Below are 144179 nucleotides of genomic sequence, written 5' to 3' on the forward strand. Positions count from 1 at the left end.
AGTTGATCGAGCTCCGCGTTCTCGGTACCTGCATACGAGTACGCCGGCCCTCCGGAGTCCTGCTGTGTGCATAGATATTGGTCTAGGAGTTTACATGCCAATTTGGCTGTGTCCCCGTCGAAGCTGTGAAATGCTCGTTGCAGATGCTTTTGTGTCTCTGTTCGAGTTTGGGTCGGATCAATCAATGCGCGGAAGAGGCGCCAGGTACTCCGGCTGGACATTTGTCGAGCGGCCGTGTTGGAACGGTCCACTCGATAAGAGTCAGCGAGCTGGGCCGCGTACTCTGCTGCTCGCTGGGTGAGCTCAGCGATGCGAATTTTGAGCTTTCGGTTGTGTTTTTGCCGGCGCCATCGGCGGACAAGGCTGCGCCGGGCCTCCCAGAGGTGAAGGAGATGGTTATCCACCGCTAGAGTTGCCTCGGAGAGTTTAATTTGTGTTTCTGTGGAGCGTAATGAGGAAAGCAGTTGCTGGGACCAAGCATGGTATTCTTGCTCCTCAATGGGTGTCGAATTGGCGTATATTTGCCGGAACTTCGTGTAATCGGGTAATTTTGCCTCTTCGTAGGGTCTTGCCAAAGGATAGGTGCGAATGGTAGTGTTGAGTATGCAGTGGTCGCTGCCGAGGGTCTCTTCAGTGTTGACCCAATCCGCATACTGAATGTTTTTTGTGAGGGTGAGGTCAGGACATGTGTCCCGGGTCACGGAGTTACCCACGCGAGTTGGGTAGGCAGGGTCGGTGTGAAGAGTTAGGCCCAGCGTGGACATAAGTTCCGCTAATTTACGTCCACGTTTCTCTTCACGTGCATACCCCCAGAGTGTGCTGAGGGCATTAAAATCATCCACGATCACCAGAGGGTCCCTGCCTGCAGCCTTTAAGGCGCGGCTAAAAAGGTCTGCGAATGTAATGTTGCTTAGTTTCGGTGAGCAATAAATGTTTAGCACGTGCAGTGGCGGGTCCTGTTTACGCAGCGGAAGGAGTGTCACCATCACGTACGAGAAAGCTGGCTTAAGGTCGAGATCAACTAGGTTGGCCGTATAATTTTTGTGCACGCAGATGCAAGATAAAGGGTCCTGCTGAAACGTAGTATAGTTTGTGAGTGTGACAGCCCTCCCTGGCTCCTGGAGGGCTACCACAGCAGGAAGGTTTTGAAATGCTGTGAGGAAAAGCCGGAGGTTGGCGCGCTTAGTGTGAGCCTTAAAGCCCCGACAATTCCACTGTTTGTGAGTGTGACAGCCCTCCCTGGCTCCTGGAGGGCTACCACAGCAGGAAGGTTTTGAAATGCTGCGAGGAAAAGCCGGAGGTTGGCGCGCTTAGTGTGAGCCTTAAAGCCCCGACAATTCCACTGGGTGATTTGGATGGGAGTGGCCGTATTGGATTAGACGCATGCGCGTTTCAGCACGTCCGGTGTCCCTCGGTCGAAAAAAGAGGGAGACACAGTTATGTCTGCTTGAAGCATCGGCGCGAATTTCACACCGGTTGTTGTCGGGCCGCGCCGATGGACGCTGGTTGCGTCGGACGTCAGAGTGCTCACGTTTTGCTAACGTAGTGTCGCTGTGCCAAGCACTCGCGCGCGTCAGCGCTACTGTGGAGTATAATGGGCCCTTCATGGTGCACTTGCGGCCCTTTTGCTAGCTCCACATATATCAAACGTGGCGTTACGTGACGTCAATGAATGACGAAATATATGACTAGCGCAAACATGTTAATCCTGACACGCGTGTCATGTAACAACATGAAAACATACCACGCTCTTAGCATGCTCACGGGAGTTAATTAAATTTAGTATCACGTGACGTGAATAGATGACGAAGGCAAACGACACATTTAAACATGATAATCATGACACGGAAGTCATGTACGGCATCATTAACCTCCACATCGTAACGTTGTGCTCATTTTAAAGTGACATATCAACCTTTCTTATTCGTGCTTCGCATATCATCGATTCCTACCGTACGTGGGATCTGCCAACTTTTTAAAATGCAAAGCATTCCTTAGCGTACTTCGGTGCCTTTGAGAGTATCTATCTATCTATCTATCTATCTATCTATCTATCTATCTATCTATCTATCTATCTATCTATCTATCTATCTATCTATCCATCTATTTATCTATCTATCTAGCCAGCTACGGCTTTTAGATCTCCTGGCTGTTTCGTTAACGGTATTAATACCACATTTGGTATAGCATAACATGACTGTATGAAGAACGTATTTGACTAGTCATAACATGAAAATCTTGAGAAGTATGTCATGAATGTCATGATTGACATTTCATGGTCCCGCAGCCCTTACGGTGGTTTCGTTCACATGGCATGTTGCGAAACTGGTACGGTATGGCATGATTGCATTGCGAACGCAATCATGCCATATCAACAGATCCCAACATGAAAATCCTGACATGCGTGTCATGTAAGAACATGACTGCTTACCACGCTCATGATGCGCTGGCGGCCGCTTCGCTAGCTTCACTTATACCGAATTTGCTATTACGGGACGTGAATAGATAACGAAGGTATGATACTGGTGCAAACATGATAAACGTGGGATGCGTGTCCCGTAACATCATGACTACATGCCACACTGATGATGCACTCGCGGTCGTTTCACTAGCTTTAGCAATGCCAAATTTGGTATGACGTGACGCCAATGAATAACGAAGGTATGTGACTGGTGCAAACATTATAATCATAAGATTCATGTCGTTTGAGAACATGGCCACGTGCTACAGCTAAGGCACCAATGCATTTCAACGTGACGCGGTGCGCGTGCTCGCCGTCGTTCGTTTCGTTGCGTCACGCCAGTACTGCCACGCCAGGCACCGATCCAGCCATATACTCGCAGGTACGCGCCACGCTGCGTTGCTTTGACGCATGCGTGTTTCAGCGCGTCCGGCGTCCCTCCGTCACAAAAAGAGAGAGACGCAGTGTTTTCTGGGATGAATCTTGATCTTGAAAAAATTCGTGCCACCTTGTGCTTGAGAGAATCGATTGATCAATTCAAGCATATATTCAAGTGACGTACCTCTCTTATTATTCATTTACAGCGACAAGCTCGGGTGCAAAGCTATGATAAGTATATCTCGATTAAGGACCTCTCTAATCTAACTACCCTGCTGTGCTGTCTCTGAATGCTCGATCCATCTGTCAAAATAACGGCTAAGTCGCGTGGCACACTGTGTAACTGCCACATCATCAGCTAGTTTTCCCGTCCGAAATTTGTCTCGGACGCCTTCCACAGAAAATATATCACTTCAGTAAAGCAGCTTTTACTTTTGCATAGTTAGCTGCATCGGTAGGCGTGGACCTTTTGTACACACTAAGCGCTTCGCCCCTCAAACAAGTACTCAAAGCTGTTGCCCATTAATACACCGGCTAAATCTGGCTTCTTGAATTCGTCTCATATCTGTGAAAGTACGCATCAAGGTCATTCTTCCTCTCCACAAGCGCTACGAGCAGTTTGCTTGGATTTAAACGTAAGCGATGATATTCCCTTTCGCTGCTTTGAAGTCTAGCACGAACGGGAGTTTCACTTGGCTACTGCAAATGGAGCCGTTCAAGTTCTCTCTTGTGCTCCCGCTGCTTTTCCCTCTCAGCCATGTCCGCTTGCATCTGCCACTCTTGCGCAGCTCTTTCCGCCTTCAAATGTCACCCTTTCGCCTCTCTTTCATCTTTCCTTCTCTCAGGTGCCAACCTTTCTGTCGCAAGTTAGGTTGCTTTTTCCGCTTAAGCCCTTTCAACCGCCATCCTTACTATTTCGAGCTCAATCGCCTTTTCTGGTTTGGCCCTATCTTTTATTCATTTTTCATCTGCGTTAACCACTATATCGGCGCCATAAAGACCTATCTTCTCACTGAGGGCTACTTATTTCTCATCATTCATGGTGTCTCTTAAATAAAAAGCTTGCTGCGTGCATAAAATATCTGACTAACTGTGGCTATCTAAAACTCTCCGCACACTCGTTAGCGTGAGTGCATATTAACGCATACACTCGTTCTCATAGCACTTGCAAACGACTCGAGGCTCTTCCTCCCTACTTTGGACATACAGTGCACCAAAACGTTTCTGTAGCAGATGTCAGAGTAGTTGTCATTAGTCCTTTCATTTGGGGAGGCAATCACCAGGATTAATGACAGGGCTGGCGTATCGGCATCAAAATCACACCAGTAAAGCACGAACAATTTAAAATTGTTCACTTTCAGTGTGCCAGCGAACGCCGGCCGTGGCCCAAAGAACGAGGCAGAGCAGAGAGTTGATAACGAAAACAAAAATATATACGCAAATTAGGTAGAACGGTCAACACACAAACATACACACTTGGCACTTATTCAATACGATACACCACTCACAAGATTCTCTGATTAATTATAATCAGCGGGCTCAAACAACAACACAACAAGATGCCGACAAAACAATGGACAGAAACAACAACATGCGCTAGAATCCAATCTTAGGCACCAACTAAGACTCGTGCACTAAAATGTTAGTAAAACTCATTCGATCCAAAGTTCTTGGAACAAACAACATTCTTTTAAAGTCCATCGCCGGTTGTCGTCCTCCTTCGTCCGGGTTTCTCCTCCAGAGAACTCTCGCGTCGTCAAATGTCTGCACTACCATAACCAAATTTCTTCGCCGGTAAAATGACGGCCTCTAACGCTTTGCGGCTGCAAAACACGCCTTCTCTCACATGCGGTAAACACACACTTTTCTCCTGCTTGTAAGACAATTGGCTTCCCCCATAGGTGGAAAACACTCTTCGTCTCTGCTTGGTCACTGCTGAACAAGTCTTCGCCTGACAGCGGAGAACTCTCTTCATCTCTTCATTCGACTACCTCTGCTGCTGACCTATAAGACCTAGCAGCTGGATTCTCAAAATTTCAAGGCATTTTGTCGGCACGCAAGGCTGTCAAGGCTGTAGAAAGTGGGGGACCTCTCTCATAACGTAGTGGAACTGGGCAGCATCACGCCCGTTTCCTTCAAATTCTTTCCAGAGGTCACTCAGCGATAGATGCGAGGACGTTGGTCCACATTGCGGCAGTGTTTTCGAGGAGAGAAGTGCGCACGTGGCGTCCTTTGATGGTCATTCTTTTTGCGGGCTTTTTTCGCGTCTGTCTGGTGCCTCGATTTGTCGCAGCAGTTAGAATTTAAGGCGTGCGGTTTGTCTAGCGCTCGTTTGTGGTTCTCAGGACCAACTGCGGATAAGGTCTTCGAGGCAAGACACCTAGACGCAGAAGTTCGGGTGTCCATGAACTTGCCCTTTCTCGGAGATCGAGCTCACAAGGCGCTCCCCCCCCCCCCCCCCTGGTGCAGCTGTTCCCGGTGCCCGCTCCATCGACAGCTTCCCAGAATGCCCTGTGTCAATCATCGTCACAAGCTGCGCCGTGTACTCCTACGTGAAGGCATCCGACTTGACGTCGATTCTGGTTAAGCTATTCCACTTCACAAAGCTCAAGACCGTCTACAACCCAGAGCAGCCGGTGAGCCGGCATCCAAGCTGGTCAGAGCCAAGAAGCTTGGTTGCGTCGACTTGCAGCGTCGCGACGTATGCTCCTTTACTACCCACTGGAGATGAAGCACAAGTCAACTGGCCAACTCGGCTCGACTGCACGTCACAAACACCAGCAAGAGCTACCACCAGTTCAACATCAGCAATGCCGCAAGAGCACAACTTGGCTCGCAAGTCGGTGCATGATGTCTGCAAGCATTGTCTCTGATGTCTAGCGAGGTGGCTAGTAGGATTTTCACTCGCCCTGAACAGGGATGGCGTCCCCGTTCATTGTGGGCAGTCGCAGTACTGAATTCTAGATTTCCTGCATTGTCGTCGAAGCTGCGAAGAGGTAGTCGTCATGATGGCCTGCTACCAATGCGACCACTCAGCATCAGGCGGTATCAACCGCTGTGTTCTTATTGTGGACGTGAATATATTGGCAGCGCGGACAAAACCTGCAACCACCACCTCTACACAGCCAGTGTCGTCCACCAGAGTATATGAAAGTTGAACACGACAGCTCGAGGTTTAAACCTGACTGACCCCAACGGCTCTCTCAGGGCCACCTTCCAGGCATGATTTCGGCAGCTACGCGCGCTCGCAGTCATGGCCGAGTATAATCATAAAAAATGGCAACAAAGCTTGGGCTTTCGCACTCGTCCAGCAAAATGAGGACAAAGGCGAAGATAGATTAAGACTTTTAGACCTGTAGACAATTTTCTCATTGTGGAAATGATGAAGAAATGAACATGGACCTGGCCTGTAGCACGTAGGCAAGATAACCACTGGTCATTAGGTGTAACTGACTGTATTTCTGTAAAAGGCAATGCACGAAGGGAGGACAGAAAGTTAGGTGGGCCAATGAGAATGAAAAGTTCGCAGGTATAAGGTGGCAGAAGAAAGCACAAGACCGAGTTTATTGGCGGATCACGCGAGAAATATCTGCTCTGCGGTTGGCGTGGTCAGGCTGATGATGATTGTCGCCACTTTTCTATGTCACGCGCCTCGTGCATCTTCTTTACTCATCACAGACCATGATGATGATGAGGCAGTTTAATACATGCTGTAGATTCAAGTTAGAAAATCATTTACGTGATATTGGAATGAATTCATCCATGCTCCAGGTTCTTTATGCTTTTGGAGCCTCTATTTCTGGGTTTGCCAGTGTAAACGTTTGCCTGGCTGTGTGTAATTACCTGATTGATACCAAAGGACCAACAAAGTGATCGATATCACCATCCTTCATTGTTAACATATGAAGAGCTTGTCTTTAATTATTCCTTTGTTCATTTTAAGTCACCTTTTTGGTCTCAGTTGTTATCAATTTCAAATAAAAATCTTTATATTTGGTAGATTTTAGTGAGCATAAAGAGTTTGCCCTAAAATTTGTAAGTTTAATTTTATAACCTCCATCACTCTGAAATAGAATAAAATTGGATTAGACTAGTCAAATGTTGTCTAATCCCCCACAGTGAGTAGAAGCCACGAGAGGAGGTCTACAAGGACAACAACAACAGCCAGCACTCAGCAACGGGGCTGTCTCTTGTGTCTGTTTCTTCACGACAACATATCATTATTCATTTGCAATGTGAAAGCACTGCAATTGAATATTGAATACATAAACAATGCTTCTGTGTAAGTGAGGTGCTGACAGCGGTAACGAAAAAAAATTACGAATTTTGAGTCAATGACATAGCGAATGAAAGACGCACTATATGAAGAGACAGTGGTAGCTAGTGGCAATGAAGCTTGTAAGACGAGTCACACGGTAGTATTAAAGAGTACTCAATTACACGAACACTACAACCACCCACGAGCCACAAATTTCCTAACTTTACCTCAATAGGCAGAGGTCGCTCTTTGAAAAGCTTCTCTCAGCGTGAGCCCCTTTACTTGAGCAAATCAATTCACAAGCTTGTTGTATGATCCTAGTTTTTTTACTGAAAGTCTCAGTTACGTAAACCATGCAATTCAGATAATGGCCTTCATTTGCAGCTGTCCTTAAGCCGCCTGCAGGAGACGATTGACGAGATACTGGATTCGGAAAACTTGGCTGACTTGGTAGGAACCAGTCTTGCGTACACGGCGTTTACTTTGCTGGACCCAAAAGACGTTGGTTATACTCTACCCGGTCTCGACATGACATCGGAGCAGCTGTTCTTTGTCCTCAACTGCGTAAAATGGTGTACCACGTTCACTACATATCCAAAAAGATACGCCCCATACCGCTCACGATGCAACGTCCCTCTCATGAACATGGACGAATTCGCAAACGCTTTTGGCTGCTTACAAGGTGCACCGATGAACCCGCCCGGGAAGTGCTATTTTTGGTAGTAAAGAGAGTAGCGCCCTGTCTTTCTTTATCCACATTTTGATCATGTTCATCCTTTTTTGCCTTTTCTACCTAGTCATCTAACATCCTAAATTAAGATGTAATAAAGATGAATTGCTATATGTAGACAGATTGACCCATTTTGAGGAGACCTATTTCGCAGAAACTTTTATGTGACAATAAGTATTCGGAATTTCCTGTTGTGATATTACACTACATTCTAGTTCTCATGTACCGAACACACAGAGAGAAAAGTTCCTTCGATAGATTGCATACTTCAACATATTGCCATTGTTAGTTGCCATTTTGTCGGTAAGAATTTCGGTCCCTACTGAAACGTTCCGTAAGATGCGGAGACCTCACATACGGAATTATTGGAATATGGAAGACGTATGATGCGGACTCCGCATAAGACGTATGATGCGGGCTCCGCATAAGACGTATGATGCGGCCTCCGCATCTTATGGAAAGACGTATCATGCGGAAATTACTGAAATGTGTGCATGTTACGTCTGAATGTAGTGCAAAGCAATATAATGTGTAAATTGAATAGACGTCCACATCTTGAGTACATGCAATACTGTGTACAAATCACAATATTTCTTAAATGTGCATGATGAGGGATTGAATCATCGGCATCTAGCTTACTAATTGTTGTGATGCAGAAGCAAAATTACCTTTTAAATAAAACACATTACAAAACTACTAAATTAACATGCTAGCGATCATAAATGGTGGTTACATTGCAACACATTAATGCAGTGTTCTATGCAAGACTTAAAGAACTTATAAAGTTATTATTATCAATAGAGAAGCATTAATATACACATCAGCCCTGCTACAATCAATATGTTTTTTTATTTGTCTGTATGCTCCAGCTGTGAATAGTGACATTGCAGTTTGATCGTACACAAATGAGGTGACTGCACCGCAATTTCACGAGCTCCACCTAAGCCACAGGATGGTGGCACAATGTAACAGCAATTTTAGAACGAAATGTTTAAACATAAATAATAATCATAGCACTGTGAAAGTGTGGCGCTGTGTTTATCTCATGAATGCCTTGTGGAGATCGGCGAAATGCTGCTTGAGGCTCCGGCACCACTGTAAATTTCGAAGGTCACTGCGATAGAACTTATGTGTCCTTCATAGGCACCTGGAAATGAAAATAATTGGCACAAATAATGTCAGAGACACATGTTAGCACAATAGTTTACATGCACAAGAAATATAACACACAGAATGAAACTGAAAATTTAAGGCACACAATCCTTCATGTTATGCATATGTGAATAATAGAAGGAATGAGTATATAAATTAGTTCTGCCACATAAAAAAAACAGCATGCTTATCACAGTGAAAATAACTAGGTTGTCACGATTAGATAACCGATTATTATGTCCTTATGAAATTATGATTTAAATGCTTCCTGCACAGTAAAACTTTAGGAACTGCAAGTGAAAGCTCTCAGTGTTCATTTAATAGTGTGTGCATGTACCTCTGCTGCCTTTATACTATACAGTTTGTGCACAAAATTGGCAACTTGAACAATTTTGAGAGTTAAACCTAAGAAACTTATGAAGGTTAAAATCACCATGAAAGCAAGCAGGACCAGGCAGGTGCCATTAAAAATCTGTGCAAGCCAGATAACTATAACTGAACTGCACACATATAGGGGAGCAAGAGTAACAGTAATTCGGCTGCTGACCCGCATGTCGCGGTATCAAACCCCGGCTCCATTTCCGATGGAGGCAGAAATGCTGTAGGCACGTGTGCTCAGATTTGGGTGTACGTTAAAGAACCCCAAGTGGTCGAAGTTTCCAGTGCCCTCTACTACGGTGTCTCTCATAATCATATAGTGGTTTTCGGACGTGAAACCCCACATATAAATCAAGAATAACAGAAATAAACTGCCAACAGAAAAGTTGGTTGCATGTGCTATCTGTAAGTGCTTACACCTTACTACATACAGCATGCTCATTCCATTTTAAATACCGATATTGAAAATAACTGCTCTATTAGGAATGTAAAAGGTAAGGTAGAACTGAACGACTCTACAAAAAGTGACCCTATTATGACATCACGTTTTCTTATAACAAAATTGACTAAGACTCTCAAATATCATTATGCAAGGAAAAAATCTTCAAAAGAACAATCAAGTTTGAAGTCATAATTATTTATATGTCTCCTATGACTATAACCAGAGTCCTTCAATGCTTTTCTGGTCACGAAACTCCGCCCAAAGGTTGATATAGGGACAAAATCTGTCGCTAGAGGCGCCACCCGTCGTATGGGGGCCACAAGCCGCCGCCACTGCTGGGCTTGTATGCGCACTGCGGCCGACGTTTTGACGCGACTGTTCTTCCTGTTACCTTTTTTTAAACGTCTCTGAACGCATCAATGCCACCAGATAAATAAGTTGAAACGGGATCCAGTGTCGACGACGAATGAGAGCTGTTTACTTTGGAACGCACGCGTAGTTTACTTGGAAGTGCGGGCCCACCTTATAAACAGCAGCGCATTAAAAGTGTTCTCACACCACGCGATAACGCATTGTGTCAATAATTGTCTCATAGCCCAATTATATGCATACTTACGATGCCTCGAAGCGGTACTGGCGAGCTATAGCTCGCAAGTGTTGAAAGACGATGCTTATGCTCCATGCTCTTGATGCGAGCAGCTACTGCTTGATCTGCTCGACAACATGTTTGTATTTGCGCCCGGCCAAAGGGCGATTATGTTTATGCGGTAGGTAAGCTTTATATTCTGGTAGGGCAGCAAATAGGGGGAGGACGGTGAACGAAATGAAACACGACTGGGTAGTACAGGAGCAATCACATTGGTTTATATCCGGCTCGCCTCTCGCGCGCTACTACCCAAGTATTCAAATGAACCGAATGGTTGAGCCAGAAGTTTTATTCCAGACCTTTCAATTGAGTTTATGCCCAAATGCGCAGTTGTTTTGGACACACGTTTGGGAGCGCCGATCGCTTTTTTGACGCGGGGACTTTCGATGCCGAGGGCTTTCGCGACCGCTCTTAACGTGCCCAACATTTGATTGATCACTTCTTTCCACGCAGTTTACGCGGGACACCCGCCGCTTGACGTTTCCTTGTGTATACTGTTTAGGACATTATTATTTACTGGCCGACAACCCATGATTTCTCCGGGAACGGAAGTACTGCAGCCTAATCTAGAAGTTTCTTTTGATGCCAGTGCTAGCGGCTTGGCCGCCTCTGCCACTACCGAGGTACCTCATCACACATTTGTTTTTATTTTTTGGGTGGGAGCGGGGGAAGGGCGGTTATGATTTAAGACATGCGATAAATCTTAAATTTGGTGCTAATGATACGCCGCCTAGTAGTCAGGTGTGTACTTATGAATGGGAGATTAACATATGGTGCATGTAATGGGGAGAAAGTTGGAAAACATTTATTTACACAAAATACACTGAGAACAACACTTTGGAGAAGAAAAGCACTAGAAACTATTGCAGCTGTTCTGAGCAATGTTACACAATCTGTGACTCTACTGTACAATGTGTATTTCGTTTCATTAACAGCTGCACTCTGCCTTAGCTCACTGCCTAAAATAAACTGTATTTGAATATACACTATTTACACTATATGCAGATAAATATGAATAGTACGAAAATATTACAGTGTAATGTATACAAGATATACAACACTATATACAAATGGAAAGGCGTGCTCACATACACAGCCATTATGCTTAACACTGTGGCTTCCACCCACCACTTGCAGGGCATGAACTGCGCACAGTTGCCCGCGAGGCTTTGTTTTTTTCTCGAGTGAAGAAATGTAATCTACATCTCAAAAAAAAGTGTACAACCTCAGCTGTTGTCCCTAAAAAGTGCAACAGACAACCTATACTTGCTGACGCTGTGCGGCTGTCGAGCAAAATCCCCTCAACAATCCTCGCGTACACGTCACCGCATGCGTGAACGCGGTTTCGGATTTGTCAGGTACGCCGGGAGCCCGTCAAAAATTCTTGGAACGGCGTTCGTGCGAAGCCTCGGTCTCTCTCGCTGAAGCGACACGACCCCCCCCCCCCCCCCCCCCCCGTTCGCGATGTGCTCGTCGGTTCTCACAACGTCGCTAGCATCGAAATGCTTTTCGCACACCCGAACGTTCTTACTTTCGAAGCTGAAACCGCCAGCTTCCAACCGCGGTATAGCTCGCTTCCATTTCTTTCGGAGTTCGGTGCTACTTGGGAAACAGAAGAGCGACGCCTTTTTTTTTTTTGCTTCGGTATTCGGAGCTGCAACCCGTCACACAGCACGTCTTAGGCATTGTGCATTCGAATTTTCATGCCGTCCACCTTGAGCACGGTGCACTGGCACATGAAGTTCGCGTTTCGCTGATGCAGAAACCGCGAGCTGCCACCACACAACGCTCTCGGGTTGCCGCCGCGGCCAGTGCTTTCCGCCGGGCGCAGAGGCGCGATGGCCCCCCTAGACGGCTTGCGCCGCGTAGCGGCCGCTCTTGGCACCATATCAAGCTCTCCCATAGAGTGACGGAGAAGTTTCGTGACCAGAACGGTATTAAGGGACTGTGCTATAACCAAGAAATCGACCTCAACATGGCTAATGTTAGTTTTTAAGGCCTATGTTCACTAGACAATGAACTATACCACATAAAGTACAGCGTTCAGGCAAAGCACCACACAAAAAAAGAAAGCAGTCCTTTTTGTTATTACCTACAATGCCTTTAAAATGGTATTTTTACCTCTACTTTCCGCTTTTTATCTAAGTAACTGGTGTGAAACAAGTTAGCTGAAAATGCACTGTGCCTCCAAAACCTGTTGGGTGAATCTGAATTTTTAAAAAATGGTGAAGCTTGCACTAAATTAGGCTCCACAAGCCTTGGAACATTGAGACTACATGACTCTTAGGACTACTTTAGTTACTTGTGTTTTGTTTCTGGGCCTAAGCATAAAGACAAGGGCTTAACTGAATTGCTGCTAACAAACAAATGCATTCGAAATTGCCCGAGCGTCAAAGGATGCTCAGCCATTTGTTGTTTTTTGCACTGGGCTATTCTACACCAAACATACAAACCATACTGCCTGGCGACCATCACAGATGTATAGTTTAAAAAATGATGGTAATTTACTCTTCTGAAAATAGTTATTTGCAGAAATGTTTTGAAGAGAAAACAGTAGTGGTCACGTGGGTACCTTCAGAATTTCGCAGAATGTCGTGCGGGTGTTACTTGTGAGAAAAATTTCAAAGTACCGCTTTTTCTTGCCACATCAAATTTGATCTACATATTAAGTAAAGATGCTTCTTAAAGTATTTGAAGTCAAGTAACATTAGTGCAATTTTTCTGCTACATAGGCTTTGAAGAATTCCGCCAAACTGTTTATCGTTTGCATTTCTTGTATGGCAATACTGCATTTTGTATGAATATTTGAGCCACAAATACTCACTGCACAGAAGTTATATTTTACGAAAAAAAATAATGTTAGGTCCAGATTACAAATATCACTATATAATCGTTTTTGTCCACATTGAGATGCAATTTGAGCTGTGTTTGTCTAATTGAAAATTACTTTTATATGTAAGTTGAAAGCAAATAAACAGTTCTTGTTACATGGCAAGTGTTATCATTAAAAATTTTGTTTAAATGAGGAAAATGATTTTTGAAGTCTCCTATTGAGGGCCATGGGGAACTTCGGAACGGAAGCTGTCGTACATCAAATGCAGAAAACAGCCATCATAAGAAAACTTCAAAAATTCATTTCTACTTTAAGACAAAGTGTAATCATATAACTTGCCATATAAAGAGAACTACTTCCTTGCTTTTGATGTGGCGAAAAAATTGCACTAATATTACTGAGCTTCATGCACTACACACAAGCACCTTTACTTAATACCAAGACCGAATTTGGTGTAGAAGAGGCAGTATTTTTGAAATACTTTACTTTTTACAAACAACACCCAGACGACATCCTGGGAAGTCCAGAAGGCACCAACGTGGCCTAATATTTTGTTCTCTGCGATATACTTTAGCATTTTGCTGTTTTCAGAAAAATACAGTAAACGAGCACAATATTTTTTTTTTCAAAACACATTTAGGACGGTTGGCAAAATGGCTGGGATGTTTGATGCGTAATTGCCTCACTGCCAGCATTTATTCTTCCGAAGCTCAAGCTATCACCTCTCTGTTACTGCCTCCCTCACATACAATGCCTGCATAGGAAAGAAAAAGAAAGGCAGGTCCGACAAAGTTCACAAGGCAAGATATTTTCATGTTGGATAAATTCATTACCATAAACAGCAGCAAAATAACATTCATTTTGAGTAGTCCAAGACACAAGCTATATACCAGCATACTAAGAGCCAAGCACAAACTTTTCAATTGAACATGTGTGGTGATAGACAGGAAGCACTTATTGCAAGACTGATCAGTCTGTAATTAACTAAATGAAGTACAATGCACTGTTCAATCCAACACCACATAGGCATCTTTGCTATAGCAAAGCCGTGTGTCATTGATTCATGCACTAGATGGGACAATGCAAATGTAACAAAAAAGGTGAAAAAATAAAACAAGGGAAAAAAAGATGAAAAGGGGGAATGCGAAGTAGGAGCAGTGTAGCACTACTTTTACTTTGCATTCCCCTTTTCTTTCTTCTTTTTTCTTCTTTTCTATCATTTATCTTTTTTTTGCTTCCCTTACCCCCAACCTCCAACAGGAGAACACTTTGTATCAGCGCAACCTAACTTGAAAAGAAGCAAGGGCTGCACTCTTCTGCGTTATAGGTTTTTTTTTTTCAGACAAACATTTCCAACAAGCACACACGCCTATACCAATAGATGATGTCATTACTGACCCCATTTAAACTAGCACGCCAAGGATGACAAGGTGACTTCTAAAAATAGGTCCTCCTATCGCAACATCGGCCAGCCTGTCTGAAGCACTTCTGCTGTTCACCCTGATTACCCCACTAGATGTTTCCATCTGTCGACTCACATCTTCATTTTGGATAACACTAAGACGAGCTTACATTGATGAATACGCACGAAAGTTTAGTGATGTATCATGTATCAGATTAAGCAACTCTGTTAAAAAATTATTGATAGCTTGCTTCCAGGCTTTTTATACTGTAGCCTGAAACTTCGTAATGTCTTCTATGCACATGAACCAGATTGACAACGTAATGCACAACATGCTTAAGAATACTGCGAGGAAAAGATAACGACAAAACGACCAGCCACCCAAAATTTTCGCTGTACATGTTTATAAAATGTTCATGTACCCCAAAGGAGGTGCTTATGATACAAGCCGAAAAAACCTACAAATAGGGCCTTGGAGTCTTCTGGAAGTAGACGTGTTGCATTTTTTCTGTAGAGGGCTTTACACCCATAAGTGAGGAACAAAACTCCTGTATAACGAAGAATGTTGGCAGCTATCAGTTATAGAAAAACCTAATGCAGCTAATCTTCCCCGACACATCTGTACATTTAGAGAGGTGACGTAGCTTCTGTGATTCTGGCAGTAACTCCAACAGGACCAGTGCGAAAATTGGCACTACTCGGCTAGACAAATGTCCAAACATGCCTGCCCGACTCCCTCTAGCCATCCTGGCTGAATCTGACACATGATTTCTTAACTGCTAGCTGAACAAAAACAAAACCACTGAAGCACTCACAATACACAGCGTGAAGTTCCTCTGGAGTGGTCAACTTCGTCTTCTGCGATGAAAGAGCAGCACAGTGTACTGATAGGGCACTCCTTGCAATGGTTTTCAATGCCACACAGTGACCTTGCTGTTCCTGTCGAAGAGAGCTTTGGGAGCTTGGAGGGTGCTTGCTCTTTTCTGGGGGCTGCTGCCGCTCCTCGTTTTCTGCTCAAGGTCAACCTGCATAAAGTTGTAGACGAGGCTTTAAGAGTTGTATATAATGATATACAAATTTTCGCTGAACACACATTTCCTCGTGGCACACTGAGGAATTTCTTATAAAACTTAAGGCCTCGCATATGCAAACATTTACAATCGATCGGAAGATGCACTCGACTCTAAAGAAGCAAGTTTGTTATGTAGTGTATATAAAGAAAGGTCATTCAGCACAACCACAACTACAGTTGCACACGAAAACGACATTTTACACGATCCTGTTTATTTACATGGTCCATTTTATTTTATTTACACGGTCCATTTTACACGGTCCTGTTTTACACGATCTGGTCTGCATGAACTCTTGAACCGGGCACCATATAGGTTGAAAGACACACACAGACTTTGAGACAAACCTAGTTTCCGTGGAGCATCTTCTTGCACTATAACAACACATCTCAATCTAGTTAGTTGGTCAGAACGAGGTGAAAACAGCTCGCACTTGAAAAGCACGGGCAGAAGGAATGACGCCTGCACCCTGTGCTTTCTGTACATTCTCGTTGAGGGTGCAGTTTTCACCTTATCCTTATGCAATTTCGCATTTATAACATTGTTCACTGTATAATCTTTGTGGCGTTAAAGTGTGTGATACCGTCATGTGTATCCCATGTAATTTATAAAAATAGAATACAAGATAGCTTGATTCAAAAATAACAAAGTGCATCCAGCGCCATGTCCTGTAGCCATTCTTTAGGCAAGTGGCAGAATGATTTATTCTTCAAAACATATCTTACTTGTAACCACTACAAGAGCTAACTCGTGCACTGGCACATTCTGTTTGCCTCTTCAGATTATAAGGTACCTTTTTTACACCAGAAAATCTTCAAGAAGAATAGAAGTGTTGTAAGTGTGAAGAAAGAAAAGTAGAAAGAAAAAAAGATATTGATTGATTTGTGGGGTTTAACGTCCCAAAACCACCATATGATTATGAGAGACGCCTCAGTGGAGGGCTCCGGAAATTTTGACCACCTGGGGTTCTTTAACGTGCACCCAAATCTGAGTACACGGGCCTACAACATTTCCGCCTCCATCGGAAATGCAGCCGCCACAGCCGGGATTCAAACCCACGACCTGCGGGTCAGCAGCCGAGTACCTTAGCCACTAGACCACCGTAGCGGGGCAGGAAAAAAAAAAAGATAACCTGCCCTGTACAGGGACCGAGCCTGCGAACTTCGAATAACATGTCCGATGCTCTATCAACTGAGCTACCATGGCGGCTATCCCTCTTGCATTTTGTACGGTATATATGTGCATTTATACATGGAAGAGTCAGTCAGCGCTGCCTGTTACCATTATGGCGAGTGTGGGACACCTTTTTTTTGCCTACTGGCAATTACATTACGATTGCAATTACGTTACGATTACTTCCAATATCCCTATACTTCTTTGGCAGCATTATGCATCTGTCCGTTCTCAGAAAATCTGCTAGTCACAGGAGGAGGCAATAGTTCGACCTCCCACCTAAATGCATGTACTTGAATACATGCACAACTGATCAAAAAAACAAAAAAAAACAAGTCACACACCGCTAAGATTACCGAGATTCACTGTTTCAGATTCATGAGTAAAGGAAAGAACTATAAATTTAAGGGTTTGTTGCCTTTGTTGAACACATTATAATGAGAACTAGCAGACAATGATGCCAAACAAACTATAGGTGATGTTATCAAAAAATAACTTTCACAAAATTGTGAAAAGAAAAGTGAACGAAAACGTAACTTGGCGGCAAGTTACTAATGGGTTGACATTTTTTGACAATTGAATTGACATTACTTTTTATAACATCCCTATATTTTCCTGAGTAATGTTGTCGGGTAATTCTCATTATTAGAGTGGTGAGTAGGCTGACAAAGAAAGTATATGGCATTGATACTTCTTTTGAACACCTAAAAGTTTGAGGAACTTAAAAGAGTGGAAGCTACTTTGAGTAGACCCGAATATTTAGTTGGAGCGAAAAAAAAAACAAACACACATTTTTACCAGGCTTTTTAACCTATTTTGAGACATAAAAGTGTATGCTGCCAGTAATGTTAAGTACCATTACTTTTGTCACACTATGCACTGTAGCAGGTGTAGTTAGAGTGGTGATAGTGAAGGATTAATCAAGCACGCCACCAACTGCGTTCACATCAATGGTCGCGTATTTTAAAAATAAACCTGCTGTATAGTAAAAAAAATTTTAGAGCATTTATGATTTTATCCAGATCAAGTTAAACCGACTGGGTAAGCAAACCATTTGCATAAAATCAAAAGGCATAAAGTGATTCATGTATTATAACTATGTGAACAATTTCAGCAATGCAGGGCAAAGTGACAACAGTTCTATTAAAAACCCCTCTCATTATAACATGCATGAAAAGCACCACACCAGAATATTTTGTGTGCATGTAATATCGAGACTACTAGACTGTCTATTGACCTTTTAGAAGAAGGGTATCTCCTTCACATTCAAGGGGCGACCACTTAGCCTTTTCCTGAGCTTTTCTGTGAATATTTCCTGAATTTCAGACATCATTAGGATTGATTTAGAGTAAAAAGATTTTGCTTACACATTGAAACCTAGTTCTGTATGTAACTGCAATTATGGGTGCCAAACCATCTCCAATTAATTTTTAACATTTCACTTATTTTTTAACTGCAGCAGCACAACTAGCTATGGGTGCCCAAAAAGTAGCAAGAAATAATACCTTTACCTCTTTGAGCCTTTTGGAAGTGTTCAGCTTCTCAGTGCTCACCTTACAACATTTTTTTTATACGTGTTTGTATGCCCACTGCTCTTGCTCCTTGTACAGTGAGGAGGAGCACATGGCAAGAAGAGACAAGAAAGAAGCATAGCGAAAAAAAGCGAAATAAGCGAGGACCTCTTTTATATCATACAATGTGTGTAACATTACTATTGTGACCACATATAGACAAATTATCACGGCTATGTATCCATTGTAGAGTCATACACAGCTGCAACACCACGACTAAATTTCAACCTTGTGTTGGTTTAGGATCCCTTTATAGTGGCAAGCTAATGATATCTGCGTTTGTTTGGCACATACTAAGATGCAGTGAAATGTGATATGGTAATCTCATTTAGAATGCACGTCATGTGGCTTCATTGTATATGTGGCCACAAGTAACTCTGGTTGCAAAGCAATATGGCAGAGCCTAAATAGACGTCGCCGACCACTCCAATCTGAACTTGCCTTTGCTACTTGCCCATTATCATCCCAGCAAAAAATGAATAATTGAATCTGCTACAGATAAGTGCTAGCTTATGCTAAGGACCAAGTATGAAGGGTGTTTTGTCATTATTGAGATCAGTTATTTGTTCAAGAACACTTGCTGTCAAACACAAATACATTGCTGTCGAAGCATCAAGACTCAATTATAAAGCAAAAAGAAGTGTCTCTTTGAAAATTACAGGCCACAAGGCAAGATAAATATTTGATATACTTGGGATGTAAGGCACGCACAAGAGGTGCTGCCATATTATACTTTTCCTTGTGTTGAAACCTGCTTGCTTTACTCACCCAACACATCTGTAAAGATGCCGTGAAAACACCAAGGAGCTGATGCAGCAAGGTTGAACACATGTCCAGGGATTCCACCATTCCTAAGCAGCCCTACAGCCTCCACAGTCCTGCAACCATTTGTAAGATAAATATAGTTCTACCCAAAGTTCTTGGTTTACAGACACACATGCAAGACGCATAACCACTCTATAGGAAGTTTGCATGATAATGCGCTGGGTAGCAAAACGGATGCCAATATCAAGTATCCCGTCCTGCCGCTTCTTTCTTTCCGTTCTTAATTAATCAGTCCATGGTTATTAAATGTTCCCCCAATGTGAAGTGTGCTGGCAGTCCGGTGAAGAATTGCAATGTATTTAGAACACAGTCCAATTCATGGCAAGTAAGCATGCAATAGCGTTTTGTCAGCTCTTCGAGAAAAGAGCATGAAGTTTAGCTAAAACCCATGTTTTTTATAAACACCATTCAATTTGATATAAAAGTTGTGAGTATTATGTAAAGGAACACGGATTCATGTTTAATCAATGATTTCTTATAATGTACTGATATGAATGCAACTAACTGAATATGAAACGATCAACTTTGCTCGAGAATTTAGAGTTATGAACACTATCGCACTTGCCTGCTGCGTCTTGTCCAAAACAGCGGCAAGATAGGCTAGTTTGTGTAGGTGAGTAGTAATGAGCAGTGCAAAGTAACAACAAGAAACACCAGTAACAACAGTATGGGGCAAGCACAGACTGCCAACTGTATAATTCATCACACAAAAGTTCGCCTGAATATCAGTCAGACAGCGGCAAGATAGGCTAGTTTGTGTAGGTGAGTAGTAATGAGCAGTGCAAAGTAACAACAAGAAACACCAGTAACAACAGTATGGGGCAAGCACAGACTGCCAACTGTATAATTCATCACACAAAAGTTCGCCTGAATATCAGTCAGACAACTTGTGCAAATGAAGGTCCAGTTGGGCATGAACAAGTTACGAAATCAACAATGCCTGCTTTCACTAACAGGACCCTCATTCACATAAAGTATGCAGCGACAGGCCCCTACCGAGGTACGTCACAGCATGATGTCACTGGCACATGTAAAAGGTGTGGCTGGAAAAACACTCCCGCTGGTGGCTCAGCCCGGTACAGTCGTGCGGTGTTTGGGGCAAGTTTTAATTTTTCAAAGCTTACACTTCACGTTACAATGTCGACATTAGCTGTAGTATGTGTCAGCAAACATCCAGCTGTGTGGTAAACTGTGTGGTAAAATATTTGCCATGCTGTCTGTTTATCTTGAAGAAGTGAACACACGTGGTGGCCTGTGTGAGCAACAGCGGCATAGTCTTCAAAAATGTGCACTGTTGATTGCGGCATGTAGTGTGCATTGAAAGGTATTGAGAATATCGGTTCAACTGAGAATACTGAGTGTGGTGTGTGCAGTGTCAATAACAATGTGTCTTGTTTACGAAGACTAGCACTCATGGCAGGGACCGGTCGATAAAAAAACTTGATTCGACATTTTAGTCAAGGTAAATATGCACTTGACGTGACCATCTGCGAGTGGGTACATCTCGGTGTTTGCGCTGTGTGCAGAAAAAAATTGCAAGGTCACCGGGCTGGAAGATACCATTTGCTGAAGCTGCATGTATGAATCGCCCCGACGAGTACGCAAGCTCAATAAAGGTATAACTCGTTTTATCGAAGGCCTCATATTTCTTCATGTAATAAGCAGAGATTCTTGTTTCACATATACTCAGTACCTTTACCGCTCGATATTCATGAAGTGACAATGCAAACAACAAGTTTGTGTGTTAGGTCCTAAGGGAGCAATGTAAATATGCAAATAAGTTGTAGGTGTCAGATGCAGCGATGTAACTGCACAAAAGATTACGTATATATTAGGCTACAGGTTTAGAATCGCATACATCTCGGTGGTCTATCAGGAACATCACAAACAACTTCCTTGCCAACCAGCCCTTGCACAGAGGGAGGAAATGGCTGGCACGGTGCTCGAAGTGACGTCACACTATTTGCAAACATAGAGAGGTTTCTTACTTAGGCAACATTTTGCACAATATATTTTTTAGATGCAACACTGTACTCATCCACATTGATCATACTGATGTCTTTTGTTGTTACTTTGTGCTGTGAGTTACTAGGCATTTAGTCACCATGATCTTTAAAAGCTAATTTCAGTGTTCTCTCTCATATTGCTGACAACTTTGTTGTTGCATAAATTGGGCAAAAAAGCAACACAGAAAGGCTGTCACAATAAATACACCAACATGGGTATTCTCCTGCAAACAAAAGTCGGCACTGGTCCTGTCATTACCCGTCTTCCTTCTCTCTTTGCCTTGTTTGTGCTGAAACAGCCAAACACCTGATGAGTTAGATGAGAAATATTAACGCATCAAAACTATAAGTGCTTGCATCAGCAACTACACAACAGCGTGATAACCGCACCCCTGCCACACAGCAGTGAAACATATTTTGAACATGCTGGCAGTGTATTATTTTATAAAAAGCAACTCTGGCAGATTACAAAATCTCACATTGTGCATGCAAGTTTTCTTCAAAGTCAGGCGTACAATGTAGGTGCTGGCCGGTACATTATTAGTTACAAGCAAAGGCGTCTTGCAGGTACACATGCAGATTGCACGAACACCTCTCTCTCTCTCTCTACACTAGGCACACACATTATATCTTTCAACAAGCACACGCCACTGTTTAGGGGCATAATAACGCTCTACCGTGAACGTATGCTAATCAACCCACTTAGGCGGTTGGCTAGGTGAATCGAGCCAAGTTACAAATTGTATCGCCCGCGAACGTAAACAAAATGCTGCTTTGCATGAAATGGCACTGCAGGCTTCGTTTAATTAACAACGTAGCAAGCGCCGTGTGCGTCTTCCTCACCACATTGCACATATGAAAAAATCGATCACCATACACATGCACGTTGCCGCAGTTGTCTCGAATTAGCTCCAGTAAGGCCGCGCCGATGCGCCATGGCTCTGCTGGCGTTAGCGTTGTCAAAGCGAATCGGCAACCGCACTCGCAAAGGCGCGTAAGGTTGCCGTTTCGCGACGCCTGGTTCGAGTGCAGCAACACACACTTGCACTGGGTGGCATACTTGGTCTACATAAAAAAGTGTCCCCCTTACCTTTAGTTTCTTTCACACTGTCCTGAGGGAAGCAACCACAGGCGTCAGCCGTCACCTCGGAGTCCTTCGAGCGCCCGCCCAACCCGCCGATTCCTTGGACGACTCGCACTTGATCCGCACTCGGACAACCGCGGGAATAGGGCGCAATCTTAGCACATCACACGAACGAGGAACGGCGCTTCCTTGCGTAAATTTAACATTTCGTGCTCTCGTGTGTAGCAGCGCGAACACATGAGACACGCACCGAAACGGCATGCTCACAGAAACAAAGAAGACAAACAACATGTGGCTTTAGCTGTGAATGGATTTGACTTGGATAGCTGTGTGAGAAAAATAAAAAAAAACATCTGTCGCTGCTATAAACTGAAAAAAAAAATGTACGTTATCTGGCAAAATAACTTTAAAAGTGATAAACGGTTGTTCAAAAAACAAGTTTCAACTTATGAATATTTTCGCAGGTCTTTGTTTTGTTTTTGTTCTAGCAGACGACAGCCTCCTACTGCTTCTACGACAGACGTAGTGCGGTTTCACGTTCGGTGCGTGTCGCCGAGGCAAAGCTCTACAGTAGTGATATCAGAGTTATCAATTCTCAATGAATCATAGGATGGCTACAAAGCAGTAACATTTTGACATAGTGCAGTACGCAATCTTTCAAGGTATGACATTTCTTTGCTCTGAAGCAAATCGAAGCAAGCCGGCCGGCGCAATCAGCTGATGTCGCCGCTACGCGAGGCATGGTCGTGCGCAATAGCGTCGCGCCCCGCGCTCGATTTGTCATCAAGCGATAGAGCTACTAAGTGGAATACAGCTAGATGCAGGGATTAATGGCGTATCACTCTAATTCCCTGTGGTGGCCGACTCAATCGCAAGAGAGCCCCGGGAAACAACCTTCAACTGCTCAAGCTTGTGTGTGGGTGTAAAAATACTTGTTTTCATCCGCGGCGGTGCAGCAATCTATAGTTGAAAGACATGCGAAAAGCATGTGACGTATATACAATCCCAAAACATATGCACACAACAATAGATACGATCGCATATCGTACATAAATATACCAACACATAGCGTGTAAAAAGCAAATTCATATACATAACTTAAACACCAAACTACCTTTAGCGCGAATAGCTTAGCAAGCTAACGCACTGAGTTCACGTACGCGAGCACAACTAAGTGGCGCAGGTTCGAGTCCCGCGAAGTTTAATAGTTTAATTTTTTTTGTTTTTTTTTCAACGTTTTTATTGTACTGCTATCTTTTCTAATGCCTTAGGTTCTAAAACAAAATAAAAGCAATATTGCGTTCAAGTACGTATGCGGGACTGTGTTTTTTGCGCAACAGTTATTATGATTTTTATTTTCATTATTAATTTTTTTAATTATTTCATAATATGACAAAATTAAGAACTAAGGGGAACAATGGGTCTGATTGATTGTGAAGGGACTCGAGAAGTGAGAAAACTCAAACCAAAAAATTTATTTGAGAAAAAACTGAGCATTTCACAGCCGGACCAGTTTCTTCAAGGGTAGGCCCTAGGTATGCGCGAGACTTGCTATATGACTCATCTCAAGCTGTGGCAGTTGAGGGAAGGCAATATCACCGAGAAGCAGTTCCAAAATATATTTTGGTTGATGTTTTTTGATTCCTCCAAAATAAGGGCTGCACAATTGTGATCGAGCCAAACCAAGAATTGCGGGCACGAAGTCATCAGACAGAAAATGAATAATGTTGATTGTTTGAAAAATTGCCCTTAATAAAAGGAAGAGTTATGGAGTGCTACGTAGCTTAACTCGCAGTAGGAATTTTATGTATACATATAGATAGTTTAAAATGGACAATGTTCCACACACAGACATTGGTTAAATTTCTTTGCAGCACAGTTGAAGCATCTATGTAGAACTGAAGCATCAAGAGAAGCTCATGCGTCCTCACTTTATTGCGCTTTACATAGCTTGTATGCGTCCATGCAGCCATGATATGATATATATTAAAGCATTTGTTTAACCTATAATCTTCTTATTCATTAAAGCTGGCCCATAAGTTGTGTCTTATGTAGCACTACAATTGAAGCGTAATCTGCATGGTGGTCTGAAACAATGCTTTTGACAATCTCAAAACGACCCAGCTCTATACACGACCATCCGTGCATCAGTGATAAGCACCATTATGTGTTTGTACATATCAGTTGTGCTCTCATACTTAATTATTTTTCTGACCACTTCCTCTGCCCCTACCTCGTTTCTGTCGTGAAGCTGTGGCAAGTTGTGTATAGCTGTATTTATATTGTAGGAGCATATACTATCAATAAAAATTTTTTTAGGCTACATGCAATTAGTTTTCATAGATTTTCATTTCTTTTGTCGGTGCTCAGGAGAGCTAAGCTCATGGCCGATATTTTAAAATGACATTTCTCTTTGCCAATGTTAATGAGAACAGTTTCATTATTATTGACAAGTTCATTCACATTGAATTTAGTTCTCATTATTATTGTTTCTACCAAAAAACGAGCCCTTGAAGTTATGCTTTTTTTGCTTGATTTGTTTTCGTGTGACAGCATGCAAGTAAAATGACAGTTATTGTCATTCCTTGTGAATCACACATTTTCCGTGTGACAGACTTTAGCACCTGGTCATCTACAGAAGTGTTATTCATTCTGGAAAAGGGCGAACAGCGGTGACTGACAACACAGACTAGGCTGCGTTATTCTTTTGTACTATATATGTCACTGTGCATTCATTTATAACTTTATAGAGCTCGGATTTCCTGCTTAAAATGTGACAACAACTGTAGAGTTTCCGCATTTTTGCAACAATCCACATGCCTTTCATACACTATTGCACATTTTCGTAAGCACCTTACAAAATCTGTATATTTCCGTAAGACCTTACATTCTGCATTTTCCTTATGAAAGCTTCTGTACACTCCATACACTTTCCTTATCCTTCCATCATGAACCCTCCGTATGCTCCATAAGTTTCCTTATCTTTCCTTATCCTTTCATATACTCCATAAAAAGCCTTCCATATATGCCATACATTTTCCTTATCTTTCCGTATACTCCATAAAAAGCTTTCCGTATACGCCATACAATTTCCTTATCCTTCCTTATACTCCATAAGAAGCTTTCCGTAAATGCCATACAACTTCCGTATATTTCCATAAAACTCCTTATTTTTTCCGTATGTAGCATAAGGAAATGTTACGGAGTCCATATATTTTCTGTAAGATTTCATACGGAACGTTTCAGTAGGGGTATGCAGGTTGGCTTCATAGAAATACACGGAGATATTATATATATATTTTGTTTTATTTGAATACAGTTTGTAATTACGGATGTTGTGGGTGCGAGTGTTTGGAAAGTCGGCTTGTGCGCGAAAAAATTGCGGGGTAAATGGAAACAGTTTGCAAACAGTTCATCAATAACTTCGTACGCAGCCTCGCGTAAATGTAAGGTGACGGAAACTTTCAGCACTTCTTGGCCGTTGTCTTGGTCTTGTTTTTCACACCATGATCAGAGTGTTTCTTCAGTTGCTGTACGCAGCGGCGATGTCAGACTTCTTTTAGCGCTACAGTGTCATCTATATTATCTCGCAGAAAGTTCGATCTCGTTGTCAGCAGTGGAGGTGGCGGCGTCTCTCGCTGTGAACAAAAACGTCGTTGAACATGAATGAAACTTTCAGCTGGATGGAGATAAAGTAGGGGTATGCGAATATTCCGCGTTTTGAATTTGAATCGAATTCGAATGATCAACTTCACTTCCACATAGCGACTATTCAATGTTCGGAGTACTTTGACTGGCAGCTTGGAATGCACACATTTTTGGTGCGAAGTGCTCTTACAACGATGTAGAAGTGCTGCGTTAAAACAATATTTGTTCCAACACCGCAATTTCAATAGGAATTGAAGAACTGTTTTATTCTTTTCAGAAAAGTGAAGTTCTTTTGGCTGCACGTTAACAAAATGAGCGAGCAGTGTGCAAAAAAGTTGTTCTGTTGAACTAATATCGTTTTACTTGAGAAACACGATGGTTCCCTTGTACAGCTAGCTTTATGTGCAAAAGAAGGGATAAGAATAAGCTAAAGAGTGATTACAACGCTTTGTCAGTTATTTTTACCACACTGCAGAAGGTTTAACCTCTAAAGGATGTGAAACAAGTGTACGCAATAAAAGCAGTCTTGTGAACACCCTTTTACACTAATTTTAAAATTTGAGGTGTTCGAGAATAAAACGCCCTCCACACACCCCACATACACCCTTATATTTGGGGTGTTAGGAACAAGGTTACAATTGATTGATTGATTGATATCTGGTGTTTAACGCCCCAAAACCACAATATGACTATTAGAGATGCCGAAGTGGAGGGCTCCGGAAATTTCGACCACCTGGTGTTCTTCAACGTGCACATGAATCTGAGTGGAGGGGACTACAAGGCTACCAATGCACGGCTTTTTGGGCAGATATGCTTATATTGTTAGTATACATTAACAATCTTGATATCAGCAAGGCTCCCACAACTAGCTGCTTCCTGGTCTAGTACTGAATCGAAGCAGAAGGTAATGTAACCCAATGCAGTTTTCATTGATAAAGCACAGAAACTACCACAAGACGAAAGATACAACGGGAGCACGGTTTCCAATAGAGTAAGAGCCAATGCTCTTGTATCTGTTCCTTTCATCTGTGTCATTAGCGTGATTAGTCAACACTCTAAAAGTGAACTAATTTGCTGAACAAGGTAATGTTGCGCACGTTGGCGTAACCATGCCTGGAACACTTCCCCCTCCCCCCGTTCCCCATAAGATCGATGCTTTTAAAGCTAGAGGTAAAATTTCCACCACCTGCAAAATAAACCATCTGCACAGTTGTTTAGCCATAACTACGACATCAATGGGCCATGAGGTTCCTTAAAACCAACACGAACGTGATTTATTTTTAGCAGGCACGTTTCATTTAATTACTGTAGTGATCGTTTCTCTTCATGTGTCGTTAAATGTGTGTCATGGAAATTAGAAAGAGGACACCGACCTTACAAAAAAATGCAGAATAAAGCCATTTCGGTGACGTTCATACAGCCTTGCGGACAATGACGGGAGCCTTGTTGACTAAATTTCGAACAAGGAGAGCCGAAAGGCATTTTCCAGTTGTAGATGTAGATGTAGATCCTAAGCTCGTGGCTCACACCCACCCTGTTGATCAGCTAAGAATTGGGTAGCTTACGAAAAAAACACGAGTGTATAAAATAAATACTGGCGAAAAGAAAATTAAGAAAAGTTTTATTTTTAATTAGTTTTGTGAAAAAGTTTGATGAAATAGTTTCTACTAAATAAGCGATAAATAATTGATATCAAAGAAAATTTTTCAATGGCCTACATAGGTTTACTGAGAACCTTTTGGTATTGAGGTTATTAAGTAAATCTTTTCAACTGTGCAATGAAATCTTGCACGGCCACGCACACTTTCCCGTTGCTGGGCCCTAGGGTATGTGCACCTAAGAATAGTAAAGTTGACGTTGTCAAAGATAAGCCAAGGTTTCGTAATGGTATTTCTAGTGATACCTTTCGTAATGCTGAAAACGTTCTACAAGTGATAAAGAAGTGCTGCACAGTTTCCTGTTCTCCGCAAAAAGAACAATGTGGAGAGGGATTCAAGCCTGCTCCGAACAAACATTATAGGATAAATACGGTGGCGTAATCGAGTGAATAAAAGTTCCAGGCATCAGTTATGACATAAAGTTTTCCAGGGCGTCATTAGATGGTTAAAATCCAGAGATTTGTTTTAAAGATGGTGTAGAGAACTCTCGCATGATCCTTTACCTCTGAATTCCAGAAGCTACTATAAAGGCTGTTGTAGGGGTAATATTGATAGCTGGTCCGTCTAATGCCGCTTTCACTAATGCATCAGCTGTTTCATTTAGAGTTATGCCTCTATGCTCCGGCACCCCTACTAATCGCACCTGGGTTAAGTAAGTCGGTACTAAAGAGTTCAATTCGTATATTGCTTTTGAATCACCGGATGCCAGGAGCGCACTGCTGACCGACAAGGAGTCTGTTATTGTAACGGCGGAATTCATTATAGTTGGCAGATTTAGAAGGCCCAAAGCTATGGCTAAACATTCTGCAATAAAGATTGGTGTGAAATCTGCAATTCAGAGGGAAAAGGACAAGTCTAGAACAGGGCAGAATATACCGATGCCACTTTTTTTATCTCGCTATGAAGCGTCCATCACAATGATGACATGTGCTTGCATACCTAGCAGGTAGTCCTGTAAAGTAGCTCTTAACAATTTACTCGGCAGGTGTTTAGCACTAATAGAGAAAATGTCATCAAAGTATATTTGGAGAGATTCAAATGCCCTTGAGTAGGTTTACAGTCAATATTTAGAATCTAGTGAGGAGTGCGGGAATTCTAGCTTCTATATATAAAGCGTTATTCGGTACAAATTTAGGTAGCCCTAAGCACGTGGGCAGTGCCTGTTTATCCAGAAAAACAAGGGTACGTAGCTCATAGACAGGTGCCCCGGAGTACAAGACACATACATATTCTGGAGTCGGCCTCACATATATGCGGTATATTGATAATAACGTGGCTAGGCGCATTCCTGGTCGCCTGTTGCTTATCCTTCATAATAATCCAACTGCCCGAACACCCTTTGTCGTAAAATATTTGATGTGGTTTCGCCATACTAAAAGGCAGTCGTATATCACTCCTAGATATTTGATGATTTGAACCTGTAAAATGGTAGCAGGTTTGTATGAGAGAGATATGTATACAGGGTCTTTTATTGGAAATACTAATAATGCAGACTTGTTCACGTTTAGGGATCGATGAATAAAGTCGAGCCAGTAGTCTATTTCAGCTAAGTACATTTGGAGGTTTTGATAGTGAGCGTGAATGTCATGAGTGGATGATAAGAACGCGATATCGTCAGCATATACATACGTCTGAACATTCTCATTGGAATGAATCGAGCTTAAGAAAATATAGAGTAGTAGCAGAGAAATAACAGCGCCTAGCGGTACACTTTTTTTCGTGTTTACAAGTACTTGACGAAACACCATCTTGCGAACAGTAAAATGTTCTATTTCCTAAAAATTTCGTTATCCATGCTTGTAAATAATCCGGCAAAATAATTTGTCTCGGACGACTGACTAGTACACATTATTCGACGCTATCATACGCTTTTGTTATGTCCCGGGTAACTAGAGCTGCGTACTGCCCTTGATGCCGCGCCAGATATATGCGACTCTCTAGGTCGATATGCGCTTGCCATATGTAACATCCCTGCCTGAAGCCAATTTGACATGGGCGAATAACCCTTTCTCCATCAACAAATTTCATTATGTGAACATACACTGCTCTCTCTATTACTTTGACAAAGTTGGGTGTTTGTATAATTGGCCTCATATTGTCTAAAACGTAACCTTCACTAGGTTTTTTTTTTTGAAATATGCATGACTTCGGCAATTTTTCATTCAGAAGGAATCCAAGCTTCTCTTATCGAATACTTTCTTGCATTAAGTACATGCTTCCGTGACTCATTGAATAAAATTTTAGCATTGCTGAAGCGACTTCATCCTGGCCTGGAGCCGCCATCGGAAGTTTTCTCATAATCTCTGCCACTTCCTCTATCGATATTTTGGTGAAACTGTCATTTGATCGTGAGATTACTTGAGGGAGATAAACATTAGTCGAAAATCGTTTTTCCGAAGCTTGAGCTATGCTTCCCATTAACTGCTTCAATTCATGAAGGGATAAAACTATAGATTCAGGATTTACTGCTTAAGGAATTGGTTTCCTATGTCCCAGACATCCAAATAGAGCTTTTTTGTTATATTACTTCGAAAGAAGTTCAAAATGCTTTTCATCATACCCTGCCTTTGCTTTAGCCATCATTCGTTTAAAGTACCTGTAACAAATTTAAAATCTGACCAGTTTTTTATGCAACAATTGTGTATTACTTTCTTCCAGACAGCAGTTCTACGCCTGAAACCCGAGTAAAGTTATCATTCCACCATCGCGACACAGGTTTTTATTCAACTCATTGAACCTCATGTTCCGCTTCGCTACGCGACTCCTGTATTACTGAACAAATCTTCAATGCTTTTTGCTTTACCGTTGCTTCATACAGACTCCATGAATCCTCGCAAGGTCCTTTTAAAAATAGTGTAAATCATGCACGTATGTTTTCTTGTAGGAACAGTTATTAGTAGGCACCAAATGTCGAATGTAACTGGAATGTTACCGCTATTAGTCGCAGTGTCAGCAGTCGACCAAGAAATATTGTCAATGCCTGATCCCGAAAAAGGTAATTCTAAAGATGACGATGCCATCCCTTTGATAAAAGTGGAGATACCTGAGTTTTTACTAGTGAGACTATTACCCGGCGACCAGTCCCATAATCTAGTACCGCACCAAGCTATGATATAGGAGTTGAAATCTCCCGCCAACAGGACATTATTACCGCTTATAAAATTTACACTCAGCCAAGGGTTTGCGTCATGAACTGACGGATATTATATATTTGCTATGTGAAATGTTCTACATGAAGGAAGACTGAAAGAAATTACTAAAATTTCCTACTCTGACGACAGAAGCTTGAGCGTTATTTTTTTGATTTCAACAAAATCTGGTAGAGAGTAAAGTAAGTAACCACTCCTCTTGAGAATCGATCTAAACAAAATAATCTGTATTTTTTAATGAAAATACTAATTTGGAACTAAGGAAGATTCTTGTAGCAATAATATATCCGTTTTTTTTCAGCAATGAGACAAGATAAATCTGTGGAAGCTGTAAAGATAGAACAAGAAGTCCACTGTAATAGTTATAACGGCTCAATGGTGTTCCGGCAAAAGTTGCGATGACTGACTCAGTGGCTACATTTACCTTGTCTACTACTCGGAATGCTGCTGCAGCCGTTGTGTAGAAAGAGATCGAGGGGAATGTCATCTGATCGAAAAGAGGCAGTCCATGCCGAACTGCCTTGCCTAGAAGAATTCCTGGACATTGCTGTGATTCTTGATCCCTGAAAGTAAACTAACAAGAAATAACAGATACAAATGGACTCAAAGATATCAAGCTACCCTATCCTCAACAATCAAAACCACCAGAACGAAGCATGAAAGCCGTTTTCAATGTCTCTCTCTTTCTCTATCTGTTTTTTGTGGATCATTTTTTTTTAATTTATGTTACTTCCCCCCGTACACTATGTCTACTTAGGACAGGTAATAACCGCAGAGCCAAACCACGAGGTTGAAGTAACTAGAAGAATAAGAATGGGGTGGAGCACATTTGGCAAGCACTCTCAAATTACGACAGGTAGATTTCCCTATTCCTAAAGAGGAAGGTTTATAACAGCTGTATCTTGACGGTACTCAGCTACGGAACAGGAACCTGGAGACTTGCAAACAGAATTCAGCTTAAATTGAGGACGCCGCAGCGAGCAATGGAAAGAAAAATGGTTGGTGTAGCCTTAAAAGACAAGAAGAGAGCAGAGTGGATTAGGAGGTTAAGAATATCATAGTTGAATAAGAAGAAGAGGAATTCAACATGGGCCGGGCATGTAGCTTGTACACAGGATAAGTGCTGGTCATTAAGAGTAACTTACTGGATTCCCAAAGAAGGCAAGTGGGTTAGGGGAAACAGAAGGTGAGGTTGGCAGATGAGATTAAGAAGTTTGTGGGTATAAATTGGCAGCAAGAAGCACAGGACCGGGTTAACTGGCGGAACTTGGGTGAGGCCTTTGTTCTGCAGTTGACGTAATCAAGCTAATAATGATGATGATGATGATGACTTCCCCAGCAACCATGCCTCGGTCAAAGCCTTGACTTTGTAGGTAGTGAGAAATCAACAGTGACGAAATAATTTCAGCTGTGGTCTTGCTCCAAAGACTGCAAGCTAAATACAAATATATTGTTGCGACGTGAAGACAGAAGTAGTATTTAACAGGTTGAGAAAGTAGCAGCAGGCTAGTAAACAAATCGGCATTTTTTTACTTAGCAAGAATATTTGTCCTGTTTTAAGGAAATGACCAAGAAGTGTGATTGTGGACAAGTTTTTTTGTTTGTTTGTTTGGATTGTTTGGAGTACTAAGCAGAGTGAGCATGCGTGGCCGTGGTTTAGGAAAGAATTTGAACTGATTTTTGCGGTGCCTTTTGTTGGCAGCCGTGTTTAACATGGGCCACTTGTGATGAACGTCAATTTTAGTTTACTAATTATACATGTGTGGGGACGGCGCCTGTTAGCTCTAAGCATCAACCGTTAATAAGACGCATATGCTTGCGCCTGTTGGTAGTTCATTCGCTCTCTCTTTTTTTATTGCAGAAAAAAAAACCGAGAAGGGAAAACAAGGGTGTGGTATTTATGTTGTTATTTTTGGTCTTCTTTCGCTCTTTGCGCTAACACTACCGTAATAACCCGCGTTGATGCATCGGGTGACAGCACAGCATAATTCTTCGCGTTAGGCGCGCCTCGCGAAGTTTACCTACTTGATAATACATTCAATTTCGTTAAATTTGTCTTCAACGGTATTTTCATTCACCTGCAACGTAGCGTGACACGGCCAGCAGCCGTACCTGTGTAGCAGATCGAGCACTGAAGCTGGACTTGTGTTTGAACGGACCTTTTCTCTGATTATGTGGTCTAATCGCCTACTTTAACAGTGCAAACTCTTGTTTGGGCATAACTACTTACGTTCGAGTCCATTTTATTTTTTTCCTCTTGTTTCCATCGTGTGTAACTTTCATATTATTCGTGTTATTCAGAATGTTATTAAGAAACGCCTTGCTTTGGCGTTTAACTTTGCTAAGTACTTCAGATGTTGAAGGCGTAGTCGCTACGTGAAGAATAACATGAGTTTTTGGTGCACGAAAAACACTCATGTTATACATACTGCACAGTCTCTAAGCAAGTGTTATAGCCAAAATGTGAGACTGCGCAGCATATTTATCTGGGAACACAACAGGCACAGCCACTGAACAGCCTACGTTGCATCGGTAAGGACCTATGCTTTCTGAGCCTGCTAGAATGATTGAAACATATGGCAACAAGTTAGCAGTATGTCATGCACACTGATTGAAAGTAACAGAGTCACTTTATTCCAAATTTTCCAGCCAATTTGACGGTTATGGCAAATGTGTTTGAAAAACAAATTGTGCTGATTTGTTGCACAGAAAACAGTAAACTGCTAGAATATTTCGAAAAGAAAAAATTTTGGACACGTGGTTGCCTTTTAAGCTTCCCAGACTGTTGTCTGAGCGTTGCTTGTGAAAAAAAAAGCATTTCAGAAGTACCGCTTCTTCTTTCAATATCAAGTTTGGTTCATGTTAATCAAAGAAGTCTATGTAAGGTGTTTGAAACTCAATAATAATAATACAATTTTTCGGCCACATACGTCTCCAAGAATTGAGCCAAAATGTGTTATGTTTGCATTTTCTCATTGCGATACGGCACTTTGTATGTATATCTGAGCTGTGACTACTTACTTCACCGAAATTATATTTGGATGAAAAAGTATGTTTAGACATTTCAAGCTGTTAACCTCTACAAGAAAAGATCACTCATTTCACAGAATTGTTTTTTTTTGCCATATTGGGACGCAATTTGCACCATGTGGTAGTGCAATAAAAAAACCTTTTACCTAAATGCAAAGCAAATAACCAGTTTATTGTGTGCGACAAGTTTCATCATTACAATTGCTACTTTAGGAATAAAATATTTTTGAATTTTCCCATGAACGGCAATAGGGAACTTCGAGGCATCGGCTAACGTATCACCAAATGGCGAATGGGGAACTTCAAGAATTATTTAGGGGCAAAGCTCTTGAAGTCGTGGGTCGTTCCATCTTCTGTAGTCGTACTAGTAGTACGTAGCCACTTCATGAGTTACACAATAGATGGCGATAGTGGTTTTCACAGCTTATACAAGAACAAACAGATTATTATTGGGGCGAATCGTTTATGCGTGCATTTGCGCTTTCGTCCGTCCATCCGTGCATCTGTCTGTCTGGACTTCCGTCTGTCCGTATGACTGTGAGTCTGTCTTTCTGTCCGTCAATTTTTGCGTCAGACTGTCTGTCCATCCGTTTGTGCGTGCGGATGGATGGACGCTTCTCCCCACTCATCATCGTTCACTCCGTGGATATGCTGTGATTTTTTTCTCAAAACATAAATTGCTATGACAAATTTCGCACATGACACAAACTGTCTATTTGCTTTCCATTTTGGGTACAAAGGTTAATTTATTTCGACCACCACATGATGCAACTTGCGTCTGAATATAGACAAAACAACTATTTTGTGAAATTTGCGATTTCCACTCGTGAAGTTTGACAGCTTGAGAGGTCTAAAAGATTTTTCACTCGAAATATGCCTTATGTATATTAAGTGTGCACTCCTCAAATATTCATTCAAAGTGCAGTATTGATATGGAAAAGTGCAGATACAACACATATTGGCTAAATTATTTGAGGCGTATGCGCTCGAAAATGGTTAATAATATTACGAGGTTTCAAACACTTTACACAATTCTTTACTTAATTTGTAGACCAAATTTGGCACGGAAGAAATAAAGGTACTTTAAAGTAATTTTTTTTTTCACAAATACCCAGATGACAATCCGGGAAGTTCAGGAGGCCGCCACGTGACCAGAAAATCACTTGTCTGCGAAATATTCCAGCAGTAAACTTTTCAATGCAGTAAATCAGCGCGATTTTTTTCGAATACATTTGAGATGGTCAACCAAATAGCTGGGACGTCTGACTTGGAATGACCCAATAGCCAATTCTTTCATTATATGATCGTGTCAATCTGAGCCGGTTCAAGAAAAGTAGTATCATTCGCATTTTAACACGTACCTACACACACTTCATATTAGAAGTTACCTGCACTGCATACGTCCTCAATATGCATACCGTCATGTATGTTAAGTGGCATTGTGCTTTTGTTCGATACAGATAAAATAAGTATATGTTGTTGCGCGCTGTACTGCATTCCTTTTATTAAACTAATTGAATGAGGACCATGGTACATCGGCAGAAATATACACGTAGCTGTGTTAATGCATACTTAAGCATGGAAGTTGACATTCACTTAGATTGGTCGATGCATGCAGCTAATAGAATATTATGAACTTGGAGCTGCACCTTTTTACTAGCGTGCGCGAGCAAGCTAAGAGGGTAATGTAAGGTTCATATCTACGGCATGAACGGTATAGTGATTCTACCACAGTGCGCTTTTGATGGCGTGTATTCCTCAGCATACGTTTTCTTGCATTTCTCACTGCAGTGTAGCCCGATGCCACTGAATATGCTTGCTATGCACTCAAATTATACTTACACATAAGAAAGGAGTTAGTTATGCAGGGTGCATACTGTATGTTGCACTCTTTGTGAAATTTCGGTCATTGTTTCTTGTGTACTGCAGGACTGAAATAAAGTTTTTTTCATTTCATTCCAGTCCTTGTGTATTTATTTTAAGCTTTCGGTATTGAGATTTCTGTACAGCAAAAAACAGCATGGCCCCACTGCTCTCGGAGGCACCAGTCATCTCAGCAGCTGTAGATGATTGCGCAAACAGCAGTGACGAGCTGTGGTTTCGCATTTAGAAGTATACCAACACTGACATTACAATAATCCAAACTCAATTAAACTACCTTGTCAAATGTTCTCATTTCTATTGTCAAAAATTATACTGCAACATATAATAGGTTTTAAATGTGACTCTAGAAACTCGTTTACTCTTTTTAAGTGTTTTTATTGTTTTGTTGTCAATCAAGGCTCTACATCTCAGTTGTTTGCCCGACTAGCGCAAATGTTTTTGAAAGTTGTGGGGATTTATTTCGATGAAAACAATGAATTTCTAGTGTAGAGAGAAAACGAAAGTGGTCACGTGAGATATTTCACAACTTTGCAGAATGTCGTCACAGAACTGTGAGTCAGACTTGTTGCCGTTTTTCTATAAATAAACCCACATGCGAACATAAGGGTTTCATTGTTGTTTGTTTCGTCGTTATGTTCAGTTGAACCTTACGCTACTGCTTACTGCTTACACTACTGTGGTGTGGTGCGTGCGTGTGTATGTGTGTATATGTTCTTGGAGCGTCCCACTTTGTCCTTTTTTGGCCCAGTCTACCAACACATACATACACTGGTGTTATGCAGCTTGTTCAAGACCACGTCAGCTTATTTTATCAACTTCATGGATGCAGGTATGATAAGTGCAGTGGGTGACACCAGTATCTTCCTTCTTCCTAGTCAGCCGCAGAGAAGGTTCATATATGCTTCTCCCTGAGAACACTTGAGGCTTTGGCCAGTTGGTGATGCATATTTGATGGAACGAAGTGCTATAAACGGCTCTCCTAAACACACAAGACGAAGCGTCACCTCCTGTGTCTCTCCTTTTTTTTGTCCCGTTGATTGCGCTTCACTTTATCATGTATGCTTATCCATGTAACGGCCATCGTTTCAAGGGTGTTTTTCGTGTTACATCCCACTCGCACGGGTTTAGCTTCATCCAACACCCATGGTTTTGGAGTGTTCATAACCACCTGTAAAAGTAGGGTGTAACGTTTTTTTACACGCTAAGTTTTCAGGGTATTTCTGAACACCTTATTGTTTTGGGTGTTCCTAAACACCCTAAAAAGATGTAGTGCATGGGACAAAGAATACACCATTACAGGTGTAAAATGTTTTGCAGCGCAGTGTTTCACAATGCAGCGAGCACCAGTTTACAGGATGACAAAATAGGGCGCGATTTCTGTTATGCCGGTGATTTTAGGTACTTTCACACTATAATGAAAGCGAGAACATAAACTTTTTCGCTACAGAAAATTTAACGACCTTTGCCGCGTGTTTTCAAGACCTAAAATTCACTTACAAACTTTGCATAATAACTCGGTAGGCTTTTAACGTAGTGGTAGACTTCAGCGGGGATGGTTCTGCCTATAGGCGTTATGCGCCGAAGAGTAAAAAAAAAAACACTTCCGTTTGAATCACGTCACTCAAACCTTGTCAAAAAAGTATTGTTTCTTTGTGTCTTGAGAACTCTTTCTGTACATTCAGTGCGCATTAGTCTCCAACAGCCAGGCTAAGGTCCGCAGGCTACCCAGGATTCTTGCTGATTTTTGTGGCGTACTTATGCTCACAAAAGCTGAAAGGAAAAATTAAGAAAACAGACGAGTCGGCAGATGATTTACCAAAAACGTGTAACACAACGGCGATGCCATATTTGCATGGAGTATAACACAACCTAAAGAGAGTAGCCACGAGGAGTGGCGTCAGGCTCGCGCTGGATACATCGTGCAAGCTCTTCGTGTTGGCTGCACCGTGCACCATGCAAGCATGCGGATGGAGGATGACTGTGGTGCATTTTTTACACCGAAAGCTGTTATGAGATCACATCAAGGGTCGCACGCAAAATCGTAGTTCACCACTGTCGGGTTCCGTAACCACTATGGCACAAAATGAAAAAAAACTTGATAAATAAAAAAATACCAAAGACACACTGAGGTTTGAACCCAGTATTCGACAACCTATAGCCACAACGATGCCTCAACGACGGTTTCCCGACATCAAGGCAGGCTTGATGTGGGGAAAGGAAATGATTTTATTTAGGTAATGAAGCATTTTAGAACAGAAAAGAAATAACCAGGTGTCACACAAATAAAATTACTCAAAGAGTAAGTTGTCGAATGCTCCAGCCCATCGAAAAGCTTGGTCTGCTCACCTATTAACCTTGGCGTATAACCATCTGGTAAAATTCTTCATACCGTGGGCATCCACAACAAAAAATGCATGGAGTTTACTACGATTGTGCAGCAGGTACCACGCTTCTCTGAAGAATGAACAAGAATGGCACAGTGAATGCCTTCCTACTACACATTTATTTATGGTGTAGTGGGTATTGGGTACTACCCTACAGGGTAGCACTATGCAAGTAGGCTTGCAGCAGCTACCCAAGGAGTGGTAAAAAAGCATTGAAAAGCGAATTTTTCAGCTTTCGCTGTGAAAGTACTGCATATTCTGTGCCAGCCTGAACTTTTTTGTTGTAGTTGTGGATGTTTTTATATTTCAGTGAAATGGTATGGAATGACGGTAAACATGTGTACAAATGTTATACGCAAAAATGTGATACGTTGAACAGTCAGTTATGTTTTAGTAAACTGTTTTAGTAAAGTTATGTTTTAGTAAACTTTACACATCTTGTAAAGATGTGTAAAGATGATGTCGATGATACATGGGTAGCCCCCGCCGCGGTGGTCGAGTGGCTAAGGTACTCGGCTGCTTACCCGCAGATCGCGTGATCAAATCCCGGCTGCGGCGGCTGCATTTAGAAGGGGGGCGGAAATGTTGTAGGCCCGTGTGCTAAGATTTGGGTGCACGTCAAAGAACCCAAAGTGGTTGAAATTTCCGGAGCCTTTTACTACGGCGTCTCTCATAATCATATAGTGATTTTGGGACGTCAAAACCCCACATATCAATCAATCAATAAATCAATCAAATAATGTGTATCAATAAGTTCACTGGTAAACTCACATATAGCAAAATAAGCTGACACAAAACGAAATAACTGGCATCCACTTCAGCGTATGGTGCTAAACTAGAATTAGACGCTGAAACAGCGTGACGATTTTGTTGGTATAGTAGATATTTGACCATTATAAACAGGACGGGCAGCATTGCACTCCCAATTGACGTTTCAGGAACATCGTGGCTGTGTAGGGTCTCTTTTTATAAAGCAGTTCCGAGACCTGGCGTGGCTATGTGGTAGAATACTTGATTGCCAAGCAAAATGCTTGAGTTCAATTGCTGCTGGGACAATACCAGATCATCTGCATTCATTGGGTCGAAGCTCCTAATGTCGGTTTTTTTAACATTATCGCCCTTGAATTAACAACTACCGCTCTCGCCACTGTTATACCTGTGGCACATACCAGCTTGCCGCGGCCCGTGGTATATTGGTATGTGCCGCAAATGTCTACAGAAACTGGTTTCACGTCGTTTCTGGCGGGATTTTCTTCTTATTCGTGTCATCACCAGGCAGGCATAGTTGTAAAACCATATTATGCTAATATTGATCCACCCCATGTTAAGCAGGTGATGAAGCAGGTGATAGATAGGTAGAAACGCTCAAAGTGTCTGCAGTACGTATAAAACTGCTCCACATTAAAAAAACAAAAAAGTGCTGAAAGAGCGCAACTTAAATCTGCCGCGGTCTATCTTTAGGGTTTCGTTTAAATAAGATAGCCCGGTCTTGCTTTCGTTTTAAACTTCAGGAAACACTTTTACATTACGGCGACATCGCCTGAATCGAGGCAATGCATGTGGAATAGTTTTGTGTTTCTTCGAGACAATTATTAGTCTTCTCTGTAAGACTAACTGACCACTTTATGTGCTTTCGGACATCTCTATCTCTGTTTCTTTTGCTTGAACTATCAGTAAACTCTATCGTATTCGATATTCTATAATTTCGCCTGTGTTCCGGCGCACCAAAATTGAACTCAATATAAAATTTTGTCGTCCGCACACACCTTAAATATTGATATGAAACTGAGGTTGTCCATAGTTTGGCTAACCTTGCGGAATGGTTTATGTGTCCATCGAGAAGCGAAGACAAGCTAGCAATTTAAAGGGCGATACAAACAACGCCCGTAGGGATGTATACAATTGCTTCTACCACTTCCGAGGAAGACAGGTGCGAGGAGGGGCTGCACCGTCTCTTCAAGGCAGGGCGATGGTGCACACCTATGGTGTGTGTGTGTGTGTGTGTGTGTGTGTGTGTGTGTGTGTTTGTTTGTTTGTGTGTGTGTGTGCTTGCTGCGCGCGCGTGTGTGTGTGTGTGTGTGTGGATCCGCTAAAATTCAATAACAGTATAAGTATCTGATTGGAGATACCTATTTTATCCCACGTACGAAGAGTCACACTGTGATATGCTTGACCGTGCGCTATCAGACCTTGGAGCTATGCCTCGCTTTTATCACTAAAACGAAAGTATGACTAGTTAAAATTATCGTAGTTGTCGACTGCGGGGCGCTCTGTTCCAGCTGGTACAAGTATGACAGCCAGTGCACTAATAATCGTGTCACCGAACTGACCTAAAACGCTCGTGGCCGAGATTCCTGGCCAAAATCTTACTGAGTACCAAAGCCTTGAAAAACAATGCGACACGTGTTTGTTATTATTCAATGTAAATGGGCCCAGTAATGGTAGTACGACAACTTAGATTCCTAATTATGTCAGCGCGAGGCAACGAAAATTAAACTTTGTAAGGGGCCAGGGGATTGCACGAAAATTTTGGCGGTGGTGAAGTGTGTCAACCTCCCCAAACCTCTGGGTACGACCCTGCTATTGAACCTACAGCAAGTTCACTTGGTTAGTGAAGTTAAATGAAATCAATTTATTTCTAAAATTAAATACTTTCGTTAGAAATATGCCTACAATAGTCTTTGTTAAGAAGTTGACTTGTTAAGCTAGCATGTATCATAGCGCGACTGAAACGTCCTAAACAGAGCTTTTTTCCTCGTTATACGTGTCTCTGCGTTACCCTTGAATATAGGTTGCCTAATTATTGAACACTTTGCATGATCAAACAGCATACCAATTCAGTGAAACCGCGTCTCCTGCATTGAAATTGCCTTTACGCAAGCCTGCAAGAGCACGCTAAAAAAATTGAACGCCACCGTCGTTATATTTCTACTCCAACAAGCGACATTCGCCACCCCCACGCCCCTGCTCCACCAGATAAACTAAGGTTGCAGACTTTTCTAGAGGAGAGTAACACGACAAGGCTAGCTTACCAAATCTCTAGGACTGTATAGTAGCTTACAATGCATTCGTAGCTCTGACCACCACTGAGCTCTGATGTATAATGTGTAAGGCGTGAAGACCCTGCGTTGCTGCTGGTGACACAAGATTGGTAAGAGAGACCCATGAACAGTTCGACGTGTGACAGCCAAGAAATTATAGTATTGCTACCAAGATAATAAGTACCGATTAAAATGGCATCAAATATTTGGTTGCAGCATTGTTGTTGTTTGCTGTCCGCCATCTTACTTTCCGCTGTGTTGGTACTTGCACCATTAAAAACTACTCATCATCATACTTTCCGCTGTACAGAGCACAGAGGAAGACGATGCGGAAAGGATCATCGCGTCTACTCCAATCAACTAGACTGGTTGAAACCATACGGAAAGGCTATCATCATTATCATCGTCATCATCATCATCATTTTTTACAATTATGTTTCAGCCAATGTTCTGAAGATACCTCGGACACTTCCTGATTTTTTATAATATATCTCCATTCGTAATATTTCTTTCTCTAAACTTTAGAGAACGTCAGTGCCGAAGGAGTTGAGGCCTCCATTTATAATTGCTTCACTATACAACCCTATGTTTGGTACTTGCCCCGTAGTAGGTGAGCGGAACTGCTGTAAACTGCTTCCCGAACACTGGAACTGCTTCCCGAAGGTTCCAGTGTTCGTTGATTCTGGTCGGTGGGATAGGCTTCTTTATTCCGGACCGAGGGGGCACACTGCTTTTCAGAGAGTGTGACCATCGATACTGTACCTCATCACTTGAAGCGCAGTCGTGTGAAACATGGTGAGCTGATTTATTAAGTGACACATTTGCTGAGGAGCAATGCCAGCGTGCAAAGTAGTTTCTGTGAGCGACGCAGCAAGGGAATTTCGTAATGATCTTGAAGCTTTCATGTATCAGTTTTTGTTAATGGAGAGATCAGGTTGAAAGGGCAGAAATAATTGTTAAACATGCAAGCGCAACGTGAGTCCAATTATTAGCTGCGAAATCGCTCGAACTACGCACAAGGAGGTAGGTTGCGACTTCATATAGTATGTTACTTTTTTTTCTCATCTTATTTTTTAAAATAGAGAGCGTCTAGTGCTAGTTAGACAATTATCACTTTATGCCACACGTCTATCGAACATCGGTATGGTATGTCTGACGCCTTCTTTAGTAATTACGTGATCCATGTTTTGTTACTGCAAGCATAATTTTACGCACGCATGAAGGACTACTGCTTTATATACCATAGACGATTGATGTGAAAAAGACCGAAAGCCATTAGGCTATAGTTTTCATAGGGAAGTTCCGAACGCGCCTTAATGATTAGGAAAGGCGCTGTTTCAGGATGCCGTGTTTTCATGCACACTAGTGCCATGGAGCTTATGGAGACTCACATGGGACAAGCGATTAGTAAAACGAGTGCTTGACTCCATCAAACAAGGTGGCAGAAAAAAAACGTACGCAAAAAAACACACGCACCTTAGACATGCAAGGATTTCGACCACCTATGGTGCATCTGCTGTTTGTTCTTCTTTCCTTTCGTCGTGTTCGTGTTTGCGTACTATTAGATCAGTAGGTACGGCACACCAGCCGCTCACACGAACGTCCTCTTCCTTTAGTCTTACTAACGGAGCTCTTCAAATGCTCAGTAGTGGTCGGATTTACTTTCAAATGGCGAGTTCATCATCATCACCATCATCATCATCATCATCTTCTTCAGCCTGACTGCGTACACTGCAGGACAAAGGCCTCTCTCATCTTCCGCCAGTCAACCCAGTCCTGTGCTTGCTGCTGCCACTTTATAACCGCAAACTTCTTAATCTCATCTTTCCAACTAGCTTTCTGTCTCTCCCTAACCCGCTTGCCTTCTCTGGGAATCCAGTCAGTTCCCCTAATGACCAGCTGTTATCCTGCCTACACGCTACATGCCCGGCCAATCTCCATATCCCCTCTTGATTCCTACTATGATATCCTTAATCCCGGTTTCTTCTCTGATCCACTCTGTTATCCTCTTGTCTCATAAGGTTACACCTATTATTTTTCTTTCCATTGCTCTCCTAATCGTCCGCAATTTAAGCTTAACCCTCTTTGTAAGCCTCCAGGCTTCTGCTCCGTAGGTAAGTACCAGCAAGATGCAACAGTTGTATACATTCCTCTGGAGGAATAATGGCAATCTACCAGTCATGACTTGATTGTACTTGCCAAATGTGCTGCAACCCATTCCTATTCTTCTAGTTACTTCAATCTTGTGATTGAGCTCCGTGGTCATTACCTGTCCTGTGTAGACATATTATTTTTACAACTACAAATGCACTATAACCTACCACGAAGCGCTGTTAATTTCCGAGGTAGTTGTACACTACTTTTGTTTTCTGCTGAATAATTTCAACACCTACCTTTTAGTTCTCCTTGTGTAACTGCGTAATCATGAGTTGCGATTCGCCCCCTTAGTTACTCAGCAATGCAATATCATCAGGAAAGCGCAGGTTACTAAGGTATTTTTCATTAACTCCTGTCCCTAACTCCTCCTACTTTAGGCCTCTGAAAACCTCTTATAAGCACACGGTAAATAGCATTGGCGAAATTTTATTCCCTTGCCTTACACCCTTCTTATTTGTTATTTTGTTGTTTTATTTTATGGAGCACTATAGAGGCAGTTCATCCCCTGTACGCAAAAAAAAAAACACGAAAAGAACGAAATCGTAAATTCTTGCCTTTGAGCAGAGAGACACCTTACGATGTTCAATTAACTCACATGTATGGCGACATGCTTTCTTTATTTCTGCAATCAATACTGCAGACCTTATACAAGTTTAAGCAGAGGGAGGCAAAAAAACAATTGTATAAAGCAAGGACGAACATGCAAAATGCAAATTGCAAAAAATCAAAATGTTACTGAAGGCTACAAAGAATCATTCAAATAAGTTGCGGGGCATGGGACAGCGTTGCCATTATATGGGTGATGTTTATTTGCAATTGTGCATATCACAGAAGGCGTTCTTCGTATGGTTTCCTAAAATGCATGCGATGGAGGATGAACGTACGAAGAAAGCGAAAGGAACGCAATCGTCGATTCTTGCCCTTGAGCAGAGAAGAAGCTTAGAATGTTCAATGCACTCGTAAAACTTTTTTACTACACTCTAGCACCTCGTGGTGCGAATTATATGCATCACCATGAACCAGCCTGCGCATGCTTCTTCCTAATCTCGTCCTCTTGCTTCTCCATATAAACGATACATCAACCGTAACGGGCGAGTATGCTGATCGAGTAAAAATCACTATTTTTATTTTATTTCATTTAAAGTTTGCGGCGAACGAAATACAAAGTTTGGGGGGGGGGCGTATTAATGGGTATTCAACAGTTTAACTCTGTTAGAAGAACATTTGAAGCAATAAGCAACTAGGTGACACAGCTGAACACAGTACCAAAATTTGATGAATGAAGGTGACAGCAAGATAACATAAATTGAACCTACAGAATGTAAATAAAGTGCAATGTGAGCTAGTTGAGAGGTTGTGTTGTATATTGCCATGAAGAATATATTTATAGTTATCAACTTCCAGACATCACGTAACGCTAATCACTGAATTAAAATTACGTGACGTCACGTAACAACCTACCGCAGTGCTAAAAATGACGTATCGATTATTTACATGACTATGCCTCGCCTAACATCTTGAGATAGTCTCCTGGCTAGAGTGAATTAAGAACACTTGCAAGTACTCACGTCATGAAAATGTTCTCACATCACAGTCAAGTGACTAAAAATTACGTGACCTTACATAAGCAATCACGCGACTAAAATTATGCCACATCACGCAACTACCCATGTAACTAAAACCATGAAACATCATGTAACATCACCTCATAAGGCCCCGCTGCGGTGGTCTGTCGAAGGTACTGCGATGCTGACCCGCAGGTCACGGGATAGAATGCCGGCTGCGGCAGCTGCATTTCTGATGGAGGCGGAAATGTTATAAACCCGTGTGCTCAGATTTCGTTGCACGTTAAAGAACCCCAGGTGGTCGAAATTTTCGGAGCCCTCTGCTATGGTGTCTCTGATAATGATATGATGGTTTCGGGACGTTAAAACCCTTATGTTATCATTAACATCTGATCACAAGACTAAATTTACGTAGCATCGCCACTGTGGTGATGGAGTGGATAAGCAGCTTGAACACTGCTCCGTAGTATGCGTGATCGAACCCTGGCCGCCGTTGCCGTAATTTATATGGAAACGGGAATGGTTGAGGCCCGTGTGTTCAATTTAAATACAGGGTAATAAACACCAGGTTTTCAAAATTTCCTGAGCTATCCGCTATGGCTTCTCGCATAATAATAACCTAGCTACAAGAAGTTTAGCCCTGACAAACGTGACAAATATTATTACATAACCAAACATCTACTCCTGTGAAAAAATATCGCATACCATCATAACATAATTTTGAGGGTTGCTTATTGTAACAGAACGTCACGCAAAAAATGCATCCCTGACTAAAATCTGTAATACGATGTAAGAGCTTTTCACGTGGCCCACAAAAGCGGCGTAGCATGTAGTAACGTTACGTTTCTGCCAAAAACCATGTAAGTGCTAGACACGGGACTAAAACAACAGAGTACCGTGTAATACCTAGTCCCGGGTCTAAAACACTTAACATTCCGTGACAATTATACACACGACTAAAATTATATAATATGTAATTAAGAGTGCGTAACGACCAGTAAAGGGAGTTGCTCACGCGAAAACAGTACTCCACATCCAGTCACGTGACATTAGTGAGTGAGTGAGTGAGTGAGTGAGTGAGTGAGTCAGTGAGTGAGTCAGTCAGTCAGTCAGTCAGTCAGTGAGTCAGTCAGTCAGTCAGTCAGTCAGTCAGTCAGTCAGTCAGTCAGTCAGTCAGTCAGTCAGTCAGTCAGTCAGTCAGTCAGTCAGTCAGTCAGTCAGTCAGTCAGTCAGTCAGTCAGTCAGTGCGAAGCAGTTTTATGTTGAATTGCAGGCGCTGAGCTTGCCATGCACCACTGGGCTACTCTCATATTTCGACCCAAACCAAGAAGCTCGGCACCTTTCTTTGCTCGTACTAATACCTTTAAATACAGTTTTTTTCCGCGTGCAATAGAACTGTGGAATTCCCTGCCTGGTAGCATTCGCTCCTTACCACTAACCGACTTCATAGTGGCTGTCGATGAATATCTTACTGACGCGTAATTAACTTCATTTTTACTTTTGCTTTTTTACGAATGTACTTGCTTCACAATTTGTATTATTTGTTTGTATTTTTTCTTGGTTGCCTAGTATTATATAACGTCCCATTCCTGCGATAGCCCTGAATAGGGCTGCAGTATGTATAAATAAATAAATAAATAAAACTAAAATAAATAGTGTGGGAATATGAGCGAAGCCGGACAATAGCCATGCCTGGGTATACTCGGTGCTACTAGCAAAAATGTAGAATCTCTAGGTAAAGTTTGCAAACATTCAAAAGTAACAACAATCAACACCAGCTCCTGTGTAGCTGCCAGCCTTGTGTCACTAGCGCAAACTACGTACAGCTTTGCGTACGCGCTTGCTTTTCACCGAAATTAGTCCGTCAAGTTCTTACATTTTAGTTTTCCGAGGTCCTGAAGGATCCCTAATGCTCTGAAAATCAGAGCACTGGGGCATTGTGATTCACTGCATCGTGTTTCAAAACTAATCCCACTCACGCTTGTGACTCTGGGACTCAGAGAGACATGAGCTTTACAAGAAAAATCTTCCCGACGATAACAGTGCGCAGTGCCAGAAACGCATATCCATTCCATTTCTGCTAACAAGCTTGCTCATCTTGTGCTTCGGACTACAGTGCAGCATAGTTTTACTCCGGTACGTGGCCCCGAAGGAATCAATAGAACAACACATTGCCACAGTGAGTACCATGAGGCCGCCCCGTACTTGAACTGAACATGCTTGAGGTTAATTAGACCACCTAAAATCTACAACTTCCTGAAGGATTTTAGTTTTAATTGTCAACTAGAACCAGACATTTATTATAAGATACTCAATTGCGCTTACAAACATAAGAACTATCCTTCAGAAGTATTATCTAACATGGGCAAGTGACCAGTGCCTGAGAAAAACGTTTTCAGGAGTGCTAAAGCTCACCTGCATCCGCACTAGGAACTCTCGTAAGATGTTAATACATACAAAAATAAAGCCGCCTTACACCATTGAGGTAATAACGTGTTCTCGCCAAAGAAGCAAAGCACGAAAACACCTGAGGGTGCGCCAAAGCTGAAATCATCGGCAGTTATTGTGGCCGTCCTATAAAATCTTGTTCTGCGTTCACTAGTTTAAACATTATATACGCAATGGAAAGGTGATCTAGCAAAGAGTAGATTAGCGAAATAGACAAAGCCTGTAATTTCAAATGAAACGGGCATCGTGCGAACATAGTGGATGAATTACTGAAAGCAGTAGTACAATATTTAATGTAGCAGGTCTAGCATAAGCTGACTTAAACTTTCAATACTACATAATAACACTCGGTTCCCTAATGATAGTAAATGTAGAGTCATAGCTTATTTACAAGTATAATAATAAATTACGAGCCACAATATACACGATTGATCATGTCCTCTAGATTTTAACCTGTATGGTACGCACGCAACAAAAACTGCCGAGAATGGGGCCGTTTCTAAATATTATACCTGTGCTTCTCCCTGTGAAGTTGTTATTCTAAATGGTGCTTTCGTTTGACCGTCCTAATTAAGCGAACATCTACCACTCTTCCGACACCACCCTCGCTTTCTTTTGCACCGGCTATTTTTCTTTACACTCACCCAATACGCTACATGGCCCCTTTTTGCTCCCCCCCTCAAGTTTCACTATTGCCTATTTTTTTTCTTTTTTTAGGTGGAACCAGAGGGTACAAAGTGCATACGTATACAGGCATGCATTAACAGAGCAAGTGCAGCTCTTGACAACTTGACAAAACAACTTGACGCGTTTCGTCACTTGTTTACCATAAACGGAGGCGCATACCAGATTAAAAATTAAAACGACACACGAGAAGGATGACTTAAGCACTGCGTCATCCTTTTGGTGTTCGTGAATGAAACCGGTGTGCGCTGCCGTTTACCGTATGTATGGCCAACCAATCACTTGACCCGCCGCGGTGGTCTAGTGACTAAAGTAATCGGCTGCTAACCGAAAGCCGTGGGCACCAATCCTGGCTGTGGCGGCTGCATTTCCGACGGATGCGGAAATGGTGTAGGCCCGTGTGTTCAGGTTTGGGTGCACGTTAAAGAACCCCAGGTGGTAAAATTTCTGGGGCCCTCCACTACAGCGTTTCTCATAATCGTATTGAGGTCTTCGCGCGTTAAACCTTACATATCATCATGGCCATCAAACCAGTTCACAAGTTCATTTCAAGTAAAAAAAAAAACGTGTGTCAGCCACACACCGACTCTGTGAAGAGTAAAATAGTGTTTCGCCATGGCGTATGGCATGATGGGCGACCTGCCATATAAGAGCTAAGGCAATGTACCTAAAATACAAATTAGGTTTCGTGATAGTTAGCGGCCTCTTGCAGAAGCGCGCATACGGCTAGATACAAGGAGCATTGTGGTTCATGAATATCAGGCGGGCTAATTAATATCGCCTTGGTGCTCGGTACTTGAGCACATTTAGGAGCTCTCTCGGCAAGCTTATTCTGCCCGTGCCTTCTCCGACAGTGGTGTGTAGACATTCCAGATGATTTGAGAGATGCCCTTAGCATGTGCCCTTCTTTTGTCTTCACCGATAAAAGCCTTCGTTATTGATCGGCCGCATGAACGCCTCAAAAGCAAGGCATCAGCTCGGCGGGCTGGCAACAGATCAGCTCGGGCTCATCGACAAGACGCCGCTGTGACAGCCCGGCCGGCAGAAGCGAAAAGTGGTCGCTGTCAAGCAAATCTGCACGTGCGGGCTAGTGGAGCCGTGCGAAATGGCTGTGATGTAGAACCATCCTGCACAGATCGATGGTCACGCACACTCTCCATCGCAAGATAGCTAGGGGTTTCCTGCCGACGCAAACAATGCCCCTATCTGATATGGCACATACACAACAAACACTATCGTGAATAAGTTTGTTTCAGTAGGTTCTAAGCGTGCTTGTTCTCGTGAAGTTGTCGTAAGTACAGTTGCCTCGGGTGCACAAGTCTTAAGGAGGAATGTACTTTTGGTGCTATATGAGTACAGCAAGACGCACAAAGAGACACTTATGTACGTGTAACTCAGTCGCTGTAACAATGTCGCAAACTTGTCAACAAACGCCAACGCCAACCACCACTTGTACTGCAAGACCTCCAATAAGCAGAAGGACATGCTCGGCGATTTCGGAGCCCCGAGCAGCATAGGTAGCCCCCGATAACACAACCGTACCTTTCTGCCTTGCTAGAAAACGTCAATCGATTGGTTGATTGATATGTGGGGTTTAACGTCCCAAAACCACCATATGACTATGAAAGACGCCGTAGTGGAGGGCTCCGAAAATTTCGACCACCTAAGGTTCTTTAACGTGCACCCAAATCTGAGCTCACGGGCCGACAACATGTCCGCCTCCATCGAAAAAGCAGCTGCCGCGGCCGGGATTTGATCCCGCGACTTGCGGGTCAGCAGCCGAGTACCTTAGCCACTAGATCATCGCGGCGGAGAAAACGTCGATCACTTGACCGAGTTCACCAATGCTCTTCTCAGCGTGAGGTGTCTTAACGCACAGGCTGATGACATCGAACATACTCCTCCTGACCGCAGCAGATGTGTTCTGCTTCACGGAGACATGGAATGCTGAAAACATGTACATCAATGAATTAGCTCTAGTGTTCTTGCACCAAAAATCGGAGTGCCCAGTGGGTGCTGTACTTTGTGAAATAACCTTTCTTGTGTATTTAATTGTATTTAATTCATGCATCATACAGCAATAACCTTTAAAGTGAAAGAAGTCCCAGCTCATAGAAGGACGTCCTTCTTGTACTTTGCAAAAGAACATCTTTCGCGTATATATAATGCTCAGAGTTCACAAAAATTTCCATAATGCATTCGAATGTAAAATAGTGAGCCTTGTGTATAACAACCCTGTCATGTTTGTATACCACTTTAGTATATGTGTACGGAGGGCTCGCGGGTTACCTGATAATTTTCAGGAAAGCTCATTCACTTTGTGGACATGGCGGTAATTGTTTTTCTTCCCTTCTGGACAAAATAGCTGTATGATGATACGAGTGATCAACCACTTGCGAGGAGCCTTCCCTTATAGATTCTCCCTGAAAATAGATGTTCATTTCAGGCTGTACTGGGTATGAATTATCTGGTTATTCACTGAATATGAAAAGTTCAATCTTTTCAGCGGGCTGAAAGAAGCCTGACATATCACAATGAGATCAAAAAATGGTACGTTCCAACACTTTTCTGATGCCTTGAAACAAACGACTGGGTCAGCTCTAAACCATCAACTCGGGAAATAATTATTTTGCCAAAATACATGACCACTGTAAAAAATATCTGGTGGTAGTGTTGAAAATGTTTTAGTATTAAGCCTTCAATCTACCGCGTCCAAACACAAATAGTCGACAATAGTAATTTTGTCGTCATTTTACTATATTTCCCGAGAACTGCAAAGTGATATCAAGGCTGCTTTACGGGAGTCTTAGTCATTCTTACGGCACAAGTTGTGTATATTGAGACATGCCTCTCTAGCAATTGTGAAATGACGCATATGCCTGTAACTACATCTAGTTTTGTTTTTCGTAGATAGACGCACTGGTACCTCTCCATGTTCCGAAATCATCCACGACCAGCGTAACGCGTTCATTCAGGAGTAGCTCAGAAAGTGCACCACATGGATCGCATGTCGTTCCGACCCCTTCATCGAACAAAGATGAGTGCACGGGGCCCGCCTGCCGCTTACTGGCTTATCGGTTGCGCGGCAGTATCGACTACGGTGTTTCGCCCTGCGATGATTTCTACAGGCATATTTGTGAGAAATTTACCGAGGTACGTGAACAAACATACGGTCACTTCACTGTGAAAACTACGCTATACCTTTTCTTTTGTCTGATTTTGTCTTGAAAAGTTGTGCAATCCTGAACTGCACAATATATTTGCATAAGTTGTTCCTCAGAGTTTACGAGTAAGCGAACCCACATCTGCCGGTTTTGTGATAATAATGTGTATCCATAGCCACGGTCAAAGTTCAATACTGACGGCGAACATATCTATCACCATAACAGGCTGACACAATCTTTATGGTACTGTTGCTGTTTTGGCCGAATGAAACTTAAATGATACTTACGAATCAACCCAAGGGCAGATTCTCGGGGTTGTTTGTCAGACTCATTATGAAAATTTTGCGCCAGAACTGAGGGCCACACGATCGAAAAAGGCGATACAAAAGCACTTCTCTTCAGCAACTTTTTCTAAGAAGCTGGGCACTGATTTTTTGACGCAAAGAGATAACTCACACATGCATGAGTACTGAACCAACAAGGTATTATCGTTCCCTCTTTGTAGCTTAAAATATTTGTGGCATGTACGCATGAATGTGTGTGAAGAGTGACAAAACAGCAGAGCCAGTGGCTCCCTGCTTTCTCTCCTCGGCAACCTCACTTTCATTTCTGGTCTCTAGGAAAGCTGCAATTCACCCCTTTCTTCAGCATCACTTTCCATTATTTCATCTGGCCTTCAGATCGCTTACCCCCAGCCTTGCTAAACTACACTATGCAAACGTAAGCTGCGTTTTCACTTTCTGAAATCGTTCTTCTCTCTCATTACCTTCAATACCCATACCCTGATTTATCCTTCCAACACACTTTCTTTTGCCTTTAAGGGTGTGACTGGGTTTTTCAGCTTCGAGCATTTTGATGTCACTTTTCTCGCACAAGGCTAATATATTCGATGAACATTGACTGGCCACTGTGGTCTAGTGCTAAGATACTCGGCTGCTGACGCGCAGGTCGCGGTATCGAATCACGGCCGTGGAGGCCGCATTCTCCATCGAATCCAAATTGCTTGAGGCCCGTTCGCTTAGATTTGGGTACTTGTCAAAGAACCCCAGGTGGTATGAATTTCTGAAGCCCTCTACTACGGCGTCTCTCATATTGATATTTTGAACGTTAAATCCCAACAATAACTATTCGGTGAACATGATATAGTGCTTAATCAAAGACTCTACGCGGCATAAAATTGCCTAATGGGCGGCTTGTTTGTGTGAATACCTGCTTTTTGAAAAAGTATCTCAGTTTTCATTTCCAATAATGAAAACTGGTCAACAAATTGTCACACGTGGGATGTTCTATTGAGGTAGTAACCGACATTTGCAAGCGTCAAAGGTGGAAAGCACAGGTTGGTCAGTCACCCTTTCTTGAAGGCATGCGTTATGGCTCCTTAGAGGGCGGCCTGAGTCTTGTAGATCGGTTGCTACAACGTGGCTACGAAGGTGTCCTAGCAGAGGCTGGATCGATTGGACGGCCTATCGACATGATGTACTGCCTAAGAAAACGTCCACTGCCAGTTCGGTGGTGTGCTTCGAGTATACCTCAATTCTCCACCAAAGTTGATATGGGGACACGTCAATAGAAAAGTGCGATTTCAATATACCTGAGCAGCGAGATTACGGCGCCATCAACCAAGATGATGAAGCAGGATCCTACCCACCCTTTTCTTCTTCCTCATCTGAATAGTTGGTAAAGTGTAAGATTATTACGTCTACGTGAGACTTGTGTAACACTTATGAGCCATTGAAGAACTGTGCATCGACCTGCGTCAGTGCGTTCTTGTGCGCCTATTTTAGTGATAATTTTATTACTTTGGTAAAGATGCCTGCATCGAAAGAAACACTCGACATTTTCATCAATGATTGGCTCACTGCAGTACTAACAGTGATCCCTATTATCAGTAATATGCGCTTTTCTGACATCACCCAGCTTTATTCTCCTCCGTCATCCTCTGAATGCGAAAACACCTTGCACTTCGGGATTTTGCATGTTTAATGGATTTGGGAATACACTGGCGGTCTTTTTTTTTTACGAATAAGCACACACGAATAATTAAACCTGCTGCTATTGCGGCCTACTATGTCTCCTTGTCTCTGACAGTATTCGTTCTACAAAATCTATCTTTGTGAACGTGTTTCTTGGCTAATTACTGTAGTTGTCCTTGCTATCCGTTGAATCTGCACACAAGATCAGTTTCAGGTACTGTTTATCACAAATAATAATAATTATATATGTGTCCGCTGTCATTTTATTGTGACTGACGGAGTGTTAATGTTTATCTGGAGTAGAAAAACATGTGTTCATTTGACCAGAATGAAAGTTGATTTAGATTCGGCCCTGTTTCTAGTTCGAGTGTTATGTCGGAAATTCAATGCATAACAACTACCTTTTTGCGTGCCGCTTCAGCAATGACTTTATTGTTAATATAAATGTGATGAGAGGACACACAAAATATTGCTGCGTGCTTTTTCAGGCACAAAATGCTGTACAGATCTCCATTAAAACATACCTACTCAATTCGAAAATACCAACGTCTAATCAGCTTTCCTGGCAGAAAGCAGCCGCGATGTACCACGCCTTCGTATCTTTCGCATCGTCCTATAAGGCGGAGGTAAGCTCGTTTTTGTTTTGTTTTTCAACTAGTGCACCAGGACACGTAGCTTAAAAAAAGTCCTCCAGATTTTATTCAGCGTGAGGAGCTTCAAGCGAAATACCAGTTGATATATATCAGTACAAAGTGCAGCGCAAGGAAACACATTGGAGTCTTAGTACTACCTTATTGCAAAGCGCAGAGCCACTGGCCGTGGACACTGAGTTGTAGCATTTAGTGTCATGCCTTATGGGCCTAGGTATTGTGCTGCGTAGTGGGTCAAGGGAGCAGTTTTATTCGGAGATGCTATCTGATGGCGCGTAAAATGACTCTATAATGTTTTGAAAACAATAGTACAGGGCTACCACTCAAAAAGAATTCAGCAAAAAAAATTGTAGGAAGTAAAAAAGAACTGAAATGCCTCACAAATAAAAAACTCCTCCGCTGCAATCATTTGATTGTTCCAAATGCACATCTTCAATAAAGAACGCTACCAATGAGCGACGCCAAAACAAGGTGACCTGAGCGTAAAAGGTCGAGTCTGCAGAATAAAAGACCATGTTGTTGCATATTTGGATTTAGTAAAATTGACAATTGGCTGTCGGCAACATATGACATAACGATAATGGCAAAAGTGTCGACGACTGTGGCTTGTCGTACATATACTATACGCTAGAAAAGTCCACACATCTTTACAAAGGGAATCATGATGAGTGGATAAAGCTCTGGGTATTTTAAGATAAAGTAACCATACGTTACCCGAACCTGTCTCTATGTAAGGTACAGTGGGTTACATAAATTGTCATAGAGTGACATAGAGTTGGTGACGAAGCTAGATACAAAGGTATATAATGTCTACGTTGCAGCTGCCGATTAGCATAAAGAGTTTGCGTCTCTAAGTGTTCTATATTTTTCTGTCATGATTGATATTGGCCTATTGCTAAATGTTTTTTGTCGCACATATCTTCGATTCTAGCCAACGTAGCCGTTACAATAGACAGTATCAAAGGGCAAGCCTCGACTTCCAGGGAAACTGCGGCGATTTTTTGACTATCTCAAGGAAATGGTGCTTCTAAGTTCCTGAGACACTATTGTCCCCCACCCTATAGCTGAAATACTAAAAAATTTTAAATATTCCTATTAAGGAAAAAGCCGCAATACCGAAACCAAGAACCAGCCAGCGCACTGTTTACGGATGATGTACGAATTGGTAACAAACGTAAGTTGTGCAATGCATATGTCCCGCCAGCGTGAGGTAGGAAAAACTATGAAAGCCGGAACGAGTACGCACTCAGAGCAAAGGTAAATGCGCCGAGCATCAGCTGTCATGTCTTAGACTGACAGTGTGTCGGAATTGTCGGACAGTGGTGACTCGGGCGTATTCGACTCCGGCGAGAAATCATAGGAACAAACGCGTATAGTTTTCCCGTCTGATTGTACTGATCCACGTCTCATGGAGGGCACTGTCACTTGTAAAGCCCAAATAGCGAATTTTTCTGCTTCTTGTGTGAGTGGCTTGTGCAGCGCACAACGCAACACCAACTACTACCCATCGCACACCTATTCACAGGGAACAGAAAATCGCGCGTCAAACCAGCGAAGCCCTAACTAAGCATCACAGAGAAAGGAAGGAAGCTTCTCTGGGCCGAAAACCACTGCCGTTGCATTGTGGCCAGCAAATGAAATGCTGTAGCGGCAAAAGTTGTCAGCTTTTGCTGTAGCGGCAAAAGCGTTGTCATCGGCTGTGTTGCTTCCGTTGATATGCAAACTCGACGTAACCCACGCAGTGTAATTTTGGTAAACCCTGTGAGCATTTTGAGGCAATCTTAAAAACCATTTCCAAACAATCAGCACATTTCTCAAGCCTGTATTTTCGTATAAATGACGAATTGTGTAAACGAACCTAACCAGCGAATTTTATTCAGATTGATTGTGCCTAAAATATTGCTGAAGTTGGCCGTTCCGGTGCTTCGGTCTTAAAAAATGCTAGTTTGAGTCAACTAAAAGCGATGTCAAAGCATGTCGTTATTGCGTGCACTTGAGCGCAGAAGCACCGGACGATGGACTTCGTATATTTAACATTCATGTTTTCATAGTTCCTCTTTCATCTTTTTACTGTGATGTGAATACTCTTGACGTGTTTCCGATAACGGCATCGCCGTCGCACACCGTATAAAGTCTAAATCAATAACAGCCCCCGAGAAATCATGTGTTCTGGCCGCGGGTAAATGAACGCGAGTGAGCACTACGAACGCGGCTGAAGCAAACGGGAAGCAAGCCTACCCATCTCAGTCGCAGGAAGGCCGCATGCGATAACATCACCAGCGTGCGAGCCATGTCGTCGATTTGTACTCCGGGAGAGAGGAAACGCCTGTCTGTCTGTCTTGAGGAATGCTGGGGCCACGGGGAAAAAGTGGGAAGCAGGCATATAATCAAATGGGAACATAGCCGCCAATTGGAAACTTCAAAATTGATTTTCTTCAATGAAACAAAAATTGGAACAATAAAACTTAGGATATCACAAGAACTGCTTACTTGCTCTCCACTTGGATATAAATGTTATTTTTAATTAGACCACCACGTGGTGCAAATCTGCCTCAATGTGGATAAAGTTGATTCTGGGAAATTTGTGATTTTTTCTCCTAAAGTATTTCGACTTGAGGGGTGCAAAGCTAAGTTTTTTGCAAAATATGCCTTCTGAGGAGTAATTATTAGTTTTTCTCGAATATTCATTAAAAGAGCAGTAGTGCAATATAAAAACTGCAAACGTAATCCCTTTCGGCTAAATTGTTGTAAGTGTATGTGGCCAAAAAACTGCACTTAAAACATGATTAGCTTAAAACACCTTGCACAGTAGCCATTACCTATTATATAAACTAAATTTGGTATTGAAAGAGGAAGTGACACTTTAAAAAAATAATTCTTTTCACGAACAACGGCCATACAGCATTTTGATAAATTCAGAAAGCACTCAAGTGACAACAATTTTTTTTCTTCCTAAAATATTCTAGGGGTTCACTGCTTTGAATGCCATAATTTGGCAGGATATTTCTTCGAATAGATTTGAGGTGGTCGCCAAAATAGCTGGTATGTTTGGCGTCGAATGACCCCACTACAAACAGCACTGGCAGCAAGTAATGCTCCTGGTTTGGACCTAAAGCATCAGCGCTTTTGTGTAAGAAAATAGTAGGATTAAAGGAGAGGTGAAAAAAAGGTAAGAGAAAGGTCTGAACACCTGCACCCTGCATACGCCTCAGAGAATGTTACGGCAAGGGTCGCGTGCTGCCGCCGCGCGATGACAATCTACGAAAAATACAACCAAAATACTTTAAAATATGGGAGCTTTGTTTAGCGGAACATGCGAGCCTTCCTAACAGAAATTCCGTGTTTTCATCAAGTTTTTCATAATTGTATCCATTATCTCTTTAAATGATAGATAGTAAAATTTCTAGAGACCACTACAACACGGAGTCGTTCATAATAATAGAGGGGTGTTGGGACGCAAACATTTCTTGTTTTCTTCTTTCTTTCTTTCTTTTTTTTTTGAGGATTGCACGCCACGTGCGTTGCCCCCCCCCCTTTTTCTTTTGGCATGAACACACAACAGCCACACTTGTTTGATGTAACTGATAATGCGGCACAGCGGCATTGTTGTAAGCGGGTTGTTTTACCAAAGAGAGCATATAAACATTGGTGGTCCCATCTCATTATCATCACTGATAAGTCGTTCAAACCAGTATTGATGTAATGGTGGGTACCACACGTTGTTATGAGCTTGCGGAAATTTTTTAAGTATTGCGATCCCTCTGATGTGAAAACTCATATGCCCCATCATCAAGTATTTTAGGGTTGTCAGATTGCGCGTACAACAAATAAAAAAACCAAGTGCGTTGAAATTAGTAGAGCCGGTGCACAATATTTTTTTTTAATTCTCGGCAAGGAAGCTTTCTTTCTGTTTTGTTTGCTTCACAATTAAAAAAAGTGGTCGGAATTGCAGGCAAAAAATAGCGTATACGTCTTTTGCACAAATGAATGCGTGAGTTCATCTCGTCAGTCAAACAGCGCATATGTATAATTTCATAATGTACTCATATTGTTTTTGCATGCAAAAGTTGACTACGAAATGCCCATCATTTCTACCAACTGTCTTATTCTCAAGTACACAGCTAATTGTACTGCAGTAGAGGGGTAGCGAATACAACGAGCTTATACCGCACCCGCATAGCATGGTTTCAATATTGTTTCTACAAGAAACTCCTCAGAGCGTGGACTCTTTCGCTACAACAGAACACAGCGGGGGGCGCCGATGCAGGCAGCCGTAAAGCCCCTATAATTTGGAAAGTAGCGACTTTCTTGGATCTTTGCCGCCGTTTCCCTTATCCGCCACTTCCCTCCTCGCACACTCTCTCAGGAGGGGAGACGACAGGGCTTCCGCGGGCCCTAATTGGCTGCGGGGAGCGAAACGTCACCGTGACGTCTCTGCCCCTCGTCGAGCGGGGGCCAAACTTGTTTGCACGGAGGAAGGAAAGGTAAGGAGCGGCCTTGACGTCACTCGTTGTGAAGCCGCGATGAAGCCGGAAGTCGGCCATATTTACTAGGCAAATTCTCCTCTCTTGTTTACATATGAATGCGAAGCAGAAGGCGCGACTCCCTCTCCGTCTCGGAAAGCACGTGGGCTGCGCAGCGCGTGTGTCGTGACGATCCGAAACTAATGGAACTGGGCTCATCACTCTGAGCCAGCGGGACACCTTCAGCGAAATCGCTTCGTCCGAGTATTAACAGGGAGTAACAGCTCGCCGACAACGAAGCAACTACGAGAGAACGCGCGCTAGATGCACTGACAACGGCGAGTGCTTTCACGTCATTAATTCAGCAACTGTACAGACAACACAATCGGTCGTGCGCTTTCTACAGTTGCATTCCGCCACGCGGCCGACGAAGCGTCCTGCCACTGTGTCCGTGTTTCGCGTGAAACTCACCGGCATCAGCATTCTGCGACCGTGGTGACTTTGAGCACAGTGCAAGTGACACTTGAACGCGGTTGCTGTTACGTTTAGATTACATGCAATGCTGGTGGAGAGTGTACCAAGCGGAACAGAAAAGGTGTTTTAATACGCACATGCAAGTTGTTACTGTACACACACAACACGAAACTACGTATGTGCACATGGTCCTCACGGCGTCTTGCTGGGCTCAACAGCGTCTTCCGTTGTCACAAGCAGGAGTACTGCTCAACCGTCACTGACCTGCAAGGCGTTCGTCGTCATTGAGCTTCGTCATGGTGCCCAACGCAATTTCGCTGAACACCAACTGCTTCATCCGCGTCATCCGCCGCACGACACATGGATATGCACTTGTTCTACGCACTCTTGAAACCCCGTGATGGACAAAGGGATTTGTAAACATTGCTAAGAGTCATGTAATAGCCAGGAGAACACTGCGTATCCAATAACGCGGCGCAGAGCACAGATATTGTCCGCCACGGCTCAACACGAGACCTGGGGAGGCACACATTCCGCCGCCAGCCGCGGCCGCTCACTGCTAGACCAGCTCCACTGCGCAACACGTAACCATAGCAACGCCGCCATTGTGCCTAGTGAATATGGCCGCCATGATGTCATTTCCGCCACATTTTTTACGCCTTGTGCCGGCTGGGCATGCCCTCTCCTTACCTTTTTCCTTCCTCCGTGCTTGTTTGCCTTTTTCTTTTTTTTTTCGCTGGTCGCCATTTGCCGCCCTGTCGCCACGGCGACTTTCAGCGCGTGCTTCTTCGCGCTTGTTTTTATCATCGCAATGCCGTTCTGCTGCGCCTATCAATGTAATAGCAGAAGCGAAAAAGGATTCTCGCTGTTCAACATTCCGTGGGCAACAAGAGATGTCCAGCGCAAGAAGCAGTGGCTGCACAATATCGGAAGAAAAGACTTTGCGCCTACCAGAAAGACTTCTTTGTGTGAGGTAAACTATAATTTTTGGTATTTCCCCGCCGGCACGAGGAGTTCATACAATGTGGTGAATTCGCTCTTTCACACTCACAGCTATTTCTAGTTTTTGCGAAACCAGGCTTCTCTTTTTTTTTTGCGGAGAAGCGGGTCGGGACACCGCAAAGTGGGGTACAGCAAAATGCGCGCCTCTGCATCGATTGCAACTTTAATGCGGACTTAAGATACCTTTCGTAAAAATATATACATTTATTTTCCCCTCTCTATTGGTCTGTAACGACGTGCTATTTCGGTAGAATTTTTTCCACGTGTCTTTAAAAATTGCTGCACAGCTGTATTTTGTTTTAGACATGCTGTAAAGAAGTTTTTTATAGTAAACAAAAAGCCGCTCACTGTAATATGTTAGTCATGTCCAGCAACACGTAATTTTTCAATATTGCAGTATTTAAATTTGTATTTTGTATACTTACCTGGGTTGCCCATTCGTGAGGTACCGGTTAGAGCTCATGTGCAAATATGAACTTCTAAATCACAACAGGAGGACATTTAGGCTATCATTCAGCTCTTTTTTTTTTCTTTTTTGCAAATCGGAATGGGTCAAAACCAATACCTGAGAAGTGTTTGGGATACCACAGTTTCAAATAATCGTATTATTGTTTTGCAGCTCCATTTTACTGAAGATCAGTTCGAACCATTGATACTGCAGAAGTATGGAAAAAAGAAGTTCAAACCAAACGCCGTTCCAACTTTGTTTTCGCACCGGCCGGCTCCGAAGCAACGAAAACCTCCCGCCAAAAGATGCGAAATTCGCACACACTTGCACCAAGGTGAGCGATCTCAGGAATGACAATAACCTCTACTGATAATTTACAATCGATAAGCGTTAGCTTGGCGTTTTGAATTAGTGTAGCTAATATTATCCGAAGTTATTTGCGCGGATAAATGCACGCGAGTGTCATTCAGTGCATGACTTCATTGTTGCCGCAGGCAAGGTGGACTTCGGGACATGTGAAAGTAGCAGCGGTCATGAACATGTTGCCTCGTTATCGCCTTGTTCTGCGTCCAACTCCTCAACTTCGTTCGTTGGGGAGAAATATGCGGGATCCTCCTCCACCAGTCTGTTGGTGCCGATGCAACAGACACAACTTGCAGTGATGGGTTTGGATGACGAAAGCGTAATAGCGCCTGTGGAAAGCCTGCCCGAGGTTTCTCGTAAGATTCTTTTTTTTTGCTGTTTGCGATTGATGTTGAAGCACCTTCTGTTTGTTCACAGGGTTTTTATGTTAAATTTTATTGACAGCTGAAGTCCCACTAAGCCCGCAGTCCAGCAATAGCCAGGCACACATGGACGTGACTTTGTCAGGTGAGAAATGATAGCTTTGTTTAGGGCTTGTCGATTTTTTTTTCTGATTTGCATTCCACAGGTTCGCTTGTTCCTGTGACTTCAATTGCCAGTGACAACACAGCTTCAGATTCAAGTAGTCCTTTGGCTACTGCAGAACGTACGTTTTATCTATTTTGTTCTTTTTGCTCGCTTTCAACATGTGTCAAGAGGAGCTATGTTCAGGAGAACGATGATGTTCTAAGATTTGTCTTTTTTTGTTTTCAGCCGAAGAGCCCCTTCACTTGCCCACCAGTAACAGCGGCAATCGCTTCGTCACCGAAGATGTTTCTAATGGTAACCACTATCTTTAACGTGTGGCTTTGAAATGTATGCAACAATAATTCTTTGTGCAGGTTCCCCTCATGCAACACACCAGCTTGTGCCTACCGCCAGTCTCGGAGTGCCTCCTGTGTCTTCGCACCTGGAGGCCTGTAAGCAACTTTCTGTGGTGATCTGTAACGCATACGATGGGTTTGTCGCCTCAGGCTTTTCGTGTCTTTTTTAGCATCTCAGCAGGCACTGTTGGATCGGATAGCGCAGCTGGAGCGCCTTCAAGAGAACACCATGAGAAAATTAGTCACAGCAAGAAAGAGATACCTCAAAAGCGAAAACGAAAAGTCCTGCTTGAAGAAGAGGATTAGGGGCCTTTTCAATGAAGACCAAATGCGTTCGATGGAGCGGTTGTCAACCCAAGGAATGCGGTGGGAAGCCAGCACCCTTGTTCACTCCCTGAGGCTGCGCCTGACTTGTGGATCCCGTGGCTATAACTTCCTAAGAGAATATGGATACCCGATTCCAGCAGAAAGAACGCTTCAAAGGCACATTCAACACGTCAAGTTTCGACCAGGACTCCTGACCGATATTCTGGACCCCCTAAAGATGAAGGTATTAAATTCTCATAGCCAAAACTACGCTGCACGTGTGGAATGTACTGTAACGCGCAAATACCTACCCCATTCCATAATACTTGTTTATCTGGGCATATGTAATGTTTTTTTGAAATATCTTTTGGCGTTAGTCATAATTTAATCGCAGCGGAACTGCTTGGAACAACTTTTCTTTTATTTGCTGTTGCAGGTCAGCCTCATGAAGCCTGAAGAGCGGCATGCAGCACTCATGATAGACGAAATGCAAATAACTTCAAGACTTGTGTACGACCACTCGTGCGGTGCCGTTCTGGAGGCGCCCACGCTCCCTTTAGCAGATGGCTCTCTACCTGATGATAGCCTAGCTACCCATGGGTTAGTTTTCATGCTTGGTGGCCTGTCATCCAGGTGGAAACATGTAGTTGGCTACCATCTTACAGAGAATTCTTTTTGCGCAAGTTCTCTTAAAGATGAACTCATCAAAACAATAACTACATGCGAATCCCTAGGGCTCAAAATTCATGTTGTTGTTTCGGACATGGCCGGCGGAAACATGGCACTGTCGAGCCGGTTCGGGATTCACGCTGGGAGGCATAGTAAGCCATCAACTAGTTGTGTCCACCCATGTGATCCAGCCAGACGACTGTGGTTCACGCCTGATGTTCCCCACCTTCTTAAAAACCTCAGAAACCACCTGACTTCTGGCCAGGCCATTTACCTCCCGGACGAAGTTGTTCAAAAGCACAAGCTGCCGACTACTCGTGTGGACCTGGCCCATGTAAAGAAACTAGTTGAGGAAGATGAGAAAAGCGAACTTAAAATTGCTCCCCACCTTAACTCGTCCTGTGTTGACCCGAAACATTACAACAAAATGAAGGTAAAGTTCGCGTTCAGACTTTTTCACAATGACACCTCAGCCGGTTTGCGCCTTTCAGTAGACAGCGGTAAACTGGAAAAGGAAGCACTTACCACCGCGTGGTTTATTTCAAATGTGTTTCGGTGGTTCAGAATAATGACATCGCGGACTACGAAGCTTGCTTTTAGTCATGCTGTGGAAGCATCCTACGACAATGCTGTAAAGTGTCTTAAGGATACTCTCGACCTTTTTTCTAAACTTTCAATAGCGGCCCCAAAGAAAGCACCCTGGAAACCAGTGCAAACCGGGCTCACTGTAGCCACTTTAAAAACTCTGAGTGTGCAAGCCGAAATGCTTGACAAGTACCACTTCCACTTCTTTTTGCTGAGCAGACTAAGCCAAGACGCACTTGAAAATTTGTTCTCAACTTTGCGGATGAAGAATCCTATACCCAGGCTGTATGATTTTAAATGTAGTCTGAGGAGCGCGACACTATCACAGTTTCTGAGGCCAAGCAAAAGTGGAAGCTATGCCGATGATGAAGGTTTTTTGTTGGTGGGGCTAGAGCAGCATCAAAATGAAGAAACGACCGAGGAAGTTTAATGTCCGGATGACCTGCTTGATTTAAGTTCAGAGATCGAGCAAGTAGTAATCTACTTGGCTGGCTATGTGGCATCAAAGCTACGATCCATGCTCCGCTGTGAAAACTGCCGTGCTTCTTTGATATTGAACTGTGCACCATCGAAGTTAATTGAGCTTAAGAATCTCTCACAGTCGCGACAGTCATTGACAAACCCCTCACCAGCCTTGGTAGAGACTGTGAAAATTGCTGAGAACTTTTTCCGCTCTAACAGAGAAGCACTGCTGAAAATGCGGTCAGTACTGCACAACTGCAAGCCAGTGTAAAAAGCAGCATTACCTTCGTCACCTCTTTTCCCACGTGCCATGACGTCCTCGAAGACATTTTGCGTGTGTTCCTAAAGGTTCGAGTCCAAATACTTGTCAGGAACGAAGACGCAAAAGTAGCTACGATGAAAAGTAGCAAATGCGGTAGTGAAAGCGTTGGCATGCGGGCGGCTGTTGCCGAGGTTCGTTGAGAGTGCGAAGCTATTTCGTGCATAATCTGTATAATTTGTTAGTAACATATGTTCTTTCTTGTTCGTGTTCTTTTCTGATTGTCTTCTTGAAATGCATGTATATACCCTAAAATGTAATGTACACGCCTTTCATTCTCGTGAACATGTCTTCCAAAAATGTGTGTCTAGTATTTTCTGGGTGCATCGTGATGTCCTAATTATATTAAAGATGAAGTACAAATAAAGAGTTTTCGTAGAGTGCTCTGATCAACGTGTATTTATTCGTTTTCATAAATAATATCGTCACAAGCGAATGGGCATTACAGAGGGGAGTGGGTACAGAAACATAAACTTCATAGTAAATAAAAACACTTTAAGCATGGTACAATATATAAATGTTAGCAAAGCGCAAAAACCAAACGCCACAAACGGAGTGGCAAAGTACCTGGTAATACAATAACAGGATTCTGTGTTTGTCGCCGCTTTTCTCGTCACCACTTCTTCGTTAAGAGGTTAACACCTGTCCATCACAATCGTCTGACCTTTGCATAGCCATCGTGGCGTCTGCATGTGAAAGTTCTAATAATAATACGTAAAAACGCCGAAGCAACAAGCGATCCCATTGACCCTGCCGCCGTGTCTCGAGCGCGGAGGGCGGCAAAGCGTGCCGTGTGCAGCGCGCCGGCCGGTGCGAGAGCGAAATCCGAGAAGGAAAGCGACCGGAGGGAGGAGAGTGTGACTACTTTCAAAATATAGGGGCTTTAAGTGCCAACCTCTGGCACGCGTATGCACGCGCCTACGCGTCAAAAGCGTCTAGTCGCGCCTGTGGAGGAAAAGGGCGCGCAACTACTGGCACGCGTCGACCACGTTGACGCCCACGCGTCCAAGGCCGATGCACAATGTTGCTTGATCTTTTGGCTTCGAACTGTCCAAGTTCAGCACAGAACGGCACGTTCTCAACTGGAGCGGGAATGTATGTTTTAGAGGATATGAGAACACGTTAACAAGTTGATAGTGCTTCAAACACCACAGTTTAGACCATTTTAGAAGTAATTGACATTTCAGTGCCCAAAGTAACTACAGCGGTATGCACCAGAAATCAACATCGGTGCGTGCGCAGCTCCCACGAATGAACATTCGCGTCTAGCATACTGTACGTCTATCATAGGCGTGTGCAGGGTTCTCCTTGCAGGGAGAGGGGGGGGGCAAAAGTTTGTCACAGTGCTCCTCCCCAGGGCTGACTTAGCACCCCCTCCCTACCATGTTAATACACGGAGTTGACATTGAGCTCCCCCCCCTCCTCTCTGCGGTGAATGAGGCGTGGCTGCCCTCCTGATCAGGTTTACAAACCACTGGGTTTTTTTACCTGCACTACCAAATTTATTAACAATATCTTGAATGTGCTGGTAACTTCAGTATATTTGCACAACATATTTTATATCAGTCAACTTAATAATCACGCCTGCAACTTCATGATCTGACAGATTTAAGTGAGTCATAAGACTACAATTGAGGCCAGAGTAGCAGGCTTTCGGCTGATGTGTGTGTTCGAAATATCCTCTAATGCAACAAAGCACACCTGGTTCTTATTGATACAACTGATATTGGCCATAAAATAGGAACCAAATACTGCATAGAATGCCTTCGGGCATTTTCCATAGTCGAAATGAGCTCTAATGCAACTAACTGTGCCTGACACTTCATGATGTGACAGATATCGGTCATAATACTGCAACTGACCCCTGTATGGAAAACTTCTGGGCGTTGTCTTTAGTCAAAGTATTTTCTAAAACGACAAATGACACGCAACTGTTCATGAAGTCACAGATATTGTCATAATATTGGAACTGAACCCTGTATGGAAGACTGCTGGACGTTGTCTTTAGTCAAAGTATTCTCTAAAACAACAAGCGACACCCAACTGTTTATGAAGTTGCAGATATCGGTCATAATATTAGAACTGAAACCTTAATGCAAGACTTCTGGACGTTGTCTTTAGTCAAAGTATTCTCTAACACGACAAACGACACTCAACTAATCATGAAGTCACAGATATCGTCATAATATTGGAACTGAACCCTGTATGGAAGACTGCTGGACGTTGTCTTTAGTCAAAGTATTCTCTAAAACCACAAGCGACACCCAACTGTTTATGAAGTTGCAGATATCGGTCATAATATTAGAACTGAAACCTTAATGCAAGACCTCTGGACGTTGTCTTTAGTCAATGTATTCTCTAAAACGACAAACGACATCCAACTGTTTATGAAGTCACAGATATAGGTCATAATATCAGAACTGAAGCCCTAATGCAAGACTTCTGAACGTTGTCTTCAGTCAAAGTATTTTCTAAAACGACAAACGACACCCACCTGTTTATGAAGTCACAGATATAGGTCATAATATTGAAACTGAACCCTGTATGAAAGACTTCTAAACGTTTTCTTCAGCCAAAGTATTCTCCAAAACGACAAATGACACCGAACTCTTTATTAAGTCGCAGATATCGGTCATAATATTAGAACTGAAACCTTAATGCAAGACCTCCTGACGTTGTCTTTAGTCAATGTAATCTCTAAAACGACAAACGACATCCAACAGTTTATGAAGTCACAGATATCGGTCATAATATTAGAACTGAAGCCCTAATGCAAGACGTCTGAACGTTGTCTTCAGTCAAAGTATTCTCAAAAAGGACAAACGACACCCACCTGTTTATGAAGTCACAGATATAGGTCATAATATTGGAACTGAACCCTGTATGAAAGACTTCTAAACGTTTTCTTCAGCCAAAGTATTCTCTAAAACGACAAATGACTCCGAACTGTTTATTAAGTCGCAGATATCGGTCATAATATTAGAACTGAAACCTTAATGCAAGACCTCTTGACGTTGTCTTTAGTCAATGTATTCTCTAAAACGACAAACGACATCCAACTGTTTATGAAGTCACAGATATTGGTCATAATATTATTACGACGTGTATGTGCCGGATTGATAAGAGGGAATAGAAGTGTGGACTTGGGAAGAAGAAGATCTCTCGGCAGTTTTATCCGGTGCGGCCTCGCCATCCCAGCTTCCGTTCAATAAACCCCCGTACCCCTACTTCAGGCGTAACAGAGTGGTGGAGGTGCTGGGTACAGTATACGTCGACGAACCACGGAGCCACAGCTGTTCGAACTTCGCCGGAGCCGTCGTATTGCCGGTCTGCCACCGACACCAACTGCCATGGCCGAGAGCGAAGGTCACGCCTTCTCAACCACACAAAGGTCAGTGCCAGCTGCACCTCGATATCACTATATGGAACCCCGCCCGTTCGCGGGAAGAGCAGGAGAAGATGTGGATGCGTGGCTGACACAGTACAAAAGGGTGAGCCGGTACAACTGCTGGGATGCCACCGACCAACTGGGAAATGTCGCGCTGTTTCTCACGGAAACAGCTCTGATGTGGTACGAAAACCACGAAGATTCCTTAACAACGTGGGATCGTTTCACTGAAGAGCTCAAGAAATGCTTCGGCGACTCTGATTCAAAAAAGAAGAGCGCGGAGCGCACGTTGGCTCAAAGAGCTCAGACTCCTGGAGAAACGTGTACCACCTACATAGAGGAGGTCCTGATGCTCTGCAAGATCATAGACCCGTACATGACTGAAGAGGACATGGTCGGCCACCTTCTGAAGGGTATAGCAGAGGACGTCTACAACTTTTTGATAGGCAGGGAAGACCTCACTTCCGTCTCCGCCGTCCAACGTCACTGCCGTACTTTTGAGAAGCTAAAGACCCGTCGTATTGCCCCGAAATTTGGTAGGCTGGCAAATGTAACAACGGTCGCCAGCGTCGACGTGAGCCCGCCCGCCGACCTTGCCGCTACTATCCGGACAATAGTGCGGGAAGAACTACAGCGACAAGACACACTGTTCCACGACACCATCCGCCATACGCCTACCTGTTCATCCTACTACCCGGCCCCGTTCGCTCCCCTGCCACCATCAGTATGTGTGACAGACGTTCGCGAAGCTAGGGCTTCGTGGCCACGCCGAGACTCATTCGCGTCTGACCAGCGGTATGACCAACGTCTTCGTCCCGGCCCCGCCCCACAGAGGCGCGCAGCTCCCGTTCAGCAATCTGCTCCACCCCGTTCGGTTAGGCGACCCTACACAGCCCAGCGCTCTCAGCAGTGGTTCGGCGAGCGACCCCTACCCATCTGCTACAACTGTGGCGTCGAAGGCCACATTGCCAGGTACTGTAACTACCGGCAGCCGCCGAGGTACGACTGGCCACCGAGATCCCACCTGTCCGACTTTGCACAAGCACCAACGTTCCCTGGAAGCGCATCTTACGAGACACCAAGGCCGCTGCGAAACCGTTCTCCAGCCTCTGACCGCAGTCTGACACCCCCGCCAGCCCCTCGCTCCAATCGGTCGCCGTCTCCTAGGCGCCGCTACCCTTCGCCGCCTCCGGAAAACTAGGCAGCGCGGCCGCTGGGGGTGAGGTCGCTGGTGATTCGCTGCAAGAAGAGATACCTCCACCGGTGCTTATGTTTAAAAACAAAGTGCAAGTTTTTGTTGATGGTGTACATACGATGGCTTTGGTGGACACTGGAGCCGCCGTGTCGATCATGAGTGCTGCGTTCAAAGCTCGTTTGGGAAGAAAGGTGACCTTTTTGTTGGAGAAAGCGATAACGTTCTGTGGCGTGGGCGGCAACTCGTTGTGTCCGATTGGTGTTTGTACCGCGGCAGTGTTACTGAGTGATCAAGTGTTTGTGACAGAATTCACGGTTCTTCCGCGGAGCACTCATGACATCATTCTAGGCATAGATTTCTTGCGAATGTGCGGAGCCACTGTAGACTGTCGAAATGGCGAAGTTATCATAAGTGACGCTGTTCCTCATGGACTTATCGAGAATTCGGGTACGGAAAGCGGTGCGCTCCGAGTCTATGAAGATACCGTTATCCCGGCCTTCTGTGCTGTGCGCGTTCCAGTAGCTTCTTCGCATATTAACGACAATAAGACCAGTTTCGATGCGCTAGTGGAGCCTTTCCATCTAAGTTGTATAAAGAAGAACACGTTGGTACCCCACAGCATAGTTTCAGTGAGTGAAGGTCGTTCAGACCTTTGGACAACGAATTATTCAAACGAACCGGTGCTGCTACCAGGAGGACTTAAGCTAGCGTCGTTTAAAGAATACTCGCCAACAACAGTAGCTGTCCTCAGTGACGTTCGACGGGATGAACAAGTGACCGCCTGCTCAGACAGTTCGAAAGTTTTACCTATGGTTGATAAGGCGCTGACTGCCGACAAGCGCAGAATGCTTGTGGACGTTTTGTTAAAGTACTTGCAAGTTTTTGATTTCTCCCAGAGTGACCATACGCCTTCCATTCCTCCATTTCGTATACGCCATAGGATAAATACACAAACAGCACAGCCAATCCGACAAAAACCGTACCGAGTATCGCCGTCCGAGCGCAAGATAATAGACAATCAAGTGCGTGAAATGCTCCAAAAGGGCATCATTCAAGAATCATCGAGCCCTTGGGCAGCTCCTGTGATCCTTGTGAAAAAGAAAGACGGTACCTGGAGATTTTGTGTCGACTATCGCCGTTTGAACTCCATCACGAAGAAAGATGTTTATCCTCTTCCACGAATTGATGACGCCTTGGACTGTCTCCATTCGGCGTCATACTTCTCGTCTATCGATTTACGTTCAGGCTACTGGCAGATTCCCATGCATCCAGCGGACAAGGAAAAGACTGCTTTCATAACTCCAGACGGACTTTATGAATTTAACGTGATGCCGTTTGGATTATGTAATGCTCCTGCCACATTCGAAAGGTTCATGGATACCATTCTGCGTGGCCTAAAATGGAACGTCTGTATGTGCTACCTAGATGACATCGTGATCTTTGGGCGCACATTTCGTGAGCACAACGAACGCGTGGACATTGTTCTGGAATGCATTAGAAACGCTGGCCTTGTTCTTAATTCGAAGAAGTGTCATTTCGGCGAGCGACAAACCTTAGTACTTGGGCACCTTGTGAACAAAGATGGGATCAGGCCTGACCCGAGCAAGACAGCAGCTGTGAAAGCGTGCAAACCACCTCGCTCAACGAAAGAGCTTCGCAGCTTCCTAGGCCTGTGCTCGTACTTTCGCCGATTTATTCCCGCATTCGCCGACGTTGCCTTCCCCTTGACCAGTCTGCTACGTCAAGGTACTAGCTTTGAATGGACACATGACTGTGAGACGTCTTTCAACCAACTCAAGTTCTTACTCACATCGCAGCCCATTCTCCGACACTTCGACCCTTCGGCGCCGACCGAAGTTCATACTGACGCCAGTGGCATTGGCATAGGTGCAGTTCTAGTACAACGACACAGTGGAAAGGAACATGTCATTGCGTATGCCAGCAGAACTTTAAGTAAACCAGAACGGAATTACACAGTGACTGAGCAAGAATGTTTGGCACTCGTCTTCGCTGTACAGCGATTCCGTTCATACCTGTACGGTCGTCCCTTCCAAGTGGTCACAGACCATCATTCCTTGTGCTGGCTTGTAAGCCTCCGAGACCCATCTGGCCGCCTGGCACGCTGGGCCCTCCGCTTGCAAGAGTATGACTTCACGGTGTCATACAAGAGTGGCAGGAAGCACGCTGACGCTGACTGCCTTTCGCGGATGCCGCTTACTACAACACTTTGCGATGCCGACAATTTCGATCACCTAATTGCGTCAGTGACTCCAGTATTCCCGGACAAGACCACCTTTCAAAATGAACAGCGGAAGGATGTCAGCTTGGAGCCATTATTTGCTGAAGCACGAGCGTCCACTTTGGCCGGACGCTTTTGCGTTCGTGAAGGATTACTTTACAAGAGGACCTTCTCGGCCACGGGTTCCCGCTTCTTGCTGGTGGTGCCGCACACACTCCGTTCCTCCATTCTGCGCGCCATGCACGACGACGCAACTTCGGGTCACCTGGGAATGACGCGAACACTCCTTCGTACACAGGAGCGATTTTACTGGCCACGCATGCGCCAGTCAGTTGAGCAGTACGTGGCCAGTTGCACTCAATGCCAGACGCACAAATCAGTCACGACTGCTCCGGCTGGACTTCTACAGCCTGTGACGCCTCCCAGCACTCCCTTTGAGCAAGTTGGCATTGACCTCGTGGGCCCTTTTCCACGCTCGGCAAAAGGCAACCGTTGGATTGTAGTGTGCGCCGATTACCTGACCCGCTACTGCGAAACGGCCGCCCTGCCATCTGCGACTGCTGGCGAAGTATCCTCCTTTCTCCTGCACTCTATCATACTGCGCCACGGACCTCCTCGCGTCATAATAAGCGACCGCGGCCGTCAGTTTACGGCAGACGTTGTTGAGGAACTGCTCCGTATGTGTGGCTCGGAACTTCGTCATTCGACACCTTACCATCCACAGACGAATGGCCTTACTGAACGAACGAACCGGACACTGGTGAATATGCTTTCAATGTACGTGGCGTCCAATCACAAGAACTGGGACGACGTCTTACCGTTCATCACGTATGCCTTCAACACTGCCCAACACGAAACCACCGGCCACAGCCCTTTCTTCCTTCTTTACGTTCGACCCCCTCGTTATACCCTGGACACTATCTTTTCGTTTTATGACAATGACGATCCTTCATTAGCTGAAACACTATGCCTTGCAGAAGAAACTCGGCGTCTTGCCCGCCTGCGTACTATAGCATCGCAAGACCGCTCAAAGCTCCGCTACGACAGCAAGCACCGCCACGTCACATATGAACCGGGAGACCTTGTAATGGTGTGGAAGCCTATCCGCAAGCGTGGCTTGTCCACAAAACTTCTCGCCCACTACACTGGCCCATTCGTTGTCCTTGAGCGCCTCAGTGCAGTAGATTATAAAATAGCACGACTGACAGCTAGTGGGAGACGATCAACCAAGACCGAGGTTACCCATGTGGCTCGCCTCAAAGCTTTTAGACTGCGGGACGATGCATGAAACGCGCGGTGCGCTTCGTCTGCGAAGGGGGAAATATTACGACGTGTATGTGCCGGATTGATAAGAGGGAATAGAAGTGTGGACTTGGGAAGAAGAAGATCTCTCGGCAGTTTTATCCGGTGCGGCCTCGCCATCCCAGCTTCCGTTCAATAAACCCCCGTACCCCTACTTCAGGCGTAACAATATTAGAACTGAAGCCCTAATGCAAGATTTCTGAACGTTGTCTTTAGTCAAAGTATTCTCTAAAATGACAAACGACACCCACCTGTTTATGAAGTCACCGATATAGGTCATAATATTGGAACTGAACCCTGTATGAAAGACTTCTGGACAATGTCTTTAGTCAAAGTATTCTCTAAAGTGACAAGCTGCACCCAACTGTTCATGAAGTCACAGGTATCGGTCATAATATTGGAACTGAACCCTGTATAGAAGGCTTTCGAATGTTGTCTGCAACCAAAATGTTCTCCAATGCAACAACCCACACCTACTGTTCATGATGTGACGGATTTAGGTCATGAGACTGTAATTGTACACTGTGCAGAGGGCTTTCGAATGATAAGCGTATCGGAAATATCCTCTAATGCAATAAACTGCACCTCGCTCTTAATGATACAACAGATACTGGTCATAGGAATGGAACCAAGCATTACATATAATGCTTTTGGCCATTTTTTGTGGTAAAAATATGCTTTAACGCAATTAAATGTACCTGAAACCTCATGATAAGACAAATATTGGTCATAGAACTGCAACTAAACCCTGTATGGAATACTTCTGGATGTTGTCTATACTTAAGGTATTCTGTTAAACGACAAACTGCACTCAACTGTTCATGAAGTCACAGATATCGGTCATATTACTGGAACTGAATCCTGTATGGAAGGCAGTCAAAATGTTCTCCAATGCAATAAAACACACCTGACACTTCATGATGCAAAAGATATTAGTGATCAGATTGGAACAAGCACAGCGTGGAACACTTTCCGATGGTATATTTCTTTATTTTCAAATACGGCAGCCCAATGTGAGGCTACTGCAGAAGTGGTGTACATATATACAAAATGAAAGCATTTAAACAGTGATATCACAGTAAGTGTGCCAACGTAAACAAATATCACTACCCCCTGAGTGCGCCCCAATAAGAAATGAGAGAAACAGAACATTAATATGATACAAGTGCCTCCAAAAAGTCAGACACACTGGTATCACGAACAAAGCCAAGTAGATCATTCCAGTGTTCGACAACTCTATTTGAACGTGTTGGAGAGCACTACAAATGACTTCTAGGCTGGACTGTCATTGCGGATCAGTGCTCTGTTGGAGGTTTCTGCACTTTGCAGCTAGTTTCAATATCTTTTAACATCTACAAAGTGCATCTGACACTTCTTGATGAGACAGAAATTGGTTTTGAGACGGCAGCCAAGCACTGTGGCTTTCACATTTTATAAATAGTCAAAATACCCTAGAATGCAATAAAGCATGCCCAAAATTTTTGATCGGACAGATATCGGTCATAGGATTGCACCAGAGCACCATACAGAAGTTTTGGCAAGGTTCTTAACATAGCCTAACTGAATGTGCTTAAGTGCATGCATATATAGTCCAAGTTAATGTGTATACTAAAAACCTGAAAAGAAATGAAGCAGTCCTTGGAAACACATACAAAGATTCAATGTTTGAAACCATCTAATTATATCTTCAGCTCATTACAGTCTAGAAGAACAGATAAACATGCACAGTTCTGAAAGACCTCATAAGTCACATGAGGTACTTTTTGCATTTCTTCTATACAAAGTGCAGTACAGTACTAGTGCACCTTCATTTTTTCTGTGCATACATGTGGTGACCTTCTCTTCCTACTATTGTGTCATCGTGCAGCTAATTTCAAATCAGGCGCTTCTCACAAGGTTTTCAGTTATCTGTCTAGCTGTAAACAAAACGCGTGTTATATTATAGTGAACTGTAAAACGACGGAGAAGCACAATCGTATGCCTACAGCTATGAGTATCAGAATGAACTATAAATTAAGATTGTGTATGTTAGAATGCTTCCAAACAATGTATGTGCAACTGAGCGTGGCCGAGAAGTAGAACAAGCGAGAAGTGAAATAGCAGGCAATACCAGCAGCACTTAATCATGCAACTTTCTTTTTCGATCACCACAGCAACGCACGCTCTAGTTTCTATCTTGGATATGAATGGACATGAGACTGCTGACAGCTGAATGTGTCAGCGTCGCTGGTAGCCGTCACGAAATCACATCACACTGATACCAACCAGAGCACGCTTGTTAATAGCTTGGCAACACACGAAAACGATTTGCACCGAAGCCAACGAATGTTTCAGCGTCATACAATTCGCGATACACTTATATAAGTACGTACGATTTCACATCACCAAAATGTGCTGGCTAGTGCGAGGTTCACTTTCAGCGATGATGAATACCGATGTTGAAAACAAACACAGTGTAGATAAAAACTCCTCCGTATGCACTACGCAATGTTTTGGGCGTCGTATACGGTGTCTATGTTGCGACAGAAACTACCATAGATCTTTCTCAGCCGATGTTCCTCGCATGTGTTGGTTCATACGAACTAGACGGTAGAGGCCTACGCTGGATCCAGACGACACCGTTCTGAATTGCCTCCGCGGTAGGCGAGGGCTCGCGCTCAAAGCTTCGAACCTCCGAAGTCTGTTCACACCTATTTTTAGCACAGAAAATCACAAATCAAAGCACAAGAACACCGACATGCTACAGTAGTCTGTGCGATGTTTTCGCTCGGCCGACGATCGCACTCGGGACCGGTGCCGGCGTTTGGTGGATTTGTCGGCGTCGCTCGAACTCGGCACGAAACCGCGTCACGCTGGTAGCACTCGCAGTCGTTCATCGTTTCGTTGTCGTTCTAGATTACGAAGCGGTCATTCAGGAACGTTTGGAATAGTTTTCATGCTTGCTTTCAGCACCCGGCTGTGCCTTCGAAGCGGCGGCCATTAGGCACAGCATTCGGAGTCATCGCGGCCTCTGGTTGGTGGGCACCGCTGTACGCGTGGTGACGTAGCGTACGCGAGGCGAAATATCAAGCCCGGCTTGATCCCTCGCGCCTGCTCGCGTATGCCCCTCTGAAGCCGGCGCCGAGAGGCGCATTTGACGCGTAGACGCGAGCATACGCGTGCCAGTGGTTGGCACTTTAGGCAGCCGTGCATCGGCCGGTGGGCCGGCTCACGATAACAACTCTCCGACGTGGTCACGTGATGTAAGTGCGACGTCCACGGAGGAAGAAAAATTGACGCAGCGCAAGCAAGGTCGCACATGCGCGGCGCTCGCCAGCCAACATGGACGCTTGTTACGGCGGTACGTCGCGGTCGAGGACTTGTTAGAAACGACCATGTTCAACGGCGTTTTGTGGCACCAAGACGTGTAATCGTTGTCCGATTCTGATCGGCCAACCTGTGGTTGCGTGAAGACGGACAATATGCCACCAGAAGTTTTCGCAAGGTGTCGTTAACTTCACTGCTTCGAGTCACCATTGTGTCGAAGCTTTCCCGCCAAGATGACCAGCGAACAAGTTTTGTGGATTTCGCTATCAGGTAAGTCTTATCTTACGGCTCTCGTGAATTTTCCCTGCCTTCGGCATGTTCGACTGCCGACAAAATGCTCATGCCTTGAGTGTTTATGCTGCTTCGAAGTCGCACAGAGGCTTACTCGAAAGTGGCTTTTTTTATTTTTTCGCGTGTGCGGTTACGGCGTACTTGCGAATTCTGTGCAACGGTGTCTGGTGCCCCTGACCGTGAAGTTGGTTACCAGGGGTTTAGTGGTGTGGGCTTGATAGCTGCTGTCACGTGTCGTGTTACAGTATGCATTGCCTTATACGAAAATTCCTCTACGTCAAGGGTGAGTGATTGACAAAACTGCGCATCCCATCTTTTTTGTTGCAGTTGCGTTATCAGGTGATACGACCGAAGTTCAGTTGGCGTGTTTCGTGTAGATAAACAAGCCAATTTGATTAGCAGGGGGTGACAGCTGGGCTTTAACTGATTTCAATAATGCACTTTTGGATATTAGCGTGGCATATTCTGTCTGCAGCGTTCATTTCACCGTTTGCAGGTCTTGTGCCGGCAGTCGTTGCTTAAGTTACGTCCAGCTTGTTGTCCTTTTGGCTCTCGCTATTTTCGCAGTGACCGTTACTGATTTTCATGTCTCAGTTGGGCGCCAGTGACCTATGTTAGCGCGCATCGCGGCTCTCGCTATTTGGCTATCAGAAAAAAAATGTATTAAAGTAAGTACAAAACGCAAACACTATACGGAAGAGATCGCCTGATTGGAGCAACTCGAGGGATGCACAGCGCGTTAGCACGGGCGCTTCCCAAGCTCATAGGGCGAAAATGGACGAAGAAGCTTCCTTCGCTGTAACGGTTTAGCAAGAGTGCCGGCACATCAACTCCAAGCAGTATAGTCTCCGTTGCCGGGGCTATATTACTTCCTTCAATGCCTGCGCCTTGCGCCCTCAAGTTTTTTGAAGAAAAGCAGCTCACTCGGTTTATGAAAGAAGGGGTGCGAAATTCATTTAAAGGCTGTCGCCTTTAACTGCAGCTCAATGAAAGACTGTGAAGGTAACCGAGATATGCCGTCGTCATTGCTCTGAATGTTTGCAGTGATTCCGCCAGCACTACTTGGTATAATGTAGTATGACTGTTGCTGGTAAAGATATTGTAATACTTGTAGGGAACTATGCGAACGACGACGAAGCAGCAAGAAACGGCAAGCAACAGCGTTGGTGTACACGCATGCCCCGAGCTTGGGCTTGTTTGTATTTTCGGCCTGTGGATGTTCCTCGCTCTACTGGCGTTCCTCGGCCTTCCAGTAGGTCTGTACGTAAACAAACTACGTGACATCTGGTGGAGGTGTGTGGAATCCCGTACAAACCTGGAACTTCGCTCCCGTAATCTTCCCCCTCTACGTGACACGAACATGGCCACCAAGACGCCTCTCCAGGTGGGACCTTCGACCATCCCTGTCACTTGCGGCACCGTGTATCTTCAACGAGATCCTCGTATCTTCACGGGCTCCACTGAGTCCGACATCGAGGATTGGTTGGCGAGGTACGACAAAGTCGGCGCAAGTAACAAATGGGACCCAAGTAAGCTGGGCTACGTCACGTTCTACCTTGCAGACACCGCGATACTCTGGTTTTATAACCACGCAGCTGACATTCCTACGTGGTCTGCATTCGAGACTGCTATTACGGACGTCTTTGGATGACCTGTGGCACGCAAGCTTCAAGCCGAGCAGCGTTTACATCACCGTGCGCAGCAACCAGGCGAGACCTACATGGGCCACATTGAAGATGTGTTGCATCTATGCAACCGCGTCAACTCTCGAGTGCCTGAGGGAGAAAAAATTGGGTATATTTTGAAAGGCAATGACGACGGCGCCTTTCAGATGTTGCTCGCGAGAAATCCCCCCACAATTGCTGTGCTAGTTTCCCTCTGTCAGAACTTCGATGAGTTGCGTAGGCAGCGCGCAATTGCTAGTCAAGCCCTCACGACCCCAGGCATGCTCGCAAGCTTGCACCTAGCTGCCCATCCTACCAATCACCAGCCGCTGCTTTCGACTATCAAGGACTTCGTTCACGAAGAGTTAGCGCGCCAGCTGTCACTGCTGCCAGTGACATATGAGCCCACGCAAGCTTTGGCACCAGACCTCCAACACGCCATTCGGACCAAACTTGCTGAGGCCCTTTCACCGATGCATCGGCAGCCACCTGTCGCTACGCCTCTCACGTATGCCGCCGTCGCTGCTCGGCCTACGCAACAGCCATTGCCGTATGCTCAACCTGTCGCGCCGCCCTATGTCGTGCCTACAACCCCAATTGCTGTGCCGTATTCCTTCGCGAGATCTTCAGCTCCATTTTACCGTCGCTGAAATGCTTGGAGGACGCCGGATAATAGGCCCATCTGTTTCGCCTGTGGTATCGCTGGACATGTCACTCGCCACTGTCGCCGAGATCCTCCTTCAGTTGACACCGTGACAGGCCAATTGCGTCACCGTCTAGATCACCACCAAGGTACACCACTGACGGTCATCGACGCTACGGAAACCATCGGTCACCATCACTCGACAACGCTCCCTGTCACCTATGCGTCGCCGACCTGCAAAACTGATCGCTGCAGCTCCGGAGGCAACAGCTGCATACAATTCGAACTGCTTAAGGCCTCCCTCTTTTTTTCCGCAAAACGTTATCGATGTCAATGTTGAGGGGACCGCCACAAAAGCGCTTATCGACACAGGGGCCGCCGTTTCCATAATCTGTGAGACCTTGTGCCGCAAGTTGAAAAAGGTGACGACACCTATCTCGGGCCTGATGCTCCGCATAGCCAACTCGCAGTGCATAGAACCTACAGCTGTGTGCACTGCACGTGTCATTATCCAAGGTGAAGTTTATGGCATTGAATTTTTTGGGCTGGCATCATGCTCCCACGAAGTCATTCTTGGATGGGACTTTCTTTCGTGTCATCGGGCCATCATAGATTGCTCATGTGCAGAAGTTGTCCTTACACCGCTGCCAACCTCTTGTTTGGTAGAATCTTTTTCTAAAGCTTACAAACTGGTCATTGTTGCAGACAAGGAAAAAGCACCGAGAACATCCACCCTTGTAGCCCTGACCTGTACGGCGGCTCCTGCCGGAACTGTTTTGTTCACTCCGTCGGTTTTGTTCACCCGCCGTCGTAGCCTACACCTGCCCTTTGCCATACTCACCGTGGAATTCGGTGCTACCGCCATGCTCGTTGCGAACTTGCTATCGTCGCCAGTTACCTTACTTTGCGGAGAATGTTTGGGTAACATACAAGACGTTGACCTCTTGCGCCCTCTGGAGTTTGCCGAACACCCACCTCACCTCCAGCTCAATGCTATGACGCCACCTGTGGCCTGACTGCCGGCGCCACACTCATTCCAGCCCTCTGTTGCCGCTGAGCTATCGCCGACACAAAGACGTGAACACTTGTCCCCTCTTCGAAAGTTAAGTTCTGCCTTTGATTGTGCTCAACCATTTTTGGGTCGCACAGCGGTCATCAATCACCACATTGACACCGGTACTCATGCTTCCTTACGCCGCCCCGCCGTGGTGGTCTAGTGGCTAAGGTACTCGGCTGCTGACCCGCAGGTCGCGGGTTCGAATCCTGGCTGCAGCGGCTGCATTTCCGATGGAGGCGGAAATGTTGTAGGCCCGTGTGCTCAGATTTGGGTGCACGTTAGAGCACCCCAGGTGGTCTAAATTTCCGGAGCCCTCCACTACGGCGTCTCTCATAATCATATGGTGGTTTTGGGACGTTAAACCCCACAAATCAATCAAATCGTGCTCCCTTACGCCAACGACCATATCAAGTTTCAGCGGAAGAGCGCCATATTATCAACGAACAAGTCGGCGATATACTCAAGCGTGGTGTCATCCAGCCATCGCAGGGCCCTTGGTCGTCCCCTGTTGTACTTGTGCGCAAAAAAGATGGGTCTATTTGATTCTGTGTCGACTACCGTCGGCTTAAAAAGATAACTCGGAAGGATGTGTAGCCGTTGCCACGCATCAACGATGCTCTCGATTGCTTGCCAGGAGCAGAGTATTTCTCCTCTTTAGATTTACGCTCAGGATAATGGCAAGTTCCAATGGCTGATCCTGACCGATTGAAGACTGCATTTGTAACACCCGATAGGCTGTATGAGTTTAACGTCATGCCGTTTGGACTCTGCAACGCCCCAGCTACCTTCAAACGGATGATGGACACCATCTTTCGTGGCTATAAGTGGAACACGTGCCTCTGCTACCTAGACGACATCGTCGTTTTTTCTCGCGACTTTTCGACTCGCCTTGTTCGTCTTCGTGCTATTCTCACGTGTCTCACCTCTTCTGGCCTTCAACTTAACATCAAGAAGTGCCATTTTGCCGCATGTCAGCTAACTATACTGGGTCACATTGTTTACAAAGAGGGTGTTCTCTCGGAGCTGGCGAAACTACGTGCCGTGGCTGACTATCTGAAGCCCAATTTCATCAAGACGCTTCAAAGTTTTATCGGTCTGTGCTCGTACTTTCGTCAATTTGTGCGCAACTCGGTGGTTATTCGGTGGTTATTGTTACCACCTCCAATACTACGTCATTTTGACCCCGATGCGCCTACGGAGGTCCACACTGACGCCAGTGGTGTCGGTCTTGGTGCTGTATTGGCTTAACGAAAACCAGGATACCAAGAATACGTGGTCGCTTACGCGAGTCGAACCCTCAAGAAAGCAGAGTGTAATTATTTCATCACTCAGAAAGAGTGCCTCGCAATTGTCTGGGCTTTGCCGAAGTTCCGCCCATACCTTTATGGCCGCCCTTTCGAAGTCGTCACGGACAACCACGCTCTATGCTGGCTATCATCGCTCAAAGAGCCGTCGAGGCGCCTTGGTCGTTGGGCGCTTCGCCTACAGGAATACGACATCCGTGTTGTCTACCGATTCAGACGCAAGCACTCCGACGCTGATGCACTATCCCGCTCGCCGCTACCGGCTGACCCTTCTTCCTCGTCACCATGCATCTTCAGCTGTCGTAACACCAATCGACTTCGCAGACATGGCATCGGAACAACGCTAAGATGTGTGGACTTCCCAACTCCTCGCCTTTATTACTGATCCGTTAGCTAATTCGGTCTCACGAACTATCCGCCGTCAAGCCACACATTTCGCTATTCGAGACGACCTCCACTATCGGCGGAATTACACGTCTGAAGGTCGGAGATGTCTGTTAGTGATACCCAACCACGTGCGCGTGCAAATCTGTACTGCTTTTCACAACGACCCGCAAAGCGCTCACGCCAGCGCCCTCATAATGTACAACCGTCTACGTCAGCGGTACTACTGGCGCGGCATGTACCCATTTGTCTGCAATTACGTACGTGCTTGTACTGCATGCCAGCGACGTAAATCCCCACCTCAACGCCCTGCCGGTACACTTCAGCCTCTGCCTTGTCCAACGAGTCCATTTGACAGCGTCGGTATCGACTTATACTGACCACTTCTCACGTCGTCTTCTGGAAATAGGTAGATAATTGTCGGCGTGGACCACCTCACGCGTTACGCGGAGACGGCAGCACTACCCGCAGCAACCGCGAAGGAAGTTGCATTTTTAATCTTGCGCAACTTTGTTTTTCGCCATGGTGCTCCCCTCAAACTTTTGAGCAACCAGGGGCGTGTTTTCTTGTCTGACACCATTCAAGCCTTGCTCGCTCGGTGCAACATGGTTCATCGCATGACGACAGTGTATCACCCGCAGACGAGTGGCCTCAGAGAACGACTTAATCGCATTCTCGGTGATATGTTCACCATGTACACAGCCTCAGACCAGACCAATTGGGACACTGCCCTTACATTCCTCACGTATGCGTATAATACCGCTACGCACGTGACAACAGTGTTTTCCCCTTTCTTGCTGTTGTACGGACGCGAACCATGGTGCACGCTGGACACTATCCTCCCATACAAGCCCGACTCCTCTGAGTACACTGCAATTTCTGATGTTACCAGGTACGCAAAAGATTGCAGATGATTGGCCCGTTCACTGACAACCGAGCACCAAGGCCACCAGAAGCTACGGCATGACACCGACCGACATCTCTCTACTTTCACGACTGGTGCTCTCGTTTGGCTCTGGATTCTACCGAGTACTCCTGGCCTTTCGTCGAAATTACTGGCACGATACCACGAGCCATACTGCATTCTGGCCTGTACATCACCATTCATATAATGAAATTGAGCCTTTGACAAAGTCTGATGACTTACGATGTCGTGGCCAAGAAATTGTGCATGTGAGTCGCCTGAAGCCGTATTACGACCCCGCTATAGTGACTACGCCCTAAGTCGCCAGGTTGGCTACGCTATTCACCGGGGGCCAATGTAGGGAACCATGCGAACCACGAAGCAGCAAGAAACGGCAAGCCACAGCATTAGTGCACACGCGCTCTCCGAGCTTGCGCTTGTTTGTAATTTCGGCCTGTTGACGTTCCTCGCTCTGCTGGCGTTCCTCGGCCATCCAGTAGGTCTGTACGTAAATCAACTACGGGACATACTCTATTTAAAAAATATTTTGCCGTTATCTTGATACCCAGCATCAGAGAAAAGGTGACACGCGCAAAAATTAACAATTGAAATCGAACATAAAACTAAAATATACTTGTAATTTTTTATTCAAACGCTTAGGAAATTAGCATTATTCGCATGCCACTATTAAATGACTTCATTTGGTGCTGTCACTTGAAGTTAAAGGTAGCGGTGCTTGTTGGATGTGTATACTTAAATTTGGCCAGGCCACTTTGCTGTCTGTGCAACTTCAGAAAACTTCCGAAGCACCAGCTGGACAGCGAAGAGAGTGGAATACGTTGTCGTTTCACATTAGCTTAATAGTGTGCAAGTGTAAATGAAATTCAGCACTTTGCGTACTTTTTATAGATGGCATAGAATATATACTGTAACATCCGAAGTGAGTGTTTCTGCCTTCTTTGGAGGATTTTAAATATGCGGCCGCTTGTCTCCTCTAACGATTTTCACTATTCTATACTGTTTATGCGCCAAACTAAAACACTTTATCCATGTGTGTGTTGCTTATGAAGAACAATGCTGCACTACCCCTCCACCCTATCTTCAAAGGACGAAATGCTGCTGCCATACTTGCTTTGTTTTTGTTTGAATGCCAAAGTTTTTTGCTGTGTACTGCAGGTAGCAAACAGAAGTGCCCTGACGAACCGTGCAGTGCTGGCCACATGGTGAGCAAAGCATCCCATAAGAGGTGCTTATTCAGCATCTGTGGCTAACTCAAAGGTAATGTACAAAGTTACATTTAATGAAGAAGAAGGTTGCTTTGAGCTAGTTATGTCGAAGTGAAAATATTGCACAATAAGTGAGGGTATACAAAGTAACATTAGGATGTATGCTACCTACCAACTTGACATTATTCATGCCGAATTGTTATGTGCAATGTTTATATGAGAATGAAGTGCAATGGTTTTCATGGATGAGCATAGTTGGAAATTGATACACAATCAGTCACTGTGTTTTTGCGCTCATTATTATGTGGCCTCCCAATGAGATCAAATTGCTTCAAGTAAACAACAGTAGAAAGGCTCTTGCTAGCTATAATGAGAAATAATTGTAATCATAGTTTTTACTTCCAATAAATTAGGCTGTAGAAGAGTACTCTATTATTTTCACCATGGAGAGTGCGTTTCGTCTCAAAATGTGACTTGGTTTCGCAAAGTGTTGCCTTTCTGTAGAATGGGGTACTGGCAAGTATAATTTCGCAAAAACTGTAAAACTTTATTGTTTCTTGCAGCAATCATTGCTATCTTTCTTGTAAATGCCTGCATATAGTGAAGAATAGTGAGCCACTTTGAAATTTACAACCTTATTATTGCAGTGTCTTGGACTGTCTTTAATGTATGCGATTTCTTTACCATTCTTCAAGGTCAATCGCAAATTGTTGTGTACGTTTGCAAGCACATTCTCGCCTATGATGGTAAACAACATGCTTGAGTGATGTGCCTAATTCTTGTCTATGATATTTATAGAATACCTAAAATGGACTCTTCTACTTAGCGCAAATATTGGCTACTGTGTGCTTGTTCTATGCATCTATATATAAAAATAGAGAATGGAGTTTGTAGCATTGAATACTGTGTTCAGACGCTTGTATACATTGCGAAACCTTGCTGGAGCCAAAACTTGTTGTGGGTGTACAGTGAAGCGACTGGTAGCTAGTAATACTGCATTGTCACAGCTAATTGCACAATGAATCATTTTTCAGCTGCTCACGTAGTTCAAGCAGACTTCGATAACATTCCCTGTGGTACGACATAGCCACAAAGTTCATGCATCTGCATCCTGCGTACCAGGAACCCTTATGTGAAGCAACATGATGCTGTGATGGGGGCAGCTAAGTGAGAACTGGGTTTTTTCTGTCTGTCAGTATTATTACACAGGTTTGCTAAATGCGCTCGAGTAGATTCAGCGGGCACCTAGAGCTTATTGCATTTTCCAGAAACTCCATTATTTTGCGACACCTTAACATCACAGTTTGCTCACTCATTTCTTGGTTGTCGGAAATTACAAGAATTATAATTTCATATACCGTGAAAAATTATTAAGGTAATTTTATATTTTATATTAAATTTATGCTTTTCAACTGCTTCATCCCCAACTAAAGCTTAACTTCTGCTGGATTGTCTCATGGGTGAAAACAAGAAACCAGGCCAAGGAAAGCAATAATTTGTTTCATTATATTAGAAGAAAGTATTGCTGTGGCTCAGTCTATAGCTGAAAATTTTTTAACGGCACCAGCGTCGATTTCATATCAGTGTTTACAGAGCATAATTGTGTTGTGCTACTTTTGTTATCGCAGGAATCACCTCCCAAAAGCAGTGCTACAAAGATGTGAGCCGCAATTTCTTTTCAACGAATGGATCAGATGCCTCAGAACCACGGGCCGGCTGCTTCTTGCCTACACAGACAGTGCAGCCACCACAGTAAGTTCCTGCAAAAGTGTCAGACATTCCAATGTTGCATAGAGGGTGCATGTTAATTGTCAGTTTTATAGCTTATAGCGATATGTCTGCAAAAGGAATTCCCTGCACAATGAGTATTACGTTACCTCAAAGTGCCATTAGGCAGCTTTGGCTCTTTCTTTCTTTTTTATCACCTTCCAGACCATCTTGCTTATTCATACAGAGTGCTGCAGCAATCAAATTTTGTGAGTATCACAGAAACTTCATTTCGAAAAACAATTATGGTGACCACTTCATGCCTGACCAGTGTATACTTTTCACTAGCGAAGTGATGTGATTTTGCAATAATTGTCGGTTGGTTCTCTTTGCAATAAGAAATAGTGTTTTGGCCTTAAAATTATGCTATATAGATTGCGACATTGAGAGGTGTGTCGCATATTTGTTTATCTCACCTATGCCTTGCACAGTACTTCCTCACCATGCCGATGTAGCACAGCTGCATATCAACAAGGCCTCGCTTTGGGGATGGCTGCTTGTTGATTTCACAATCACTGATGTCATGTGACAGTAGTCATGATGGTAAGGTACGCGTACCCCGTCTTCACGATGATAACGATGGAAAAACCGAGTGAGAATCTAAAAACAGCTACAATGTGTGTTTTATTGGCTGTGACTTCATAATTTCATCATGTGAACACAAAATTTGTGGCAACGTCCTCACATTGTACAGTTTTGCAGTTACCAGAAATTTCAGATGGTGGGGTTGTTTAGTAGCTCTTTACATTTCAATTAGGAATGGTCAATTTACACACTGCATGGTTTGTTGATTTATATTTTGCGATGCTCATCTGTAAAATAGTCAGCAGCTTCTGTTAATAATTATGTGTTCATTACACGAAACATTTTGTGTGTTCAATATGTACCATCAACAGCAAAAGTTTGCGGGACACGAAATGTTCGATGAAGCTAAATTTTCACTTTGTCTAAGAGTGTAATTTTCAAAGTGTGATGACGTTTATTCGAGCCGAGAAGTCGTAGCGAGGTCGCAACGGAAAGTGGGCGTACGGCAAGTCTGGCAGAGGCGGCACAAACTCTCGCGCAAGCAGAGCACGGGCTTTTCGTTGTCTTCCGAAGGCGCATACGCGTTGGTGCGTATGCTCCACTACAATACCCCCGGGGTGAAGGGTAGCCATCCTGGCGACTCAGGGAGTAGGCACAATGAGGGGGTCGTAGTAGGGTTTGAGACGGTCGACGTGTACGGTCTCGCGTCCTCGACGGCGCAAATCTGGTGATTGTGATAACGGCTCGATGATGTAATTCACCGGGGAGGTCGCGTCAATGACACGGTATGGACCATGGTACCGGGCCAGAAGTTTAGAAGACAGGCCAGGAACGTGCGGGGGCACCCAAAGCCACACAAGGGAGCCAGCACGAAATGTGGGAGCTATGCGGTGAGCGTCGTCGTGTCGAGTCTTTTGTAGACCTTGAGCCTCACTTGTCAGAGACCGAGCCAACTGACGGCAGTCTTCAGCGTATCTGGCGACTTCCGAAAGCGGGGAGCACTCAGATGCATCAGCGGGGTACGGTAGTACAGTGTCAAGTGGGTGGGAAGGTTCGCGGCCGTACAATAGAAAGAACGGGGAAAAACCGGTAGTCGCTTGCGTCGCAGTGTTATAAGCGAAGGTAACAAAGGGCAATACAGCGTCCCAGTTAGTGTGGTCGGAGTAGGTGTACATCCTCAGCATGTCGCCAAGTGTGCGGTTAAACCGCTCAGTAAGACCATTTGTCTGTGGATGGTATGCGGTAGATTTCCGGTGGATAATGTTGCATTCAGCGAGGATAGCTTGGATGACCTCCGACAGGAACACTCGACCCCTATCACTGAGTAATTCCCGCGGAGCACCATGGCGTAGAATGAAGCTGCGGAGAATGAAGAGTGCAACTTCGTGGGCGGTCGCTGCCGGTAGAGCTGCAGTCTCAGCGTAGCGTGTCAGATGATCGACTCCGACAATAATCCACCGGTTTCCAGAGCTACTATATGGGAGTGGGCCATAGAGGTCTATACTGTTAGGAATTTGCTCTGTCGCGATGGTAGCGGTGGCGGAGAGCGGCGAGCCGTCGAGCGGACTTCGATGAAGCCTTAGCCCGAAGGTGAAACAGGGAGGCAATCCGTTTGGAAAACAGCAACAAAAGTAGCGTTTACTGTAGCAGGTTGTCGTTTTACAGAGCCGGCCAGCACGACAACGTTGGCTGGGGCAAAAAATCTCCTAACATGGGGCCGGCTCGGCCTTAAATAGCGTCTTTAGTCCATTCTCTCAGACCAGTTCTCGGGCTCGGAGGGGGAGACGTAGCCATACCCGGAACTGCAAAGTGGTTCGGCGGAGGAAACGACGTTATCCCCGGACTGTACGGTTCTCCTGCACAGCAGGTGGCGCTGGGAGGGGGGGGGGGAGACAGTTCGTCGAAACAGGGCTCGATCTTGTGAGGCGTGCTCCCGAACCAGGAACATGTCTGTGGCACAACAGCACCCCCGCCGCCAGACAATGCATCCGGAGTTTTGAGCCGTCAGCGCGGCTCGGAAGGAGGGATGCTGGTTGACCGTCGATACTGTAGCCACTCCGTGGTGATCTTCAGAGCCCTGCAGGGAATCACTGAAACGACGGAGTTGAACGCAAAGCCAAACCACTTTCGTGGAAGCAAGCACCCTCTGAACGTCTCTCATAGCGCCAGACCAAGGCAGCAAAGAGATCTATTGAGTCTCTACTATTGTACGTTTTAAAAAGCACGAGAAACGTATCCCTTAGAGACCTCAAAACACTGGCCCTCACGAATGCTGTGATTACACTGCGCAGTCCCGATGCAAAGAAAGGCCACGCGAAACCATCCCCAATGCCATACGAGCGGGTCGGAACCCGCTGAAGCAGCCCAAAACCAACTCTGTGCATTTTTTTGAACAACTTTACCAGAATGGTAGAGGCTGGGCTTCCTGGTAACATATCAGAGTACACTTCAAACAAAATTACATCTGTTAGTGCAATGCGACATTGTTGATACAGTTTAAATCAAAACGAAATAATAGACGCCAAAATTATGCAAAACACGTCAAACCAGAAGGATGTGCCTCAACTTGTATGAGGGAGCTGGGCTGCACTTCAATAAGCTCTGCTGAGACCATCTGCATTTGTGTGCAGCTTCCCCTTCTTATAGCGCACACTAAAGTTATGGTGCTGAAGCGTCAAGCTCCACCTAAGTAAACGACCGCTTTTAGACGACATGTTGTGCAACCAAGTCAAGGGGCAGTGATCAGTTTCTACTATGAAGCTCGACCCTGAAACGTAACATGCTAGCTTACCAATTGCCCAAACAAGCCAGGCGCACTCTTTTTCTGAAGTGCTGTAAGCTTCCTCTCTGACACTGAGCTTTCTGCTAAGATACAAAACTGGCCGCTCGTGCCCTTCGGCGTCCTTTTGGCACAAAACCGCTCCTAGGCTGCAGTCACTGGCATCACACTGAATAATAAAACTCTGAGAAAAGTCCAGTGCCGCTAGCATGGGTCGTTTTGCGAGAGCGCTCTTGAGGCTCTTGAAAGCATTCTCTTTTCTTGTGTCCCACGAAATGACGGTGGGCTCGGTTTTGCGGAGAGAGTCCGTCAGCGGACTAGCGAGGTTTGAGTAACCTTTGACGTAGTGTTGATAATATCCCGCCAGTCCCAAAAACGCCCTCAATTCCGACTTTGTGGTGGGACGACGATACTCTAAAACGGCCGCAACTTTCAGCTCGGACGGGCTACGCTGGCCACGACCCACGATTTGGCCGAGATAACTTACGCTTGCGCACCCTAAGTGACATTTCTGCGCTCTCACGGTGAGGCCTGCATCACGTAGTCGAGCCAGAACGGTCCTCAAGTGAGTCACATGCTCGACCCACGTATCAGAGAATATCGCCACATCATCGAGATACGGCAGGGCGAAATCTCCTAAACCCCGCAACACCCGATTCATGAGGTTTGAGAAGCAGTAGGGAGCATTCTTTAAGCCAAAAGCAAGCATTAAAGGGCTAAATGTTCCCAATGGGGAAATGAAGGCGGCATAACGAGAGGCTCGCTCCGTCAACGGGACCTGCCAGTATCCCCGTACCAGATCTAAGAGGGAGATATATGTGGATTTTGCCACGGTTTCTACTCTCTCCTCGATATTAGGTATCGGATACGTCTGATCTAAAGAGATCTTATTTAGCCGGCGGTAGTCCACGCATGGCCTAGGGTCTTTTCCCGGAACCTCGACTAGTATGAGTGGGGAGGTGTAATCGCTTTCACCTGAAATGATGACCCCCAAGTCACACATGCATCGGATCTCGGCTTCCATGATCTCTCTTTGTCTCGGCAATACGCGGTAAGCCTTGCTAGAGATCGGTTCTTCACTTGATAACTGAATATCATGCTCTACCAAAGAGGTTTTCCCTGGTTTGTCGCAAAACACGTCTGCGTAGTCTCTAACTACTTTCGTGAGATCATCACGCTGACTCTCCGTGAGACTTTGCTCTTCGCAATAAGCTGTACGAGCCTGTTAGCTGGCGCGTCGCTTTCACGTGGAAAACTTAAGAGGTCGGTCTCCACCTCGTTCGCCGCATTCAGTGTCATGTTAACCACGGCATGGCACTGGATGTAAGGCTTCATTAAATTACTGTGGTAAACCTTACCTTTCTTTCGGCCCAGTTTTACCTCATAGTTTGTATCTGAAAGCTTGGACATTACTTTAGCTGGCACTTCCCACTGCATGTACATTGTGTTCTTTTTACACTGTCGTAGCAGCATTACCTGGTCGCCGATGTTGAACGTGCGCTTCCGGGACAACTTATTGTAGTACGTCTCCGCTAAACTCTGAGCCGCCTGCATGTTTTCCTCAACTAGCTCTCTGGTTTTAGATAGTCTTTCGAACAGATCTAAAACGTAGCTGACTACGCGTGGGTCTTCTTCATATCCTTCCCACGAGTCTCTCAATAGCCGAAATGGAGATCTTAAGTTTCTTCCATAGACAAGCTCGGCGGGACTGAATCCCGTTGTCTCGTGGGGAGCGGACCGTATGGCGAACAGTGCCGCGGGTATGCATGCCTCGCAATCTTTGTTATGTTCAAAGCAAAGAGCTCTCATAACTCGCTTGAGTACAGCATGCATCCTCTCCACGGGGTTAGACTGTGGATGTCCTATAGAGCTGTGAATTATTTTTATTCCACAGCGTTCAAAAAACGCTGTTGTGAGACAACTGGTAAATACGCTCCCATTGTCACTCTGAATCTCGGCTGGAAAGCCAACGTGAGCAAAAATGGACAAAAGTGCGTCCACAATGCAGGGAGAGGTGAGCTCTTTTAGCGGAACCGCTTCGGGAAATTTCGTTCCCACGCACAAAACAGCTAAAATGTAGCGGCAACCGGAACGGCACTCTGGAAGGGGGCCAACAATATCAATTACGAGCCTCCGGAACGGCTCTGTGATAACAGGCACTAATCTCATCTGGGACTTCCGTTTGTCCGTAGATTTGCCTACTCTCTGACACGTGTCGCACGATCGCACGAAGTTTTCTACATCTTTCCAGCATCCAGGCCAATAGAAATCCTGTGCGAGCCTCGCCTTTGTTTTCTTGATGCCAAGGTGGCCCGCCCAGGCATTTCCGTGCGCCAGTTCTAAAAACTGTCGTCGGTACTTCTCTGGCACTAGAAGCTGGTCGAACGTTCTACCCTCAGCATCCCGATACTTTCGATACATGAGCCCTGCCTTCGTGTAGAATGAGATGTTCTTTCGGGCTACTCCTTCTTTCCCATTATGCTGCAGATTCTTAATGGTATCATCACTTGCCTGCGCAGTGACGAGTGTGTTCCTGTCTACTTTACTGAGCTCTTCCCAACAAGTGGATGTTGGACCAAGCAGGGACGACTGAACGTTCTCCTGAAGCGCCCTGTCTTCATCCACCTCCACAGGCTCATCGCGTTCGGCAGCCAATACCGTATCCGGAGCGCTACGGTCTTCGATGTCTTGTGATACCCTAGTCGCCTCTTGGCACGAGTCTCCCTGGGGAGTTGTCTCACGCTCAACCGCCTCCTCGTTCGAAATCGAGACCTCAAGTCTCCCCGCGAGAGCGCGGGACCGCGATCGCGTGAGTGCCATGCACGCGAGGGGAGATGAAAATGACTGGCCCTTTTCCTTAAGGAGCTGCTCTGATTTGTTGGAAAAAAGGTACGGAAAATCTTGGGGCAAATCTTGGGGCAACGGCCGCCTCTGTGCACAATTTTCCGAAATTTCCCTCTAGAACAACAGCAGCGATTGGCAAACAGGCACTTTGCTCTTCTGCAACCTGTCTGATCCAGGCGCATTCGCCAGTATAGTCGCCAGGGGAGACGCAAGATGGGTGTGCTATGTCCATCGTCGCAGCTGAATCGCGAAGGGCCCGGCATTTCTTTCCGTTGACCACAATTTCGCGCATGTAAGGCTCGAGTAACTTCAAGTTCTCGTCTGACTCGCGAATGCCAGCGAAAACAAACTTTTGCTTACAGCTAGATGAGATATGACCCTCTTTTTTACATTTGTAGCATACAATTGGTCGTTTTGATTCAAAAGCTCGAGCGGTGTTGACGCGTTCCCTCGCGCTTGCTGTCGACTCAGGTGCCTCTCCTGGCTTTCTCCTTTCCCTCTCATTGTTAGTCGCTCCCTGACTGAATTCGTCACGCGGCGGAGCCATCTTTTGTGCTGCATTTTGAGCAGCAAGCCGCCTTGAGGAGTCCCTCTTCTCTTTTGTATCATCGCGATCCAACTGAAAATTCCTTCGCGTATAATACTCATCAGCTAGCTCAGCAGCTTTGTCAATGTCTGTTCCCTTCATTCTGTCCTGAAGCCAGAGTCTGGCATCTTCAGGCAACACACGATAGAATTGCTCAAGGGCCACACAATCAATCACCCTGTCGTCGTTACCGTAAGCATCCGCACTTCTAAGCCATTCTTTCAAATTAGACTTAAGCTGGTACACGAACTCTGTGCATGATTCACTGCCCCTTTTTGCTTGCCGAAACCGCTGCCGAAATGCCTCGGCAGACAAGCGGTACTTACGAAGGAGGGCCGCTTTGACCTTAGCGTAGACGTCAGAGTCTTCTTTAGACAACCGTGCGATTACTTCCGCGGCCTCTCCCGGAATGACTGACAGAAGCTTCTGGGACCAGACGCCTTCATTTATCCCAATTTTCTCGCACGTGCGCTCAAAGTTCACTAAAAAAAGCGCGATGTCTCCACCCGTCCTAAACGGCAGAATCAAATCTTGGATTTTCTGTCTTGGCATTTCGTCTGCCAGGGATAGCGAACAAGACTGCGCCGATGTTATGCGAAGCTCGTCAAGTTCTAGCTCTTTCATTCTAAGAGCATGTTGACGCTCTTCTCGCCTTTTACGCTACTCAGCCTCCTCGCGTTCGCGTTTTCGAAACTCCTCAATTGCCTCCATAGCCTCTTCTACCTCTTCTTCAGTTATTCCCTCCGCTCTCATGACATCAAGAATATTTCCTTTATGGCTCGTCCTAGCAACAGAAACACCCAGCTGCTCACAAACATCGAGAAGGTCCCTAACCTTGAGCTTCTCCATTGTGTACCGCAACTCGTGCACGTTCCTTTCTGAAATAGCTTTGTCTCAGAAGCTATATTCTTCGACGTGAAGCAAGTCGAGAACCAGCCAAGCACTAGCCATTTAAAGATCTAAAAAGAACATGCTTGGCTACTCTGTGCTAACAGGGTCTGACGACAAAAGGCGAACGTCAGGCACTCACCCAACTAGAGCGGGTGACTTCGGCCATCTCGTCGTTGCCGTCGAGCGGTGTCGTGGAGGTCGTCAGGCCTGCCAAGATCCGCTCCAACTTTCCAGCCGTAGAAGTCGGCGTAGCGGGTCCTATAGGGCAGCAAAACGATATCACGGTGGTCGTCCTCGGGCTTCCAGGGATCCGATCCAACTTTTCAGCCGTTGAGATCGGGGTAGCGGGTCCCAGGCCAGCAAAACGTTGAGGACAGGGGTAGCGTATCCCGCAGCTGCCAATCACTGTTAGGAATTTGCTCTGTCGCGATGGTAGCGGTGGCGGAGAGCGGCGAGCCGTCGAGCGGACTTCGATGAAGCCTTAGCCCGAAGGTGAAACAGGGAGGCAATCCGTTTGGAAAACAGCAACAAAAGTAGCGTTTACTGTAGCAGGTTGTCGTTTTACAGAGCCGGCCAGCACGACAACGTCGGCTGGGGCAAAAAATCTCCTAACATGGGGCCGGCTCGGCCTTAAATAGCGTCTTTGGTCCATTCTCTCAGACCAGTTCTCGGGCTCGGAGGGGGAGACGTAGCCATACCCGGAACTGCAAAGTGGTTCGGCGGAGGAAACGACGTTATCCCCGGACTGCACGGTTCTCCTGCACAGAAGGCGGCGCTGGGAGGGGGGGGAGACAGTTCGTCGAAACAGAGCTCGATCTTGTGAGGCGTACTCCCGAACCAGGAACATGTCTGTAGCACAACAATACCCACGCGGTCGAATGGGCGAGCCGGGCACGGGAGCGGCTGTAACATGCCAGTAAGGTGCCGCGGAGGTGTTTTGTTCTGTTGGCAAGTGGTGCAAGACTGAACGCATTTCTGCACAAAACGATACATTCCTCACCAGTAATAGCGTTGGCGCAGCCTTTCGTAGGTTATCAGGACACCTGCGTGAGCACTTTGGGGATCTGCATGGAAATTCTTGCATATGTCAGAGCGCATATGAGTTGGGACAGCAAGGAGCCACTTCCGACCACCAGGCATGTAGTTGCGGCGGTACAGAATGTTGTCACGTAAGGAAAAGTGGGCTGCTTGCCGGCGCAGCGCTCTCCTGGAAGGGACAGAAGACGGATCGGTAAGGTAGTCGACTAACAAGGCAAGGTATGGGTCTTTACGCTGCTCCGAAAGCATGTCAGTGCTGTCGAGTGGTGACAAGGTGGCAAAAGGGGGTGACAGAGAAGCCACATCTGGTGTTAATGGCGATCGGGAAAGTGCATCGGCGTCCGCATGCTTGTGACCGGAACGATATACGACACGGATGTCGTATTCCTGCAATCGAAGTGCCCAACGCCCCAGACGTCCGGACGGGTCTTTCAAGGTGGACAGCCAACCTAGAGCATGGTGGTCTGTGACCACGTCGAAAGGACGGCCGTAAAGGTACGGGCGAAACTTCGTAAGCGCCCAGATTATGGCCAAACACTCCTTCTCTGTCACGGAGTAATTCAATTCAGCCTTCTTAAGAGCGCGACTTGCATAAGCGACTACGTATTCGGTTTGGGTGCCTTTCCGTTGTGCCAAAACTGCGCCAAGACCAATGCCGCTTGCATCAGTGTGAACTTCTGTGGCAGCAGTGGGGTCGTAGTGGCGAAGAATAGGTGGCGAGGTCAGCAGGCGGCGCAGCTGGTGAAATGCGTCGTCACATGCAGGTGACCATGCAGATATACCTTTGCTGTTGGAAAGCAGACTAGTCAGAGGTGCAATGATGGACGCGAAGTTGCGCACGAAGCGACGAAAGTAAGAACAAAGACCAACGAAACTTCTTAGGGCTTTCAGTGATGTGGGCATTGGGAAGTCAGTGACAGCTCGAACCTTATCAGGGTCCGGAAGAACACCGTCTCTTGTGATGACGTGTCCCAAAATGGTTAGTTTTCGGGCTGCGAAGTGGCACTTATTTGTGTTAAGTTGTAGGCCTGCAGAAGCTAGACACGTCAGAATCTCGTGGAGACGATGAAGATGTGTCGGGAAATCAGCTGAAAAGACCACGATGTCATCTATGTAACACAAGCAAGTTTCCCACTTGTGGGCCCGCAATATGGTATCTATCATGCGTTCAAACGTCGCAGGCGCGTTGCAGAGCCCAAATGGCATAACTTTGAACTCATACAGGCCATCCGGCGTTACAAAGGCTGTTTTAGGGCGATCACATTCAGCCATTGGCACCTGCCAATACCCAGAACGCAGATCCAAGGATGTGAAGTACTCGGCGCCTTGTAAACAGTCAAGAGCATCGTCTATTCGTGGTAGCGGGTAGACGTCTTTCTTTGTAATCTTGTTTAAGCGGCGATAGTCCACGCAAAATTGAACGGTGCCATCTTTTTTCTTTACCAGAACCACGGGTGACAACCAAGCGCTTTGAGAAGGCTGTATGACTGCACGTTTAAGCATGTCATCTACTTGCTCCATAATGACGTGGCGCTCTTCGGAAGAAACGCGGTAAGGACGCCGTCGCAGAGGCGAATGTGAGCAGGTGTCAATAGTATGAGTGACAGTCGTGGTGCGGCCCAAAGCAGGTTTCTGAAAGTCGAAAGAAGAGCGAAACTTGTTAAGGACAGCAACAAGTTGGCTGCGATGCGAGGGGGAAAGGTCTGCGTCAATAGCATTGTCGAAGGCTGGTGAGCTTGATGGCTCAGACGCCTGAGTGATTGCGGCAATGTGACATGGCGTTTCGTCGGGAAGAATAATATCATTGATATGGTCGACAGGTTGCACATATCCTAACGTTTCACCACGAAGCAAGCCAATGGGGTAGTTGCAGTGGTTGGTAACCAGCATTACGGTTAAACCAGACGCTATCGTAAGAACGGCAAATGGGAGCACGATGCCCTTGCGTTCAGTAAAAACAGGGGATGGCGTAAACACCACCGTGGCGTCAGGTTGCGCCACACATGAAAGGCTAATAGGGACTGAAGCTTCCGGAGGCAAGGTGATGTCGTCGTCAGCGATGAGTTTGCAGAGCAGTGGTGAATGGTCGGGCGGTGGAAATTCACAACTTGGCACTAGGGACACTTCCGCACGACAACAATCGATGATAGCTTCATGACCTGATAAGAAATCCCAACCCAAGATGAGGTCATGAGAGCAAGATGGTAGTACAAAAAATTGGACGATGTACACAACGTCTTGGATGACGACGCGCGCCGTACACACAGACGAGGGCTGAATGCGTTGCGCGCTAGCCGTGGACAGCGCGATGCCACAGAGAGATGTGGTCACTTTCTTCAGTTTGCGACAAAATTTTGCGTTCATCACAGAAACGGCGGCCCCAGTATCAATTAACGCTTGTGTGGCGACTCCCTCAACATTGACATCAACAACCATTTGCGGCGAAAATGGAGGCCTTGATAATTGCGCAGAAGTTGCAGTTCTTGCCTCTGGAACTGCACTGATTAGTTTCCCTCCTCAGGAGGTGGTCTACGACGCATAGGAGATGGCGATCGGCGACGAGGAGATGGGAAACGAGAAGTTGATGGGCGACGATCCGAGTCAGAGTGCCTCTGTTCGTATGCAGACGTGGTGGCCTGCTGCGACGCATAGGTAGGAGTTCCAAAGGAGGCGTACGCAGGTGTGGGACGGCGGCGGCAGTAGCGTGCAATGTGGCCAGTGATGCCACACGCGAAGCTGATAGGACGGTTGTCATGGGTGCGCCACTCATTAGATGGACGGAAAAAGCGAGGTGAGGGCCTGTAAACCGGAGGCGCTGCCGGAGAAGGTGGAGCCGATAAGGATACTGGATGCGGTGGGGGCCACGCAACCACAGCTGCGTAGCTGAGAGGTGAAGATGGTGCAGGTGGTGCGTAGCTGACAGCTGAGAGATTAGATGCTGCTTAATTGCATGCGTAAGGGGCCTGCACTGTAGGTAGGACATCGCAAATTTCAGTGCGTATGGCCTGCTGTAGTGTCGAAGGCAGACTTGCGGTGGGCGCGTCGCTATGCGGCAACAGGGAGAGCTGTCGGGCGACTTCCTCCCTGATGAAGTCTTTGATCTGGTTGGACAGACTTTCTTGGCGAACGTTGGCATTTGCGAGTGCGACAGCCGAGATCGAATCTGGTGGTGAGACACTCTGTCGGGCGATGGAACGCTGACGGCGTAATTCATCGAAGCTCTGGCAGAGGCTTACGAGGATTGCCACCGTGGTCGGGCTTTTCGCTAGCAACATCTGGAATGCGCCATCCTCAATGCCCTTGAGAATCTGCCGAATTTTCTCTTCTTCGGGCATAGATGGGTTAACACGCCTGCAGAGGTCGAGCACATCCTCAATGTAACTCGTAAACGTTTCGCCAGGCTGCTGGGCTCTGTGGCGCAGACGCTGGTCAGCGCGGAGCTTGCGGACCTCTGGTCGGCCGAACGCTTCTAGTACGAGGGTCTTAAAGGAGGACCAGTTGGCGATGGCGGTTTCGCGGTTGGTAAACCAAAGCTTAGCTACGTCTGCCAAGTAAAAAATTAACGTAGGCGAGTTTAGAGTCGTCGTCCCACTTGTTGCTGGCGCTTACGCGTTCGTACAAGGAGAGCCAGTCTTCGACGTCTTGCTCACCACTTTCGCTGAAGATTGGTGGGTCCCGCTGGCGAGTAGCACCGGGCAGGTAGACGGGGCAGCCGATGGTGCTGGCGGGGCTGGGACGGGCTGGTTGGCGACTGCGTCAGTCATGTTTCGCGGTAGTCTTTCAGGCAACTTGCGAGAGCGGAGCTCCAGGTCTTCTTGGGGATCTCAGCAGCCTCCACCAAATGTGATGACGTTTATTCGAGCCGAGAAGTCGTAGCGAGGTCGCAACGGAAAGTGGGCGTACGGCAAATCTGGCAGAGGCGGCACAAACTCTCGCGCAAGCAGAGCACGGGCTTTTCGTTGTCTTCCGAAGGCGCATACGCGTTGGTGCGTATGCTCCACTACAAAAGAAATATTTCTTACTGCACTTTGCATTCTGACCCATGCAACCACCAGTCTAATTACAAGCGTTCAATACCGACGTAGCGGAAATTCGCATTTGTTGTAGATTCAAAATCTACCAAGCTTTTCCTGTTGATAGTACTTTTATGGATTTTTTATGGCACTAGAGCCGCCACCTTTCTCCGCTTTTGCAGCTACATAGCTGGCAGTTCATTGCTTTGCTCCTTTGTCAACCTAATACCTATTCAACCAGCGTATCTAAAATGATGTTTTGAGTGTACGTGCATCTGTAAGTGTTTATTATTTTATTAGTCGTGGAGCTTTTTTTGATCTTTTGGCTTTTACTTTTTGGCAACTTAACTGGTGTTTTCAGAGCAATCAGTAGATATCAATATTGACTCTACTAAGCTTTGTTTCAGAAAAAAAAGCTGAACAGTTGCCAAGGCGCATGGCCTGCGCCGCAGCATTCTGGGTTACCAGAAGTATATTCTAGGCCAGATAAGATGTGGCTCTTTGCTAGTTACGTGTCTTGCTTTTACTTAGAGCTCTTTTTATAGTCCTAAAATTTACCTTATGTTGCTTGCAGCTATGCTACCATGTGAACAGCCCCCGCACAGAGTGGATTAGATCTTTAGGGCCGCAGTTGTACTTTTGAAAGAGCCAAATGTCTTAGAAGCTTCAGTGCTTTTCGATCGACACTCACATTAAGAATTCCATTATTATTGTTACATCAAGCGAACAAAGTGGTAATTCTAGATTGTATACATACTTCAAATAGGAGAGGTGAGCTGCTTAGTAGGTTGGTATTTATGTTAAAAAGGCAGGGCATACAAACATGGACTCGAGAGAGTAGTCAAAACACCGCAAACACCAACTAGTAAAATTGATATTAAGCTAGAAATGAAACAAGGCAAGTGGACATATCGATCAAGATGGCATGCCTGTTGGTCCATGCGAGAGATAACTGCTCAGCATTCAATTTCTTCATTGAGTTATTCGATGGTTGGCTCACACATGCACTACCACATGTCTCTATGCCAAGCCTCAACCATTAGATGCATTTCTTCATTTCTGTGCTTGTATGAAACTGCGTGATTCGAATTTTGGCATGCATTTACGTCGTGATATAAAGATAGGTTGAATGATAGGCCTCTGGTTAACTATCTTATATGTTCCGTTAGACTGCCTTCTCATTGTTAGTTGGCATTTGAAGTGCCGTGACTCACCTGCGGTCATGTTTGCGTGCCTAGTCTTTTCAACATGTATGCTTATAATGCGTAATGAAAATAGGTTATCGCGTCAGTATTAAGAAGCTAAATTTATGTCTAGTGTAAAATGCTATTTCTGTTTTTTTGCTTAACAGTGACTGGGCATTATTTTGGAGCCTGCTAATTGGGTATGAGATATACATACATAAAGCGGCAGCTGTGAGCATGCTTTCGAGACTGTTACCTCAAGAGGCCGAGAAAGTCAAGTTGTGCTACAAGGAGCATGCTAGAAAAAGTGCATTGTTTCTATTGTTTTTTTTCTTTTCTCGGCAGACATTTTACAAAAACTGGCCCAAAGGCGGACAGAAGGGCAGTACAAATGGACACACAGAAGCAATCGGGCTGTCTCAGAAACTGTGACTCCGCATTCACCTGTAAGTATTTGCGAGCTCATGGTCTTGTCATGGTAGTCTGTAAAGTGGTTTATTGACCATTTGCAATATTTTCCAGAACTGGTGCTTTAATGCCTCAATGTGGGAAGATGTTGTTCCAGCACTGTTTTTGGGAAAAAAACATGATACAGCAGAGGCCTTTGAAACCATGTGCTCAGAAATTGAGTTATGGGAGAAAAATAACTGACACATGATTGTTGCTTCATGCTTTTACCACAGTCTTCCTTTCTTTGTCATCAAAGTTTCATGGCTATGGTATCGAAATATCTTTTGTTTCAATTTATGCTAAAGTTGTTCTTGAGGAAATATGGCAAAATGGCACTCGCCCATGACCACAGGTCGCGGGATTGAATCCCGGCTGCAGCAGCTGTATTTTCGATGGAGGCGGAAATGTTGTATATTGTCAAAACTTTTGGAGCCCTCCATTACAGCCTCTCTCACAACCATATGGTGGTTTTGGGACGTTAAACCCCACATATAAATCAACTCAAACATGACAAAATGCATCGTTTTCGTATATTTTTACAAGAGTGATTTCTTCTTGTAGTATAAAATTACATTGTTTGTTTTAAGGGCATCTACCAAGAGTTAAAAATACTTCCGACTCTAAAAGTTGAAGACGCCTTCACACATTTTCACCCTGGGTTCTTTGGCTGATAAGACAGTCATTATAGCATAAGCGTAAAGAGTGAGCATTAAATTGAGAAGAAAGGCTTACTGCCCATATCCTAAAGTTCTATCAAACAATATTTGACAGCTGTCTCATTATGGCAGAAGTTAGATGATGATAGGAGGGGGGGGTGGCTTGAATGAGGGAATGAGGGTCAAACTATTAAAGAAAGTTTGTTTTTGGAGTCAATCAAAATTTTTCAAGATTAGCTAGTTTTGAGTGTTTGAACAAAAATCGTTTGTCTAAGTCGTGGCAGTAACCTTGATACGGTTTGCTGCTCTGGTAAATGAATGTCCTGTTGTCCAATCGCTCAGTTTTAGCATCATGGACAGAGTCTTATAAAACTGTTGAGCAGCCAGACCCCTGCTAAATGTCTTGTCCTCTAAAGCTTAAGTTTTGTACCCAGTATCAATAGATTAGAAGCATTTGTTAAAGTTGGGGATTTGTAATAAATGTGTTGAGATGTATACCTGATGAAAAAAATCATTGAACGAATGTTAGAGCTTGCTATTCGACAACAGAACTTTTCTTTGCCGAGGCAGCAGACTGCATCAAGCTTGCTGCCTTAACTTAGACAAATTGTCTTATTCAAACATTGGCTCGAACAGCATACTTCATTTAGCGATATGATACTCATTCGAGCCTCCATCTTCATGTTAGCTCCTGTTGTAATGTGATGTACAACTGTCATATAGCGTTTATTCGATTTTAAAAAAACTATATATGCATGCCTTGCTCCTTAATTTATAGTTCGCCATTTGTGTTGATGCATTATTCTTTGTCTTCATCAGGCTAATACCTCCACCTCGATGTTATGAATAAGGCGACATGTACCCATCCAGCCGTGACGAGTGCTGGATGGGTTGAGGCTGCGGAAACGACTACACAGTCCTGATCCTCTTATCTCAAACCCCCTGTTTCTCCCTCCAAAGGTGCCGTTACAATATGCTCTCTGCCAGATGTAGGCTTTCCAGTGGTCTACAATATGCTTTGTTTTGTGTAGGACTGCATAATATAATGCAAAAGTTTTTGTTCACCCTACATAACTCTTCATGGTATTAGAAATTGTAACTGCCACACCATGACACTAAATAAATGGAATTTGTTATGCTAGACTATGAATTCTTTTGCACTTAGAGTATAGCGTGTTTAACGTTGAGTTCTTGTCTACTATAGCAATAGGTCTTCGTAGCATCCTGCTGCTTGTTCTGCATGTGATCTGTTCTTGTCCAGAAATAGTCAGGTTTTGTGATTCATGAAACAGTGGTGTAAACAGAAAAAAATTTATGTAGCGCGAGGCAAAAAAACGAACACAGGAAAGAATAGACTGAGAGGACCGAGCGCTCTGTCCTCTCAGTCTATTCTTTCCTGTTTTCGTTTTTTCGCCTTGCACTACATAAATTTCTTTCAAATGTTTCACCAACAAGCCCACATCACCACTCGTGTACACAGAGGTGATGTATGAAGTAGACACCATAGTGGTTTAAACTGAACATTGCTGCTGCTACAATAGTTTTTTTGTACTTCATTTTCAGACATACAGAAAGGAGCCAAGTGGAGCTGTTCATGGGCCATGCACAGAGTTTCATAAGCGGGCTTTAAGCCCATTTAACAATTATGTTTCTGAATACGTCTGCCAAAGTTGTGTTCAAAAAATCGTGTAGTAGTGCTTTTAATTGTTAATTGCGCATGCTGTAGCAGGTATGACTCACACATCTGCAAGATAACACAGCACAGTGCATAGATACGTACTACCCCAACATACACTCTGGATTTGTGACTTCACTGTAAATTGTTCACTCTGACCATGCACAACAATTAATACCAAAATGACATGAAAGCTTTGCCATCTATGCAGTTAGTGTTCTCAGTATATGCTGTCAATAATTGTGGAAAGTTCAACCAGTCAACTGGTGACATATTTTCTTGTAAACATTTATAGATAGAAGGCTGGGGTTGTTGGAAGCTGATAAATGGTAACAAATGGACTGCGACTCCAGAAGTTTTCTGTTTTCTCACCTGTGTACACGAGGTAGCATAGTCGCATTGTTCAGGCTGCAGCTATGTCTTGTCACTCAGCAGCGTTCAACAAGCTCTGTGTCAGAACATGTTACATGGAAAACTTAAGCAACATCCTCTTTACATTCTTTAGGTTTCAGTGGCCATTTTTCATTTGTTTTGCCCATGGAAGCTGCGTCGCAATTTTCGCTTTATTCTTTACCGATGACCTCACTCAAATATTCAGTGCTTTTCGGTATATCTTGGGATATAAGTTCAGAGACTGCACACCTGCGCATGATTGGAGGAAGGTCTTCTACAAACTAAACTGGGGTATTGCAACGCCACTGCTATTGGCAAAATGGGCAGAAAGAGTTCAGAGGTTTAAAGACTGCAAAAAAGGGATGCTGCTATTGCCACCAGTGCAGCTTGTTCCAAGACTGAGTTTAACTGCTGGACAACAAGGCATAGCTTCTATTTAAACAGTGTTTGAAAGTGGCTTGGAGACAGATCGGGGGAGGAGGGTGGACTTGGTATATTGGTTTATTTGTTGTCAACCATTAACTTTCAAGAATAACATGTTGACAAGGATGTATATTGCTAAAAAACTGGTCAACCTTCATTGACTTGTTGCCAACACATGCTGCAACTGTCATCTGTTTAGGTGGGGATACTTCTGTGCAACTTTATTAATTGTAAGCCCAAGTAAACATTTTGCACTCATTAATTCACACGTAGTATGGTACATCTTTGCATTTGCAGATTGGCTCAACAAAAAGAAACCTGACAAATGGGGAAAGGGAGGATGTAATGTGAACGTAGCACGGGTAATATTTTGGCCTTGTTGGTGTAACATTTTCATAAAGTTCAGCGTAGCACTTCAAATCACAAGAATGGGACAGGCTTGTTTTATGTTCGGCCTGTCCTGTCTTCGTCATTTCAGTGCCGCGATTAGCTCTACAAACATGTCATGTGCTTCTTGTGCCTTTGTTTGCTGCACACTCCATTCTTGTGTTCTTTGTGTAGAGTTCAGTTCACCTGGACTCCTATTCAATTTGGTGTTGTGTACATAACAAAGAGGTACTTTAGAGAGCTAGCTATGAATGACTGCATTCATTTTACAAAATCAAGCTACTTGTGCAAAACATATAGTGAGTTGTAATCATTCTATGAACCCTGTGTTCACTTGCAGATGAAGGTGTGCCCAAAAACTAAATTAACAGCGTGTCCAGCCGACAATACTCTCCATCAAACAACACAAATAACTCACATTCACCGGCACGCCGAACATAAATGAAATCCTCCATTGCTATATTTTGCAAGCAGGCGGCATGGCACAGCTGTGGTGCGGCATACTGTTGTTGCTACGCGGAATAATACAGCAGACTGTTGTGCAGAACAATGCATCAGACTGTTGTGTGGAACAATACAAACATTTTTGTATTAGTTGCAATAACGTATAGAATACGCAAGAACGCCTTGTTCGAAGGAAACAGTCGTATTTTGATCACGGAATAATATCTGTCGCCTTAATAGAGTGACGGGTTCTGTGGTAACTGTGCTGAAGCATGACTTCCGTGAAGAGGCTACGTCTTAAGGAGATAGTTGTATTCTTGCTCACGGAGTTGCTCAGCACCGCTATACTTTCAGCATTCACCACGAAGGAGGGTCCTCATTTTTACATTGTATGCTAGGCCTAACGCTTGCTGGAAGCCACGCTAATAGAATCAATCTGGGTGCATGTAATCTGCGAAGGGTTAAGTTGCTGCATTTTATCTTGGAAAGGTCTCTTATGTTGCCCAAAGTGGAGGGAACTCATTGTAAGTGCAAAGCTTGCAATAGATGCACGTAGCCAATAACGAGTCATCACTGTTTTTCTGATGTTCATAGGGAGTGGTTGCGAATTCAGTGGTTATTGACTTCCCACTGACTGTGTGGTGATATAACTAAGTAGTTTCTTTGTTCTGGCCGACACCTGCATGCTTACAAGCAATGCAACAAAACTACATTGAACTACCTTTCTGTGCAGAAAGAAGAAAGCAGTGTATGGTACTTGGATAAACAGTACGGACTCAAATAGTCGCCGCAGCACTTCATTGAAAAACAACCGATACGAATTGTGTGGCACGATCAACCTATGAGCAGAATCTACGGAAACTAGTTAATCTACTGATTCCCCGAATGTTTAGTATAAGTAGTATAGCATAGTATAAATATGTGTTTAGTATAGTATAAATATGTGTTTTGTTAAATTCACGAGCCACGCATTTTAATTTGGTCATACTATTTATGCGAATTTTGTTTGCGAAAGGTAGGCTGGTTACTTGTTTAAAAAAACCGAGTGTAAAGATTATGTCTGAGTGTACGTCTCCGAGTTCCTCAGGCTATCACAGAAGCCTTAACGAGGTGCTTTCGATAAATTTAGTTATGTCTTTTTTAAGTGAACTGGCATCGTACAGTGCGAGGTCTCCAGCCTTTCGCCTTCGTGATAATTCGAATACAGCGGCTTGAATGAAATTCGCATATTTTGAGTCATCAGACGAACACCGCAACAACAGTTTCACTGCACTAGAATTTGCGAAGAGTAGCCTTACAAAAACACTACTTCAAGCTCAGAGGTGCAAAATAATGAACATATCTTCATTATAACTTCATCACGCTCAACTGCCCTATACTCAACTGCACAACTGCGTGTGATTCGCCGGCTCTGCTAGTTTCCAGCTTATATTACCTTTTTTTAGTGTTTTTACGCTGTATACTGGCTCCCGCCATTGAAACTATAGACTCGAGAGAGAGTGATAGGTGCAGGTTGAGGTTCGCGTGTTGTACCTCGGCACTTTTTACCTAGCACTTGTAACAGTAAAAAACAAAGAAGAAATGGTTACATATTTTTACGCTTCTCACTTCTTATGCTTGCTTAACTGACATCTGAACTTTCGCCGCAGAGATAGCGCACTATAATTTTAAATACATCTACTTCTCACTATGGCCCTTCACCAGGAGAGTAGGCTAGCATAGTCGGTTCAAAAATAGGTAACAGAAGGTCTCAGGATGGTACGTTTCTGAATCACCAGCATGACGTTTACTTGGAGAACTGCTTTTAACCGGCTTTAACTAAGAAAACCACAGCTGCGAGCCAATGACTGGTCTATTTAAGTTGAGTTGCAATTTACACTAGCTACGTGTCAGTACGCGTATCGTATCAGTAGAGATAATCGCTGTACCGATATGTATATTTGGTACTCTCGACCTGCCCTTTCGCAGACAAATTACCTTGTGGAGTGGATCATTTCACTGAACCTGGACCTTCTGAACGAGACAAGATTGATGACTGCTGATCCGGTTGAAATGATGGTGCGCGGGTCTCTTCATCTTGGAGTCGAGGCTATTATCTCCATAGGTTTCGCTGAAAGGCAAATTGAGGCCGGGAAGAGAGTGATAAAGGTGCGAATACGAATACCTCCTGCCGATAAAATCGATTACGAAGATAAATGAGATTGTATGCTCTCGGAGGCAAGACTGTGCGCCTGTTTTGATGAGTGTCCTTTGTAGTTACCACAAATAACGTAGACAATCAGCATACACATAACAGGGCAGAAGTACCTCATGCAGAAGTAGTAATTATATTAAACAATAAACATAACAATAAACGTAGCACGAACGCTGATTTTACTACTGTTTAGAACGCTGGACACCAGGGTCACAACGTGACCAACGCTTGGACATGTTTATTAAAGCAGTAAAGCGAGATATCATTCAAGCCTATAATGAACCCCACTCGTTTCGTCGAAACCTATCGACCCTAAAAATAAAAGCTATAGCAAACCTTGGCGGGCGCACTGGCATCGCAATAAAACCTGCAGACAAAGGAGGTGCCATCGTTGTCATGAACACGACCAAATGTATCGCTGAAGTGAACAGTCAGCTTGATGATAGGTCGTTTTACAAACAACTCGAGGCCGATCCGACTGAGGATTATAAAGCGACGTTAGACGGCAAAATAAGAAATTAATAAAGAATAAAAACCAAATGAGAGGGCAGCTTCTCTGATCCCTCATAGTCCGGCAGCTGGTAGGTTCTATTTGTTGCCGAAAATCCAAAAACACAACAATCCGGGCCGCCCAATTGTTTCCGGCATAGGTACCGTGACAAAACGTGTCGCGTTACGTAGATAGCCTGATAAACTAGATACCCCCTACGTTCCAGTCATTTCTGCGAGATACTAAGGACTTTCTTTCTGATATTACCAATCTTAGTATACCTAACAACGCTCTCCTTGTCACTCTCGATGTTGCGTCTCTCTACACAAGCATACCGCACTTGAATGGTATAAGGTCCGTGCTTGAGGCTTACGATCCCTCCGCTCTCGACAAATCCATTGATAGGTCGACTATAGCTATACTGCTTGAAATGATTCTTAAGTACAACAACTTTGATTTCAATGGAGTGCATTGTGTTCAAGTAAGTGGTACGTCTATGGGTACTAAGATCGGCTCAATCTACGCGAACATATTTATGGGATCCTTTGAGAACAAACTCTTGTCGGGTCGTTCGCTCAACCTTTTTATTATAGAAGATTTATTGATTACATATTCGTGATTTGGTCACATGGAGAGGAGGAACTTTTGTCTTTTATTTCGGACTTTAATAATGCTCACCATTCCATATCCTTTTCGCACACATATTCACCAGAGACCATTAACTTTCTTGATGTAACTGTATGTCTCGATAATGCAAAATTAGGCACTAAACTGTACCGCAAGCCGACTGACAGACAAATGTATTTACACTTTCAAAGCAGCCACAAAAGGCACTGCAATTCCAGCATACCTTACAGCCAGGCCTTACGCTTTAAGCGACTTTGCTCTGAGCAATCTGACTTTGATAATAACTGTAACCAGCTATGCAATGCACTTCTTAAACAGAAATATCCGCCCAAGATAGTCGACGACGCAGAGAGGCGTGCCGGCGCTCAAGACCGTACAGCACTCTGCATCCCCAAGGAAAATCCTAAAAGTTATTAACAGGTTAACCTGGCTTTAACCCATAACGCATCGGCACCTAACTTCGCATCTAATTTCCGTAAACACCACAACATACTTATGCAGAGCGAACGCCTTGCAAAAGCGTTTCCAGAAACACTACGTGTTGTGTACAGATGAGGCAAAAGTTTGCGAGATTTATTAACTTACTCTAAAACCAGACAGAACAATAACGTCCAGACGCTTGGTTGCCATCCTTCTAAAAAGCCCCGCTGTAAAATGTGTGCGCACATGACCACAACAACACTGGCAGCCAGAACTGCGATGAACTTCACGTTCAAAATTAGGGGCAATTTCACTTGTGATACTGCAAATGTCCTATATTTGCTAGAATGCTCAATCTGTCAAGTACAATACATAGGTCAAACTGAAACTGCTTTTCGATGCCGTTTCAATAATCATAAAGCTCATGTGCATGCCCTTCCTAACTTACCGACTTCAAGGCAAGTCACCGAGGCAGCTCATTTTTTCAGTAACATGATAGCTACAATACTGGAATCGGGTTTTAAATCACACCAAGAACGTGAAGTAAAAGAGTAATTTCTAATTAATAAATTCCAAACACTATCTGCCGGCATGAACGAGAGCCTGGGTACGCTTACTTGCATATTGCCATAGTAAATCGCCGTTTTGTTTTACTGACTAGTGTATATTCCTTGCATGATGTTGGCCTACTGTCAAATACTACCTACATTATGTAGGTGGCCTTTGTCGCTTCACCATTTTACTCGCATTCAATTTGCTCTGCCTGCTTTTTAAATTTGTTTTTATCTCTCTAAACTTCTTTTTCTTTCTTAAAGGCATACTGAATGTCGTTAGGCTGTGCTTATCCCGCAGAACGTATGACCAATATAGCTACTGCGTGCGCAGTTTGCTATTTTGCAGACCTATTTAATTGTACACAAGTTGTAGGGTATCTAATGCGTGGCAATTCACTATTGTACAATGATACGCGTTTACAGTTGTATATGCACTATAGCCACTTGCCTTTGGTGAGGTATAATTTTGTTTCTTAAACTACTGATACTGACTTAGCCATGTGATTAGCAAAGAAGCGGCTTATATATTTGCCCTGTGTGCCATCTGTAACCATTCACTCCGACGAAGGTGGTATATATATATATATATATATATATATGGTTAAGGCGTTTGTTAGCCGGCAACCAGCCATTATACGCTATGGCGACAGTCAACGCCAAGCAGAGACTCCCCGCGCGAGCGGCGTCTTTGCTAGGTGGCCTCAATAGAAGGTACTCACGAGTTTGACACATTTCTGAGTTCGGAGGCTTCGCTACAATTACCCTAGTGTCGAAGAAGGAGCCGCCTGGCGACCTAACAACTTGTTATTATGAGCGGGTCACAATAAGCCTTCAGGCACTCCCCGTTGACGATGTCGAGCCTGCGGCGGTGCATATCCGAAGATATTTCGACGGGTTCGACCAGATAGTTGACCGGATATGTGCGCTGGATGACACGGTAAGGGTCTTTGTATTTGGGAAGTAGTTTGAAAGAGAGGCCAGCTACAGAGGTCGGGATCGAGAGCCATACAAGCGCACCGGGAAGGAGCGTGGTCTCAAAAGTGGTGGAGTCATTACGAATACTCTTCTGTCGCTCTTGCTCATGTGTGGTAAATGTCTTGGCAAGGTCGTGACGCTCTTTTGGAAGCCTGGCTGTCTCAGAAATAGGTGCACACTCAGAAGGATCCGCCGTGTAATGGAGTATCGTGTTCATGGTGTGCGACGAGTGCCTTCCGTACAGCAAGAAGAAAGGTGAAGAACCGGTCGTGCTCTGAGGGGCAGTGTTGTAGACGTGGGTGACGAAGGGCATTTTGTTATCTCAATTCGTGTGGTTGGCGGTGACGTACATGTAAAGCATGTCGCCGAGGACGCGGGTAAAGCGTTCGGTGAGGCCATTAGTCTGCGGGTGGTAAGCAGTAGTTTCGCGGTGGACAGAATGGCACTCCGTCGGAATGGCTTCGACGACTTCCGACAAGAAGACATGGCTTCGATCGCTGAGAAGCTCTTGGGGTGGTCTGTGGCTCATTATGAATTGATGCAGCAGGAGGGACGCAACATCGCGCACAGTATCCGCAGGGAGAGCGGTGGTTTTGGTGTATCGCGTTAAATGGTCTACGGCGACAATGGCCCAGCGGTTACCAGCCGACGTCATAGGAAGAGGTCCATACCAATCGATACCTAAGCGCCCAAACGGACAGTCAGGGCAAGGTAACGGTTGCAGACTGGCGTGCAACATATGTGCTTACGGTTTGCGGCGTTGGCAAGCGAGGTAAGAGCGAACGAACTGCTTCACGTAGCGGTACATCCCATCCCAGAAGTAGCGTTGTCGAATGCGGTGGTAAGTTTTGGAGACCCTGGAGTGTGCGCGCTGCGGATGAGAATCGAGATTCACATATCTCCGACCACAGACCTCAGGCTAACACGAGTAGCCACTGCCGCCCATTAGCGTCGTAATTGCGTCGATATAAGAGGCCGTCACGGATGGCGAAATGGTGAGCTCGACGACGCAAGGCACGCGTGGATGGTGTTGCGGGCGGATCAGAGAGAAAGTCGATCAGCGCGGCGAATCAATTATCCTTTCGCTGTTCAGCTGCGAGGATATTGATATCGATGGTAGAAACAGCACTTGAGGTTACTGAGCAGGGCACGTCGCCTTGAAGTAGAGGAGAGCGCGAGAGGGCATCGGCGTCAGCATGCTGGCATCCATTGCGGCACAGTACGCGATGTCATAATCTTGTAAGCGAAGAGCCCAACGGGCGAGACGGCCTGAGGGATCTTTCAATGATGACAGCCAATGATGGCAGTGCATGATGGTCGGTGACGACATCTAATGGGCGACCATACAAATAAAGTCGAAACTTTGTAAGGGCCCAGAGGATCGCCAGGCCCTCTTTCTCCGTGAGGGTGTAGTTTGTCTCGGCTCTCGTGAGCGTATGGCTTGTATATGCTACGATATATTCAGGAAGTTCGGGTTTTCGCGGCGCCGGTACCTCGCCGACGCCTACACCGCTGGCGTTTGTGCGCACCTCCGTTGTGGCCGTAGGGTCGTAGTGGCGTCGAATGGGAGGAGACATCAAGAAATCGTGGAGCTTTGCGAACGCGTCGATGCACTCGGATGACCACGAATTGAAGGGCCCGTTATCTCTAAGGGGCTTCGTCAGCGGTGATATGATTGTGGCAAAATTTCCTGTGAAAAGTCGAAAGTATGAGCATAGGCCCACGAAACTACGCAGTTCTTTGACGGACACACGTTTGGGGAATTCGGTTATGGCGCGAAGCTTTGCCGTATCAGGAAGAATGCCGTCCTTGGACGCGATGTACCCTAGGGTGGTGAGTTGCCGTGCTGAAAGCGGCCCTTCTTCAGATTTAGTGGTAAGCTGGCATTGCTCACACGCGCGAAAACTTTTTTTAGATGTTGGAGATGCGTGGAGAAATCCGGAGCGAAGACAACGACACCATCGATGTAACACAAGCGCGTGTACCATTTCAAGCTGCGCAGAACGGTGTGCATCATGCGCTCAAAGCTCGCAGGTGCATTACATAGACCAAACGGCTTGATGTTGAACTCGCACAAGCCGTCGAGCGTGACGAAGGCGGTCTTCGGTCAAGTGTCGTCAGCCGTGGGTACTTGCCAGTACCCCGAGCGAACATCGAGAGAAAAAAAAATCGGCTCCGTGAAGGCTGTCAATCAAGTCATCGATGCGTGGCAGTGGGTAAACATCCTTGCGTGTGATGTTATTGAGCCGTCTGTAGTCTACACAGAAGCGCACAGAACCGTCTTTCTTCGCACCAAGAACAACAGGAGACGCCCATGGACTGTCCGACGGCCGAATGACGTCGCGTCGGAGAATATCATCAGCCTTCTCGTTAATTACCCGACGTTCAGCAGGCGACACGGGATATGGACGTTGCCGTAAAGGTAGATGGGCACCAGTGCCGATGCGATGCGTAACAGCGGACGTGGGACCGAGGAAACTTCTTCAGACATCAAAAGAAAAACGATATTTTTGCAACAAGTCCAGAAGCTGGGAACGCTGTACCGACGTAAGGTTGTCATCAATATAGGGGCCAAATACATCAGGAAATGACAGATCAGAAGTGGAAACAGCAATGATGGTACGCAAATTAGGACAACGCGAGTCATCGGGTACGTCCAGGACTTGTGCGTCGTCGACTCGTTCCAATCTGCCGAAACATTCCCCTCGAAGCAAGGAAACAGTGTAGGGAGACAGGCTGGTTAAAAAATAGCGGTATTTCCCTGAGTTATTTGCACGGGGTCGAAAGGCACTAGCAACCCTTTCCTGCTACAAGCGCGGTCGGATGGCGACAGAAGTGAAATTGTGTCGGAGAGACCAGCGCAGTAGAGTGACACAGCCGTCGTCAAGTTTGGAGGCACATTTGTATCGTATTTCATGAGAATCTTGCTCAGTGTCGAGGGACTGTCATCTCGCCTCAAATGCGAGAAGGGCCATAGTTCAATTACGGCCGAGGCACAATAGATGACGGCGTCCTGGCGGGAGTGAAAGTCCCATCCCAGGATGACGTCATTAGAGCAGCCGGAATGATGATGAACTTGGCAACATACAGAACGTCCTGAATAACAACGCGAGCTGTGTACACTGCTGTAGGATGAATACGATGCAAACTAGCAGTACGGAGAGACAGCCCAGAAAGTAGCGTCATCACTTTTCGAAGTAAGCGGCAAAGTTTTTCGTCCATAACTGATATGGCAGCTCCAGTGTCAATAAGAGCCGATGCATGAACACCGTCCACAAGCACCTCATTGACATTCGAGGGGCGGCTCTGAGGGCTTTCAAATTGCGATAGCGTCACAGTCCTTGCCTCTGGGACTGCGACGATTACATTTCCCGCTCATGAGCAGCCGAACGTGGCCGCATGGGGGACAGGGATTGACGTCGTGGAGACGGCGACCTTCGAGGAGACGGACCGGGGTGAGTTGGCAGTGGCATAGACGACGGTTCGTCGTTATACGGAGGGCTAAGCTGGCCAGCAACAGGCGAAGGAATGGGAGCCAACTGTACTCGAGGGCAATAATAGGCTATGTGACCGGCGTAATCGCAGGCAAAGAAGAAGGGCCGGTTGTTGGGTGTGTGCCATCGGTTCGCCGGCGTGGGTCTCGCCCATGTCGCAAGAGCCAATGGACGGAACGGTGGATTGAAAAGCTGCATGGTTGGCTGAAGCTGAGACTTCGCTACTATATATATATACATATATATATATATATATATATATATATATAAGGGAAAGAAGTGTACACCTAAAGGCTCGCTTTTCCGTGTTTTGACACAATATTAATGAGCTCTAACAGACAGTAATACCAAGGAATGTACAGGGGAAGTTATTAGGACCAATGGAATGTAAATATGAAGAAAGAAAAGTGGACGAAAAAATAACCAGCCATGAGCAGTCGTGCTCACGGCTGGTTATTTTTTCATCCAATTTTCTTTTTTCTTATTTACATTCCATTGGTTCTAATAACTTCCCCTGTACATTCCTTGGCATTACTGTCTGTTAGGTCTCATATATATATATATATATATATATATATATATATATATATATATATATATATATATATATATATATATGAGATCTAACAGACAATAATGACAAGGGCCCCGCCGCGTGGTCTAGTGGCTAAGGTACTGTGCTGCTGACCCGCAGCTCGCGGGATCGAATCCCGGCTGCGGCGGCTGCATTTCCGATGGAGGCGGAAATGTTGTAGGCCCTTGTGCTCAGATTTGGGTGCAGGTTAAAGAACACCAGATAGTCAAAATTTTCGAAGCCCTCTACTACGGCGTCTCTCACATTCATGTGGTGGTTTGGGAGCCTTAAACACCACATATCGATCAGTAATACCAAGGAATGTATCGGGGAAGTTATTAGGACCAATATAATGCAAATAGAAGAGAGAAAAGTGGTTGAAAAATTAACTTACCGTGAGCATTGAACACGTTATTCGAAGGTTGTAGGTTCGTTTTCTACTCACGGCAAGTTATTTTCTCTCCCACTTTTCTTTCTTCTTATTTACATTACGTTGGTTTAATACTTCCCCTATACAATATTTGGCAGTATTGTCTGGTTAATCTCAATAATATTGTGTCAAAACACGTAAAAACGAGCCCTTAGGTACCCTTCGGTATACAATTCTTTCACAGACATATATGTTTATATAGTGATAAACATTGACGCTGGACTTCGCGCAGCACTCAGATAAACCCTTTTCTTTGACTACAAATCACCTAAAGACGGCTCCGTAGCTGAGTACGATGCAAACAGCACGCGGAAGCAGTGCTGCGTCTCCGCCTCGGCAACCGCCGCGAAAATACATTTGTCAATAGCCAAGAGCATTTGACCTCTACAATTATCAGAAATGCTGTCTTTATTTGCACCGCAGTTGGAGCACTTGGAGGCACCAGGCAGCGTCGTGCTACAACTTCTAGCACGTGAAGAAACGTACATGTTTACAGATTCCAGAAAGACCATTCCTGAGCAGAAGGAGGCTGATCCGCATGATTTATACCACTCACTAGAAAAAGATGAGAACATCACAAAGCAACTAAGACACCTGTATTCTGAAGACGCCAAGCCCTTTGAGACGTCCCGGTCCTTTTCAATGATGATCTGTCTGCACAGCAAGAGCCACTCTGAAGGCCCGTGCAGAAACTTGTTTCCCGTAGGCACGTGCAGACGTCTTGTGGAACACCAAAACACCTCCGATCCACTGCAAGATGCGCGGGCCATCGCGTTTTCTGCAGTGAGGAGCGTTAGCGGACCTCTGATTGCCTGCCCTGCATCAAAAATGAGGTGGGATACAAGTGAGCATTTAGGGAAAGACCAGCGACCACGCCAAAACAGTCAGGACCATCCACCAGAAACATCGACGAGAAAATTTCTCGCCAAACTGCGTTGTTACAGGCAATTTCGACAACTGAGAAAAAGCCTACTCTGTCCACCAAACGAAATTGAAACGGCTTTTCCATCAAAGGCTCAGCGAAACCGAAGTTGTAGACCACCACCGCAGAGTCAACGTTGTCCACTGAAGGCAGCGTCTTCAAAAATACAAGCAAGGCCCACCGCCTACAGCAACACTGCGACCGACTACGGTGACATTTTCACGCCTAGTCATCACGTAGCCCTTTCTAGCCACTCCGAAACAGCCAGTGCCGTACCCGGAACACTGTTGGCAACCCACGTACTCAAAGTCATGGCCGCGTGTAATGAAGAAAAGTGACATCGGGATACAGACGCGCGGGCAGTAAAAGTGACGCAAAGGATGAAAGAAAATAGTAGCGGAGGTGGCCGAGAAATGCGCCTAGCCACTGTCTCGGGAGCGGCTGAAATATTCTCTGGCGGTGGCACTTGCTGTGCCGTTGCTGGCGGTGCTGAGCATGCCACGACTTGTACGACCCTACTTCAGCACATCCTTTAGGATGACAATGGCTGGGTCGGGACGTTCAGATAGACTTCGTACACGCCGGAAATTCATGTGGTGGCATCAAATATATGACGCCAGCAGGAGATGCTGGCTGATACAAAGTCGCCACATCAGCTGCATGTCGTCAAGTTGCTTTACAGTCGCAGTGGTGCTGACTTGGCAGGATTCATGCATACTGCACCGCGACGATCTGCACTAAATAGATATCTCTCTCTCTCTTCATATATATATATATATATATATGAGATCCAACAAACAGTAATGCCAAGGAATGTGTAGGGGTAGTGATTAGAACCAATGGAATGTAAATAAGAAAGAAAAGTGGGTGAAAACATAACCAGCCGTAAGCAGGAATCGAGCCTACGACCTTCAAATAACGCGTGCGATGCTCTAAATACCAACGTTTTTCGAACAATTCAGTTTCACAGCTCCGCTCCCGAGGCAGCCGTGGTGGCGGTCACGCGAACTGGTGGCGCTGCAGTCACGCTTTTCTTCACTTGCTCCTGATCGGGCGCGCGGACAGGCGGGTGCTTTGGCGGGCGCGCGTCATTCGAAGCGATTTCGTTCTCCACACGTGCGCCTGAATCTTCCGGTTTCCGAATGTTCGCTTTTTTGTTGTGAAAATGCCTTCGTGTTTTGCGCCGGGATATACGAGTGGCTACAGAAATGACGCCGCAAATCATCATTTTTTACCCCACCACGTAAGGCCACGGAGTTTAAACAATGGGAACACATGCTGCACCGCAAGGACAGGCGCCTCACGCAAAAGCCCAAGGTATGTGAGAGACATTTCGAAGAGCAAAACATTGTAAAGTATTTCAAGCATGTTGTAAAGGGCCAGGAGGTTTCAATTCCCCGTGGTAACTGAAAGTTAGTGCCAGGAGCGTTGCCGCGTCTCTTTCCTGGCTTGCCGGAGCACATATCTAAGCCAAGAACGACGACATGCACGCGAAAATCACCGAAAAAGCGGAACTAAATCGGCTTGGAAGCATCGGCGGAAAGTGCGTCTTGTTCGAGTGGCTCGTGTGGAGAGGCCTCTTTGTCCTTAGGCGATTCGCTTGGAGCAGTGGGCATCACGCCACTACCTAGCACCTCAGCAACGAACTCCTCCGGTGTTTGTCTGAACGAACTGGTGACAGTGCCGTTACCTAGTAGGGACTGGAAGCTTGAACTCATCGTCGATGAATGTTCTGGGCAAACTTGCGGTGTTTTTTTCGACAGGCGACTTGTGGCAGGGGAGCTTAAAGTGAGCAAGGCCGTTATTGTGAAAAATGATGGTAGCTGTGTTGTGAACGGTTACAACAAGATGCACAAGCAACTGCATAAGACTGTAGACAGCACTGCTAGCGTCGAGCACCTGCTCAATGAGACAGATAGCTTGTAAATCTGTTCAGGCATTCAGGTAGCTCACACTGGTGTGACAGGAAAATTAGAAAATGTCCATCACAAGCTGTGTTCTGTCCTCCCAACCCGACCTCTATGTGCTCGGTGCCTACGCCTCTAAAGGCAAATGCGAGCAAGAAAGCCAATGAAGGCAGCGGTGAACAAAAGCGAAAAAATGCGAAACTTGACCAAAAAAGTTTTCTGAGCTGCAGCTGCAAGGGAGAAGGGGAAGCAAGAAATCACACTGCTCAAACAGGAGCTTGCGAAGGCTTCCTACCAAGGAATAGAAGAAGCTTTAAGTGGCCTTCCTCACTTGCAACGCCTGGCATTCCTGACAGCACTGAAGTCACTCAAAGCAAAAGCTCCGTGTGGCATGCGGTATAATTCTGAGTGGATTTTGAACTGCTTGATGCTGAGAATTTCAAGTCCACGGGCATACAAGCAGATTAGCGAGATGAAAATGTTGCCGCTGCCTTCTCTTAGCCGCTTGGCACAAATTTTGAAAGGCTTGCCGTGCAAGTACGGCTTCAACCCCGTTTGTCTGGAAGCTATACAGAAGCATTTTCATGAAAAAGCAGATGAGCAAAGGTTGGGGTCTTTGATCTTAGACGAGATCAAGTTGCGCCAGGCATATGACTTCAACGAATGCAGCTACAAGATGGACGGATTTGTTGATTATGGAGGCGTCACGAATGAAGGAACCAACCAGCTAGTCGACCATGTGCTAGTATTGATGTTTGTTCCTCTGTTTGAATCCTGGGTACAGCCAATTGCAGCGTTCGCGACAAAAGGTGCTGCTCCTGGCAAAATTTTAGCGGAACTAGTCCTGGAAGCAGTGGTGCGCCTTCACAAGCATAATGCTACAGTCATTTCCATTGTGAGCGATGGTGCGGGAAACAACCGGTCCATGTGGCAACAGCTAGGTGTTAGTGGCAGCATGGCAGCACCATGCCATAAGATTGCCCACCCGTGTCTCCCTGATGGGAAGTTTGTGCATTTCATTTGTGATGTACCTCATGCCATCAAATGTGTGCGAAATCATCTGCTCAAGCACAAGTATGGCCAGGTGGGTGGCAGAACAATAATTTTCTTTTGTGTCGCCTTTTGCCTTCGCATATATTAAAATCAGTTCTTTTTGCATTTCCAGGCTGGAGAGAACCGCATTGATTTCTCCCACTATCAGCTGCTTTACGAAACTGAAAAGAAGAAACATCTAAAAGTTGCCCACAAGCTAACTGAAGCTCATGTGCAGCCGCCAAACTTCCAAAAAATGAACGTGAGACTTGCAGTTCAGGTGAGCACTAATCAGTGATGAAAAACTTTGTAATGCTCTGACGGTGTTACTGTATTGGACAACTTCCTTGAAACATAAAAGACTACTTTTATATTGCTGCTTTTTAGCCGGAGTACAGCCATTGGCCTCCGTGTCTACAGAGAAGAGGGCACTGATGGCTTTCAGGACACAGCTGAAACAGAGGCATTCACACAAATGTTAAATGATGTATTCGATTCCTTGAATTCTAAGCTCCCTAAGGAAGGAATCAGAGCCAACTCGCCGAAAATCCAGGTGAGCAACACGTTTAAACCGTGGTTCATTCGCCTTTTCTTCAGGTTAAACTGTTTGTGCGCTATTATTTTCCTTGAGTTGATTCATTTTAATGATGTAGCATTCTGTATTTCTCTCAATTTTTCACAGGTCATCAACGACTTCCTTGTGATGCTTGACACCACGGAATTTAACCACAATACGAAGAACACGCTCTTGTTCGCGGCGCGTCAAACCACGGAATCTCTGCGCGTGACGTTGCTTTCTATCATCGACATAATTGATGAACTACACAAGGCCGGTGTTCCATATGTTCTCACAGCAAAGCTGAACCAAGATCCACTGGAGGTAATGTGCCCTGGGCCTTTGTACCATATGGAGTCGACTCAAATATTCAATGTCAAGAAATGTGCTAAAATGCTTTCTTTCACAAAGTGTGTGAATTTAGCGTCTTGCACTAAATACCATGGCGTCGGCAGGATTTTCCTGCCGTTGCATCGCAGAGTAAGGGGGAGAGGGCGGGAAGAGGGGAAGTGCTGGTGTGGCTTACGGTTAGGGAAAGGTGCCCCTCTTTTGCAATATACACAGGCCAATTCCCTTGTCTATACTGGGCATACGGAAATGTGCTTGATGCGAAGTTTTTTGTGTGTGCAGATTCTTTTAGGAATCGTCTAATGGCATTTTAAATGCAGGGCATTTCAGTAACTCACGATGTGACCCGCGTTGAGTAGCGTAGTCCGCAGCCAGGCCACTACACTATAAAAAATAGCAGTTACCGGCGCCCGGTTTCTATCCCATGACCCTGCGGGCGGAACGCAAGGTGCATGGTGCTCTACCCACTGAGCCACAAAACCGACACAGAATCCAATGCTACGAACGAGCCTTATATCCTTGACTCATTCAAACTACGTCAAGAAGCTACTGATACAACGCATTCACTACCTGTGGGCGGAACGTGAGGTACATGGTGCTCTTCCCACTGCGCTACAAAACGTTAACGCAATACACCCACCCCCTATGCGACGCATTAACTCAAGTCCCCCTCGCGGGGAGATGGGTGCATACCCACTTAGGGGGATTGGCTAAGAAGAGCTGTGGTAGAAAAGAAAATGATGGTTAGGAATATAAAGCGGGTATCGGTGCTCTCTCGTCAGCAGTGTGGTTAGGGCTTCCTAAGGTGAAATGGTGATTGAGTGGGGAGAGATAGCAATGATATAACAACCAACAGAAACAAGTGCAACAACATTAACGTTACGCAAACTACTTAACGTCGTGCACCTCCAGAAATGCTCTGCATTTGATTGGGCCCCTCGCGAGGGGGTGTGTCTTTACATTTACACTGTGCTTACGTGGTCTTTAATTTCTTTTCTTGTCTGTAAACGATGCCCTTCAAAACAGTTTTGCGCGATCGCGTTCTCTCTTACGCAAATATTGCTGCCGTTCCTTTGTCTTCTTTTTTATCCCTCAGCGATGTTTAAACGTTTTTCTTTTGCAGAGATTTTTCGGAATAGTCCGGTCATTTCACGGTGACGACGACCACCCCACGATTATTCGATTCAGCCAGATTTATCGCCTGCTGTGCCTTTTTACACCTGTGAGAAACGCCGTAAAGGGGAACTGCTCTGGACCGGCTGAGGGCGTCCTCGTTTCAATTCATGAAAGTCTTGCTGAAAAGGCGAAAGCGGCAGCTGAGCTAAAACTCGCCGTTGAAGCAAAGCTGGATAAGAAGATTCGGGAAATGGTTTGTACCGAGGACGTTCGCTGTGACGAACGGGATCATGGGTACCAAAAAGCTGGAGCACATGAGATGGTGGTGTACTATCTAGCCGGTTATGTGCACAAGAAAATCACGAAAACATTAACGTGCGAAGAATGCTGTGCGTTGCGCACAGCTTCTCCCGATCAGTTCAACTCCGAGGAAACACAGCTCAACCAGAGGCGCCTGACAGAGTTGACGTCATTCAAGCCAGGATGCCTTCGAGATGCCTCATTTAGGCTGTACGCATTATTTAGGAAGTAGAAGAGGTTGTGCACGATACGCTTGAAACGTCGGCAGTGTTCGGGGATATTTTCTGGATGGTATTGGACAGGCTTCACGCGACTGCACTGCCTGCAATTGGTTGTAATGAGCACCATGAATTCCTCACCGCAAAGATAATCAAATGCTATTGTTTGATGCGGATGCACTTCTTCTCTCGAAAGAAGAACCGTGAACTGCTTGTCACGGAAAAAGTTCAAAATGCAGGAAAAAAAGCTAAGCTGCTTTGAGCTGCCTTTCTTGCTCAGTGAACGATGCAATACTATTCTGTATGTGCAAGAAAATATATGTTTCTTCTGAATTTGCCATTTTTACTTTCTCAGTATTATTATTCTCACCATGTTATTTTCAAATAAGATTCACGGGAGTAGGAAAGGAAAAAAAAACACCAAAATCAGATTGACGAGTCTGTTCGGTAAACGGCGCATGACTATGTGGCATCAGAAACGAGCACTATGCTTTTAAAAAGATTTACTGCATCTACGTTTTCTTTGAAGGGTGTCTTTTTTTTTACAGTTACGCTCGCGCGAGGCCGCCTATGCCCACATAAGAATGTACTGGCGACGGTAGCTATAGATGGAGCCCAGACACGTAATTCCACCAGATGAAAATGGGCGCAGCAACAATGAAATGCATGTATACGAAGAAACTGCTGCTTTGGCACGAGCTGTTCCGCCAGGAAAGCGAAACGCTTTGAAATGCGAGCGGTAACACGGCCGTGCCGCACCTCGTTTCCTCCGGTGTAGCAGACGACGCGCAGAGTGCGGAGCAAAGCATGCCTACAGCGCCCCTAGCGGCCGCGACACGCTATGCGGCCACGCCGGATAGTGGGCGCCTATGGGAAGCTGTGAAACTGAATTGTTCTAAAAACGTTGCTAAACACTGAGCTATCACAGCGGCCTTCCCTCCATTCACTTTTTTTGTTTATATGTGAATTTAGAAGTAGGAATGTCAGCCAGCGCCATCTATAAGCCAAGCGACGAGTGTGAAACAATCTTTTATGCGCATATGTGGCGTCACGTAGCACGTGAACGTATTACGAGCGGGCAGCTGATCCCTCGTATACAACCTAATGACACCCAGTCTGCCAGTACGAGACCCTCGTTAATGAATAAGGGAAAGAAGTGTGTACCTAAGGGCTCGTTTTTGTGTGTTTTGACACAATGTTAATGAGATCTAACAGACAATAATGCCAAGGAGTGTATAGGGGAAGTTATTAGAACCAAAAGAATTTAAATAAAAAAGAAATGTGGGTGAAAAAAAACCAGCCGTGAGCAGGAATCGAACCTACGGCCTTCAAACAACGCGTTTGAACTTCTAACCACTGAGCTATCGCAGCGGCCTTCCCTCCATCCACTTTTTTTTAGTTTATATGTGAATTTAGAAGTAGGAGTGTCAGTCAGCGCCATCTGTAGCCAAGCGGCGAGTGTGGAACATCATTTTATAAGCCTGTGGGGCGTCACGTAGCACGTGAACTTATTACGAGTGGGCAGCTGATCAATAGTACCTCGTATACAACCTAATAACACCATGTCTGCCAGTACGAGACCCTCGTTATTGAATAGGGGAAAGAGGTGTATATCTAAGGGCTCGTTTTTCCGTGTTTTGACACAATAATATTGAGATCTAACAGACAATAATGCCAAGAAATGTACAGTGGAAGTTATTAGGCAAATGGTAACGTAAATAAGAAGAAAGAAAAGTGGGTGAAAAAATAATATATATATATTGTCGCGAGAGGAAACGATAGGCAGGAACTCGAAGTAGAGGACTGTTTACTCAGCCACAGCTGCCATTCACTTCTTCGCTCTCGTCTTCTGCTACCAACACAGCGCGTGGCATTACCCTCTCCCCAATGAAAAAAAAAAGAAGCAGCATCGAATGAATGCCATGGCTCCGAAAAACAACGAAAAGTAGTAAGAAATGTCTGTGTCCACTGAAAACAAAAAGAACGAGATGAAAAATAAAGAGGCAAGAAAGTAATGTGCAATTGTCTTGAAGGATATTGCCACATCACAAAGTTCTTGTCTTGCAGTCAACGAGAATAGTACGGCTTCATCTTGGAGACGCGAACCACATCCGAGGAGCGGGGTCTGCGAGAACGGTGTGACGTGTCTGCTGGGACAACTTCGTAGTTCAGTTCGCCGAGGCGATGAAGAACTCGGTAGGGTCCGAAGTACCGACATAACAATTTTTCTGAGCGTCCACGTTGACGTATAGGAGTCCAAACCCAGACTAGGTCACCGGGTTCGTATATTACTGCTCTGTGGTGAGTGTTGTACCGGCGAGCATCTTGATTTTGCCGCGATAAAATGCGAAAGCGCGCCAGCTGCCGGGCGTCTTCGGCACGCTGAACAAATACATCTGCGTCCGGGGTAATCGTGTCCGGAAGAGTTGGTTGCAGCATGGTGTCAAGCATTGTGGTGACGTCGCGGCCGCAAACAAGACGAAAAGGAGCAAAGCCGGTGGTTTCCTGCAAAGCCGTATTGTAGGCAAATGTTATATACGGGAGGATTTCATCCCAATTCTTCTGATCCTTGGCGACATACATTGAAAGCATATCTCCAATCGTTTTGTTAAGACGTTCGGTTAACCCGTTAGTCTGTGGGTGGTACGCAGTTGCTGTTCGATGCGTCGTGCCGCTCAGCAACAGGATCTGTCGGAGCAACTGTGCCGTAAAAGCAGTACCACGATCTGTGATGACGACAGCGGGAGCACCGTGGCGGAGAATGATGTTCTTGATGAAAAAGTCAGCCACCTCGGAAGCAGTTGCTCGCTGGGCGGCTTGTGTTTCGCAGTATCTGGTCAAGTAATCGGTGGCAACCACAATCCAGCGGTTACCAGCCGTAGACTTCGGAAATGGGCCGAGTAAATCCATCCCGACCTTTTCAAAAGGTTCGTGAGGGGGTCGCAAAGGCTGAAGCAGACCGGCTGGTTTCGTCGTTGGAGTTTTGCGGCGCTGACAGGCTGTGCATGTCTTGACGTACTGCCGGACGGTTTTCGTAAGTTTCCGCCAGTAGTATTTGTCCTTGATCCGCGCCAGAGTACGCGCGAAGCCAAGATGCCCTGACGATGGCTCGTCGTGACTAGCACGCAAAACATCATAGCGGAGAGCAGCAGGAACGACGAGGAGGTAAACAGTTTTCGTTGAATGAAAGTTGCGCTTATAGAGGATGCCTTGGCGTAAACAGAAAGATGACAAATCACGCGCGAACTGATGGGGGGGTTGTGGGCGACGTCCCTCAAGGTATTCGATGAGTGGTTGCAATTCCAAGTCTTGGCGTTGCTGCTCAGCCACGTTTAATGATGCGAGAATAGCAAGGCAGCTGAATTCTTCATCATTATCTTTTTCAGCGACCTCGACGGGTGCGCGGGAAAGACAGTCAGCGTCGGTGTGTTTCTGGCCAGACTTGTAAACCATCGTTATATCAAACTCTTGTAACTGAAGGCTCCATCTTGCGAGACGGCCCGAAGAATCTTTCAGATTCGCTAGCCAGCAGAGAGAGTGGTGGTCACTTACGATTCAGAAGGGGCGTCCGTACAAGTATGGCCTGAATTTCGTTATGGCCCATACAACCGCCAGACATTCTTTTTCAGTTGTCGAGTAGTTCTTCTCCGCAGATGACAACGTGCGGCTAGCGTAGGCGATGACGCGTTCCACGCCATCTTGATATTGCACGAGAACAGCTCCGAGGCCAAGGTTGCTCGCGTCAGTGCGGAGTTCTGTGTCTGCTTCGGTGTCGAAGTGACCTAGGATCGGTGGCGTTTGTAGGCGTTGTTGAAGGTCGCGGAAAGCGCTGGATTGTTTGGGACTCCAGACGAAGGCGACGTCATCCTTGACGAGTTGTTGTAGAGGGTCGGCGATTTTCGAAAAGTTTGGCACGAAGCGGCGGTAATAAGCACAAAGTCCCAGAAAGCGGCGTACATCATGTTTTGTTTTCGGTATCGGGAACAAAGCAACTGCCATAGCCTTGTCAGGATCGGGGCGAACACCACTGCTGCTGACAATGTGGCCAAGAAATTTCAGTTCCTCATATCCAAATTGACACTTTTCCGGTTTCAGAGAGAGGCCGGCAGTGCGAATAGCCAGAAGAACCGCCCCAAGCCGCTCAATGTGCTGTTCAAAAGTCGTTGAAAAAACGACTACGTCGTCTAAATACACTAAACAAGAGTACCACTTCAAGCCACATAAAACTGTGTCCATCATTCGTTGGAACGTGGCTAGAGCGCAGCACAGGCCAAAAGGGAGAACTTTAAATTCATAGAGACCGTCCGGTGTAATAAACGCTGTTTTTTCTCGGTCCCGTTCATCTACTTCAGTCTGCCAATATCCGCTACGGAGATCCATGGAAGAGAAGTAACGGGCGTGTCGCAGGCGATCCAAGGAGTCATCAATACGAGGAAGAGGATATACGTTTTTTTTCGTTATCTTGTTCAGTTTGCGGTAGTCGACGCAGAATCGTAATGAACCATCTTTCTTTTTAACCAGAACAACTGGTGACGCCCAAGGACTAGTCGATGGTTGCATTACGTCGTCGTCGAGCATTTCTTTCACTTGATGACGGATAGCATCTTGCTCCTTCTGCGACACGCGGTAAGCATGTTGGCGCACGGGTTGCTCGTTGGTCTCAGTGATAATTCTGTGCTTCATTAGAGGAGTCTGTCGGACTTTCGAAGTAGTGGCAAAACAGTCACTAAAGGATGAGAGGAGACTGAGGAGCTTTGCCCTCTTAGGTTCTTCTAACTGGCGATTGACGTTGAGGTGACTAGTCACGTCAGTATCGCAGCTGTTCTCAGTCGAGATCGTCGTAATCAAAAAGAAAGCGTCCAAATCATCCAATGCCGCTAAGTAAGCTATGGTTGTGCGTTTCGCAAAATGCCTGTGTTCGCCACCGAAGTTCGTAACTAAAACCGTAGTCTGGCCATTTTGGAGTTGAACGAGACTTCGAGCAATGGCCACTTCCCGATCAAGCAATAACGTCAGGTTACTTTCGGCGATGCCCGTAATCGACTGCTTTTGTGGACACTCAACAAGCACGAAGATACTACTGCGAGGTGGCAACGTGACGCAATCATCGACTACGCGTAAGGCCACGCCACGATGTTTGTTCTCGATGTCGGAATCTGGAGAAACACAGTTAACAAAACTGACGAACAAATCGCGCAGATTAATTATCGCTCCATACTCTTGCAGAAAATCCATGCCCAAAATGACCGGCCGAGAACAATTGGGTAGTACAAGGAATGATGCTACAAAAGCCGACGCACAAATCTCAAGCCTGGCGGTGCACCTTCCTATAGGGGATACGAGGTGTCCTCCAGCGGTGATTAGTTGAGGGCCGTCCCACGTTGTCAGCACCTTGTGTAGACGGGTGGCCAATGAAGCACTCATCACCGAGTAATCAGCTCCCGTGTCAACAAGCGCAGTCACCGGATAACAGTCGACGGAAACGGTAATGGCAGCGGACGTTCTGTTGGTGGTTTTACAAACAGGCTTTAACGGCACGTCGTAAGGCCACGGCGGAGGGTATTTGTCGGTTCGCGTGACAGCGGCCTCACCTCCGGAGGTCGCCGTTTTCAGTTTCCCCGGCGTGGGCTTGCGCCACTGACACCAGGGGACCCAAAGGTGGGTCGGGCGCGGTGTGTTGTTGTGGACGGACGGGGTGATGGTGACCGTGACTGTCGTCGCGGCGGGACAGGAGCGTGATGACTACCTTCCAAGTAATCCGCAATTTCTTGTGGGCGTTCACCATAGCGTGGGCAACGTGCATCTGGGGGGAATCCGCGTAGGCCTATTCGTCGGTAGTAACAGTCGCGGTACATGTGTCCAACTTCACCACAATCGTAGCACAAAGGACGGTTGTCGGGTGCACGCCAGATGGTGGACTTCCGTGGGCCAGGACGAAAATCGGCCTGAGAAGGCAGGAGATGGGCTGGACTTGGAAAGCGTCTGGGAGTCCCAGCTGGTGGATGAGCAAAATGTGCCGTCGACGGCGTAAACACGCGTAGGGCATCCGCGTAGGAAAGCATGGGAGCTTCGACTTGCGATGGTGGTGAGGAGTGAACGAACTGCCTGATTTCGTTACGAACGACGTCCGTAAGAGCAGCACTACTGGGAGGAGACGCTGCATGAAATTTCCGAAGTTCTTCGCGTACAACTTGCCGTATGAGTTCAGTGAGCACCTCCCTGTTATCACCTCCTGGTACAAGCGAGCACGCAGCGGACATGGCCGTCTGACGCTCACACTGCGACACCCGCTGCCGAAGCATGCGCTCCATAATTGTGGCCTCACGTATGAACTCCGACACTGTCGTAGGAGGGTTGCGCACAAGGCCCGCGAAAAGTTGCTCCTTTACGCCTCGCATTAGCAGGCGCACTTTCTTGTCTTCTGGCATGTGGGGGTCAGCCCTTCGAAACAATCGCGACATTTCTTCGACGCACATGGCGACGCTCTCGTTCGGCATTTGAAACCGCGAAGAAAGTGCCTGCTCCGCACTCTCTTTCCGTTCGGGGTTACTGAACGCCTCACGAAGCTGCCGATGGAATTCCTGTCAACTTGTGAATGAAGTTTCGTGGTTCTCATACCACACTCTTGCCGCGTCTAAGAGGGAGATATACACGTTCTTCAACTTACGGCGATTGTCCCAGTCGTTGATGGCAGCGACCCGGTCGAAATGGTCAAGCCAGTCTTCGACATCCTCACCGGCATCACCATGGAATGGGTTGGGTGTGCGAGGCGTGTTGATGACACAGGGTACGCTAGCGAGTGGATCATGCTCGGTTTGGGTTGCGGATGTGGCAAACATTGTCCTCAGGGAACTTGCCAAGGGGCCGTACTGTGGTGGTAGTCCTTGAAGGTGGCGGCTGCTTCGGTAGATATCAGCAGAGCCTGGTGCACTGGCGGTGGTTGCTTCTGGTTCAGGACCAGCAGGCATAAGACGTTGCAGTACAGTACCCAGCACGTCCACCAGTCTGTCGCGAGAGGAAACGATAGGCAGGAAATCGAAGTAGAGGACTGTTTACTCAGCCACAGCTGCCATTCACTTCTTCGCTCTCGTCTTCTGCTACCAACACAGCGCGTGGCAATATATATATATATATATATATATATATATATATATATATATAGATATATTTATAAATATATATATATATATATATATATATATATATATATATATATATATGAGATCTAACAGACAATAGTGCCAAGGAATGTATAGGGAAGTTATTAGAGCAAATGGAATGTAAATAAGAAGTAAAAAAGTGGGTGAAAAAATAACCAGCCGTGAGCAGGAATCGAACCTACGACATTCGAAAAACGTGTTCGACCTTCGAATAACGCTTTTGAGCATCGAAAGCGTTATTCGAAGGTCGTAGCGTTATTCGAAGGTCGTAGGTTCGATTCCTGCTTACGGCTGGTTATTTTTTCACCCACTTTTCTTTCTTCCTATTTACATTCCAAGTGTTCTAATAACTGCCCCTATAGAATCCTTGGCATTATTGTGTGTTACATCTCATGAATATTAAGTCAAAACACGGAAAAGGAGCCATCAGGTATACACTTGATTTGTGGGGTTTAACGCCCCAGTTCAGGTATACACTTCTCTCCCGTATATATATATAAACTTTGTTTGCTGCTTTGCTTCTTGCCAGCGGTTGACATTCTGGTTACATGGCGCCTTCAACCTTGCATTGCTGCAGAACACACTACAGACCTTCTTATGAGTGCTCTTGTTTTTTATCGTCCACAGATGGGCCACAGCAAGCAACTAAATACTTGGCGATCTCGTAGGCCAGGTGTGGGGGATTACTTACATTTTTTGACGATGTATGATGCGCTACCGCCTGTTGATAGGAAACTCGCTTGAAGATACAACGATACGAATCCTACGTAAGATGCATTCTTTGCTTGTTTATTTATTTATTTATTTATTTAGCACACAATCCATCCAAGTGTACGTGATGCTTAATAAAAGCTATTACGAACTCTATGTGTTGACAGGAACTAACATCTATGATTCACACAAACATAGCGCTTCCTAAAATTTCCGCGCATCATACTTCGGTGGTGTACTGTATACACTAACACTCGCAGGAATGTAAAGGCTTTTCGAACTGCGAATAATACTTCTTTTCTACTTCAGGATCATTCGTACATCCGGTAAACCAGGCCCCACTGCAGGAAGCGTGCACTACTGTTAGTGCACCCTGCATATATAAATGTTATTTGAACAATAAAAAAAATTGGCAGCATATCCACGGAGTGAATGATGGAGAGTTGGACAAAGCATTCGTTCGTCCATTCGTTCTTGCTTCCTTCCGTCTGTGCGATCGTCCATGCGTACATCCGCCCGTCCGTGCGTGCGTTCGTTCCTGCGTTCGTCCATGCATCCGCCCCTGCGTCCGTTCATGCGTTCATTCAAGCATCTGTCTGTGTGTCCGTTCGTCCATCTTTTCAACACTCCAAGTACCACCATTTCGCATCTTTTTATCAAATATTCCCCATATAGAAACACCGCCATCCAACGGACATTCCTAGGACTAAACGAGAGGTGGCACACGCACACTTTCTAACAGCTTGCGCTTCGGATCTACTTCCCACCTTTAACCACCTCGAGTTCATGGTATATACTTGTTCACTGTATTCATGGCACTGCGGCCCAACACTCGCTAAACCTTTCTAAAACCAAGCAGGTTACGCCCAGCGAGTATAACGTAGCAACCTTTTCCTATGAGATAGAGCTCAATGTACATGCCAATGGCTGCATGGGAAATGAGAGACAGGAGAATGCAGCTTTTACTTTCTTACGGCTCACACTTCGTACCTACTTCCCACCTTTAACTAACTCAAGTTCATTCATTGTATATACTAGTTCATTGTATTCATGACACTGCGGCTCAACTCTCGCTAAACCTTTCTAAAACTAAGGTGGTTACACCAAGCGGGTATAACGTAGCAACTCTTTCCCTTCAGATAGTGCTCAATGTACATGCAATGGCTGCTAATGGGGATCGCAGTGCACACGTCAACTAAAAGCCGAATGCTCCTGTTTCTCATACCCCATTATCAGCTATTGGCATGTACATTTAGCACTATTTTTTGTTGTTCAACAACGCACAGAAGGAATCTCTCACCGGCACCACCTTGGAGGTCAAAACGTTTGCAGGTCAAAGCGTAAGACTGGTTACATACTATATGGGACGAACGGGTGCCGCTATAAGAGGCTTCGCCCCTAAAACCAATGAAGGCTGAATTGTGTTGCTCAAGTTCTTATATTTGCAAAGTATAACGCTTACATGAACACCTTGAGACAAACTGTCCTTCCTAGATCCGATCATTGACAGCAGTAGTTTTGCTTTTTTGACCTCAGCCGTTCCCCTGGCAGATGCATATCTCGTAATTGTGTCATAACGATTACAATTAGTGAAGAAACATAATCTCAGAAATATATATATATATATATATATATATGTATATATATATATATATATATATATATATATATATATATATTCGGCGAATACAAAAACCACGCCCACGCTTTATACAATACACACACACACACACACACACACATATATATATATATATATATATATATATATATATATATATATATATATATATATATATATATATATATATATATGTGTGTGTGTGTGTGTGTATGGGTGAGATCTAACAGACAATAATGCCAAGGAATATATACGGGAAATTATTAAAGCCAGGGTAATGTAATTAAGAATAAAAAAAGGGGTGAAAAAATAACTTGCCGTGAGCACAAATTGAACCTACGACCTTTGAATAACGCGTTCGACGCTCTAGCCACTGAGCTTTCACGGCGGCTATTCCTCCCGCCACATTATTGGGTTTATATGTGAGTTTAAACGTGGGAGTGTCAGTAGCGCCATCTGTAGCCACCGCGGCGAGTGTAGAACACCCTTTTATGAGCCTGTGTGGCGTCACGTAGCACGTGAACTTATTACGGTCGGGCAGCTGACCAATCATCATCATCATCATCATCATCCTGACTACGTCCACTGCAGGACAAAGGCCTCTCCCATGTTGCGCCAGTTAACCCGGTCGTGTGCTTGCTGCTGCCAGTTTATACCCGCAAACTTCTTAATCTCATCTGCCCAGCTAACCTTCTGTCTCCCCCTAACCCGCTTACCTTCTCTGCGAATCCAGTTAGTTACCCCTAATGACTAGCGGTTATCCTGTCTACGCGCTACATGCCCGGCCCATGTCCATTTCCTCTTCTTGATTTCAGCTACGATATCCTTAACACCCGTTTGTTCCCTAATCCACTCTGCTCTCTTCTTGTCTCTTAAGGTTACGCCTACCATTTTCTTTCCATTGCTCGCTGCGTCGTCCTCAATATAAGCGGACCCTCTTTGTAAGTCTCCAGGTTTATGCCCAATAGCTAAGTGACGGCAAGATACAGCTGTTATATACCTTCCTTTTGAAGGATAGTGGCAAACTACCTGACATTATTTGAGAGTGCTTGCCAAATGTGCTCCACCCCATTCTTATTCTTCTAGTTACTTGAATCTCGTGGTTTGTCTCCGCGGTTATTACCTGCCCTAACTAGACACAGTCTTTTACAACTTGAAGTGTATATTACCTATCTCGAAGCGCTGCTCTTTTCCGAGATTGTTGTACATTACCATCGTTTTCTGCAGATTAATTTTAAGACCCACCTTTCTGCTCTCCTCGTCTTAATCCATATTCATGAGTTGCGATTCGCCCCCTGAGTTACGCAGCAATGCAATGTCATCGGTGGAGCGCCGGTTATTAAGGTACTCTCCATTAACTCTTACCCCTAACTGTTCCCATTCTAAGCTTCTGAAAACCTCCTGTAAGCACGCGGTAAATAGCATTGGGGAGATGGTGTCCCCCCACCTTACACCCTTCTTTACTGATATTCTGTTGCTTTCTTTATGAAACACTATGGTAGCAGTTGATCCCGTGTAGATTTCTTCCAGGATGTTTAGATATACTTCATTGACGCCCTGATTACGCAGTGCCTGCATGACGGCTGATATTTCTACTGTATCAAACGCCTTCTCGTAATCGATGAAGGCTATGTATGCAGGTTGGTTATATTCTCAGCATTTCTCTATTACCTGATTGATAGAATTAATGTGGTCAATTGTTGAGTAGCCTGTTCGAAATCTTGCTTGTTTCTTTGGTTGATTGACTTGTAATGTTTTCTTTACTCAGTTAGCAATTAGCTTTGTAAATGGCTTGTATACTACACAGAGCAAGCTGATCAGCCTGTAATTCTTCAAGTCCTTGTGATCTCCTTTCTTATGTAATAGTATGATGTTAGCGTTCTTTCAGGACTCTGGTACTCTTCCCGTCAGGAGACATTTAGTAAACAGGCGGATAGTTTTTCTAACACAATCTGTCCTCCATCTTTCAGCAGATCTTATGTTACCTGATCTCACCAGCAGCTTTGCCTCTTTGCATGCTCTGCAAAGCTTTTTGACTTCTTCTATCATTACTGGTAGGGTGTCATCTGGGTTACTGCTAGTTCCTATGGTATTAAAGTCGTGGTTGTCCCGGCTACTGTACAGATCTCTGTAAAACTCCTCCGCTATTTTAACTAAGTTATCCATATTGGTAGTTATTTTGCGTTCTTTGTCCCTTAGTGCATACATCTAGTTTTAGCCTACCTCAAGTTTCCTTTTCACTGCTTTGACGCTTCCTCCGTTCTTCAGAGCGTGTTCAATTCTCTCCATGTTATACCTTCTTACCTAGCATACTTTACGTCTATTAATCAACTTCGAAAGCTCTGCCAGTTCTATTTTGTCTGTTGTACTTGACGCTTTCATGATTTGACGCTTCTTAATTAGGTTCTTCGTTTCCTGGGAAAGCTTGCCAGTGTCCTGTCTAACTACCCTGCCTCCAACTTCCACTGCGCACTCCGTAATGATAATCGTCAGACTATCATTCATTGTATCTACGCTAAGGTTGGTTTCCTCACTAAGAGCCAAATACCTGTTCTGAAGCGATACTCTGAATTCTTGTACTTTTCGTCTCAGTGCTAGCTCATTGATTGGCTTCTTGCGTATCAGTTTCTGTCGTTCCTTCATCAAGTCTAGGCGAATTCGAAACCGTACCATTCTGTGGTCACTGCATCGTACTTTGCCAACCACTTCAACATCCTGCACGATGCATGGGTCTGCACTCATTATGAAGTCTATTTCGTTCTTATTTTCGTCATTAGGGCTCCTCCATGTCCACTTGCGGTTTTCTCGTTTTTGCTAGAAGGTCTTCAAAATCAGTAAACTATTGCGTTCTGTGAATCGTACTAGTAGCTCTCCTCTGGCATTTGTAGTACCGATGCCATAATCTCATACTGCCTAATCTCCCGTCTGCTTCTTCCCTACCTTTGCTTTAAAGTCTCCCATCAGTATAGTACACTGTGTTTTTACATTACTCATTGCCAATTCTACGTCTTTATATAAGCTTTCAACTGAAGCGTCATCAAGGCTGGATGTAGGCGCGTAAGCCTGTACTACCTTCATCTTGTATCTTTTATTCAGTTTAATTATGATACCTACCACTCTTTCATTGTTGCTAAAGCAATCCTCTATGTTGACAGCTATGTTTCTGGGAATTAGGAACCCCACTCGAAGTTCTCTTCTGTCAGCCAAGCCCCGATAGCAAAGGACGTGCCCATTCTGTAGCACCGTATAGGCCTCATCTGTCCTCCTAACCTCACTGAGCCCTATTATATACCGTTTCACACCCTCTAGCTCCTCGAATAGTACAGCTAGACTTCCCTCACTAGATAAGGTTCCAGCGTTAAACGTTGCCAAGTTCAGGTTCCAATGGCGGCCTGTCCAGATCCAGAGATTTTTAGCACCCTCTGCTGAGTTGCAGATGTGACCGCCGCCGTGGTCAGTTGCTTCGCAGCTGCTGAGGACTGAGGGCCGTGAGTCCCTCAGCTGATCAATAGTCCTTCGTATACAACCTAACGGCACCAAGTCTGCCAGTACAACACCCTCGTTAATGAATAAGGGAAAGAAGTTTATACCTAAGGGCTCGTTTTTCTGTGTTTTGACACACTAATAATAAGATCTACCAGACTATAATGCCAAGGAATGTATAGGCGAAGTTATTAGAACCAAAGTAATGTAAATAAGAAAAAACAAAAGTGGGCGGAGAAATGACTTGCCGTGAGCAGGAATCGAACCTACGACCTTCGAATAACGCATTCGATGCTCTAGCCACTAAGCCATCACAGAAGATATCTCTGCAGCCACTTTATTGGGTGTATATGTGAATTTAAATGTGGGAGTGTCAGTCAGCGCTATCTGTAGCCACCGCTGCGAGTGTAGAACTCCCTTTTATGAGCCTGTGTGGCGTCACGTAGCACGTGAACTTATTACGGTCGGGCAGCTGACCAATCATCATCATCATCATCATCATCCTGACTACGTCCACTGCAGGACAAAGGCCTCTCCCATGTTGCGCCAGTTAACCCGGTCGTGTGCTTGCTGCTGCCAGTTTATACCCGCAAACTTCTTAATCTCATCTGCCCAGCTAACCTTCTGTCTCCCCCTAACCCGCTTACCTTCTCTGCGAATCCAGTTAGTTACCCCTAATGACTAGCGGTTATCCTGTCTACGCGCTACATGCCCGGCCCATGTCCATTTCCTCTTCTTGATTTCAGCTACGATATCCTTAACACCCGTTTGTTCCCTAATCCACTCTGCTCTCTTCTTGTCTCTTAAGGTTACGCCTACCATTTTCTTTCCATTGCTCGCTGCGTCGTCCTCAATATAAGCGGACCCTCTTTGTAAGTCTCCAGGTTTATGCCCAATAGCTAAGTGCCGGCAAGATACAGCTGTTATATACCTTCCTTTTGAAGGATAGTGGCAAACTACCTGACATTATTTGAGAGTGCTTGCCAAATGTGCTCCACCCCATTCTTATTCTTCTAGTTACTTGAATCTCGTGGTTTGTCTCCGCGGTTATTACCTGCCCTAACTAGACACAGTCTTTTACAACTTGAAGTGTATATTACCTATCTCGAAGCGCTGCTCTTTTCCGAGATTGTTGTACATTACCATCGTTTTCTGCAGATTAATTTTAAGACCCACCTTTCTGCTCTCCTCGTCTTAATCCATATTCATGAGTTGCGATTCGCCCCCTGAGTTACGCAGCAATGCAATGTCATCGGTGGAGCGCCGGTTATTAAGGTACTCTCCATTAACTCTTACCCCTAACTGTTCCCATTCTAAGCTTCTGAAAACCTCCTGTAAGCACGCGGTAAATAGCATTGGGGAGATGGTGTCCCCCCACCTTACACCCTTCTTTACTGGTATTCTGTTGCTTTCTTTATGAAACACTATGGTAGCAGTTGATCCCGTGTAGATTTCTTCCAGGATGTTTAGATATACTTCATTGACGCCCTGATTACGCAGTGCCTGCATGACGGCTGATATTTCTACTGTATCAAACGCCTTCTCGTAATCGATGAAGGCTATGTATGCAGGTTGGTTATATTCTCAGCATTTCTCTATTACCTGATTGATAGAATTAATGTGGTCAATTGTTGAGTAGCCTGTTCGAAATCTTGCTTGTTTCTTTGGTTGATTGACTTGTAATGTTTTCTTTACTCAGTTAGCAATTAGCTTTGTAAATGGCTTGTATACTACACAGAGCAAGCTGATCAGCCTGTAATTCTTCAAGTCCTTGTGATCTCCTTTCTTATGTAATAGTATGATGTTAGCGTTCTTTCAGGACTCTGGTACTCTTCCCGTCAGGAGACATTTAGTAAACAGGCGGATAGTTTTTCTAACACAATCTGTCCTCCATCTTTCAGCAGATCTTATGTTACCTGATCTCACCAGCAGCTTTGCCTCTTTGCATGCTCTGCAAAGCTTTTTGACTTCTTCTATCATTACTGGTAGGGTGTCATCTGGGTTACTGCTAGTTCCTATGGTATTAAAGTCGTGGTTGTCCCGGCTACTGTACAGATCTCTGTAAAACTCCTCCGCTATTTTAACTAAGTTATCCATATTGGTAGTTATTTTGCGTTCTTTGTCCCTTAGTGCATACATCTAGTTTTAGCCTACCTCAAGTTTTCTTTTCACTGCTTTGACGCTTCCTCCGTTCTTCAGAGCGTGTTCAATTCTCTCCATGTTATACCTTCTTACCTAGCATACTTTACGTCTATTAATCAACTTCGAAAGCTCTGCCAGTTCTATTTTGTCTGTTGTACTTGACGCTTTCATGATTTGACGCTTCTTAATTAGGTTCTTCGTTTCCTGAGAAAGCTTGCCAGTGTCCTGTCTAACTACCCTGCCTCCAACTTCCACTGCGCACTCCGTAATGATAATCGTCAGACTATCATTCATTGTATCTACGCTAAGGTTGGTTTCCTCACTAAGAGCCAAATACCTGTTCTGAAGCGATACTCTGAATTCTTGTACTTTTCGTCTCAGTGCTAGCTCATTGATTGGCTTCTTGCGTATCAGTTTCTGTCGTTCCTTCATCAAGTCTAGGCGAATTCGAAACCGTACCATTCTGTGGTCACTGCATCGTACTTTGCCAACCACTTCAACATCCTGCACGATGCATGGGTCTGCACTCATTATGAAGTCTATTTCGTTCTTATTTTCGTCATTAGGGCTCCTCCATGTCCACTTGCGGTTTTCTCGTTTTTGCTAGAAGGTCTTCAAAATCAGTAAACTATTGCGTTCTGTGAATCGTACTAGTAGCTCTCCTCTGGCATTTGTAGTACCGATGCCATAATCTCATACTGCCTAATCTCCCGTCTGCTTCTTCCCTACCTTTGCTTTAAAGTCTCCCATCAGTATAGTACACTGTGTTTTTACATTACTCATTGCCAATTCTACGTCTTTATATAAGCTTTCAACTGAAGCGTCATCAAGGCTGGATGTAGGCGCGTAAGCCTGTACTACCTTCATCTTGTATCTTTTATTCAGTTTAATTATGATACCTACCACTCTTTCATTGTTGCTAAAGCAATCCTCTATGTTGACAGCTATGTTTCTGGGAATTAGGAACCCCACTCGAAGTTCTCTTCTGTCAGCCAAGCCCCGATAGCAAAGGACGTGCCCATTCTGTAGCACCGTATAGGCCTCATCTGTCCTCCTAACCTCACTGAGCCCTATTATATACCGTTTCACACCCTCTAGCTCCTCGAATAGTACAGCTAGACTTCCCTCACTAGATAAGGTTCCAGCGTTAAACGTTGCCAAGTTCAGGTTCCAATGGCGGCCTGTCCAGATCCAGAGATTTTTAGCACCCTCTGCTGAGTTGCAGATGTGACCGCCGCCGTGGTCAGTTGCTTCGCAGCTGCTGAGGACTGAGGGCCGTGAGTCCCTCAGCTGATCAATAGTCCTTCGTATACAACCTAACGGCACCAAGTCTGCCAGTACAACACCCTCGTTAATGAATAAGGGAAAGAAGTTTATACCTAAGGGCTCGTTTTTCCGTGTTTTGACACACTAATAATAAGATCTACCAGACTATAATGCCAAGGAATGTATAGGCGAAGTTATTAGAACCAAAGTAATGTAAATAAGAAAAAACAAAAGTGGGCGGAGAAATGACTTGCCGTGAGCAGGAATCGAACCTACGACCTTCGAATAACGCATTCGATGCTCTAGCCACTAAGCCATCACAGAAGATATCTCTGCAGCCACTTTATTGGGTGTATATGTGAATTTAAATGTGGGAGTGTCAGTCAGCGCTATCTGTAGCCACCGCTGCGAGTGTAGAACTCCCTTTTATGAGCCTGTTTGGCGTCACTTAGCACGTGAACTTATTACGAGCGGGCAGCTGACCAATAGTCCCTCGTATACAAGCTAACGGCACCACGTCTGCCAGTACGAGACCCTCGTTAATGAATAAGGGAAAGAAGTGTATACCTAAGAGCTCGTTTTTTCGTGTTTTGACACTGTACGAGTGAGATATAACAGACAACAATGGCAAGCATTGTATAGGGGAAAGTATTAGAACCAATGTAATATAAATAAGAAGAAAGAAATGTGGGTGAAAAAAGAACGTTTAAACTCACAAATAAATAAATAAATAAATAAATAAATATATATATATATATATATATATATATTTATATATATATATATATATATATATATATTTATATACAATGCACTGTCAGGCAGCCGTGCCAGCAGCCTTCAAAGGGAACGCAAAGCACCATTTTCTTTTTGCTGTTTGAGTCACGCAGCACGTGATCTTAATACGGGAGCACACAGAGACGTTTTCGGTAGCCACTGCGGAACAGATGATGTAGGGACAAAGCTGCCTGAAAATTGCACGTGCACCAACAGTGTTTCTCTATGGTCAATACAGCTGAGTGTGCGAGGGCAGCTTCTAAAAGATGTGTTGCATTAAGTGTCGCAGACCGACAACGACGTCATCAACTAATTGTCGCTCGAGTGATTTATTTTGATCAATGCCAGTGGGTACGTCAACTCCTTCACGAGTTCACATATCAAGTTACAAACTTTGCTCCTCGCACTCCTATAGCGCTTTGTGGTAGCGTGTGCATAAGCAGACTCGTTCGTCACCCAATTATGAGGAGTGCACATATTTGTGTTCCTCGATCCATAACTAACGACGCTTTGAACAAGTGCATTTCAATTGCCAGTGTTTTTATGTGCTTTGTCGTTCTGTGACGTCTTATCTTCAGTTACCACTCAGACCTAATCATAATTGTACCCATAAGCTTTTCAGATGAAGATGTGCCTGCAAACGTTGAAGTGTGTGTGTGTACGTGAAAAGGTGCTATAGTTCCATGCGTAACTACATAAAAAGAAAACGTTCATATATCAATGCTAAATCAACATTCAAATACTTCCGTATATAAAAGTTTCACATTCGTGCTTTTCTAATCTGCAAACGTAGTGCCACCCAAGTGTGCTTTATGCCACCGCGATAGAGTTGGGAGTCTGTGCGGGCTCTCAGGGCTAAAATTCGTGTCAAGAGTATTATCTACACGAGCCTCTTGATAAAGCAGTGCTTTGATGAAAAGACTCAGCACCCGCATGTGTTCAAGCGGAGAACAGCTTACAGCAGGTAGCTGTTCGAGGGAAAAAGAAGAAGTACTTTTTGTTCCGTGTTTTTTATTGAACTTCCCAGACACTTTGGAAGACACCCATTCTTTGGAGATACAGCGACTTTTCATGGCCAAACCTTATAATAGAACCATAGTTTTAAATAGAAACTACTGTTTCACCTAGTTGGAAGCCTCAGATTTTTTTTTCGCAGTTGTCCTTCAGCTCTCTCTGTCATATTCATTCCTAGTTCAAGCCATCGAGGCCGCTACACTTTCAAACAAGGAATATGCGATGTACACTCCTTTTGATAGACTCGGCGAATCAACATCACCATACGTTACTTCAAGTGAGTGAATGTCTTTTTATCACCTTCGCAACATTGTCAATGACGTGTCCTACCGATACTTATGCACAAACGCGCAATATTTATGTGAAATGCAGAAACGTGCACTTCAACATCAAATTGACTAATTTTCTTTGGAAAAAAATGAATTGAGTATTGTGAACCATAGATATATACTATGTCAATGATATATTTTATTGCCACCAATATAATCAGCAAATCGTTTTTGTAGAAGTGAAATGATTGCAGATCCTAGTTGTTTATGTTATTTCAAATATTCTTTTATATGACCCAACGAACTCACACGCTCATCTGAACCGTATTCACTCAACTCGTGGCCTATGGCTACCGAGGCTGTTGCATCAATTTTCTCTTCATTTCTCCATTGTAAACTCATGTTTTCACTTGGCGTCACGCAGCTAAAACTATCTACCGCGTAGCATAGTTGTAATGAGGTGTAGTGTCCAACCCGCTTTTTTTCTCCGTTCTTTTTACCCCCCGTTGCACGTTGTGACTTGCGCAACCACGAACAAATGACCAGAAACCATTCAGGCTATGTTTCAATCTTCAGATGAGATAACCAGCAAAACTCACACATTACAGTTCATTCTGAAACTTACCCAGCCGCCAGCAATAACGCCGGAATCTTCAACAGCACATGCATGAACACAAACGTGCTTTACTAGACGGACGACGACTGTTCGCACTGCTATCTCTCCATGTACAGCGTGTATTGCTTGTTTCTTCAGCTTCCATTTTCCGGACACAAAGATGATACAAAATATTGGCTCCTTATTTGTCAGACTTGCAGCTGCCTTCTTCGCCATCACAATCACGTGATAGCAGCAGTGGGATGAAAAGGGAAGCGATGGTGGAGAGGTGTGATGTGAGTATAGAGAGGAGGGATGGAAAAGGAGACCGCGTAAATCGCAGCAGAGCCGTGCATCGCACGACAGTGGGAAGATTGATGGATATGTGGGGTTTAACTTCTCAAAACGCCGTAGTGGAGGGCTCTGAAAATTTCGGCCACCTGGGGTTCTTTAACGTGCACCCAAATCTGAGCACATTGGCCTACAACATTTCCGCATCCATCGAAAATGCAGCCGCTGCAACCAGGATTCGATCCCGCGATCGGGTCAGCAGCTGAGTACCCTAGCCACTAGACCACCGCGGCGGGGCGACAGGGGGAAGAACGCGTACAGCATAGTCACGGACTGCAAAGCAAGGAAGCAGGACATGAAAGTGAGGGTGAGAACGATTGTTGTCATTGCAAAAACAAAATCGCAGGAGACCAAAAGGAAGAGCGGAAAACGCACCACTGAATTAGAAGTGAAGATATCCTCTTCAGATATAAATGCCGGGCAACCTCCACGTTTTAATATTAATTGTTCGGTTGTTACGTCGCAAAACCTCCACATGACTTAGAAGGTTGTTTTTTAATGAGAAGCTAAATCTTACCACACAGGCCTTTAGCATTTCGCAGGCCCGTGTGCTCAGATTTGGCTGCACGTTAAAAAACCCCAGGTGGTCGAAATTTCTGAAGCCCTCTACTACGGCGTCTGTCATAGTCATATGGGGGTTTTGAGACGTTAAACCCCACATATCAATCATCATCTTTAGCATTTCGCGTGGTTTCTACTGCGAGGGTGCACTATCGTGGCTTTTCGGTCAGCAGTCGGGTACCGTAAGCACTCGTTCATGGGTACGGGTTCGGCGGCATGTTCACCAGCGTTCTTTTGCCCGTGAATTCTAACGTCCGCGAAGGACAAGCACAGCACTTTTCTCTCCCTACATTCTTCACGTGTAGTGAAGCTGCATAAATAATTACTTATTTCAATAGTGAAGCCGTTCAGTAAATTGTTTTTTTTTTGCGTTGATCGCAAAAGAGTATCGTCATGTTAACGGGTATGTAAGACTCTGCTGCCTACGATAAAGCAGCCATCTTAACGAGTGTGCGCCACAGAAATGAGGTAAATATCACTGTTCAACACTGGTGAACTAAAAACGAACATGGTAAAAATTATTTCCCACAAATATAACTGCGAAGCAATGGTGGTCAGATAAGGGCATCGTGTCCGTACAACTAGAGCATCCTAGGACAGATTGTGAGAAGAGCCTGAACCACTACTGTATCGCCGGTTGCACCCTAGGACAGCAAAATGCAGAAAGGTAAGAAGAGCCACTGCAAAGATTATCCCGAAGTGACGGAAGGCGTACGCAATTTTTGCCAATGTTACTTCAAATCAGCCTTCAGCTCGGAAATATTACCAGCCTCAATTGAAATAATTGACGTGTTTGGACTGAAATGAAACTAATTGCTTCTAATTTATGTCTTTTACCTTGTACCAGAACAATGGGTTGCCTATTTTTCAAGTATACCGCCGGTACCTGTACGGGATCCGATTCTATTTTGTGTCATCCACACGCTACTACCATCATCAAGAACATTTTGAAAACCGTACATGTGGGTCCGGAGGGCCTACAGTACTTGGTCGCCTGGACTTTGTACAGGCAGTTGGTGGACCTCACTGACCCGTACACGTTTCTTGGTGTCAAGAGTGTGAGCGGCGTTCGCTACGAGCATGTAAAAAAGTGATGAACCTGGCTATCTTGAGCCACTACTTCCAATCTGGTGTGTATATCTACTAAAATGCAAATATTACACAACACTCGCTTTGAATTCACTGTTGTCGCTATTTGGGCCTGTTCGTTTGCCATTAGAGGGTATAGCGTATCACACTTAAACACTTAAAACAAACGGAAGCAAGGGATGACAAGGCTCCGCGCGTTGTGTTACACCGCGCTTTAAATAAAAAAATGGCAGCATATCCACGGAGTGAATAATGGAGAGTGGGGCGAAGCATTCGTCCGTCCATGCGTCCGTCTGTGTGACTGTTCATGCGTCTGTTCGTGCATCCGCCCCTGCGTCCATTCATGCGGCCATCCATGCATCTGTCTGTGTGTCCGTTCGTCCATATATTCAACACTCCAAGTCCCACCATCTCGCATCTTTTTATCATATATTCCCCATATAGAAGCACCGCCATTCAGTGGACATTTTAAGGACTAAAGGAGAGGTGGCACACGCACACTTTCTTACGGCTTGCGCTTCGGGTCTACTTCCCACCTTCAACCACCTTGAGTTCATGGTATATACTAGTTCACTGTATTCATGGCACTGCGGCCCAATGCTCGCTAAACCTTTAAAAAAATCAAGGAGGTTACGCCCAGCGAGTATAACGTAGCAACCTTTTCCTGTCAGATAGTGCTCAATGTACATGCCAGTGGCTGCTAATGTGAAATGAGAGACAGGAGGATTCAGCTTTTAATTTCTTACGGCTTGCGCTTCGTATCTGATTCCCCCCTTTAACCACCTCGAATTCATTCATGGTATATACTAATTCATTGTATTCATGGCCCTGCGGCTCAACGCTCGCTAAACCTTTCTAAAACTAAGAAGGTTACACCCAGCGAGTATAATGTAGCCACCCTTTCTTGTCCGATAGTGCTCAATGTACATGCCACTGGCTGCTAAGGGGGATCGCAGCGTGCGCGTTGACTAAAAGCCGAATGCTCCTGTCTCTCATTCTCCATTAGCAGCCATTGGCATGCACATTGAGCACTATTTTTTATTGTTAAACAACGCACAGAAGAAATCTCTCACCGGCACCACCTTGGAGGTCAAATGTTATACCTATTTCGGGTATGTGCCACTGGTGGTTACGTACTGCGAGGGACGCACAAGCCACGCCATAAGGAGCTTCGCCCCTAAAAACACAGATGCAAGAGGGGACGACGTTCCACGCTTTGCGTTACAGCGTCTCTTCTTGTGTCCGTGCTTTTTATGTGCGATGCTATAACCACTACTTGCATGGGGCAGGCATACAGACTGCCACAGCGACTGCAGCAAACGGTGCGACTCGAAATATCAACACGAACAGTTCTTCTTTTAGTAACATGATGTGTCATTTATAAACATGATGCAACATCAAGACCTCAGACAGCTCAAAAGAAATGTTATTGCCGTTAGATTTTTTATTGGCTTATTGTGGATTTCTGGAATATTTCCACCTGACTTTATATAACATCATTTCGGAAGTTTACGCGCGTAATGCTTGTTCCGTAGCATGTATGAAACTCTGAACAAGGTATTGCTGTGAAGGCCCTATATGTGCTAGTTCGCCCTCGATACTAGTAATAGTTTCAGGGGACAAAAACGCTATACAAACGTCACAATAATAAGCATTTTGTGAACTTCGTGTTACATACGTAAAAAATGATGGTGGCTTCTCATTGATACCTAGCCTGATAAAATAGGAGTGAAGTATTTTCGAACACAACTTCTCTTCATAAAGACGTGGGAAGTGGGAGTTGGGGAGGCCGAGTCCTATGGCAGCTGTCGTACTTATGCCCTTCCAGTAGCGTACCAGTAAGTAAAGCAGTTATGCTCGTGTTTATATTGTCTTTTGTGTCACTGGTGTTATGACGGTCAATTGTAATTTAAACATGGTGATCATTCTCGAAGGGGTCCCAAGCCTACTTTCAAACACCTGCAGAGGCGACATACTGGAAGGCCAGTTTATACAAGTTACTACCGCATCTTGTCACCGTGCAGTGTTGACGCCTGTTTGACCACGAGCTCCATGCTCGTGCACGGAAATAAACTAATTCTAAATCGGTAAATAATTTTATCCTATAAGCACAAGCTAGTTTATTAGGGCGTCCTCGTGCGAGCCAGCAACCTGCAGTTGCGGTACGAAGACTGTTTTTTCATGCTCCTAATGCATGTATGCATACGGGAAGCTAGTGGTTTAGAAACCTGAACGGCATTGTTAAAAACACAAAACTCAGTTGAGAGACGTTGCTCGAAAGAGTGTAAACACTGCCTTCCGATGTGAAATAAATGTAGTTTATGATCAGTCTTGATGCATGCATTGATAGCAGTCGGTTACATCAGATGTTTAGGCGTCATTTCTTGCATTTTTGTAAAGCCTTAAAAAGAAATGCGCTTTCCTTCTTTGAATTGAAAGACTAGTCCCAATAGGCCCTATAGATAGATCCCTCTATTGAGCAGATCACAGTGTTAGTGATGCTGCTATTGGCTGAAAGGTTGGATCACCTAAACTTGTTTTTCGGAAGCAACAGCGGGACGCACGAATGAATGTTTACAGCTTCTGTTCTTGTTGTCATGAGTAAAATTATGTGTCAAAACGGGCACTCCAGAAGTAACTATTTTTCCCTAACAACTTTTTGTGTCACGTGAAGTCTTTCGCGCCATTTATGTACGAAATAGTATTGCTGTGTTTTTCAACATCTACTGCCTGAACATAGTGTGGTGAAAAAAATGGCTTGCAGGACCTTGTCAGTATAGATAAATTTGCGGCATTTAAACAACGCTCATCACTAACTTCGTTTAGCTGTACCTGGTGAAGCTGTCCGAGCTTGTAGTCATTTATAGTTTGTATATTAGGACTAGGACATTGCTTGCAAAAGCATTTAATACGCACCAAACGCTTTATTAATTCTACTTGGATTTTTTGTAAACATGTGCGATATTGTGTGAATATAAAATGCGTGGTTTTTCAACTTCGTCAAATTGTTTTTTTTTGGCGATTTTCAGCTAAAGCCTGACTTCACTCGCGCCAAAACCACACAATCGTGCTTCGTTAAGCGGCGTCAAAAGTTAACCTGGGACACGCGTAGTGGCTGTGCGATGTCTGCAGCCGCCAAGGCCTTTACGTCACCACAATAACGCAAATGCAAGAAGGTTCAGATAAGTGGCAACGCCTTAGAATTAAGGGCGTCTGCCTGGAATGATGCCATCATTTCGCCAACACTTACTGTCCATTATTGCTTACCACACGTTATCATAAAAGTGAAACGTTTTAACTCACATTCATGAACATATAAGTGCAGACGGATGATGTTTTGTTCCCTCCTACAAGTCCTAAAGTGTTGCCTATGAGGGCAGTTGACTATCCTCAGTTATGACATCAACATATACACGTAGCAGGCGTCTCGTCCAGCCCAAAAAAGGACGCCTACTGTAAAAACCGTTGCGCTGAAGTGCTGATATCTCTCAATCCCCATTTAGGATAGACAACTACACTCATATCCTTCGGATTCCTGTTTTCGCATCATGGTTAGTGGGTGGTTTTGGCATGAATAATTGTATATTCAGTGAGGCGCACATTACTACCAACCTCATCTCCACCACCTCAACCATATTGTCCGTCACAATAACGGTAAACATCGCATATCAAAGATCGAATATAGTAATTGGTGAGGGACGAGCTTTTATTCTGTTGCTCTTCTTCGGGATACCTATATTCTCAAACTATGCCGTAGTATATTGTTCGTCATGGTTTGGATGATCAGATGTCCTGAGATCTCTCTATTCTAACAGTGGTTCCACCTCGCATGGTATACCAGACGAAGCGCATGGTGTACCGAATCCGGAATGCCTTCGTCCATGCCATGAATTTGTCAAGCTGGGTCAGCCGCGACACTGCAGAAGATGCTATCAATTTGCTGTATAAAATAACAGCATACGTTAGAACTCCAGAACACCGATTAGATCCAGAGTTCGCCGAAAAGATATACAGTCAGTGTGCATCGCTGTTTACGCGCTTCAGCTGGCATGCGCAGTATTGTGTGGAGCATTCGTTACGAAATTTTTTTACCGATGGCTTTCAGCGTCGTCTTCGGTTAACTATGCCGTATTGGTATGGTAACGATGCCGTAGCGTTTTCTTTCTGCGCCGCTAGGTAAGATATTGCAAATAGAATGAGAAACGTCATAGCGTGGCTGCATGCACT

Source organism: Rhipicephalus microplus, chromosome 3, assembly GCF_043290135.1.
Source record: "Rhipicephalus microplus isolate Deutch F79 chromosome 3, USDA_Rmic, whole genome shotgun sequence".
Lineage (NCBI taxonomy): Eukaryota > Metazoa > Arthropoda > Arachnida > Ixodida > Ixodidae > Rhipicephalus > Rhipicephalus microplus.